Consider the following 112,668-nt stretch of genomic DNA (forward strand, 5'->3'; position numbering starts at 1 on the left):
TGTCTGATGTTTTTGTTTACATATGTAACAATGTTGTGGCCAATGGAAACTTGTTTATAAAATGTAGAACCTGAGACTGAATCCTCCTGGATTGCCAGAAAAATTTTACATTTATTTGTAGAGTTCTGTTTTGGTGTGAACTTACTTTTGTTATTTAACCTCTAGAAGGCACGTAATTTAAACTGAAACTTTTGAACTGCTTTTTTGTTTAGTTGTTTTGCACAAAAAAAGAAAATATGATTAAGGCACCACCATCGTTGGTGCAGTAAGTGATTATTTGATTTGAATGCTTTGTTCATATTTGTACTCAACAGCAAAAGAAACACATCCCTACCTTCAGTGCTCCTTTAGAAGCTCTGTCCCCAAATTCATGGACATATGAATTCATGGGCAAACGACACTAACTTATTTTGCTGCTTCACAGAAACAACAAGTCCAGTATTGTTTTGTTTTAATGTTTCCTACCTGTCCAGCAGAAAAAGAGCAGCCTCCACATTCCTTTTTCATGCCTTTTACCTCTATATGAAGTTAAAGTCAGATTCTCATTTTCCAACATCTTATTCAGATTTTTCCATTCCAACTTAAATGGTGCAGCACTTACATTCCGGCACCTCAAGTTCTTGTCCGAATTTTTTTTCGTTTCACCTTAAGTATTGCAGCAGATACATCCCATTGCCTCAGCTTCTTGATTGAATTTTCGAGTTCTACCTTCAATTAAACTGCTGCACCATTTAAGGTGGAACCGAAAAATGTGAATAGGAAGCCAAGTTGACCTACACTGAGAGGTCTCTCCACCGTTGAAAGGTGGTGTTAGGAGTCTTGCCCAAGGACTCTTATTGGTATAGTGTAGGGTACTTGCCCTGCTGGGGGATTGAACCCCAGTCTACAGCGTAGAAGGCAAAGGTGTTAACCACTACACTAACCAACCACACCACTACACTAACCAACCAATTAATTGTTATAATTTTCCCTTTCCACCTTAAATAGAGCTGGAGTTGCCTGGTACCTCAGCCCTTTGTTTGAATTTTTCCATTCCAGTTTAAATGTTGCAGCAGCAACATTCTGGCGCCTCAGGTTATTGTTCAAATTTTCCTGTTCAGTTTAAAACAAAAATAGTTTTTTCCTTTGTAAGAAATAAAAGTTCAGCTTAAATGTCTCTATCTGGTAGAAGACCAATAAACTGATGTGTTAATTTGTAATTTTGTGTTCACTATTATTATTATTATTATTATTATTATTATTAATAATAATAATAATATTATTTTTATTATTATTATCCTATCCCATTTTCTGACTTCTTGAAATAGTATAATACTGGACAGTATCTACCATAAACTCCTGCTCTGTGGTGGTACTGAATGCAGCCCAGCAGTGCTGCTGACTGCCCCAAATTGGCGGCGCCTTTGACGTGCTGGACGTAATGCAACATCTAGGTAAGTATATCTATGGGTAAATCTGCCATGGGCTCAGAGAAATATGTCAGTAAGCTAACTAACTCAGGTAAATCTGCCAGTAACTGGGATAAAGACGTCATTACGCTAACTAACTGAGGTAAATCTGCCAGTAGCTGAGATAAAGACGTCATTACGCTAACTAACTGAGGTAAATCTGCCAGTAGCTGAGATAAAGACGTCATTACGCTAACTAACTGAGGTAAATCTGCCAGTAGCTGGGATAAAGACGTCTTTACGCTAACTAACTGAGGTAAATCTGCCAGTAGCTGAGATAAAGACGTCTTTACGCTAACTAACTGAGGTAAATCTGCCAGTAGCTGGGATAAAGACGTCATTACGCTAACTAACTGAGGTAAATCTGCCAGTAGCTGGGATAAAGACGTCATTACGCTAACTAACTGAGGTAAATCTGCCAGTAGCTGGGATAAAGACGTCATTACGCTAACTAACTGAGGTAAATCTGCCAGTAGCTGGGATAAAGACGTCATTACGCTAACTGAGGTAAATCTGCCAGTAGCTGGGATAAAGACGTCATTACGCTAACTAACTGAGGTAAATCTGCCAGTAGCTGAGATAAAGACGTCATTACGCTAACTAACTGAGGTAAATCTGCCAGTAGCTGGGATAAAGACGTCATTACGCTAACTAACTGAGGTAAATCTGCCAGTAGCTGAGATAAAGACGTCTTTACGCTAACTAACTGAGGTAAATCTGCCAGTAGCTGAGATAAAGACGTCTTTACGCTAACTAACTGAGGTAAATCTGCCAGTAGCTGAGATAAAGACATCATTACGCTAACTAACTGAGGTAAATCTGCCAGTAGCTGGGAAAAAAGACGTCATTACGCTAACTAACTGAGGTAAATCTGCCAGAAGGTGAGAGAAAGACGTCTTTACGCTAACTAACTGAGGTAAATCTGCCAGTAGCTGAGAGAAAGATGTCATTACGCTAACTAACTGAGGTAAATCCGCCAGTAACTGGGATAAAGACGTCATTACGCTAACTAACTGAGGTAAATCTGCCAGAAGGTGATAGAAAGACGTCTTTACGCTAACTAACTGAGGTAAATCTGCCAGTAGCTGAGAGAAAGATGTCATTACGCTAACTAACTGAGGTAAATCTGCCAGTAGCTGGGATAAAGACGTCATTACGCTAACTAACTGAGGTAAATCTGCCAGAAGGTGAGAGAAAGACGTCTTTACGCTAACTGAGGTAAATCTGCCAGTAGCTGGGATAAAGACGTCATTACGCTAACTAACTGAGGTAAATCTGCCAGAAGGTGAGAGAAAGACGTCTTTACGCTAACTAACTGAGGTAAATCTGCCAGTAGCTGAGAGAAAGATGTCATTACGCTAACTAACTGAGGTAAATCTGCCAGTAGCTGGGATAAAGACGTCATTACGCTAACTAACTGAGGTAAATCTGCCAGTAGCTGGAATAAAGACGTCATTATGCTAGCTAACTGATGTAAATCTGCCAGTAACTGGGATAAAGACGTGATTATGCTAACTGAGGTAAATCTGCTAGGAGCTGGGATAAAGACGTCATTACGCTAACTGAGGTCATTTAAATACACTGATAACTGAGAGAAATCTGCCAGTAGCTAAACGAAAGATGTAAAACCAGCTGAGTGCAAACTACTGGTTGCTGAGTGAAAAACTAAATTTAATCTGCTGGTTGCTGAGAAAAAAATGTCAGTTACATAGTTAAATCTTTCAGTGACTGAGTGAAAGATGTAAATATAAGCTAACTAATTGAGTTAAAATCAAATGAGGAAACTTTGCATGTGGCTGAGTGAAAGAGACGTTTGTAAACTGTATGTGGGTGACTTCAGTGACTTTACTTGCTTAAAAGAACTGGCATTTAAGCCCCATGCTAGCTAGGTAAAAGTCTATATATGAAAGAAAAGGTAATGACAGAATGTCCAGATGGTTTATTACATGGGGGTTTTTATGGATTACACCATAAACAAGGCTAGAGAGAGACCACAGCAATTCCATATAAGGCGCAGTCACCCTCTGCCAGTGTGTAGTTATAAATCTGAACTATGTTTGTGTGTCATATCTTTCAGTCAGATTCAGATTCAACAGATTATTTTAAAGCATAGATGAATGCTACAGCAAATACACTAAAAGAAGAATCAGATCAAATCAGATTGGTTGTTTAGATACTTTTGGCAATTAGGATGTAAATCTATAGCAATTGTGAAATTGCATAAGACTGAATTCTGTGACTTGATAAATATTGCCTTCTACTGGCAGCAGTAGTGTTTACAGCTTCGTCACATCCTAAATGCTGGTGTTTTCTACATCAACAAATTCATTATAACTGTATGCATGAATACAAAGCAGCTGTACATGCAAAGGCAAATAAAATGCTGCTTTCTTTGCTGTGCTGATGGTCACTGTTTGTTTTCAGCTCCTGTTAATATTTTCAGAGGGATGTCGAACACTTTAATATCATTGAGTGCAGGAGAGTCTGGAGTGGGCACATGCAGGAGGATGTCAGTAGGTCTGGGCACTGATCTGTCCATGGCAGAGATTGAACATATGCAGACAGAAATCACTCAGCTGAGAAAGGAGGTGGCCAAACTGCAGATGAAATTAAGATGGTGGAGGGAAGGAGAGTGTAAAAGAGAGGTATGGTATTCTGCTGTTGATTAAAAATGAAGCTGTTGATACAGAAGATTGTGTCTGACCAATGAAGATAATGGTTAATATCAATATCACCTCACCTACTCCATACAGCACCTTTTATGTGAGCAGTTTTAATTCAGAGTCCTTTACAAACTGATACAGAATTACAAGAAAGACTGAGAAAAAAGAATAATAGAACATAAAACAGAGGGGGGGAATGGATCTGTTTGGTCTATAAAGCTGAAACATATCAGCCACATTATTGGGGGGCTACTCCATCAATGTCCATTAATGGTGAACACATCGGCCATATATTTGGGGGGCTACTCCATCAATGTCCATTAATGGTGAACACATCGGCCATATATTTGGGAGCTACTCCATCAAAGTTCATTAATGGTGAACATATCAGACATATATTTGGGGGGCTACTCCATCAAGGTCCGTTCATGGTCATCTTCCATCTACATCACTTCTGCTTCTGTTGTTTGAGAACCAATTTTAATGGGCACAGTACAGCAGATGAGCCACTGATTGGTCTGAAAGTGGACAGTCCCTGACAGTACTTGTTTGATAAAGACATTGTTTATTATTCTGTCACAAAAGTAAAACCATATTCAGTGTTCGTGGTTAAGAAGAGGACGAATTTGAATGAGCTTTTTCTACTTCTATCTTCCTGACAGTGACATTCCTACAGACTGTAGTCTCTTCTCATTCTGGCTCCAAGAAGAATAATTGTATTTCCTTCATGAACACTTGTGTGAATTTGCTGAAACTTAGTATTTCTCCTAGCTTTTGCTGTCAGCATTAAGAGTCTGGGTGTACATCTAGTAATGTATGTCTTTTGTCTTGAACTGTCCTTGCTTTCCCCACACTTTAGATCTAGCCTTTGTCACAAAGGTCAGTATCATAGGTGTGAGTTTTGTATTGATCTAATTGTTTGGTCCTGATGTTCCAAATGTCAAATGCCAATTGACTTACTACTAATTATGAGTCTGTAGAGTTTCCTGAATCTTTGCATGAAGTATATTTTTCTGTCTTGGTTGTTGCAGGAAATGGAGAACACCATTTCACCATCTCTTGGCTATAAAAGCAAATCAAACCCAATACTATTAGAGATCTATAAAAACATGAGTAGAGACCAGCACATGCTGCCCAAGCTGGAAGATGAACTCTCCCTGGCTGTGGACAGCAAAACTGAACTAAACAATGCACAAGCTCACCATGAAGACCAACTCAATCTGCTAATGTTGGAGGATCTACCCACACTTCATCTGCCCAACCTCAAAGATGAACCCATTGCAGCTGTGAAGTGCAAACCTGAAATAAACCATGCACAACCATACCATGAAGACCATAACAATCCGCTGATGCTGGAGGATCTACCCACATTTCATGAAGAAGAACCGAGCCCAACTGAAGAAAGTCACTCTGTGCAAGATGGTGGACTCCAGCACATGGTTCATACTGCATTAAAGATGTGTTCGGTGAAGTTGGTGGACTGCAGGAACATGATGGGATTGAAAGGAAACATTACAGCAGAGGAAGATGGAAATGGTAGTGAAGGAGATGATGATGATGATGGTGATGATGATGAAAACGTTGTTCCTTCAGGTAACTTCATTATTAGTTGTCTGCTAGAAAGAGAAGATGTGATTGATGAAAGGGGATTTGCAAAATGTACCCAGTACTACAGCAAATAAGTATATAAGCATATATCTCTCCTGGTAGAATAATACTAAAAATACTTTTAAATTGTCAGTGTGAATAATTTCTAGGCTTTAGAGAGAAGTCCTACCTTTACAAACTTTGAATAGTAAACAACAGAAGTTGGTGTAACTGTATGTACAACTTTTATTTCATTTTCATCTCAAGAATTTCCAGATGAGCTCTGATGGATGTCCTCAGATATCAGGAGCTTGTCTTCGGAGTCTAGAGAAGAACAGAACAGCAAAAGACGCAGAACCACATTGAGGAGTAGGTCTCGTGAGAGTCTTGGTGATGGAGAGAAGAAGCTGCATTGCTGCTCGACTTGCAAGAAGAGCTTCACTATAAAATCTGATTTTCTCAGACATGTGAAGCTACATGCCAAAGAGAAGTCCTATCACTGCACGCATTGTGGGAAGTGCTTGACAGCAAGAGTCAAACTAAAATCTCACTTAAGAGAACATAGTGGAAAAAAGTCCTGCTATTGCACTGCGTGTGGAAAGCAGTTCTCAAATGCATCAAGCCTGAAGATATACCAGAGAATACATACTGGAGAAAAGCCTTACACTTGCACTGCGTGTGGAAAGCAGTTTTCACGAGCACAACATCTGAAGATCCACCAGAGAATACATACTGGAGAAAAGCCTTATGTTTGTCTTGTCTGTGGGAAAAGTTTCTCTGATCCATCTAACTATCATATGCACCAGAAAATACATAATGGAGACAGGCCTTACACTTGCACTGAGTGTGGAAAACAGTTCTTCAATGCATGTGATCTGAAGATCCACCAGAGAATACATACTGGAGAGAAGCCTTAAAGTCAGCCAGTCAGCTCACATGTATGTAGAAAAAAATTGCATTTTGAATGAGAGCATTTTTCAAATCGCTACAGCTGCGATTTTAATGTTAGCTAAGTTATTTTTTTTTTTTTAACCAAATAATTTAGAGCTGGCGAACCTTCGTAGATGAGTTACAACAACTAAACCTAACACCTTCATTATACTTATATCAGGACACAACCACCATAATATGGCCGTCTGGCACCATGGATTCATTGTTCCAAGACTGGAGGAATGCTGACCTTAAAAACAACCTGGGCCTTCTTTTAATTACAGTTCTACATTTTCCCCGAATCACTCAACAAGTAACATTAACCATATTTATTTGTTGGCTACATTAACCTTGTATTTCCAGTGCAAAACTAAAGAAGCAAAACTCCAAACACCAAACATCTCAGCCGATTGACTATGTTTAGGGTCAGCGGAAGAGTCAGTAAATTTGATTTTTTCACTAAAAACTAATGTTTTAAGCCTTTAAATCTGGCAAAACATTCACGCTTCTAATCATTGATGTTTCATTTGTTTCTAATCAATGATGTTTCAAAGATTTCACTTTTACTTCTGAAACATCAATAAATATTGCAGAATTTCTTCTGTTCTGAAACTGTACTAGAAGTTATGTCTTTTCCTGTGAATTTTTCTACTTTATACCCATTCCTGTGACTGTTATTATATAATAATAACCCTTTAAAGGGCGGCGCTGAGCGGCGTTTGTTTATTTGATGGTTGTTAATGACGTCTTTAGAGGGCGGAGCTGAGTGGCGTTTGTTTATTTGATGGTCGTTAATGACGTCTTTAGAGGGCGGAGCTGAGCGGCGTTTGTTTACTTGATGGTTGTTAATGACGTCTTTAGAGGGCGGAGCTGAGTGGCGTTTGTTTATTTGATGGTTGTTAATGTCGTCTTTAGAGGGCGGAGCTGAGTGGCGTTTGTTTATTTGATGGTTGTTAATGACGTCTTTAGAGGGCGGAGCTGAGTGGTGTGTGTTTATTTGATGGTCGTTAATGACGTCTTTAGAGGGCGGAGCTGAGCGGCGTTTGTTTATTTGATGGTTGTTAATAACGTCTTTAGAGGGCGGAGCTGAGTGCCGTTTGTTTATTTGATGGTCGTTAATGACGTCTTTAGAGGGCGGAGCAGAGCACCGTTTGTTTATTTGATGGTTGTTAATGGTGTCTTTAGAGGGCGGAGCTGAGCGACATTTGTTTATTTGATGGTTGTTAATGACGCCTTTAGAGAGCGGAGCTGAGCGGCGTTTGTTTATTTGATGTTCATTAATGACGTCTTTAGAGGGCGGAGCTGAGGGGCGTTTGTTTATTTGATGGTTGTTAATGACGTCTTTAGAGGGCGGAGCTGAGTGGCGTTTGTTTATTTGATGTTCATTAATGACGTCTTTAGAGGGCGGAGCTGAGGGGCGTTTGTTTATTTGATGGTTGTTAATGACGTCTTTAGAGGGCGGAGCTGAGTGGCGTTTGTTTATTTGATGGTTGTTAATGACGTCTTTAGAGGGCGGAGCTGAGTGGCATGTGTTTATTTGATGGTCGTTAATGACGTCTTTAGAGGGCGGAGCTGAGCGGCGTTTGTTTATTTGATGGTTGTTAATAACGTCTTTAGAGGGCGGAGCTGAGCGCCGTTTGTTTATTTGATGGTCGTTAATGACGTCTTTAGAGGGCGGAGCTGAGCACCGTTTGTTTATTTGATGGTTGTTAATGGTGTCTTTAGAGGGCGGAGCTGAGCGACATTTGTTTATTTGATGGTTGTTAATGACGCCTTTAGAGAGCGGAGCTGAGCGGCGTTTGTTTATTTGATGGTCGTTAATGACGTCTTTAGAGGGCGGAGCTGAGGGGCGTTTGTTTATTTGATGTTCATTAATGACGTCTTTAGAGGGCGGAGCTGAGGGGCGTTTGTTTATTTGATGGTCGTTAATGACATCTTTAGAGGGCGGAGCTGAGCGGCGTTTGTTTATTTGATGTTCATTAATGACGTCTTTAGAGGGCGGAGCTGAGGGGCGTTTGTTTATTTGATGGTTGTTAATGATGTCTTTAGAGGGCGGAGCTGAGTGGCGTTTGTTTATTTGATGGTTGTTAATGACGTCTTTAGAGGGCGGAGCTGAGTGGCATGTGTTTATTTGATGGTCGTTAATGACGTCTTTAGAGGGCGGAGCTGAACGGAGTTTGTTTATTTGATGGTTGTTAATGAAGTCTTTAGAGGGTGGAGCTGAGTGGCGTTTGTTTATTTGATGGTTGTTAATGACGTCTTTAGAGGGCGGAGCTGAGTGGCGTTTGTTTATTTGATGGTTGTTAATAACGTCTTTAGAGGGCGGAGCTGAGCGGCGTTTGTTTATTTGATGGTTGTTAATGACGTCTTTAGAGGGCGGAGCTGAGTGGCGTTTGTTTATTTGATGGTTGTTAATGACGTCTTTAGAGGGCGGAGCTGAGTGGCATGTGTTTATTTGATGGTCGTTAATGACGTCTTTAGAGGGCGGAGCTGAACGGAGTTTGTTTATTTGATGGTTGTTAATGAAGTCTTTAGAGGGTGGAGCTCAGCGGCGTTTGTTTATTTGATGGTTGTTAATGACGTCTTTAGAGGGCGTAGCTGAGTGGCGTTTGTTTATTTGATGGTTGTTAATAACGTCTTTAGAGGGCGGAGCTGAGCGCCGTTTGTTTATTTGATGGTCGTTAATGACGTCTTTAGAGGGCGGAGCTGAGCGGCGTTTGTTTATTTGATGGTTGTTAATGACGCCTTTAGAGAGCGGAGCTGAGCGGTGTTTGTTTATTTCATGGTCGTTAATGACGTCTTTAGAGGGCGGAGCTGAGCGGCGTTTGTTTATTTGATGGTCGTTAATGACGCCTTTAGAGAGCGGAGCTGAGCGGCGTTTGCTTATTTGATGGTCGTTAATGACGTCTTTAGAGGGCGGAGCTGAGTGGCGTTTGTTTATTTGATGGTCGTTAATGACGTCTTTAGAGGGCGGAGCTGAGGGGCGTTTGTTTATTTGATGGTCGTTAATGACATCTTTAGAGGGCGGAGCTGAGCGGCGTTTGTTTATTTGATGGTCGTTAATGACGTCTTTAGAGGGCGGAGCTGAGGGGCGTTTGTTTATTTGATGGTCGTTAATGACATCTTTAGAGGGCGGAGCTGAGCGGCGTTTGTTTATTTGATGTTCATTAATGACGTCTTTAGAGGGCGGAGCTGAGTGGCGTTTGTTTATTTGATGGTTGTTAATAACATCTTTAGAGGGCGGAGCTGAGCGCCGTTTGTTTATTTGATGGTCGTTAATGACGTCTTTAGAGGGCGGAGCTGAGCGGCGTTTGTTTATTTGATGGTTGTTAATAACATCTTTAGAGGGCGGAGCTGAGCGCCGTTTGTTTATTTGATGGTCGTTAATGACGTCTTTAGAGGGCGGAGCTGAGCGGCGTTTGTTTATTTGATGGTTGTTAATGACGTCTTTAGAGGGCGGAGCTGAGCGGCGTTTGTTTATTTGATGGTCGTTAATGACGTCTTTAGAGGGCGGAGCTGAGCGGCGTTTGTTTATTTAATGCTGATGATGGAAAACAGTGGAAAATCTGGAATAGTGAGTTTTCTTTGGGGACTATTTTGCCGCACAGCGCCCTGTCTCCCTCCACCATGAATGGAGTTGAAGTTCTCTAAACTCTCATAAAACAGCGTCTCAGTCATCAGGCAGTGAATTCAGAACCAGTTCATGTAGGAACTTTCTGTGAGGAGCTTTTAGAGGGGGACGTCTGGTTCCCATCACCACCACTGGGAACGGTTCTGACTCGGTAAGTTTATCTAGAACCACACCAAACTGCTCTGAATGACTTTGTTTACATCTCAACCATTGGAATTCCCCTTTTAATGGGGATCAGCATTCCTTTCCAGTAGCTGCTAGGTGAAGGAATGAATGAGAGTATGTAGAAAAGGAGCTGAATAGGGGGAAAATAAGTTTTCAGATAGTGATTATTCTCTAACCTGATATATCTACTGATATAAACATTACAAATAACAAGTTACACTTACAGTGGTGCTTAAAAGTTTGTGAACCCTTTAGAATTTTCTATATTTCTGCATAAATATGACCTAAAACATCATCAGATTTTCACACAAGTTCTAAAAGTAGATAAAGAGAACCCAGTTAAACAAATGATGGTCATTTGTTTATTGAGGAAAATGTTCCAATATTACATATGTGAAGTCTGTGAACCTGTAGGATTAGCAGTTAATTTGAAGGTGAAATTAGAGTCAAGTGTTTTCAATCAATGGAATGACGATCATGTGTGAGGCTGGAAAAGGCTAGAAAACCATTACAAAACTATCTGTAAACAGTTTGGACTCCACCAATCCACAGTCAGACAGATTGTGTACAAATGGAGGAAATTCAACACCATCGTTTCCCTCCCCAGGAGTGGTGGACCAACAAAGTTCACTCCAAGAGCCAGGCGTGTGACAGTCAGCGAGATCACGAAGGACCTCAGGGTAACTGCAAAGCCACTGAAGGCCTCTCTCACATTAGCTAATGTTAATATTCATCCACCATCAGGAGAACACTGAACAACAATGGAGTGCATGGCAGGGTTACAGGGAGAAGCCACCGCTCTCCAAAAAGAGCATTGCTGCTTGTCTGCAGTTTGCTGAAGATCACATGGACAAGCCAGGATGCTATTGGAGGAATGTTTTGTGGACAGATGAGTGTTATGTTTGGAGAAAGGAAAACACTGTATTCCTGCATGAGAACCTTATCCCATCTGTGAAACATGTTGGTGGTAGTAGTATCACGGTTTGGGCCTGTTTTGCTGCGTCTGGGCCAGGACGGCTTGCCATCATGGATGGAACAGTGAATTCTGAATTATATCAGAGAGTTCTAAAGGAAAATGTCAGGACATCTGTCCATGAACTGAAGCTCAAGAGAAGGTGGGTCATACAGCAAGTCATTCTACCAAAGAAAGTTAAAGAACAATAAAGTTAATGTTCTGGAATGGCCAAGTCAAAGTCCTGACCTTAATCCCATCGGAATGTTGTGGAAGGACCTGAAGCGAGTAGGTAATATGAGGAAACCCACCAACATCCCAGAGTTGAAGCTGTATGTCCTCCAAGCCGCTGTGCAGGACTGATCAGCAGTTACCGGAACGTTTAGCTGCAGTTATTGCTGCATAGGGGGGTCACACCAGATACTGAAAGGAAAGGTTCACAGATTTTTGACACTCACAAATGTTTAATATTGGATAAATAAACAAAGGACCAAGTATAATATTTTAGTGTTTACTTTCTAATAAAGTGGCCAGTAAGTCATTTGTTTAACTGGGTTCTCTTTATCTACTTTTAGGACTTGTGAAAATCTGATGTTTTAGGTCAAATTGATGCAGAAATATAGAAAATTCTAAAGGATTCACAAACTTTGAAGGACCACTGTATGTTTATTAGGTAAACGCTGCAGTGCAGGTACAGGTCTCACATCTGCTCTACGCAGGGTCGTTCAGCACTGTGAACAGTTATGACTCTGAGTTTCTCTAGGATGCATTAAACATCTTTGAATTACATATTGATCATTTTGAATTACACATTGGTCAATACTCATCATTGATCATCACCACTGTGCTGTAACAATATTAACTTGTCTTATAAAGCCTCTTTAGTGAGGTGCTTTGACTGAATCAACAATGTAGAATCTCATAACAGTCCATGAGTTTAAACATATTCCAGAGATGTTTAGTTGAATGCAGAAGTGAAACCATTTAGAAACTGTAGTTTATCTTTGGATGTACAGTTTGTGTTTCTCATCCTTTAACCCTTTAACCCAAGATCTGCTCTCGGCTGGAAATGTTTGGGTCGGTCTGCTCCCAACCTAGCAGTTGCACTGACCTATGTAATTGCACACCCATAGAGTGGAAGCACAAGGTGGGTGTTTCTAATAAAGTGGCCAGTTAGTGGAAGCACAAGGTAGGTGTTTCTAATAAAGTGGCCAGTTAGTGGAAGCACAAGGTGGGTATTGTCTTAAATTATTAGTAAAGTGTTTATTTTTACATAAATGGCTGCAACTGTAGCAACTGCAGTTTCCCCCTTGGATCAATAAAGGAATCTGAATCTGAATCTGAATAAAGTGGCCAGTTAGTGGAAGCACAGGGTAGGTGTTCTAATACATTTAAACAGATGCAATGGGCGCTGGGGACTTTTATTTTGACATCCTGTGAATTCCCCTCAAAGGGGGGGGGGTTGTGTTGTTGGGGGCTTTTATTTTGATACAGTGTGAATTCCCCTCCGTGTAGCCGGATGAAGCTTCGGGAGGTTTGGCTCGACTTTCCTCGGTTTAAGGTGAAATTTGGCCCAGAAGCGAATCGAAGTCGCAGTCAAAGCGGGTCGGGAGCGCAGCGGGTGAGTTCAGCTCCTCGGTTTGGGTCGGAACCGACTTATTCGCGGAGGGAAATTCGAGTAATTGTGCCCTAACGGGCATCAGGAGGGGCGAGCAGCGGAGCTGAAGTTGGCTTCTCTTTCGAATTCCCCGTTCCACCTTAAACGGTGCTGCAGTTACAGCAGTAGCCTCCGGCGCCGGAGTGTGACCGCCGCACTGTTTAAGGTGGAACGGGGAATTCGAAAGAGAAGCTGGAGGAGCTCTTCTCTCTGCTGTGTAATGAAGCTTGTTAGGGTCCATATCACGCCAGCCGGGATCTGTGCAGCCTGTTTAATCGATCCGCATTAATTCGGGCGTTTATTGATTATGGGTGCTGATTAATGGTCTAGCGCGTCTAGGATTTCTTCCGCTTCCTGCCTTCACCGCAGGCCGCGCCGTAGAGGCTGCGCGGGTTTATCGGTGTAGTATCGGTATCGGCGATAAAGCCCATTGATCGTGACGCCTCCTCACAGTGCCCAGGGCAGCTGGGGTTATGTAAACAAATCATGTTGCGATGGAAACACACACACCTTTGACCCTGGCGAAGGTTTGGTGACTTTTATTTTGTCACATGTCAGATCTGCACTGCAGAGAGGAGGAAAACAAAGTCCTCTTATTGTAATAATTAATTAATAATCTGCGCTTTTGTTAATAATGAGCTCGGAGTTCATGTATTTAGCCTGGGAAACACTTTAGTGCTCTTCTGTTCCTCAGACTTTACAGGACATCTGGGTATTTTGGTGTTTTTTGAGCAAATCGCGTATAAAACGAACAAAATACAAAGTTTTCTTCAAACATCGGTGATCAACTTTAAATTCACTGCAATGTCCTTGAAGTCAAGGGTCAAAACCCCAAAGCTCTGGCTCAGGAATCAGCTTCTCGTTCGTATGCTGTGCTGAGATCTTAGTTTTCAGCTTGCATTTGTTGGTGTTGATGCCGATTAGCCAGGCCTCCACAGATCCCACTGCACGATTATATCGGCACGGTGTCGGAATCAACGATGTTTCACTGGAGTCTTACTTGAGCTCACAACATCTAATGCCAAGTGCAGGAAACATAAATCGTAAACCGAATATTAAAAATTGACGTTATTGTAGTGTATGAAAAAACTACGAGCGTGCATTTCTGGAAGGCAGCGTGGTGATTGGCGGGTGCTATGATGTAAGATTTGGTTGCTAAAATGTTCCTAGACAGTTTCCGTGGTGTACGGCGTGTGTACTGAATGGTTGTTAGGGGGTGGCCAAGTAGTGTTAAAAATGAATGAGACTCTATGGGAGAAACGAGGGATGAAAAATGATACATAGAGGAGTGCAGGTCAGTATGAATTTAGATTAGATTAGATTAGAACCTGAATGAGTGTGTGAAGTTTGATCGCTGTCGGGCAAAAAATTGTAAGGTTTTGTACAAGCGAAAATGAATGGGACCCTACGGGAAGAACGAGGGATGAAAATGACAAACACATGAGTGCGAGTTAGATCAACTTTGAGCTCTTTCTTGGGGACCTGCTCTGAAGTAACGTGTGCGAAGTGGTGTCTGTCGGGCAGAAACCACTTTGGCACCCCCATTCATTTCTATGGGGAAAAAATCCATAATTTAACGATGATTGTACATAAGAAAACTGTACATTGGATCAAAAAGCCATATACAAGCACACCATTCCCTATTGATCCAAACATTCCAGAGTTGGAACAGTGTCAATATCTCAAATTGTGAGTTAGCAGACAAAAATTTGACAAAGAATATAAATTGAATAACAACAGTGCTGCTCTTACTAAAAAAAATTGTTTTAAGTATTAAGTTTTTTTTTATATAAAGGTTCTATTAAGAATGCAGACATTTCTACTTGTCTGGATCTTACAGAAGTTCAAGTATGGGAAAATAACTAAGGAAGCCCCCTAGCAACCACCTGGGATACCATAGCAACAGAGTAATAGCACGTTAGTAGCCACCTGGGATACCATAACAACTACTTAGCAACCTTAGCGACCACCTGGGATACCATAGCAACCACTTGGGATGTTATGGCAACTACCTAGCAACATCTTGCGGACCAAGAGAAACACTCCATACTTGGGAGAAAAGCTGGTTTCACAGACCCCGATTCAAAGTTAGGGTGTTTCTTTCTTCTGTAAAAACATACTTTTTAAGGAAAATCTAATAAAGTACTGTCACGTTATTCGAGCATTCAGTGAGACCAATAAATGTAACTTTTCTTCAACATTGACAATTTCTTGTATTCTGAATCTTTAATATGTTGCATGAAAAATGTTGAATAAAATAAACTGTTAAACCTTTATTATGATGGGGTTTGGGCTTCTCAGTGTTATTTGGCTCAATGCAATTAAAATTAAAAGTATATTATTCAAATGAATGCAAAATTCTCAGCATTATTAACTCAGTAACACTGAGATTAATAACTGATCACATTGATTTATCAGTCTACTCAGGCTTTAGCAGAGCTCAGTAACGCTGAGATTAATAACTGATCACATTGATTTATCAGTCTACTCAGGCTTTAGCAGAGCTCAGTAACGCTGAGATTAATAACCGATCACATTGATTTATCAGTCTACTCAGGCTTTAGCAGAGCTCAGTAACGCTGAGATTAATAACCGATCACATTGATTTATCAGTCTACTCAGGCTTTAGCAGAGCTCAGTAACGCTGAGATTAATAACCGATCACATTGATTTATCAGTCTACTCAGGCTTTAGCAGAGCTCAGTAACGCTGAGATTAATAACCGATCACATTGATTTATCAGTCTACTCAGGCTTTAGCAGAGCTCAGTAACGCTGAGATTAATAACCGATCACATTGATTTATCAGTCTACTCAGGCTTTAGCAGAGCTCAGTAACGCTGAGATTAATAACCGATCACATTGATTTATCAGTCTACTCAGGCTTTAGCAGAGCTCAGTAACGCTGAGATTAATAACCGATCACATTGATTTATCAGTCTACTCAGGCTTTAGCAGAGCTCAGTAACGCTGAGATTAATAACCGATCACATTGATTTATCAGTCTACTCAGGCTTTAGCAGAGCTCAGTAACGCTGAGATTAATAACCGATCACATTGATTTATCAGTCTACTCAGGCTTTAGCAGAGCTCAGTAACGCTGAGATTAATAACCGATCACATTGATTTATCAGTCTACTCAGGCTTTAGCAGAGCTCAGTAACGCTGAGATTAATAACCGATCACATTGATTTATCAGTCTACTCAGGCTTTAGCAGAGCTCAGTAACGCTGAGATTAATAACCGATCACATTGATTTATCAGTCTACTCAGGCTTTAGCAGAGCTCAGTAACGCTGAGATTAATAACCGATCACATTGATTTATCAGTCTACTCAGGCTTTAGCAGAGCTCAGTAACGCTGAGATTAATAACCGATCACATTGATTTATCAATCTACTCAGGCTTTAGCAGAGCTCAGTAACGCTGAGATTAATAACCGATCACATTGATTTATCAGTCTACTCAGGCTTTAGCAGAGCTCAGTAACACTGAGATTAATAACTGATCACATTGATTTATCAGTCTACTCAGGCTTTAGCAGAGCTCAGTAACGCTGAGATTAATAACCGATCACGTTGATTTATCAGTCTACTCAGGCTTTAGCAGAGCTCAGTAACGCTGAGATTAATAACCGATCACATTGATTTAGACCTTCAGTGTTTGTAAAGACATCATTTATTCATTTTTTTTCTTATATAAGCACTGATGGTTTTTTTTGAAAAGTGCACATCATATAAAATAAATATTATATATACATGTTATGAGTTCAAAGATAAGTGTTCTAAAAGTATTTTCCTAAAATATAAAAGTAACTATTCTGAATACTGTCTTTATAAAATGTAACTTTGAATACAGATATTTTAAATTATTTTTGTATTCTGAGTATATGTTACCAATATTTGAATTCCATTACATCCTAACCCTGTGTAGAGCAGACGTGACACCTGTACCTGCACTGCAGCTTTTACCTAATAAACAAAAGTGTAATTTGTTATTTTTAATGTTTATATCAGTAGATACATCAGGTTAGAGAATAATCACTATCTGAAAACTTATTTTTCCCTTTTTAGCTCCTTTTTACATACTCTCATTCATTCCTTCACCTAGCAGCTACTGGAAAGGAATGCTGATCCCCGTTAAAAGGGGAATTCCGCTGGTTGAGATGTAAACAAAGTAATTCAGAGTGGTGTGGTGTGGTTCTAGAGCAACTTACAGAGTCAGAACTGTTCACAGTGGTGGTGATGGGAACCAGACGTCCCCCTCTAAAAGCTCCTCACAGAAAGTTCCTACATGAACTGGTTCTGAATTCACTGCCTGATGACTGAGACGCTGTTTTATGAGAGTTTAGAGAACTTCAACTCCATTCATGGTGGAGGGAGACATGCAGGGCGCTGTGCGGCAAAATAGTCCCCAAAGAAAAATCATTATTCCAGATTTTCCACTGTTTTCCATCATCAGCATTCCATATAAGCTCAGAAGACTCGTGTAGGTTCTCTGGTGGTTCTGGATGGTCAATAAAGTGTCTATATCTGTGTTGTAGTCATGGCGACGCCTGGTTCCCATCACCACCACTGTAAAGACGTCTGAACTCTTTCACGCCGAACCCTCTGAATCTCTCTGATTACACCTCACACACGGGATTATGCAGACATTTAGAATGCAGACGTGTCCTACATGTGTTAATTCATTTCATGTAATTTCTTGCTGGCTTTTTGTCTTACAAATAGAAAACGCACAATGTTTCAGTTGTTAAATGTCTTACTGCTTTTCGTCCATCCTGAATGAACAGAGCTAGACGAGACTGGTGTAATTACTGGGACAAAATGGCAGAGGGTGCATCAATGCCTGAGAAGCCTGAGGATGAAGAACGAGAGATGTACTCTACAACATCGCTAATGTCCCGCGGCCACGAGACGTTCTCTGCAACGTTGCCAACTTCCCGTGACTCTGAGACGTTCTCTGCAACGTTGCCAACTTCCTGTGACTCTGAGACGTTCTCTGCAACGTTGCCAACTTCCCGCGACTCTGAGATGTTCTCTGCAACGTTGCCAGCTTCCCGCGACTCTGAGACGTTCTCTGCAACGTTGCCAGCTTCCCGCGACTCTGAGACGTTCTCTGCAACGTTGCCAGCTTCCCGCGACTCTGAGACGTTCTCTGCAACGTTGCCAGCTTCCCGCGACTCTGAGACGTTCTCTGCAACGTTGCCAGCTTCCCGCGACTCTGAGACGTTCTCTGCAACGTTGCCAGCTTCCCGCGACTCTGAGACGTTCTCTGCAACGTTGCCAGCTTCCCGCGACTCTGAGACGTTCTCTGCAACGTTGCCAGCTTCCCGCGACTCTGAGACGTTCTCTGCAACGTTGCCAGCTTCCCGCGACTCTGAGACGTTCTCTGCAACGTTGCCAGCTTCCCGCGACTCTGAGACGTTCTCTGCAACGTTGCCAGCTTCCCGCGACTCTGAGACGTTCTCTGCAACGTTGCCAGCTTCCCGTGACTCTGAGACGTTCTCTGCAACATCACCAATGTCTTGCAACCCGGAGACATTCTCTACGCCATTGCCAATGTCCCGTGATCCTGAGACGTTCTCTGCAACACTGTCAACATCCTGTGACCCTGAGATCTTCTCTACAACGTCATCAATGTCTCGCAACCCTGAGATATTCTCTGCGCCGTTGCCAATGTCTCACGAACCTCAAACATTCTCTGTGACATTGCCAACATCCTGCAGCCCTGAGACATTCCCTACAACATCACCAACATTCTGCAAGCCTGAGACATTCCCTACAACGTCACCAACATTCTGCAAGCCTGAGACGTTCTCTACACCGTTGCCAACGTCTCGCGACCCTGAGACGCTCTCTGCAACGTTGCTAACGTCTCGCAACTCTGAGAATTTCTCTGCGATGTCGCCAACGTCTCGTGACCCTCAGACGTTCTCTGCAACATTGCCAACATCTCGTGACCCTGAGACGTTCTCTGCAACATTGCCAACGTCTCATGACCCTGAGACATTATCTGCAACATCTGGTGATCCTGACAATTTCTCTACAACATCAGCAACGTCCCATGACCCTAAGGTGTTTTCTAAAATATTGCCAACATCTTGCAACTCTGAGACATCCTCTACGACACCACCAACGTCCTGTGAACCTGAGACGTCCTCTACAAAATCGCCAGCGTCTTGCAATCCTGAGGTGTTCTCTAGAACGTCACCAACGTCCCACAAGTCCAAAACATTGTCTACAACTGTGCTGACGTCGCGCTCCAAAAAACCCTTTGTGAAGTCAGTGGAGACGGATCTATCCATGGCTGACATTGAGGCAATCCAAGAAGAAAATCACCACTTAAGGAAGAGGGTGGCGTCGGTGGTGAAGAAAATAAAGCAGCGTGAGTTCTACAACCTAAGAAAGGTATGAAACCAAGGGATGGGCCTTTAATTAATGATTGTCAACTTTCAGTAGGACTGATCTTACAGTAATACAGTACAATTTGTTGCAGTGCAGTGGACAGGAACACATTTTTGGATAGACCTGTGAAAAAGTGGGTAGGGCTACAACGTGGTCATAATTATATTTATTCCAAAGCTTCCACCCTGTACTGATACGAAACAATAGCAACCATCCGGAATACTGGATAAAGTACTATAAAGCGTGTCCTCTCACCACTATGAAATAGCACAATCTAAGTAAGTGTTTTAAGTGGAAGAGTGCTGTAAGTCCTAAATTTGTCAAAAAAGCATTTTATTAAATTTGATTTCATTTTTGGAAATGACTAGAAAAAGTCTCAACTCTTTTGAACAGCGCTGTATTTGTAACGGTTGCCATGGTTTCCTGTAGCGTGTGGAGGTTTCCGACCCGTCTAGGCTGCGCTCAGACTGTAACGGTAGGAGCAGACGTAAACAGCGGACCCCATTAAAGCTGTGTTCACTGCGGATGGTGGACTACACCGGGTCCGAAGATGCTGAGGGAGCGGATGGTGAGCTTCTGTCAGACGAAGAAGAGGAGGAAGAGGAGGAAGAAGAAGAAGAAGAAGAAGACGATGTTTACAAAATCGTTCCTCCACGTAAGAGACTTCTCTGTTTTACAGTGAATAGGTGCAGCAGTAGTAATAATAATCATAATATACTGTCATTTGCAAAAGTTTGAATAATCAAATTCTATGTTGTGAATGTGAATATAATTAACACATCCTCTACAGAGAACGCACTTCACTCTGGACATTTTTCTGCTGAAATTAGGGCACAGTTTCTATTTATCTGTGAAATTTAACATCAGAAAAAAATAAAACATGGAATATAACTTTTGCACAGGCTTCATTTTATATAAAATTTTTTCTCGTCAATGTGCTCTCAGGGTCTAAAAGAAAGAAAAGGGAAGACTTGCCGTCCCGGCCGGCTCCCAAGAAGGAGAAGCGCTATCACTGCCTGTACTGTGAGAAGAGCTTCTACAACTCTGGCAACCTTAATGCGCACCACCGGATTCATACCGGAGAGAAGCCGTACAAGTGCTCGTACTGCGAGAAAAGCTTCACGCAGTCCGGACAGCTGAAATACCATGAGAGGAAGCACACCGGAGAGAAGCAGCCGGAGCCACGGAAGAAGAAGAAAGAGGGCAAGAAGAATCTGGTCCCGTGCCCTTACTGCGGGAAGTGCTTTCCCAGCCAGTCGCACGTCATCATGCACCAGAGAATTCACACCGGAGAAAGACCGTACGTCTGCTCGCACTGTGGGAAGAGTTTCCGACAGAAGGGCCGCTTGAGGGCGCACGAAAGGCTTCACACCGGAGAGCGTCCCTTCTCCTGCGCCGAATGCGGGAAAACCTTCAACGAGAAAAAAGACTTCAAGATACACCAGACTGTTCATACCAAAGAAAAGCCTTACCTGTGCTCCGTGTGTGGGAAAAGCTTCTCCAGGCCTGACGGCCTTTACTTCCATCAGAAGATCCATAGCGACGTCAGGGCCCACTTGTGCTCCCTGTGTGGCAAAAGCTTCATCCGCCTGGGGGCGTTGAAGAACCATCAGCGAACACACAGTGATGAGAAGCCCTTCCTCTGTCCTCTGTGCGGAAAGTCCTTCAAGACGCCACCGTACCTGCAGAAGCACATCCGGACACACTCCGGAGAGCGTCCCTACAGCTGCTCACTCTGTGGCGAGAGCTTCTCGCGCTCCGACAACCTTGTGAGCCACGAGAAGAGGCATACTGGAGAAAGGCTGCACGAGTGTCCACGCTGCGACAAGGCCTTCATCCTGCCTGAGCTTCTTGTGGCCCACCAGGAAGTCCACACCGGAGAAAGACCTTACCGCTGCTCTGTATGCGGAGAAACCTTTAGCTACTCCGGGTCTCTGCTGACACACCAGAAGAAGCACACCGCGGAGGAACTCAGCGACAGCCCACAGCCAGACTCCCAAGATGCCCAAGACCCCCAAGAACTTTAAAAACAAATACCAAGTTCTCCTTTACCTCAAACGTAGTCGATAACACAGCACACGTTTGGTGTCTCAACTTCTGCTTCGTTAGGTTTTTGCAGTGGAGCTTTGAGGCTAACGTAGCTAACGAGTCACAGAATTTACTTCACCAGTTAGCATGGTGCCTTAATCGTCACACTTGCCTCAGACCTTTTGGAGATGTTCAGTAATCTCTAATAGACCTTATTGTGTGGTTTCTATTGTCAATAAACAAGGACAAAAACGAGTCCCTAGTGGTTCCCAGTAGTAAGGCTCCTCTCCAGTATGTATTAAAAACCCAAAAGCATGGTTTCCCTCCAGTAAGAGTTTCCTTATATGTATTAAAGCCAAGAGGCAAGGCTTTTCGCCAGTATGTATTCTTGTCCATATAGAAGCCAATGAGTAAGGATTCTCTCCGGTGTGTATTGAATCCCTGAGTTGCGTCGTCTTTACGGTATGCATTCCTCATGGGTATTAAAAACAAGAAGAGGCTTTTCTCCCGTTTGTATTCTTGTCCATGTTGGAGCACCCAAGTCTTCTCTCCACAGTGTGTGTTGAAGCCCAGACGCACAGCTTTTCATCGGTATGTATTCTTGTTATGTACTAAAGCCAGTGGATACATTTTCTCTTTGATATGTATTCCAAAAGGTAAGGCTTCTCTCCAGTATGAATTGCCGGTATGTATTGAAGCCGAGAGGCAAGTCGTCTCTGCGGTATGCATGCAGTTATGTTTATGTATGCAAGCTCAGCAGCGAGGCTGTCTCCAGTATGAGTTCTCTGTATGTGTCAAACCTAATGGGTCGGGCTTCTCTCCAGTATGGATTCTTTGCACATTCTGAAGCCCGGACGCAAGGCCTCTCTCCGCTGTGTATTTCTTACACGTATTGAAGCTCAGCAGTGAGGCTTGTATTTTTGGTATGTGCTGAAGCTCAGAGGTACAGCTTTGGTTTGTGTTTTCCAGTATGTATACTTTGCACATATTCAAAGGCCGAGGTAAGCCTTGTTTTCTCCTGTATTTGTTTATGCATTTATATATATCCTAAAATCAAAAGGTACTGCTTTTTCTCAGTATGCTTTGAAGCCTAGTCACATCCTTTCTCCAATATGTGTTCTTTATATGTCTTAAAACCAGCAGGCAGTTGTTCTCCAGTATGTATTCTTTGCAAATCTTCAAACCCATAGGCATGGCTTTTCTCCAGTATGTATATTTGTATTCATGTAAGCCCAGATATAAGTTTTTTTTTTTCTTCAGTATATATTTGTCTGTCTTAAAGCCACTAGGCCAGAGATGAGGCTTTTTCTCCAGTATGTACTTTGTCATATTACCAATCATCATAGTAGGTACGGTTTTCTTTCCAGTATGAATTTTTTTTCCAGTACATATTCTTTGTCTGTCTTATATCTAATAGGCCTAGCTTTTCTCCTGTATGTATTCTTTGTGTAAAAGGCAGTAGGCATGGATTTTCTCCAGTATGTATTTCTTTTTGTGTGTATTTCAGCCCAGAGAAGTCTTTTTATCCAGTGGTTATTCTCTGTAAGTCTTAAAGCCAATAGGTGAGGCTCCAGTATGTATTCTTTCAAAGTCTTAAAGTCCATATTGTTTTCAAGTTCTTCACATGGTAAGACTTCTGTTGTATGTGGCTGGTGTCACTGGCGGATCCTTCAGTTACAGACCTACACACCGCGGCCACTTTATTAGAAACCCCCTCCATTTTAGTTACGCTGGTGTACATATTTAGCAACTCGATGATACGGTTTGAGGCAAGTGTGATTTAATCGTGTGTGCAGTTAGCATGATGCTAACTGGTGGGGCATACGCTCCCATTACTCGTTAGCCATATTAGCCTTGTAGCTGAAGTGCTAAAACTAAAGAAGCTAACTTCGGACACCAAATGTGCTCCGGCTGATCGACTACATTGGAGGTGAAGTGTGTACATTTGATTTGTTTGCCAAACTTTCGCTTTATTTGACTTTGGTGTTGAAACGCTGAGGTGAACGAGCATAAAAAGGACCAGGTGATGAGACGGACTCTGTTCAGACTGGTGGATCATTCAGGAGTTGTTTTTATATTATTATTGTTTTGTATTGCAAATTCAGGAAACGTTAACTGCCTAAATAACATTCATGCCGAAATCACATCTGCTTGCTTTCTAACATTCTGCTCACTCCTCTAGTGGAACTGTCCATGTTGATTTTTCTCTGTTCAGCAGACTCAATACTGTATATTCACCATTCGGCTCCATCCGCTTTTACCTTGTATCTTAATGCAGTTTGACAGGAAGTATTTCAAGGCTTTTAATTTCATTCAGGACTTTTATATTAAAAGATGATGACTGATTATAACTCATGAATTGGTTGTAAGTGTTACGCATTGGTTAGTTCCTGCTGAAAGGTTGCAGTCGGAGTACACAGCAATCCAGATTTTATGTGCAAACAGGTTGGACTGTGTCATCAATATGAGTGAGAGTTTCCATATAATGTCCATTACAGAGCATTTCTACCAGAATACAGGAATATGTCATACATGTTGGACTGTACGTTTTATTTTATTAAAAAAATTAACTCATTTTTCTTTGCGGCTGTTTGAAATCCATTATTCTTACACAATAAATGTCTGTTTTTCTAAGAAAGTTGTGCCATTTACTTTAATAATGCATCACATATGAAAAATTGCAAGAGTCAGAAAAACTAAAAGAACTTTGTGTCGGCTGTGGGAAACTTAGATTTAGCATCTTAAAGCATAAAAAAAATAAACACTGTCTCAGACTGAACAACACAGCACTATTCCAGCCAATCAGCAACAGGGGGCACTCGTGCAGAGTACAGGGAGACTGGGAGAACTCTACACATCGTCAAGAAGAAGGAAAACAGCCAAAGAGGAGGACATCTGAAGAACAAGAAGATCTTGGCTCAGGCAAGAACTGTTGCGCCATTTAAGGCGGAACTGAAAAATTCAACCAAGTAGCTGAGGTGCCAGAACGTCACTGCTGCTCCATTTAAGGTGGGAAAGGAAAATTCTAACATGGAATAGCACCGGAATGCTACACGATTGAAGGTGGAATGTGAATTCAAAGGGGAAGCTGAGGCACTGGGATGTAACTGCTGCTCTGCTTAAGGTGGAATGAGAAATTCAACCAAGAAGCTGGCGAATGAGAATCTGACTTCATCTTCATGGAGAGTTGAAAGGTGTGAAAATTGATGAGGAGGCTGCTCTGGTTCTGCCTGACAGGACAACTATTTTTTGCTGATTCACAGAAACAACAGGTCAATATTGTTTTGTTCCAGTGTCGTTTGTCTTGGCAATGTGTGTCCATGAATCTGGTGGGCGGGGCTTCTGAAGAAGCACTGAAGGGAGGGGTATGTTTAATCTACCAGCCATTCCCTGAATTTATAATAACAATAAAGCTAAAATTTAGAAATTTCCTATTTTAAGAACTTACAGGGCTTTCGACAACTTTAGATGTAACATCTGTGGATTTTTTTAAAAAGGACATTGTTAATGGAAAAAATATTATGTAGAAGTTTGTCTGTTTATTATGTGAAGTAAAATTTGATGGGCTACTCTGTGTTATAGTTGCCTTTGAAATGATCGGGCTGATTACATTCCATACAGAAAAAAATATTCCAAATGTGTATCAAAGTTTTTGCATTGTATATGAACAACCAAAAACAAAATAATATATAATTATATATTAATTTATATATTTAACATTTATTTTTGTCCATTTTTATGTGTCAAGAATATATTTGATAAATACATGTGGAATATTTTTTTTTCTTACGGGCGTCTTAAGATTTGGGTTTTTCCAGAGCAACAAGAGTAAATGAGGTTGTAAGAATGTGAAATTACTGTTTCGGTAAGTTTGATGGAAAAGTCCTTTTCCAGTTCTTCTCCAAAGCTTCGGGGTTCTAACTTCAACATGACTGAAGAGAAACTTTACCCATCTTCACTGCTGCTCATACACAACAATGAGGACCAATCAGGATTGACAAGATGTCCTATTTGTTGGCTGTATTGTGGCCTGACTGTGGAAGAAGGTTTGTAGCAGGAATGGGAATACCGATATGGGATTTATCAAATTATCATTCAGATGCTGATAAATTATTTTGATAAATATATTTTATCTGATCGTCATCCACCACAATTTTGTAGAAGTGAATCATGAGTTAAAAATAAACATATTTTGAAAATGGTGAAACGGTTCTTCAGATAGATGGAGAATGTGTTGTTCTATATAGCACCAGAAAAGGTTCTGGTATTGTTTACAAGGTCAAGCCTCTATATAATATTAGAACCCTTTTTGGTGCTATAAAGAAGCATTTTCAAAAAGGTTGTACATAGAACCATCAACAGCACATTGCTCATCAAGCTCTAGATCCGTTTCAGCATGCAAAGAACCATTTAAGCAAGAAATGGTTATATATATAATGTATATATACACAATGTATGTATGTATATATATATACACACACACAGTTCTTCAAAGGTTCTTTAATAAAGACGGGTTCTATATAGAATCATGAACACTAAGCAGAATCTTTTAATGTAGAATCTTAAGACTCTTTAGACGTTTTTATGAATTTTATTTCACTGTAAAGCATCTTGAGTAGACATTAATAAAAAATGTGCAACATAAAGACAATTTATATATATATATATATATATATATATATATATATATATATATATATATATATATATATATATATATATATTATCATTCTTATTAATAAATGAGTTTCCCCATCAGAGACACCATTAAGGAAGACTCTGTCTACATTGTCACTCAGAAACGCTGCCACCGCTCTATTGGTTTCCCTGCAGTGACGACTTCCACCGTGTCAAATACGTAAGTATGAAAAGGGTCTTCCAGTCCAGCCTCGGTTTCTGTCGCCGGTCTTCCAGTCCAGCCTCGGTTTCTGTCGCCGGTCTTCCAGTCCATCCTCGGTTTCTGTCGCCGGTATTCCAGTCCATCCTCGGTTTCTGTCGCCGGTCTTCCAGTCCATCCTCGGCTTCTGTCGCCGGTCTTCCAGTCCATCCTCGGTTTCTGTCGCCGGTCTTCCTGTTCATCCTCTGTCATTTCACAGCAGCTGAACTCACGTTTGGTAGAACGGATCCCATATGAAGAAATGTTTCCATCAGGGATTAGTCCTTGGTGTGCGTTCTCTGATGAGCTCTCAGATTGTCAGATCTGGCGAAACTCTTCCCGCACTGAGGGCAGTCATAGGGCCGTGTGTGTGTCCCTCTGTGGGCAGTGAGGCTGGACTTCAAAGTGAAGCTCTTTCCGCAGGTAAGGCAACGGTGTGGACGCTCCCCGCTGTGCGTTTTCTGGTGCGCTGACAGGGTTTTCCTGCTGGACAGCTGTTTTCCACAGGTAGCACACAGGTAGGGCTTCTCTCCGCTGTGTCTCCTCTGGTGGATCAAACACTCAGACTTGCGTTTGAAGCGCTTCCCACAGGCGGAGCAGTGGTGAGGCCGTTCTCCGCTGTGAGTGACCTGGTGGACTGAGAAGGAGCAAAGGCTGGAGAACTGCTTGCCGCAGGAGGCGCACAGGTAGGGCTTCTCTCCGGTATGAATCCTCTGGTGGTGGACGAGATTTCGCTTGCTTTTCAGAATCTTCCCACAGTGAGGACAGAGGTGAGGCGTCTCTCCCGCTCGCCTTTCAGCCGGAGGTTTGACGCCGTTGCCTGAAAGAACAACAAAATGTTAAAATGATGGTTTTAATCTGACGGTAACATTTCAGTCGGGGGTACTTTATAAACCGCTGGGTTGTTTTTTCTACCCAGCCGCTGAGTTGAGCTTGTTCGGTGCCCGGCAGCTTTTAGGTACTGCGCTGTGAAAAAGTATTTGCCCCTCACCTGATTTCTTTCATTTTTGTTAATTTGTCACATTTAAATGTTTCAGATCATCCAACAAATTTTAATAAGACAAAAACAACATGAGTAAACATGAAATGCAGCCGTTAATTGATCATTCAATTTACTGAAGGTAAAGATTTACTCAAAACCCATATATCACGCATGTGAAAAAGTAATAACCCCCCTAATTCATGGTTCCATCGAGTCGTCCAGGTCCTGCAGAATCAAAGCAGCCCCAGGCCATCACACTACCACCACCATGTTTCACTGTTGGTATGACGTTCTTATGGTGGAATGCGGTGTTATTGTGAGGCTTTACCGGCAGTGAAAACAGATTTTTTAGTAAAAAAATAATCACTAATGAAGAATAAATGATAAATTATAAATAAATGATAAATGTGCTAATAGTGATTAAACTTTTATCACTGTAACACGTTTTGGAAATCTGGGCAGAGACAAGACAAGAACAGAATAAACGCAAACGAGTTGGACGAACCAGAGAATCAGCGACATCACATCTTTGACGAAGCCACTTCGGTGACTGGTCCGATTTTAGAGCTGGTGCAGGTCAGTCACCTTATGGTTTTTTTATTTTGATGGACAAAAAAAACTTAGTTTTATTTCTTTTAAACAAATCACATTTAAATGTATTACCACAATACTAATATATATATATATATATATATATATATATATATATATATATATATATATATATATATATATGTTGCTTCCTGTGTTTCGCCCTCCTTTAATGTCAATAACAACAATAAAATAGACCAAAAACCAACAAATAAACAAAACGGTTTGTGCTTTAAATATAGCTTTGCTTTTGGGCTGTTCTCCAGATGAAGAGCATCATTACCATAACAACTGTGTCCCAGCTACAGTACCCATGCTTCTCACTGCACCGGTGTTCACATTCAGTGTTTTTATCTGCTGATGAACACTACTGACAGACGATATAAGCTCATCTACAGATAGAAGGGTCTCTTCAGGGTTTTGTGGTGTTACCTCGACAGGAGCCGATGTGGCTCTGCGCGTCGTTCTTCCTGATGACCGTGCTGCCGCAGATGGGGCAGTGGAAGTGACCTCTAGGCCTGCAGCCCAAATGACACATGCAGATAATGTAGCCTAAAGAAAGAGAAAGAAGAACATGGAAACAGGAGCAGAACCTTCTGATAGAAGATCATGAAAGGATAATCAGATTATTCAGGGTTATTACACTGGGAATAAGCGTACACTGGGAATAAGGGTGAGCGACGTGACGAACCTCTCTGGCGCACCGCGTGCTTCAGGTGGCACTGCAGGTGTTTGTTGACGCTGTAGGCGTCGTGACGGGGTTTGTAAACAGCGGGGGGGCAGAAAGGACAGTGGAACTTCACGCAGCACCTGGAACATCGCTGGGGAACTGGAGGATCCTCGCTCTTCAGAATCGTGCAGTGCTGAGAGATTCAGGAGGAGAGTCAGTATCGGTGTGTATTTTACACTGTGAGCAGGACATCATTAACAACACATACAGTGCATGGCCAAAAGTTTGTGGACAAACAAACCCGTCAATGTTTCCTCCAAAATCAATTAAAACGAGTTTGTCCTTTCAAATCAACCTCTAATCTTCTGGGAAGGCTTTACGGTACAAAAACACTTAAAAACAATGGTCCTATATAGAACCATTGCATGTTTAAATGGTTCTCTGCATCATGAAATGGTTCTTCAGATTGATGGAGAATGTGCTGTAGCTGGTTCTGTATGGAACCTTTCTTGGAAATAGGTTCTGCTACTATTTTGATGTCAAGCCTGTCACAATAGAAGAACCCTTTTTTGGTTTTTTTTCACGACGGTTCTATATAGAACCATCTACAACACTGCATGGTGAAATTGTTCTTCAGATTGATGGACAATGTGCTGTAGCTGGTTCTATATAGCTTCTCAAAGGGCTCTTCTATCGATACAAGCTTGACATCGTAACAGTAGGAGAACCCCTTTGGTATAGAACCCTTCAAAAAGGGAGATTCATATGTAGTATTCATATTCTACTAGACTCTTAAAAATGCTCTTCAAGGGTTCCATAGTAAAAAAAAATAGTTCTATATAGAACCATGAACACTCAAAAAAAACCTTTGCATAATTAAATGGTTCTCTGCAGGGTGAAATTGTTTTTCTGATTGATGGAGATGATGCACCAAAAAGGGTTCTTAAACTGTCACAACGTCAAGCCTGTAAGAATTAAAGAACCTTTTGGAAGCTAAATAGAACCATTTTCTGCACTAAAGAACCCTTGAAGAGCCATCTCTTTAAGTGTGTATATGTAACGTATCATTTAGTATTTAATTAATGAATCTAATGAAAAGTAAAATACAGCAATAACCACAAGTGACAAACTCGGTTATTAAAACGATGAATGAACTGGAGATACGCTCAGTGCTGGTAATGCTGGACCTACTGACCTCCACGTAACCCCGCAGTAAGAACCGTACGCCTGTAAAACAGTTAAACAGTTCTGTTCTCTACTCACTCTGTTCTCTCCGGGGTGGGTCTCCTGACCCGAGGCCTGCGGCTTCTCTCGGGTATGTGTCCTCAGATGGTAACTGAGGTGATGTTTGGTTTTGAACGTCTCTCCACAGTCAGCGCAGGGATGGAGCCTCTCTTCACTGGGAGCGTCAGACACTTTGGACACATAGAGAGGTGTTGACAAATGTCAATGCCAGTATTAGAGCCGGGCGTCGCCCCGACGTCAGTATTAGAGCCGGGCGCAGCGCCGACGTCAGTATTAGAGCCGGGCGACGCGTCGACGTCAGTATTAGAGCCGGGTGCCGCGCTAACATCAGTATTAGAGCCGGGCGACGCGTCGACGTCAGTATTAGAGCCGGGCGACGCGTCAACGTCAGTATTAGAGCCGGGTGCCGCGCTAACGTCAGTATTAGAGCCGGGCGACGCGTCGACGTCAGTATTAGAGCCGGGCGCAGCGCCGACGTCAGTATTAGAGCCGGGCGACGCGTCAACGTCAGTATTAGAGCCGGGTGCCGCGCTAACGTCAGTATTAGAGCCGGGCGACGCGTCGACGTCAGTATTAGAGCCGGGCGCAGCGCCGACGTCAGTATTAGAGCCGGGTGCCACGCTAACGTCAGTATTAGAGCCAGGCGACGCGTCGACGTCAGTATTAGAGCCGGGTGCCGCGCTAACGTCAGTATTAGAGCCAGGCGACGCGTCGACGTCAGTATTAGAGCCGGGCGACGCGTCAACGTCAGTATTAGAGCCGGGCGACGCGTCGACGTCAGTATTACAGCCGGGCGACACGTCGACGTCAGTATTACAGCCGGGCGACGCGTGGATGTCAGTATTAGAGGCGGGCGCCGCGTCGACGTCAGTAATAGAGCCGGGCGACGCCTCGACGTCAGTATTAGAGCCGGGCGCCGCGTCGACGTCAGTAATAGAGTCGGGCACCGCGTGGACGTCAGTATTACAGCCGGGTGACACGTCAACGTCAGTATTACAGCCGGGCGACGCGTGGATATCAGTATTAGAGCCGGGCGCCGCGTCGACGTCAGTAATAGAGTCGGGCGCCGCCTCGACGTCAGTATTAGAGCCAGGCGACGCGTCGACGTCAGTAATAGAGCCGGGCGCCGCGCCGACGTCAGTATTAGAGCCGGGCGTCGCGCCGACGTCAGTATTAGAGCCGGGCGTCGCGCCGACGTCAGTATTAGAGCCGGGCGTCGCGCCGACGTCAGTATTAGAGCCGGGCGACGCGCCGACGTCAGTATTAGAGCCGGGCGACGCGTGGATGTCAGTATTAGAGCCGGGCGTCGCGTCGACGTCAGTAATAGAGTCGGGCGCCGCCTCGACGTCAGTAATAGAGCCGGGCGCCGTGCCGACGTCAGTATTAGAGCCGGGCGTCGCGCCGACGTCAGTATTAGAGCCGGGCGTCGCGCCGACGTCAGTATTAGAGCCGGGCGACGCGCCGACGTCAGTATTACAGCCGGGCGACACGTCGACGTCAGTATTACAGCCGGGCGACGCGTGGACGTCAGTATTAGAGGCGGGCGCCGCGTCGACGTCAGTAATAGAGCCGGGCGCCGCGCCGACGTCAGTATTAGAGCCGGGCGTCGCGCCGACGTCAGTATTAGAGCCGGGCGTCGCGCCGACGTCAGTATTACAGCCGGGCGACGCGTCGATGTCAGTATTACAGCCGGGCGACGCGTGGACGTCAGTATTAGAGGCGGGTGCCGCGCCGACGTCAGTAATAGAGCCGGGCGACGCCTCGACGTCAGTATTAGAGCTGGGCGACGCGTCAACGTCAGTAATAGAGCCGTGCGCCGCGCCGACGTCAATATTAGAGCCAGGCGACGCGTCGACGTCAGTAATAGAGTCGGGCGCCGCCTCGACGTCAGTATTAGAGCCAGGCGACGCGTCGACGTCAGTAATAGAGCCGGGCGACGCCTCGACGTCAGTATTAGAGCCAGGCGACGCGTCGACGTCAGTAATAGAGTCGGGCGCCGCCTCGACGTCAGTATTAGAGCCGGGCGTCGCGTCGACGTCAGTAATAGAGCCGGGCGCCGCGCCGACGTCAGTATTAGAGCCGGGCGTCGCGCCGACGTCAGTATTAGAGCCGGGCGTCGCGCCGACGTCAGTATTACAGCTGGGCGACGCGTCGATGTCAGTATTACAGCCGGGCGACGCGTGGACGTCAGTATTAGAGGCGGGTGCCGCGCCGACGTCAGTAATAGAGCCGGGCGACGCCTCGACGTCAGTATTAGAGCCAGGCGACGCGTCGACGTCAGTAATAGAGTCGGGCGCCGCCTCGACGTCAGTATTAGAGCCGGGCGTCGCGTCGACGTCAGTAATAGAGCCGGGCGCCGCGCCGACGTCAGTATTAGAGCCGGGCGTCGCGCCGACGTCAGTATTAGAGCCGGGCGTTGCGCCGACGTCAGTATTACAGCTGGGCGACGCGTCGATGTCAGTATTACAGCCGGGCGACGCGTGGACGTCAGTATTAGAGGCGGGTGCCGCGCCGACGTCAGTAATAGAGCCGTGCGCCGCGCCGACGTCAGTATTAGAGCCGGGCGACGCGTCGACGTCAGTAATAGAGTCGGGCGCCGCGCCAACGTCAGTATTAGAGCCGGGCGACGTGTCGACATCAGTATTACAGCCGGGCGACGCGTCAACGTCAGTATTACAGCCGGGCGACGCGTGGACGTCAGTATTAGAGCCGGGTGACACGTCGACGTCAGTATTCATTAATTAGTAATTAAGTAGTAATTAAGCGTCTGGGCTTAATCAGGAGGTGTGAGTGACTGCTTTGTCTGGCTGTAGTGAAGCCGAACTGCAGCGCCCTCCTTTCTGTTCTTGTTAGCTGTGTAGCCTTTAGCGTGCTAACGAGCAGGATAGCAGAGGAACATGATGAAGTTGTATCAGCACAGGGGAAGACAGGAGAAGACAGGAGAAGACAGGGGAAGACAGGGGAAGACAGGAGAAGACAGGAGAAGACAGGAGAAGACAGGGGAAGACAGGAGAAGACAGGGGAAGACAGGGGAAGACAGGGGAAGTCCACTGATTTCTCAATTTCTGCACAGTCAAGCGGTTAAGATGTAAACAAAGTTGTGGTTTTAAACTTACAGACTGCAGAAAGTTCCCCTTTAAAGTCGAGCAAATCGAATGCGATGGTTTTGAAATATTAAGTGTTTTAAAGTAGCTTATGAACATCTTTATCACCTAACACCCTTCCCCTGTGATAACACGGTACTGGAACAGCCCTTAAGGTGGTGCTGTGGATTCCTCCGAGGGAAATGACGAGTCCAAGTGGACGAGGGCTTTAAACCCAGGGGGTCAGAGTTACCTCGACAGGAGCTGATGTGGCTCTGCGCGTCGTCCTTCCTGATGACCGTGCTGCCGCAGATGGGGCAGTGGAAGTGACCTCTAGGCCTGCAGCCCAAATGACACATGCAGATAATGTAGCCTAAAGAAAGAGAAAGAAGAACATGGAAACAGGAGCAGAACCTTCTGATAGAAGATCATGAAAGGATAATCAGATTATTCAGGGTTATTACACTGGGAATAAGCTGTGAGCGACGTGACGAACCTCTCTGGCGCACCGCGTGCTTCAGGTGGCACTGCAGGTGTTTGTTGACGCTGTAGGCGTCGTGACGGGGTTTGTAAACAGCGGGGGGGCAGAAAGGACAGTGGAACTTCACGCAGCACCTGGAACATCGCTGGGGAACCGGAGGATCCTCGCTCTTCAGAACCGTGCAGTGCTGAGAGATTCAGGAGGAGAGTCAGTATAAAATATTATTAATGTATATATTACTGTAAAGTTCAACTCCTGTCAGTGTTCTAGCTATGAAAGTTTAGAAATTCTAGCCCCTATAGTCAAACAGAGCATCGTGTATGGAGTGTGGACATGGCCGAGTCCCAAACGACTGTTTCTCATCTGTGTTTTGCTCTGTTGGGCTGCAGGATCCAGTATTTAAACTCCTACACCGTGCACTATGTAGGGAGCAGGGAGCCATTTGAGATTCAGCCCCAGTGTGAGAAGAAGTGAGTTTATTTATTGTACTGCACTGTCTATTGTAGTTTATTGTATCGTATCTTATTGTCAGAGTCCTGACCTCAACCCGATAGAACACCTTTGGGATGGATTAGAGTGGAGACTGAGAGCCAGGCCTTCTCGTCCAATATCAGTGTCTGACCTCACAAATGTGCTTCTGGAAGAACCGTCAGAAATTCCCATAAACATTCCTAACCCTTGTGGAAAGCCTTCCCAGAAGAGCTGGAGCTGTTATAGCTGCAAAGGGTGGGCCGACATCATATTAAAACGAGCGAATACTTTTGCCAATATAGTGTATATACACATGCTCCAAAAATTCGGTTCTCCAAGGGTTCTTGGAGGAAAACAGTTCTATACTCTATACCCTTTGCATGAGTAAACGAATGGTTCTTTAGACTGATGGAGAATGTGCTGTAGATGGTTCTATATACAACTTTTTTGAAAAGCACCAAAAAAGGGTTCTTCCACTGTGCCGAGCAGGCCAGGTGAAAAGCTCGTACCAGTAGCAGAACACTTCTTGATGTTATATAGAACCCTTTTTGAGAAAGCATATTCTCCATCAGTCTGAAGAACCATTCGTTTACTCATGCAAAGGGTACTTTGAGTGTTCGTGGCTTGATACAGAACCACTGTCTTTACTAAAGAACCCTTGAAGAACCAGCTTTTCAAGACTGTACTGGTGTTCCCACACCAGAATGGTTAACTTACTGAGAAAGAACACACAGGTTTAGGTTCTCAGGCGATTTAAGAAGGCCGAACATCGTCCTGATATACAGAGGCGGAACCGAGGAACCCAGAAACTAGTCCTGGTTAACGACTCTGCTGCTCCTACTCACCGTGCTCTCCCTGCGGAACGTTCCCTGGTCTGAAGCTGCAGTGTGTGTTCTCCGGTGGTGACTGAGGAAATCTCTGCTTGTAAAGGTCTCTCCACAGTCAGAACAGGAATGGAGCGGTTCTTCGGTGTGTTCTTCAGACGGAACCCTGTCACCGCTGCCTGGACATATAAATCAAATCAAATCAAATTTATTTGTATAGCGCTTTTTACAACGGATGTTGTCACAAAGCAGCTTTACAGGATTTCAGAAAAGACAAAGTTTCCACAGGACTGAAAGAATGTACAGAATGTACAGAAACCCCCCAGTGGGCAAGCCAGGGGCAACAGTGGCAAGGAAAAACTCCCTCAGAACTGAGGAAGAAACCTTGGGAGGAACCAGGCTCACCAGGGGGGACCCGTCCTCCTCTGGTCAAACTACCTACAAGTGATTATACTACTAATATTAACAGCAGTAATATTGATATACAGTCTTAATGCATCTGTGCCTGTGAACGGCACCTCGTCTGAACCGATAACAAACATTACTCTGCTGTGGATATGAATTTGAAGGGAAACTCCACCGATTTTTCAGAATTTCCCCATAACTCAGGGTGTGAGGTGAAATCAGAGGTTCAGAGGGTTTGGTGTGAAACGGTTCAGACGTCTTTACAGTGGTGGTGATGGGAACCAGGCGTCGCCATGACTACAACACAGATATAGACACTTTACTTACCATCCAGAACCACCAGAGAACCTACACGAGTCTTCTGAGCTTATATGGAATGTTGATGATGGAAAACAGTGGAAAATCTGGAATAATGAGTTTTCTTTGGGGACTATTTTGCCGCACAGCGCCCTGCATGTCTCCCTCCACCATGAATGGAGTTGAAGTTCTCTAAACTCTCATGAAACAGCGTCTCAGTCATCAGGCAGTGAATTCAGAACCAGTGAGGAGCTTTTAGAGGGACGTCTGGTTCCCATCACCACCACTGTGAGGAGCTTTTAGAGGGGGACGTCTGGTTCCCATCACCACCACTGTGAGGAGCTTTTAGAGGGGGACGTCTGGTTCCCATCACCACCACTGTGAGGAGCTTTTAGAGGCGTCCAGTCTTTATAAGCTGTTCAGACTTTAAAAGCTGTGTAATGAACGCAAGGCTTTACCAGGAGGAGTTAAATCACCATCTTCAGCCGTCAGCGTCCCCCTGCAGTCCTCCAGCCTCACCGAGCACGTCTTTAAAGGGGTCTGAGCTGCAGCGGTACAGCTGGACTCCACACTCTCTGTAGGGTCTGGGTCAGTGTTGCACTGCAGAGAGAGGCTGCCCCCGTCCTGCTCCACGTCCTGCACCGAGTCCTGCTGCTCACTCTGGCCCACAGAGTCAAGTATGAATACGGACGACTCTTCAGCTTCACACTCAGGATTCACACTGGACACGCCCTCCTCCTCCTCGTCCTGCACATGACCACACGCAAATAAAGCTAAAATGTCCAAAAGTGGGTTCTAAAGGACATTTACTTAAGTTGAAAACCAACAACCATGTGGACTTTGTTTCTTATCGGTGACATCACACTCCAACCATAAGCAACAATGAATGCTTATTATTCCTCAGGTGCCAAAACTTTTGCACAGAACTGTAACTACATTGTACGCCGTGTGTTTCTATGAGGATGGAGAACATGGAGAACAAGCGTCTTCAGCACAATGAGCTTGTTACACTGTTGTGACTGACGTCCAGCAGGTTTACAGTGTGCAGCCCTGATCGATATCACGCCGCCCCCGGTTCCCTCCCGTATGTGCTGCTCCTCACTGTCACACAGAGAACTCACCGTGTTCTCCGGTTCAGGTTCACCCTCAGGCTGAGCTCCAGCTCCGTCCTGCTCCACGTCACGGATGCTCTGCTGGTCCGGTGTGTCCTCAGGATCTGGGTCGCTGTAGCAGTGCAGTGTCAGACTGGACTCCTCCTCCATCTCTGACGGCGTGTTATGGTCAGAAACCAAGAGCTCGGAGAGCTTCAATCGAACTTTACAAGCCTGCGCGAATAATAAAGTGGCCAGTGAGTGGAAGCACATGGTGGGTGGGAGAGAGAGAGAGAGAGAGAGAGAGAGAGAGAGAGAGAGGAGAGAGAGAGAGAGAGAGAGAGGAGAGAGAGGGAGACAGAGAGAGACAGAGAGAGAGAGAGAGAGAGAGAGAGAGAGAGGGAGAGAGAGAGAGAGAGAGAGGAGAGAGAGGGAGACAGACAGAGAGAGAGAGGGAGAGAGACAGAGAGAGAGAGAGAGAGAGAGAGAGAGAGAGACTCACCTCGCGGCTTTATTTGGGTTTATTTCTCTGTTCTCCGTGTATAAACACTACATCCACTTCCTCGTCCTCAAGCGTGGAAGAGGCAGAGCCCCTCTGCTGCCCCCTGCCGGTTCGGAAAAGTGAAGAAAAGTGGAGCCAAGCCTCCAGAAACGGCCCCCGCTGAGCTGCGCGGTTCCCCGGAGCCTTTTCTGGAATAACAGCTTCCCAGTCAAGCTGGAAGAAGGTAGACCGGCTTGCAAGAGTGGAATTTCCCGTTCCACCTTAAATGGTGCAGCGGTCGCATTCTGGCGCCACAGGTATGTGTAAGTGCTGCACCATTTAAGGTGGAACGGGAAATTCCAGCGGTGAACTGGCGAATAACAAGCTCGTAACAGCTAAATCGCCGCTTTAAATGGGAGATATGGTGTAATTCGTTTGAATGTGATGGTTTAGTTGGATTAACAGCACTTTCGACTGGTTTATCAGCCAAACTCCGCCTCAGACGAGCTAACATGAGCCAAGTTAGCTGACAGCAATAGCAGGCAAGTCCGTGGATGTGAGTGTCGTTCTAGCTAGAGCTCTGGGAAAGAACCAAAGAACTTATTATTATTATAATAATACAATTACTGAGGTCGGGTACTGATGTTGGATGGTCAGTTCCGGATCACTAACTCACCCAGAGGTATTGGATGGAGCTCCATCACTCCAGAGCTCTCGTTTCCAATGCTGGGGAGGCTTTATACCCTTCTAGCCCACACTTGGCACAGGCCATGGTGACCTCAGGGTCATGTGCCGCTGCTCCAGAGCGTCCCCTTCTACTGGTCAGTGCTTTTCTTCGGAGATTATACGAGCTGTGACCGTATTAAAGGGGGCATCCGGATACCTTTGGACACACAGTGCACATTTCTACCACAAAAAACTTGAAAAAAAAAATCTCTTATAGACCAAAGCCTTCTCAAAACTCTCATAAAACAGCGTCTCCGTCGTCAGGCAGTGAATTCAGAACCAGTTCGTGTATGAACTTTCTGTAGGAGCTTTTAGAGGGACGTCTGGTTCCCATCACCACCACTGTGAGGAGCTTTTAGAGGGACGTCTGGTTCCCATCACCACCACTGTGAGCAGCTCTGACTCGATAAGATTATCTAGAACCACACCAAACCATTCGGTATGACTTAACCATTTAGTTATGTAGAGATTTTGATATTATGGTGGACTTCCCCTTTGGTAGACCAGCCTAGCTGACTGACCACTACAGGATATGTTTATTGAGGGGGGATCATGGTGTGGGGGTGTTTTTCAGGAGTTGGGCTCGGCCCCTTAGTTCCAGTGAAAGGAACTCTTAAAGCTTCAGCACCAAGAGATTTTGGACAATTTCATGCTCCCAACTTTGTGGGAACAGTTTGGGGACGTCCCCTTCCTGTTCCAGTATGACTGCGCACCAGTGCACAAAGCAGGTCCATAAAGACGTGGATGAGCCAGTTTGGTGTGGAAGAACTTGACTGGCCTGCACAGAGTCCTGACCTCAACCCCATAGAACACCTTTGGGATGAATTAGAGTGGAGACTGTGAGCCAGACCTTCTCATCATATGGGACGTCACTCAAGTTCATATGTGTGTGAAGCCAGGTGACTGAATACTTTTGGAAATATAGTGTATATCATATCATATTCTTAACAAATGATTTTAATAATAATAATTTCAGTATAAATTCAACTTGTCTAGTGCCTTTCTCAGACACAAGGTCGCTTTACAGAGGCAGGGGAAAGTAAATAAAACATTAGTGAGGAGAAGGGTGAAAGTGCTGAGAAAAAAGGATTTAAGCTGGACTCTAAAGGAGGAAAGTGAGGGACAGGGCGAGATATTGGGGCATGGGGAGGCAGGTTAATTATGGGTTTGGTGCAGACGTAGATCTGTATATCATCAGCATAACAATATAAATGAAGAGCATGACGGCAGGCGATCTGACCGAGGGATAAAATGTAGATGATGAAGAGTAGAGGGCCAAGGACTGAACCCTGGGGCACACCTTGTGCAACAGAACTGGTAGCAGAGTTATGCTTACCATGGGATTATGAAAGCTAACAACTAATAAAAACAAGTGATCAGCTGAAATAAGTTTTTATATATTCATTTCTTTTTTACACAATGACAAATAGCACTTAAGACAAAGGAACAGAGTTGTTTCTGATGCGATTCCTAAAAGCGAACGTAATAACATCGTTATTAGCAGTTGTAGGAGCCGTATTAGGTTTATGTGTTGGTTAACGGTTCCTTTTGAGCACCATCCCAGACCACTCGAGGGCGAGCTGCACCAGGCGATGGCTCAGGATGGCTCAAATCAGCTGTCAATAGGCTCCGAGGGAGCGTATGGTTTTTACTGTAAAGTGACACTAGTTTTGAAATATACATACATTGACATGTACACTCACCGAGCACTTTATTAGGAACACCACCCTGTATCTCCACTCACTGTCCACTGACCGTATAGTTCCACTCTGTAGTTCTACAGTTACAGACTGTAGTCCATCTGTTTCTCTGATACTCTGTTACCCTGTTAACCCTGTTACGTCCTGTGGGCAGCGTCCTTTGGGGCAGCGTCCTGTGGGCGGCGTCCTGTGGGCAGCGTCCTGTGGGCAGCGTCCTTTGGGGCAGCGTCCTGTGGGCAGCGTCCTGTGGGCAGCGGCCTGTGGGCAGCGTCCTGCGGGCAGCGTCCTGCGGGCAGCGTCCTGTGGGCAGCGTCCTGTGACCACTGATGAAGGACTAGAGGATGACCAACACAAACTGTGCAGCAGTAGATGAGCTGTCGTCTCTGACTTTACATCTACAAGGTGGACCGACGAGGTAGGAGTGTCTAATAGAGTGGACAGTGAGTGGACAGTGTTTAAAACTGTGGAGCTCAGAGCTCACTTCTAATAAACACCTGAAAACTCGGCATTAAATTAAAACTTCATCTCTTTGGTCTTTATTTCTGTAAACTAATGTCTTATTGTGTTAAATGATTTTAAATGAATCCTCATAATTTCTTCTGTTACCGTCACTTACTTACTGCCACTGGAATAAAAAGTGATCTATTAATAAAGATACTATTAATGTCCATCCATCCATCCATCCATCATCTTCCGCTTCTCCGGGGTTCGGGTCGCGGGGGCAGCATCCTGAGCAATGAAGCCCAGACCTCCCTTTCCCCAGCCACTTCCACTAGCTCCCTGGGAGGGATTCCGAGGCGCTCCCAGGCCAGCTGGGCGATATAGTCCATAGATCCTAACAAGATGCCCGAACCACCTCAACTGGCTCCTCTCGACGTGAAGAAGCAGCGGCTCTACTCCGAGTCCCTCCCGGATGACCGAACTTCTCACCCTATCTCTAAGGGAGAGTCCAGCCACCCTGCGGAGGAAACTCATTTTGGCCGCTTGTATTCGCGATCTCGTTCTTTCGCTCATTACCCAAAGCTCATGACCATAGGTGAGGGTGGGAACGTAGATCGACCAGTAAATCAAGAGCCTTGCCTTATGGCTCAGCTCTTTCTTTACCACAACAGACCGGTAAAGAGCCCGCATCACTGCTGACCCAGCACCAATCAGCCTGTCAATCTCCCGCTCCCTTGTACCATCACTCGTGAACAAGACCCCGAGATACTTAAACTCCTCCCGAAGCACCTCCCACAGAATACCCCGGGGAACACAGTCGAATGCCTTCTCCAAATCCACAAAGCACATGTGGACTGGTTGGGCAAACTCCCATGAACCCTCCAGAATCCTGGAGAGGGTAAAGAGTTGGTCCAGTGTTCCACGACCAGGGCGGAACCCGCACTGCTCCTCCTGAATCCGAGGTTCGACTATAAGCCGGACTCTCTTCTCCAGTACCCTTGCATAGACCTTACCTGGGAGGCTGAGGAGTGTGATTCCCCTGTAGTTGGAACACACCCTCCGGTCCCCCTTTTTATAAAGAGGCACCACCACCCCAGTCTGCCAATCCAGTGGCACCGCCCCCGATGTCCACGCAATGTTGAAAAGGCGTGTCAGCCAAGACAGCCCCACAACATCCAGAGCCTTGAGGAACTCGGGACGGATCTCATCCACCCCTGCAGCCTTGCCGCCAAGGAGCTTTTTAACTACCTTAGCGACTTCGGCCTCAGTATTAGACAAGCCTATTCCCGTGTCCCCAGACGCTGCCTCCTCACTGGAGAACGTGTTGGTGGGATTGAGAAGGTCCTCAAAGTATTCCTTCCACTGCCCAATGACGTCTTCAGTCGAAGTCAGCAGCACACCATCTCCACTATATACAGTGCTAGTGGCACACTGCTTTCCCCTTCTGAGTCGCCTGACGGTTTGCCAGAATCTTTTCGGAGCCGACTTAAAGTCACTTTCCAAGGCCTCACCGAACTCTTCCTACACCCGGGTTTTTGCCTTGGCAACGACTGAAGCCACAGATCGCTTGGCCTGTCGATACCTGCCAGCTGCCTCTGGTGTCCTACAGGCCAACCATGTCCGGTAGGACTCCTTCTTCAGCTCGACGGCATCTCTCACCTGGGGTGTCCACCACCGGGTTCGAGGATTACCGCCCCGACAGGCACCAACTACCTTGCGACCACAGCTACAGTCAGCCGCTTCAACAATGGAGGAGCGGAACATGGCCCATTCTGAGTCAATGTCCCCCACCTCCCCCGATATCTGGTCGAAGTTCTGACGGAGGTGTGAGTTGAAGATCAATCTGACAGGTTCTTCTGCCAGACGTTCCCAGCAAACCCTCACTATACGTTTGGGTTTGCCTGGTCTGACTGGCATCTTCCCCCACCACCTGATCCAACTCACCACCAGGTGGTGATCAGTTGACAGCTCAGCTCCTCTCTTTACCCGAGGGTCCAGTACACATGGCCGCAAGTCCGCTGACACGACAACAAAGTCAATCATTGAACTGCGGCCTAGGGTGTCCTGGTGCCATGTGCACTTATGGACATCCTTGTGTACAAACATGGTGTTCGTTATGGACAAACTGTGGTTTGCACAGAAGTCCAAAAACTGAACACCACTCGGGTTCAGATCAGAGAGGCCATTCCTCCCAATCACACCCCTCCAGGTCTTACTGTCATTGCCCACGTGAGCGTTGAAGTCCCCCAGTAGGACAATCGAGTCTCCAGGAGGAGCACTTTCAAGCACCCCTTCCAAGGACTCTAAGAAGGCTGGGTACTCTGAACTGCTGTTCGGTGCATAAGCACAGACAACAGTCAGGACCCGTTCCCCAACCCGAAGGCGTAGGGAAGCTACCCTCTCGTCCACCGGGGAAAACCCCAACATACAGGCGCCGAGTCGAGGGGCTATGAGAAAGCCCACACCTGCCCGCCGCCTCTCACCATGGGCAACTCCAGAAAAGAAAAAAGTCCAGCCCCTCTCAAGGAGATTGGACCCAGAGACCAAGCTGTGTGTTGAGGTGAGCCCAACTATATCTAGCCGGTATCTCTCAACCTCGCGCACCAACTCAGGCTCCTTCCCTGCCAGTGAGGTAACGTTCCAAGTTCCAAAAGCCAGTTTCAGCAACCAAGGATCAGAACGCCAAGGCCCACGCCTTCGGACACTGCCCGATCCACAATGCACCGCACCCCTACTACTGCCCCTCCCATTGGTGGTGGGTCGATGGGAGGGGGGACTCATGTAGCTCCTTCGGGCTGGGCCCGGCCGGGCACCATGAGTGAATGCCCGGCCACCAGACGCTCGCTGGCGAGCCCCTCCCCCAGGCCTGGCTCCAGGGTGGGGCCCCGGTAACCCTGATCCGGGCAGGGTACATAAGTCCTGCTTTGTTGTCCTCATAGGGGTGGTTATGGATCACACTTTGTCTGGCCTGTCACCTAGGACCAGTTTGCCATGGGAGACCCTACCAGGAGCTTTTGCTCCAGACAACATAGCTCCTAGGGTCCTTCAAGCACACAAACCTCTCCACCACGATAAGGTGGTGATCCATGGAGAGTGATCTCCATGGATCACTATTAATATTATTATTATTATTATTATTGTTATTATATACTATTCTGCAGCACAGCATTGCATCCCACAGCCGTACTGGTTTGAGAGAATTTATGTTGGATGCTACGTGTTTTTTTTTTTATTGTCCATCAATGTTCAGTTACTACAATTCCCAGCATGCATTAGGCAAATACATCATACAGTCATTGAGAATACCCCCACAGCAGTTAAGAGGTTCAAACGGAGAACTTCCACTCTGTAATGTCTTCTGGGTTTCTCAAACACTTGAGAAGCAGTAATGTTAACCAATCAGCGCTCAGCAGCAGTAAAACCCGCCTCCTGCTGCTCGAAATAAAAGAAATAAAAGAAGAATAAAAGAAATATACAGGTGAGTTTTCTCTGCTGTTTTAGAGAAACTCATCCGTCTACTGTCTAAAATTAAAGTTCTGGTTCAGTGATTAGAAACTATTTTAACTTCTCGTTTTTAGCCGTTGAGCTTCATCCACTCCCATTCATTGAGGACTTGCTCGCGGGCGCCCTCTGCTGTTCAGCAGGCCTGTTTTTGATATAACGGGGGAAATAGGAAGTGGCCAGACTCCTCATTAACCTGATCTTGTTCAAACTGCTGATAAATCTGTCATTGTTTTGGTTTCTTATCAGGAAATCAACCCAGAAGGGGGTCCAACTAGTTATGAGAACCCAAGGAGACCACTGTAGAAGCTGAGTGGTCATGTTTACAGCAGATGTGATAACGGCTGCATGTTTAATTTTCCCCGCCTTAAATGGGGCAGAGTGCTAAACTCTGTGGTCTTCCAGTGACCCCTGCGGTGCAGGTTGGGTAAAACTCTCCCAAGTGGCCCAAGAATGGAGCAGGTAAGACCTGCCTTGTGTATCAGCATAATGAAAGCATTCGACGTCGCTTTATTTACACATTCATTCACTCGCGGCCACAGGCTTGGGACTGTAGAGGTGGACGATGTGGCACAACTATAATATCGCGATAGATAAATTCATGATATGTTGTGATGCTGTTTTTTAATTCAGTATTCGTGGCTAAATCCAGTTAAACTGGACTAATTGTACTGTCTTTATACTGAATCATGCAGTTGGTCAGTGTCTAGACGCACTGACGATAAACACTATGATCTGAAAGACGTGTTGTGCTAAATTCTTGCGTAATTATATTTACTGCCACGCTGCCCAGCCCTGTGTGAATGTGTTCATGGAACCAGAAGGACAGAAAGCAATGACCAAGAAATCTGACCAAAAATGCATTATTAAAACAGAACCCAAGAACCTAGGTACGGTACCTTACACTCTAAAAGAAGATGGTCCTTTAAGGGTTCTTTATTGAATCATGAACACTCAGAACCCTTTGCATGATGAAATGGTTCTTCAGATTGATGGAGAATGTGTTGTAGATGGGTCTATAAAGCAAGCTTGACATTATAACACTAACAGAACACCTTTTGGTGCTATATGGAACCCTTTTCAAAAATGTTCCATATAGAACCATATGCACTCTGTATTTAATAAAGAAAATGGTTCTGTATAAAACCATGAACACCCAAAGAACCCTTTGCATGATTAAAGGGTTCTTTACATTGTGAAAGGGTTCTTCAGTATATACTGTAGATGGTTCTATGTAGATTTTTTTTTAAAAACGTTCTTGTATTGTAAGAGCTTGTAATCATAACAACAGAACAACCCTTTTTGGTGCAATATAGAACCCTTTTCAAAAATATTCCATATAGAACCATGTGCACCCTCTCTTTAGTAAAGAAAATGGTTCTATATACAACCATGAGCGCCCAAAGAACCCTTTTGCATGAAAAATTCTTCAGACTGATGGAATGGAATGTGCTGTAGATGGTTCTATATAGAACCTTTTCGAAAAGGGCTCTGTATAGGGAAAAAATTTGTATTGTTACAAGCTTGACATCATAACAACAGAAGAACCCTTTTTGGTGCTATATAGAACCCTTTTCAGAAATGTTCTATTTCAAACCATATGCACTCAATTTTTTTTTTTATTAAAAAAACAAAAAAATGGTTCTATATAGAACCATGATCACCAAAAGAACACTTGAACATGAATAAAGGGTTCTTTGCATCGTGAAGAGGTTCTGCAGCTTGATGGAGAATGTGATGTAGATGGTTCTTATGATTTGAAGATGGATCTAACCATCTACAGCATATTCTGAAATACCCTTTCAGGATGCAAAGAACCTTAAGTTATGCAAATGTTTTTGGCGCTATATACAGCCATTTTTATAACTAAAGAACCCTTGAAGAACCCTTTGTGAATAAAAGATCTGAACACTCGGTGGAAACAGAAGCTGCTACGAGTCCAGTGGGGAGTCCACAGTGTGCTTTAGCTTGTGTTTGTTTAGAGAACTCAAAAAGGCAAACGTGTGGCCACAGATGGAGCACCGGTAAGGCTTTTCACCGGAGTGAATCCTCTGGTGGGTTCTCAGAACGCAAGGCCTGGCGAAGGCCTTCCCGCACTGAGGGCACGTGTACGGCTTTTCTCCGGTGTGCGTTTTCTCGTGCTGGCGGAGCGTGTTCTTTTTGCTGAAGCCTTTCCCGCATGCGGCGCACCGGAAAGGACGTTCTCCGGTATGAATTCTTCTGTGCTCCCTGAAGTGCGTTGAATCGGAGAACCTCTTCCCGCAGTCGGCGCAGAGGTAAGGTTTCTCCCCGGTGTGAGATCTCTTGTGACACAGCAGGTGAGTCCTCTGCCTAAAAGTCTTCCCGCAGTGCGGGCACCGGAAAGGCCTCTGGTCGGTGTGCACTCTCTCATGCGCCTTCAGACTTTCCGACCGTGCAAACGTCTTCTCGCAGTGAGAGCACTTGAACGGCTTCTCGTTGGTGTGGATGCGCTCGTGAAGTTTCAGGTGCGTCCCATGACTGAAGGCGCTACTGCAGTAGGAGCATCTGAACGGCCATTCCCCGGTATGTGTCCTCAGGTGGAGCGTAAGAGTTCCTTTAGTCCTGAAGCTCTTGGTGCATTCGTTACAGCCAAAAGGCTTTTCTTCAGTGTGGGTCTTCAAGTGGACGCTGAGTCGCGACGAATCAGCAAAATGCTTGCCACAGATGTGGCACGTGAACTCCCTCGTCCCTGTATGCCTTGTCACGTGCAGCTTCAGCTCCTTTCGCGTGACGAAACCCTTGCCGCACTCCTCACAATGGAGGTTCTTCTTGTGCCTTTTCACATGCATCGCAAGACTTCTTGAAGTGGCAAATCTCTTCTCACACTGCGAACAGGTGAACAGCTTCTCTCTACGTCGAACCTCCTCTGGAGCCTGCAGGCCACCTGATGGATGACTCCGGTGTTCAGATGGATTACGGTTTCTCCTTCTGTTGTCTTCAGACAAAGGTGACCAGTTCTCATCATCACCTAAAAGAGGAGAAAGGAGAAAGGGTTGTTAGAGCTAGACATGGAGGGATCGATCAGCTGTGTATCGGTATCGGACGATTTTCAGCCCAAATACGCGATCGGCAGATATTTCTCAGCTGATCAGGGACTTAAAAAATGAGCTATATTTCATCTGAGGCACAAGAATGTAACTGTTGCACCATTTAAAGAGTAACTCCACCCCTGGCTCAACTTTGAAAAATGTTCAAAAATAGGCGGGGCATGCTGGGAGGGGCACCACAGTGATCTACGGGTTTGGAGGTGGGGCTGCGAGGGAAACCAGTCGGGCTGGGCTGCTGTGTTTTTAGAGCTAGCTACCAGAAAATATGGAGAGAGACAGAATCAAATAGCACTTCTGTAACAGAGTCGTAAGAGGCTGGAGATTTTTCTGTACTAGCATCTCCATCTTCAGTGAGGAAAGTTGTTTTTGATCAGAAGTTACGTTAAGTTGCATTTGGCTGACGCTCTGATCCAGAGCGACCTTCAATTTGATCATTTTACACAGGAAGGCGAAGGTGGTGTTGGGAGTCTTGCCCAAGGACTCTTATTTGTATAGTGTAGGGTGTTTACCCAAGCTTGGCACTGAACCCCAGTCTACAGTGTAGAAGGCAGAGGTGTTACCCACTATACTATCCAACTACTTTACCATTACACCAATGGATCTTGATCCTTAACAGTATGAGCCGCTGACTCCAGCCGCCGAAGAGATAACACAGTGCCAGACAATGATAAGCAGTGAGCGGCAAAGGCACCAAACGGTAGAACATTCCCTAAAACTGCCACAGCTCCGCATTCGCCCCGAAACCTTACAATTTGTGAGTTGTTCATGGCACCTACTGGTGTTACATCCGATTCAGTTCCCACTCATATTCCCCTCCCCTCAATAAATCTAACCCTCGGGCACGACTCATTGGACAGAAACCAATGGCAAGCAAGACTGGAGAAAGGCTGAAAAAGACTGTATGGACGAAAGGTTGACACAGTCGGTAACAGCGGCCAATTAACGTAAACATTTCCTGAACCGTTTCACTTTCCGTAGTTCCAGTGTTGCTTGGCGTTGATTTCTGTTCAGTGAGTCGCGCCCGAGAGTTTGAGTTATGAAGGGAAACTTGAATCGGATGCAACACCGGCAGCTTTATGGAGTCTCGCAAGAGTCCTCACTTAATCGGTCCAACATCTTCAATACAGACTCAGCTCAGATAAACTGGGTTATGTACAGTTGGTACAGACAGCTGGCGTATCTCCTTGTGAGGAGGTGCTGGGGGTGTTTAGCGTGAGAGTGGGTCTCTCCTTGCTCTCAGCTCCCGCACGAATCGGGCATCATCAGAGGACAGAAACATTGTTTGACTGATTTGCATACTGTGACGTGTCATGGTACACGTCATCTGCGCCTATAGCAGAGCTGAACCAGAGGGGGCGCTGCAGAGGCAGAACCGACCACAATAAAAATGATATTGTTACAGTTTGGAAAGATGTGTTTACATTTCAATCAAGGCTGTTATATTTTATTATTACAGCGCAGAGCATTTCAGCTGTTCATGAAAAAATGTCTTAAGGTGGAGTTGCTCTTTAAGGTGGCACGGAAAGATTCTAACAAGAAGCTGGCGAATAAGAAGCCGACTTTAGACTCATCATATCTGTTTCACTAAAGAAAAACATTTCCCTGAAGTACATTTTACATATTAGGTTTCTATTTCACTGTAAACTCGCTGTGTGAATGAGTAGAGCTGTAATTAACTGAGAAACAATTATGTTTGAGGGTCTCACCCCAGAGACAGCTCAGCACCTTTTTTTTGAGATGGTATTGCGTTCTCTAAGCAGGAGCATCATTTTGGATCTGATTACTTGTAGTGTGCACGCAAATGGAGATTTTCATCAGACTGTTGAATCAGTCTTAATTTATAATCGGCATAAATGAAGCCACTGTCTGACGTATGCAAAAAAAACCCATCCCGATCAGCCAGAGGCATTTTGGAAACAAGTGCTGTGGACAGGTCAAGTAAAAACACTGTGTCAACTGTTAGACCTGGGGACCGATCGGATGCCTTGAGGTTTTTCAGCCAGGGGGTCAGAAAACACTGCGTGACTAGATGGAAGAATGGAGGGCCCAGATTTTTGCATATTCATTACAGATTTTGAGTGATGAGGTGAAGAATCACATTGCTACTGAAGAAACGTTCATTAACCCAAAAATGTACATGCATATCTGCTGAGAGCCTGGTTCAAACACACGGGTCACATTTCAGACACTATTTTAACCCATTAAAGTGATTAATTTACTTACCGGAGGGAACAAAGTCGTTGTCTTCGCGATCGCTGCCGTCCCCGTCGCTCCGTCCACTCAGCTCCATCATGGTCCTGCAGTCCTCCAGCCTCACCGAGCACGTCTTTAAGGGGGTCTGAGCTGCAGCGGTACAGCTGGACTCCACACCCTCTGTAGGGTTTGGGTCAGTGTAGCACTGCAGAGAGAGGCTGGCCCCGTCCTGCTGCTCACTCTGGCCCACAGAATCCGGTATGAATACGGACGACACTTCAGCTTCACACTCAGGATTCACACTGGACACACCCTCCTCCTCCTCGACCTGCAACGAGCTCTGGTCTCCAGCTGTGAGTTCAGAGTTCTGGGCTTGAGTATGATTTAGTTTCGCTTTACAGACGGAACACAGGATGGGTCCGTCCTCCACCTCCTGACAGGAATATCAATGAGATTATATAAAAGATACTGAATGAGTAATTATGGAATAATTCCCAGCAATTACTGAACAGTTCATAAATAGGGAACAATTCATAGTAGATACAGAGTAATTTATAGTGGATACCAAATAATTCACAGTAGATACTGAGTAATTTATAGTGGATACCAAATAATTCACAGTAGATACGGAGTAATTTATAGTGGATAGCAAATAATTCACAGTAGATACGGAGAAATTTATAGTGGATACCAAATAATTCATAGTAGATACTGAGTAATTTATAGTGGATACCAAATAATTCACAGTAGATACGGAGTAATTTATAGTGGATACCAAATAATTCACAGTAGATACGGAGTAATTTATAGTGGATACCAAATAATTCACAGTAGATACGGAGTAATTTATAGTGGATACCAAATAATTCACAGTAGATACGGAGTAACTTATAGTGGATACCAAATAATTCATAGTAGATACGGAGTATTTTATAGTGGATACCAAATAAATCACAGTAGATACGGAGTAATTTATAGTGGATACCAAATAATTCACAGTAGATACAGAGTAATTTATAGTGGATACCAAATAATTCACAGTAGATACGGAGTAACTTATAGTGGATACTAAATAATTCACAGTAGATACGGAGTAAATTTATAGTGGATACCAAATAATTCATAGTAGATATTGAGTAATTTATAGTGGATACCAAATAATTCATAGTAGATACAGAGTAATAAGCCATAAGACTTTAGATTATATACTGAAAAACAGCCAACGTTCCCAACAGGTTGACGGAGACGCTGCTCATTATTCTTTATTCTGTTTATTGTATTTGTCTCTTAGTAAAAATGCTTGTGATCAGTCTGTTCTGCTCAGTGTGTTTCATGTGTGACTCACTAAGACTGACTCCTCGTATTTATTACACACTTAAATGAAGTGACTCTGATTCTGATGATCATTGTGAGCTCACAGGAAACGGGAGTCTTTTCTTCAAAAACACCAAGAAAGACCCTCGGACCTCCTTAGAGAGCGTCTCTGCCCTCTGACTCAGCTTTCCTTCCAGCACAGCGATGGCGTTTCTCAGCCTCCACACCTCAGCCTGCAGGGTTCTGATGTCGTCCATGGAGAGATCAGTTCCTACTGACTTGGTGCAGGACGTTTCAGAGTCGTCCAGCAGGTGGAGCTGCAGGAAAACGCCAGCCGTCTGGGCTCTGTCCTCCATCCTGCACTGGTGAGTATCTTCAGGAATGGAGAGACTGCTGGAACAGAACAAAACCAGACATTATCCATGCACAAGGTGCAAAATACAGGGGGTCTAACCCTGAATGCCTCAATATCAAAATTCTGGGAGGGTCTATAAAACATAAACATATAATGACGTTATGTTTTCATCGCTTATCTGCCTCACCCACAATCAGCTTCTGTCTCTGGTGGTCTTAACTAACTAGAGCTGCAGCTCTGCTCTGCCTCAGGGTGGCGCTGTAGAAGACCGGCTCACCCAGTTGGTCCTTCATAGCCTAGAAACTGCAACTCTGCCAGGATTCCTCTGAAAAACTTCAGCATATCTGTAAAAGTGTCTGAAATATATACATTAAAATGAAAAAAAAAACATAAATAAATAATATATATATATAAACAGGGTTTTACTTTGGGGGTTTATACAATATGTAATTTACAGTAAATTAAAATAAACACCTTAACATGGTTAAAAGTTGGTCTGACCAAATTTATTGATCGTTATTGGAACATACGAGCGATTTATCGATATATAATTGATCAGAAGCCGTTATTTTGCATATTTCACTAGTGATACTATCCATGCATCCATCCATCCATCCACTTTCTAAGCCGCTTCTCCATCAGGGTTGCGGTGGGGTGCTGGAGCCTATCCCAGCAGTCTTCGGGCGGAAGGCAGGATACACTAGTGATACTAGTGAGATAAAAAAACAAGTGGCTGAAATTCGCTTCTCAGTACAACTGTCCGTTCCACCTTAAATGTTGCAGCAGTTTCATTCAGACGCCTCAGGCACCTCAATGCAACTTCTGCACCATTTAAGGTGGAACGGAACAATTCGAATAACAACCACGTACGAGCTTTTTAAGTCTGTACAGCTCTAGTTTCTTCTTTTTGGATCCTCTGGTCTAAAATAAGGTCCTAAACCCCCGAAGTGAGAGATTTGGGTTTATTTTACTCACTAAAACACTCGAGTGACGTTATAAGCGTTATGATTTGAGGTAAACGCCGTTTCTGCGTTTCACGTTAAAAGCTCGTGTTCCTCTTCGCTCTGCCTGGGAAAATACCGATAACTCATTTTTAATTTCATTGTAATTTTATTATATTTTTATTCTTACTTTCCCTTCGTGCTGGAGCCCAAACATAACAGGGCGAATCCAGCCGCAACTTCCAGGCGCTACATTTCAAAATAAAAGTTCGACTACTTCTCTTTAAAATGCGCTTAAAATGAATAAATTAGTAAAAACACACGAGACAATAACAGCCAGTAAAAACACTTCTTCTTAAAATAAAATATACGGATAAGTTTTTTTTTTACACCAAGTGACCGTATTTATTTTCACTGACTTTAAGTTTGACAATATGGACCCAATATCTTTTACTTATTTTATGCCTCAACAGACTTTTATTTTATATGATCTCAGGAAAAGAAAGAAGCAAATACTGTTTAACACATTGTGGAAAAAATATTTTGTTCTGTCAGAAACAGCGTATGAAAAAATGTATACTGCTGTGTCTGATCCACTCAGACCAGCGCAACACACACTAACATACCACCACCACATCAGTGTTACTGCAGTGCTGAGAATGATCCACCACCCAAATAGTACCTGCTCTGTGAGGGTCCACGGGGGTCCTGACCACTGAAGATCAGGCAGAGATGGACTACAGTCTGTAACTGTAGAACTACAGAGTGAGACTCGGTCAGTGGAGCTGATAGAGTGGACAGTGAGTGGAGATACGAGGAGGTGGACTAATGTTATGGCCAATCAGTGTGTATGTATAAAATAACAAAGCGTCCAGCAACACATGACCAGGTTACAGTCATGGTCAACGTGGTCAGTATCAGTGGAGAAGAACCTTTTAACCCACCAGCGGACTGGTTTGGTTTACAACATGAGGGTGAGGCCTGGACAGCATCGTTAGTGCTGAGTAATTAGCGGCTTGTTTAGTCTGCTGCATCTCTGCACTGGAGCTTTGCTTCAGTTCACAGAAAAATGTAAAATTATATTTGTTTGATGCTTGTAACAAACAACAACCACAACAGAAATGATGCGTCTGAGCACTGACTTTATTTCAGAAAGTACAGCGATAATCGCAATAAACTGGGGCGATTAACTGCCACATCAAGCATTTCAGAGCAGAAGCAGCGTAACGCTCAGTTGGCCTGCAGCCAGGAGATGGACGGAGCCTTGGAGATGGCGATGGAGGGTTCGTCCGCATACTGGTCGGTGCACGTCTCTATGTACGGATACAGTGATTCCGTGAAGACGTTGTTCTGGAAGGTGTAGAGAGGCATCGGGGACTTGGGGCTATAAAAGGCGATCTCTTTCTTACTGAAGTCCACTAGAACCCCAATCGCAGTCGGTCTTTCGGTCATCATGAGGAACGTGTAAGGCTCAGTGAGGGCCAGGTACCTCCCGTCCTTCCTCTTCAGAATGCCCCAGTAACCATTTTGGGGCCCATAGGTCAGTTCGCCTTTCCTCTGAGCCGATTTTCTGGCCACGCCCACCACGAAACAGGCCCGGGTCCCCACTTGGACCTCCCAGTAGATCCTCCCGGTGTCATAGCCTGTTTTCGCCACAGCCGCCAGGGCGGAATCGTAGCGCTTAGGACCATTCAGAACAAGCCGGGGGAAGTCGCCGCCCCTCGCTGACTGTCCGTCGTCGGACAGGTAGAGCCTGCGGTGCGCTGTGTCTGGATCTAACACTGGAGAGACTGGACAAAAGACAGGGTTAGAAAAAAGTTAAAGGAATGTTTTCAAAGCTTCCCACATGCACACCCAAGCCCAGCCGACCAGGCAAGACGGGTGTGAAGTTTGTTTCTTTGGTTTTACAGGTAAGGAGGAGTTTAAGTGTCGAGTCTTGGTGACGAGTGATGGTTAAAGGGAGGGAGAGATCGGCCACAGGCTGGGACAGATGGCAGCAGTAAAGCGGTCCCTGTACCGGACTGTACACTGTTAGGGATAAAGGTCCTGTTCAGGTACATTTTTCGTTCATGAATGTACAAACATTGGCTTCATGCAACAATTTTCTCCAGTCCGATTGAAAACATTCTGATTGCAGGTTAAGATTGAGGTGTTTATTCTCACTCCACTCAACAATCTGATGGGAAATCTTTGTTTACATGCTCACTCCAAGTAATCAGATGCAAAATGATGCGCATGTGTGGAGAGCCACTTAGAGTAAACGTTACCATGACAGCCAGCATCATGTGAGGTCCAGTCAGAGTGAGATGAGCAGCAGTGAGCAGTGATTGTGTTTATAACTGCTTTAAAATGACGTCAGACTCAGGAAAACGTCCTTCACATGTCCTTATTAAAGAAGGCCGAGAGGAAGATGTCGTGCTCTGAGACACATAAGCTGGACGTCCGTCCCGCCGCCGTCTTTTAAAGATCAGAGCATGAACTTCGTCTCCTCTGCAGACCAGTTTCTGCTCCGCCATGTCAAACGGTATAAACTCTCACTGTGACTTTCCGATAGGGAATGTAATCGGATACAGGCGTTTACATGGATATTATTTTTGTATTTAACGGATTATTTACAGGATTACCCACCTCATTTAATCGTATAATAACTGTACTCCAAATGGCCTCAATCAGACTAGACTATTCCGATTGAAGTGTTTATATGGACGTGTTCTATTCTGATCGAGCTATTAGTCAGATTATTAACGGATTATTAGGTTGCATGTAAATGTGGCTACTGTTTTGGGTTTGAATTTTTCTATGTATTCAGATAAGAGGTGATTGATGGATGCTGATATAAGTGACACTGTTTCTAACGGAGCTCGAACTAAACTCGGGTTTTAACGTCAGGTGCAGACCGAATACTTTCCTGCTCGTCTGGACAGCTAAGTATCACAATTAGTTATTAAACAAATAAAAGCTACCAAGAGCAAAAGTGCAGCCAAGTTTAATCTGTGATTCAAGAAATGATTCAGTGAATCATAAAATCTCAAATTTAACCATGACTTGATTCAACTCAAATGTGATTGTTCAAGAAATTATTAAATTAACCATAAAATCTTAAATTTTAACGCAGTTTAATTCATTTCAGTTACTATTCTTCTAGAAACAATTCATTCAATCTCAAAAGGTCAAATTTCACTGCAATTTGATTTGATTCATTTATAGTTCTTTAGGAAATAATTCAGTGAATTACAAAATCTCACATCTGGATATGATTGATTTAGTTGTGAATATTTAGGAAACAATTTAATCAATCATGAGATGTCAAACTAATTTGTGATTATTTTAAATACATTTCAATTGATCATGAAATGTCAAATTTAACTACTACTTGATTCAGTTCAAATATGATCATCGTTTATGAAATGATTCAGTGAATCAGGATATCTTGCATTTTACCACAGCTACATTCAATTCACTTAATGTTGTTTTAGAAATTACTTGGCAAATCATAAAAAGGCAGATTTAACTACGATTGCTTTGATTCAATTTTGATTCAAAATCTCAAACTTACCTGGTTTGGTTTGGTTGAATTATGAATCTTTAGGAATCAGTTCATTTATATATATGGAATCCGAAGTTTAACCACAACTTGTTTACATTAAAATATGACTGTTTAATTGAAATTTGAAATTATAGCCAATTATAGTCTGAGGATCATAACAAAACAGATTCGTCGAGAATCGGTTGAGTAATAAGGAAGTTGTTGCCGATTTAATCCTGAGACTCATCGTCTCTCAATAAACCTTTATTTGTTTACAAGCAAATCTTGACCTCTCCAAGTTGGCCTGGGAGCAGCTTGGGGTCCCCGGGAATGAGCTGGAGGACGTTGCGGGGGAGCAGAGTCGTCTGGGATTCTCTGCTCTCCCAACTGCTACCGCGACTCTAACTGGACTACCTGATGATGATGACGATGATGAGACAAAAAAATTTCATAAAGCAACGGAAGTACCAGCTGCATTCTGAGCGTTCCAGCAGGGGGCGCAGTGTTGTACTGCCGGCACGTTCCTCAACTCAGTCTAACGCAAAGACGACTTACATAAACAAACATATGATAGGCTATCATCTTTCCGTTAAGGTAAAGCAGCTCACTCTCCTCTACTGTTCACGTTTAGCTGTTGAGGCTGTCGGAATAACAGTTGATCCTCTTGGGTTTGCCCTCTAGCGCCCCCTTCAGGACTGAGTGTTTTAACCGCCACAGTAGCATGAGAGCGCACACTGTGATGAAACTGTGATGTGAACTATAAACAGACTCACCCACAGTGATGGGAGGGACCTTGCCTTGATCTGTTCAGGTGAAAAACAGAAGAAGAAGCAGGATTAGTCGCTAAACCTCAGTGCTCAGTGCTAAAACGGCATTAAAGTCAAAGATTCAAACATGTTCTCACTTTCCAGCTCCTCCAGTTTGGCGTTCGTCTGCATAAGCTCCTCCTTCAGGCGATCGTTCTCCGATGACACGTCTGACGAGAACACGGAGAGACGAGAGTTAAACACAGGTCTGCAGGGCCGTAAATATCAGAATGATTCAGTTTGATTCAACTGTGATTCAAGGAATCGTTAAATCACAAATAAACAGTTAGATTCAGTTCAATTATGATTCTTTGTGAGGCAAATAAATTAATCAGTTATGATTCTTGGAGAAGCAATTACATTTTTGCCATGATTTGATTTGATTCCATTACAGTTCTGAAGGAAATGATTCAGTGAATCATAAAATCTCAAATTTAACCACAGTTTGATTGAATTCAAATGTGAATAAGAAATGATTCAATGAATCACGAAAACTTAAATTCTAACCTTGTTTAATTCAATTCAGTTATTATTCTTTTAGAAACAATGAATTAAATCACAAAAGGTAAAATTTAATTATAATTTGATTTGGTTCAATTATGAATCTTTTGGAAACTAATTGATTCAGTTCAAATGTGACATGCATTTATGAAAGGATTCACTGGATCATGAAATATTACATTTTACTTTAGACTGTTTCAATTTAGTTACTATTCCTTTAGAGAAGACTTGACATATAATGAACGGCCAAATTTGATTTGTTTGGATTCAATTTTGATTCAAAATCACAAATTTAACTGCTTTGATTTAATTTGATTTAGAATCATGAAATCTTTAAACCACAACTTCATGAATTCAAATATGACTGTTTATGAAATGATTTAATGAAATGTCAAGAGTCACTATAATTTGTTTTGATTTGATTACAATTCTTTAAGAAATGATTCAATGAATCACGAAATCTCAAATTTACCTGATTTGATTTGATTCAGTTATTAAATTTCAGGAAAGAACTGAATCATGAATTCTCAAATTTAGTCATGATTTAATTTGATTAAACTGCAATTCTTTTAGAAGTGATTCAAGGACTCATCAAATATCAAATGTATTGACCAGTTGATTTGATTCAGCCAAGGTCATTTCCTAAATGGTTTAGGTGCTGAAAGAGTTCTGCTGGAGAACCTTTATTTATCTGGGACTAACCGATCTGTGTAGATTCATAGAGCTCTTAAGAATCAGAATCAAAAATCAAACTGAATCTCCACCTCTGTAGGGGGCGACACTGAGATGACCAGTATCTTTCCAGAGCCACTGATTCCACGTTCAGTGGAACGTTACTGGAGACACATGAAGAACCGAAGCCTAACCTCAGTGCTCCGCTCAACACAATCAGGTGTGCTGGAATGTGACTGACCTCAGCGCCGCCCCCTACTGACCAGCTACAATGTTCAAACCGTTTTCTCACTTTGCAGTTCCTCCAGTCTGTGTTTGATCTCTGTCACCTGATTCCTCAGCAGCTCGTTCTCCTTCAGCGCAACTACAAAATCCACAACATCATTTGTTTTATTCCATGACTTAAATAATAATGTTCAGTGTTTCCGTCAGTAGAACCAGGTTTAAATACCGCCTTGTTCCTGGTCCTTCTTGTGGAGCTTGTTATTCAGGTCGGTGATAGTCGCTTCTTTATTCTTCACATCCTGCTCTGCTTGGGTCAGCTTGTCCTGTTTCCTGACCAGATCCTCATTTAGAGCTGGAGAACAGACCCAGTGATCAATACCGACTGGCCACTTTATTAGAAACACCTACCTTGTGCTTCCACTAACTGGCCACTTTATTAGAAACACCCACCCTGTGTTTCCAATAACTGGCCACTTTATTAGAAACACCCAACTTGTGCTTCCACTCACTGGCCACTTTATTAGAAACACCCACCCTGTGCTTCCACTCACTGGCTACTTTATTAGAAACACCCACCCTGTGCTTCCACTCACTGGCCACTTTATTAGAAACACCCACCTTGTGCTTCCACTAACTGGCCACTTTATTAGAAACACCCACCCTGTGCTTCCACTCACTGGCCACTTTATTAGAAACACCCACCCTGTGCTTCCACTCACTGGCCAAGTCAAGAGATATACATATTATACCTGCAGTTTGGTCTTGAAGTTCGGCCACTTTCTTGTCCCTGTTCTTCACCTGCTCTTGAAGGCCTGTATGGGGGATCACAAACAAACAGATTTAAAAGCTGCAGTGAGTTACAGTAGATGGCATGAGTAGATTACAGTAGATAAATGAGGCTGATGCCAAAGTCTGAAATGTTCCATGTACATATCTTCTGAGAAGATACATGAACATTTTACCACTTTCACTATTTATTTTTTTTCCATTTTATTTTTTATAATAGAAATAGGGACTAGAACAAAACGTCTGACTGAAATCGATCGTTTTTCAAAGCAAATATCTGAAGATGCTACATCTGTGAAATGTATTCAATTCGATTTTTTGCTCAACGATCATTAGAAACACACACCTTACACTTCCAGTGGCCACTTTATTAGAAACACCTACTTTGCACTTTCACTAAGTGGCCACTTTATTAGAAACACCCACCTTGTGCTTCCACTAAGTGGCCACTTTATTAGAAACACCCACCTTGCACTTCCACTAAGTGGCCACTTTATTAGAAACACCCACCTTGTGCTTCCACTAACTGGCCAAGAACCACAACTAAACATCTGACTGATATCGATCGTTTTTTAAAGCAAATATCTGCCAACTCTACATCTCTGAAATGTATTCAATTAGATTTTTTGCTAAACTATCACTTAAATTATAATATGATATAATATCATATAATGTATAATATGAAACACATATGTGAGAGGTGCCTGTGATGGTCAGTCACAGCCAAGTCAGGACACGTGTTCCACTACAATTTAGTTTATAGATAAGTTCAGTGACCTGAAGGCCAAACGTCTTACCTGCAATACTGTTCTTCAGATCTGAAACATCCTTCTCTTTGCCCCCCAGCTGCTCTTTAAGATCTGTATGAAAAATAAGAAACAGGTTTCTCTTTGTATCACTGATGAGTAAACTCTGTTTGACCTGTGTTAAATCGAAAATGTTACAAAAACAAAATACAATATTTGATGTTTTATCTTGTGAACCATGTTTATGTTTATATATATATATATATATATATATATATATATATATATATATATATATATATATATATATATATATATGTGTGTGTGTGTGTGTGTGTGTGTGTGTGTGTGTAAATTGCTGCTGTCAGAACAAAACCTCGTATCTCCAAAATGGTAACTTTAAAAAAAACCTACTTTACTTTTAATGCAAATCAAAGGAACCAGATTTTTTACATTTTGGGTCATTTCTGTTTGTCCATACATTGTGAAATGTAAAAAAGATGTATTTTGTCAAAAACTGAAAAATGACTGACAGCAGCGATGTGCTCATTCCTAGTTTAAAGACTGCAACACATTCCAAAGAAGTTGGGACAGGAGCATGTTTACCTCTGTGTTACATCACTTTCCTTTATACAGCACTTAATGATCATCTGAGGACTGAAGACACAAACTGGTCCAGTTTTAAAGTGAATTTTTTGTTATTTTTCTCTTATAATCATCTTCAGCTGTTTAATCATACAGAGCCTTCGTTGTCTTATTCCGAGCTTAATGATGTGCTCATGTTTTCAATAGGAGACAGACAGGTCAGTCTAGAACCTGCACTCTCTGATTCTGGTGCCATGCAGAATGTTTTTTGGACTTGTCATGCTGAAATGTTGAACCATGGACTTCCCTGAAAAAGTCGGAGTCTAAAGGGCACACAGGTTATGCGTTATGCACAGTATGCGTTCAGATGCCGGATTTTAAACTTTCAGGCTGGTAACAATCTGCATGGTCCTGGAGAACACAGCATCTATTTTTTCCATAAACAATCTAAAAGTTTGACTCCGCTGAGCAGCAATGGACTTCAGATGAGCTTGAGCCCAGAGAAGTTGGCAGTGTTTCTGGATGTTGTTGAAATGTGACTTTGTGACACTGTGAATGGGACAGTGTTAACCTGCCTGTGTGGATGCAGTGACGGACGGTGTTTATTGAAGTCCATGTGGTGATATCATCACAGAAGCATGCTGGCTTTTAATGCAGTGCTATCTGAGAAGTCAAAGGTCAGTTGTTTAGACTAGGATTAAGATTAAGAGACCCTTATTAGTCCCACAACGGGGAAATTTCACGTCTGCATTTAACCCGTCCGTGCAGTGAAACACCCACACTAGTAAACACACACATTAGTGGGCAGTGAGCACACTTGCCCAGAGCGGTGGGCAGCCCTATCCACGGCGCCCGGGGTCCAGTTGGGGGTTAGGTGCCTTGCTCAAGGTCACCTCAGTCATGGACTGTTGGTGTCGAACCAGCAACCTTCCGGTCACAAGGCTAGTTCCCTAACCTCCAGGCTGGTTCCCTAACCTTTAGGCCTTTTCCTTTATGAACAGAGATTTCTCCAGATTCCCTGAATCTTTTGATGATTTGCCTTGTAGAAGATGGAATTCCTTGCAATCCTTCATTGAGGAACGTTACTTTAAACAGGTGGATTGTTCACTGGCGCATTTTTAGGCAGAGAGCTGAGCCACTAGCCATCCTCGTTCAGAAAGGACTCCGCCTTTCCTGGATGCTCAGTTCACTCCCAAGTGTTTTTTTTAACACTTCACTATGTTCCAAGTCCTAAATAGCTTTTTTGGAACATGTTGCAGGCATCAATTTCAGAACTAATGTATATGTACAAAAAACAATGAAGCTGATAAGATAAAACATTAAATATCTTGTGTTTTATCTACTTTCCCAACTCTTTTGGAAGTGGGTTTGTACAATGTAAAAGCTGCAAGTCTAATTATAGTTAATGGAATTTTTGGCTCGTTAGGGTTAGGGTTTCAGTTTAAAAATGAATTTCTTCACTTTTATGTTTATTGTTTTAATCATGTTTTAATCATATTAATTTCCATTCTCCTTTATTTTACGTTACTTTTTCAATTTTAATTTGAATTATCTTTGTATTTTTTCATTTGTAAAGCACTTTGAATGTGTGCAGTATTTGAAAGGTGTTATATAAATAAACTTGCCTTGCATTACGGAGTTTCTGGGTCGTTACTGACCCTGACCCTTCTATCATGGCAGAGGAAAGAATGGCAGTGGACGATGCCTAATTCTTAGTTTTTTTAAGTGCAGCTAACGCTTAGATTGGGCCGTAGAAATATGTTTGGTCAATCAATCGAGTCTCACATTTTTACAGTTTCTTGGAAAGCTACAAGAATAGTGTCTGCTTGCTAGCTAGCTAATGTTAGCAGGTTGCACATCTTCAACATTTCTGAATTAAAATACTTCATTTTTACTTTTTTAACTAATGGACATGAACATTTCAATGAAAATGCAATGAAGATAGCAAAGTAGACCAGAGCAGCTGACTTATTTCACCAACTAGCAAATTGTCCAGGTTTTCAACGTATTTGAACACAAAGACTTAGTTACAACTTCTGGAACTGCTGGCTGCATTACGTCCATTTTCAATGGCATATAATGATAATTAAGCACTAAACCTCCACAGACATTGTAAACTAACCGAAAACAAAACAGGTTAGGCTAGCTAACTGTGACAACAAACACGGCTCTACAGGAGTGACCGTACCGTCGATCTGTTTCTGCATGGATTGTTTGACATTTTCTTGTCGTTTTGCTGCTTCTTTCAGCTGTTCCCCCAAATCAGCCGCTTGCTTAACTGCAACAGAGAAACAAACACATTAACATCAGCATCCTAACACCACACAGGGACTTTTATTTTGCCTGTTCGATTCTACCATATTTCTGATATCAATGTAAATGGTGAAAACAGTCCTACTACAACAGAATAACTCCTAATAATCATAAGAATTATATTACTACTACCACAACTGCCATTAATAATAATAATAATAATAATAATTAAGATGAAGAAAGGACAGAGAAGAGGACTGAAACGGGGTGAAAAAGGATGAACAGAGGAAAACATTCAACATAATACATAAAGAAACAGAGAAATTATGCAATTATCATGTAGTTTACTGGTCAAAAAAAGTAAAACATATTCTGTTCTCTTACTCAATTCTGCATTCTCTGCATCTTTCTCCTTCAGCTTGTCTGCGCTGAGCCCCAGATCCTTATTCAACTCTGTAATCTTCTTCTGCAGCTCTAACAGAAAACAAAAACAACAACATGAGCTCAACAGTTTACTAGATTTCTGATTAATACAGGTCCCACATCGCGCCCGTGCATTAAATCCTCTGTTTCTACGTCTGTTAATGCATCTGTTCCTCTGAGGTTTGCGTCTGAGTCGAGTCTCTGAGGTGAGAATCTGAGTCGAGTCTCTGAGGTGAGAATCTGAGTCGAGTCTCTGAGGTGAGAATCTGAGTCGAGTCTCTGAGGTGAGAATCTGAGTCGAGTCTCTGAGGTGAGAATCTGAGTCAAGTCTCTGAGGTGAGAATCTGAGTAACTCTGAAGTGAGAGTCTGAGTTGAGTCTCGAGTCTCAGAGATGAGAGTCCAAGTTGAGACTTAAGTTTCTGAGATGACTGTCTGAGCTGAGTCTCTGAGGTAAGAGTCTGAGTTGTGTCTGGAGTCAATGAGGTTCGAGAGTTGGAGTTGACTCTGGAGTCTCTGAGGTGAGAATCTGAGTCGAGACTCATCGAGAACTTGAACCACCACAATTCATTTTCTTACTATTATTCACAATAAAATTGTGAATTTCTGTTTTTTTGTTATTGTGTCAGTTTCATATCTTCACTTATAATACAATTTGTATTTTCTATTGGTTAGTTTTTTATATTAAATTAATTTTAAATGAATTTATAATACATTTGGATGCTCTGTTGATTTATTTTTATCTTTTCGATTTTATTTTTCTATTGGTTTGTTTTTATTATTGTGTTAGTTTTAATACTTTTATGTATATGAAACTTGCATTTTCTTTGGTTTTTATTTTGATTAGGTTTTTATTATAAAATTAGTACATTTCATACCTTCAATTCTAATAAAATTAGGATTTATCTACTGATTTATTTTTAAGCTTTATGTCAATTTTATTTGTTTTTTCATAATACATTTTTGAATTTTCTACTGGTGTTTTTTTATTATTGTATAAATTTTAATAACTTTTTTTTAAATAGAATTTTTTGTTGGTTCATTTTATATTATTATGTCCATTTTAAAATTTGTTTTAGTTAATTTTTTTCATAATAGATTTTTGATTTTCTATTGGTTTGTGTTTTATTAGTGTGTCAATTTTAAATTTTATTTATGTTATAATTAGTACATTTAATTTCTTTAGTTATAATAAAATTTGGATTTTCTTTCATTTTTTATTATGTCAATTAAATAAATCATAAAAAATTTTAGATTTTCTATTGGTTTGCTTTTCATTATTTATTCATAATAAAATCAGATTTTTTTTTATTGTTTGCTTTTTTATTCTTATTATTATTATATGCCACTGTCATACTTACGTTGGTAATAAAATTCTATAGTTCTGGTAAAAATCAACAGTGACCAAAAGACAAATTAAGTGATCAGATTTGTCAGTCATGATTTTATCGTTTTAAAAGATTTCAGATTTGTGCTCAGAAACGTACGGATTAAAGGACGTGTGGTCTTCTCTTTCAGCCCGGTCACTCACCTCTAACGTCAGCATCTCTGGATTTCTTCAGGTTGTCCACTTCCTGCTCTTTAGCTCCCAAATCCCTCCGAAGCTGCTCCACCTGTTTCTCTGTGCGGTTAGAAAAACACTGAGGTCACTTTCTGTCCATTCTTAGAAAATATTTCAGTGTAAGTATGAAATTTCTGATCTTATTAGGATTTTGTGAGTCACTGATTTGATGACCTGAGACTTGACAAAATTGAGAAAGACTTGCAACTAAACTTTGACCCGAACACTAATGACTCGACTTTGACTGAAACACCAGTCACACAGACTTTGACCTGACCACCAGTTACTCAGACTTTGACTCAAGCACCAATAACCTGACTTTGACTTAAACACCAATGACTGTGACTTTTACTCAGAGAACAATGACTCGACTTTGACTTGAACACCAATGAAACAGACTTTGACTCAAAGACCAATGACTGACTTTGACTTAAAATCCAATGACTCGACTTTGACTTGAACACCAATTAAACAGACTTTGACTCAAAGAGCAATGACTCGACTTTGACATGAACACCAATTAAACAGACTTTGACTCAAAGACCAATGACTTGAACATCAATTAAACAGACTTTGACTTCAATACAAATGACAGACTTTGACTCAAACACCAATCACTTTAACTTTTACTCAAACAACAATGACTCGACTTTGACTTGAACACCAATGAAACAGACTTTGACTTCAATACAAATGACAGACTTTGACTCAAACACCAATGACTAACTTTTACTCAAACAACAATGACTCGACTTTGACTTGAACACCAATTAAACAGACTTTGACTCAAACACCAATGACTTGACTTGACTTTGACTTGAACACCAATTAAACAAACTTTGACTCAAATACCAATAACTCGACTTTGACTTGAACACCAATGAAACAGACTTTGACTTCAATACAAATGACAGACTTTGACTCAAACACCAATGACTAACTTTTACTCAAACAACAATGACTCGACTTTGACTTGAACACCAATGAAACAGACTTTGACTTCAATACAAATGACAGACTTTGACTCAAACACCAATGACTCGACTTTGACTTGAACACCAATTAAACAGACTTTGACTCAAACACCAATGACTTTTTTTTTATTTTTTATTTTTTTATTTATTTATTTAACAGGGACAGTGCACATTAATCAACATCAATGTAAATGTGCCAGAGTTAGCTAAAAAGCTAATTTTCATCCGTAGTCCCTAGGCAGGTTGTTCTGGGCGGCCAGTGTCAACAGCTCAATGACGTTTACAAAACACCACCCCATATACATATATACATACATACACATACATACACATATACAAACACATAAAATATACATAGTTATCGGTGATTACAGATTTGGTTAGCTTTCAACCATGTCTTCAATTTATATTTAAAAATCAGATAATTTGTGCATGTTCGTAGCTCAGTTGGTAGACTATTCCAGTACTGGCTGGCTCTAATGGAAAAGACTGTTTGTCCAAACTTACTCCGTCTATATTGTACAATACAGTCCCCTCTAGTAAATGCTCTTGTTACCATACTACCCCTACTATCTTTTTGTTTTATAAACTGTCTCAATGGTGGAGGAGCAAGCCCATATAAAATCTTAAACATGAGACAGGCATCCAAGAGATGTTTAAAACTATCAAAACTGAGCAAGTTATACTTTTGTACTATATGACAATGATGATAACTATTAGGCTTCCTGTCTAGTATCTTTAGTGCTTGTTTATAAAGAGATTCAATAGGTTTCAAAATTGACAAACTTGTTTGTGACCAGCTTGTGAAACAATACGTTATATGGGAGACAATCATAGCATGCATAAAAAGTTTGGCTGCCTCTGTTGTTAGATACGGTCTTATGTGCCTGAAATTTGCCAAATTCAATTTAACAGTATTTATCACTTTTTTAACTTGATTTTTAAATGACAAGTTTGAATCTAGAATGATTCCAAGATATTTGGTATCAGATACTAGCTTTAGCTTTTCTCCCCTAACCAGCACATCAGCTTGAATCATTTCTGTCAATTTCTGTGAAAAAAACATGCAAACAGTTTTGTTTATGTTTAAATATAAACATGAACTAGATAGCCAATCAGATATTAAGACCATAGCTGCAGTTAACTCACTTGCAGCTTGCTGTTTGTTTTTAGCATGCACATAAAGAACAGTGTCATCAGCATACATCTGTATATTTACAGATGAGCAAACCGACGGCAGGTCATTAATGTATAAGCTAAATAAAATAGGGCCCAACACTGATCCTTGTGGAACACCAGTATTACAGCTTAAATATGTAGACTGAGTTTTACCAATGCGTACCCTTTGCTTCCTGTTTGATATATATGAGTTCATCCATTTAACAGAGTCAATAGAGAAATTAAAACAAGATAATTTAGACAAGAGTACCTTGTGATTTACAGTGTCAAATGCTCGTTTTAAATCCAAAAATACTGCTCCTATTACTCCACCTTTGTCTAGTTTTGATTTTACGCCTTCGAGAAAATAGCAAATAGCTGTTTCGGTTGAATGGTTAGAACGAAATCCAAACTGCATTGAATGTAGAGGAGTATAACTCTTATTCAGGTGAGCTGTCAACTGCTGTACCACCCACTTCTCAGCCACCTTGGAAACCGCAGGTAGAATACTAATAGGTCTATAATTTTCTACAACTGTTCGATCACCTGCCTTAAAAATGGGTGTTATGACAGCCGACTTCCATGCACTTGGAAAAATTCCTTGCCTAATTGAGTGATTAATCAATTTAGCAATTGGACTAGCCAGGATACCCTTGTGTAGTTTTAAAAATGTCGTGTCCAAACCATAAACATCCTTTGCTTTAGAGTCTCTTAACGAATTTATAATGTTTAATACTGCAGATTCTGTTGTTTCCATTATTCTAAAAATTGGTATATCATCATCAATGATTGTAGATATTATAGTCTTAGAGGAAAAACTCTGGGTTAACTGCTCAATTGAATTTATAAAAAAGTTATTAAAGGTATTTGCTATCATATCATGATCCTGAATTAAGGTTCCATTTACTTTGAGTTCATATTCCTTTGTTCTCTGATCATTATTCCTTCCAGTTAATTTATTAAGATTCTGCCAAATCATCTTCCCATTTCCCCTTGCATTATCGATTATTTTAATAAAAAACTCAGCTTTAGCCTTCCTTATATTCCTTACTACCTTATTTCTCAAAGATGTAAAGATAAGTCTGTCATTATTTAGACCCGTTTTCAATGTTCTTTTTAGTGCAAAATCTCGCTCTTTCATTTGTTGCAAGAGGGCATCATTAAGCCATGGTAAAGTCTCCCTTTGCCTAGGTTTGGACTGTACCTTCCTAGTAAAAGAAGACATCACTTTATTGATGGTTGACAAGAAGATGTCACAATTGTCATCAATGTCTTTACAGGACAAAATATTAAGCCAGTCAATTTGTTTTAAGGCATTTTCAAGATTATGCATTTCACTTTTTGGGATTTTCTGATAATAATGTTTTGGTTTAATAATGTTTTTGAAACGTTTTTTGGTTAATTTCCTTACCACTAATATAAAATTATGGTCAGATAAACCTGTTAACAAATTGGAAGATTTAGTTATTCTCTCTTGTCTATTTGTAAACATTAAGTCAATTTGCGTCTGAGAACATTTAGTTACCCTTGTTGGTCCTTGTACAAGCTGCGTAAGACTGAATTTATCTGTTATCTCCTTAAGTCTTTTCCTATCCTGTTTATTCTCCCAGTTGATGTTAAAATCACCCATAAGTATTAGCTCTTTCTTTTCATCGCATTCTTTAAGAATGCTATAAAGATGTTCGTAAAATAAGCTATTAGATGATGGTGGTCGATATAAGCAGATAACAATGAAGGACATTTCTGGAGACAATGAAACATTCAGCCCAATACATTCTATATCCATTTCATGCGACCATTCAATAAGGCTGCATTTAATTGTCTCTTTAACGTAGATTAACAATCCTCCACCCCTACCCTCATTTCGATCCTTCCTAAACACATTATATCCAGCAATATTAAGACACGCTGTAGGAGAGAATTTGTTTAACCATGTTTCTGAAATACCTACAAGATCTAGATTAGAATCAGTCAACAAATGTTCCACCTGATTACTCTTTGATATAATACTGCAAATATTTAAATGTCCACACATCAGTCCCTTTGGCTTGGACCGTGGATCCCAGAGAAGTTTTGCATGATTAAGAGTCCGCAAAAAGTTCATTTTATGAAGTTTTCTAATCGCTGGATTCAGTCCATTCAGTTTTTGTTTATGTAAAGACGCTGTGCTGGGTCTCACGGCTAGATTAGACAGTACGTTCAGTGTTTGGGACTCACCGACTCCGGGTGAACCCCGCCGTTCCCCGCACGTGTTCTCCCCCGCGGCCACAGGCACGACCCGGACGGAGACGGAGTCGGGCACGTCCACAACGGAGGGCAACATCCGCCCACGACACGCACAGTCCGCCGCACCGCCATCAATCCCGCACGCGCACGCCGACAAAGCCGAAATGGAGCCGAACCCAGTCACCCCCGAAGAGGACACCGTTTCACCACCGGCAACCGACCGCGGCCCCGGATTCAACTGGACATCTCCAGCCAACAGAAGGACCGCCGTCAGGTAGAACATCTCCCGGTACGGTGATCTTGATTTCACGGTCCCTCGGTGGCGGGTTGGTAGAATAGCTCGACCATTATTTAAAATTGCGGCATAGGTTGCATGTTGACTCCATGTATTAAGAGTAACATCGCTCGGCAGATCTCGAGGATCAGTTTGATTTGTGGGTGCATAACAGCAGCGCACAGAGAGTAGAAGTAACACAAACACATAACTTAACACAACTGCTCTCAGAGCAAACTTTGAGGCAATCTGTTGCTGGAGTGTAATAATTTCATGTATAGATTTACAACACAAACCAATTTCACTGAGACTGTTTGTAAGTGCTCCGGCAGCACCTGCCTGGCTGCCGGCTTGCACCGCCATCTTGGAAGATGAAAGAAGCATTTAGAGCTCAGTTCACCTCCATAAGCTGGAAACAGGAAAAGCAACAGCATCAATTCAATGCTCCCTCAGTCAGCACCTAAACTCACCAGGTGAACTGACCATTTTCCTCACACAGCTCTCCTTATCTGACCAAATTTAAGAGCTTCTACAGGTAAAACAAGAGCAACATTCACCATGAGGCTGAAGTTCCCCAGCTCCATATTCGAATTTGCAGTGGTGGACAGTGACTAAGTAAATGTAATTAGTTACTGTACTTTTTTTCATGTATCTGTACTTTACTCAAGTATTTCCATTTTGGGTGACTTTTTACTTTTACTCCACTACATTTTGAGAAATCTGTCGTTCCTTTTGGTTTCTGTGTGTATAAAAACGTAACATGTCAAAACGAAAGAAGCGCAAAGCCAGAGCACCAATCAGGGCCCAGCGGTCACTTTGTTTAGAGCTGGTTTTGACCTGTTGGTCATACCGACCCAGTGCAGCACACGGTTCAACATCAGTGCAGCAGCGTAAAAATTTGGGAGCACATACATCTACCTAAATGATGGAACTAACCTAACTTTGTGTAAATAGAGCTCAATATAGAAATATGTCCACATATGCAGTCGAGACTGACGCGGCTTTTTTCTGAATTTCTACAAACACCATTTCATTTTATAGTAAATGAGTTTGGGCTGGTTTATGTTTATGAACAGACGCCTACAGATCAACATAGTAAAGGAGCTCATCTGTGATCCTGAGTTTAAAGCCAGTTTTTATTCAACTTAAACTTGGAACTAAGTTGTAAATAAATCTGAAACTGAAACTTTGCTTGTGTGTAAAAAGTGATTTCAGAGCCACTCGGTTCTCCCTGATGGAAACTGTTTACCTTCAGTGTTTTGTGCTTCTGATCATTTTAATAGACGTCAGCGTCACTAATTAATGACGTTCTATTAAAAGACTGGTTTACCAAGAGAGACGCTGGAGGACTTTCACCTGAAATGAGTTCATGAAGCCAGTCTGGTTATAAAAATGATAACAGGACATCAGAGCCAGAATTACTCTTTTAGTACTTTTACTTTATACTTAAGTACATTTGAAGGGAAATACTTTAGTACTTTTACTCAAGTGGAGGTCTAAAGGGAGGAACTTCTATTTTTACTGGAGGAATATTTTTCCCTGGGTGTCTCCACTTTAACTCAGGTACATGATTTGTGTTCTTTGTCCACATTTGCGAATTTGCCATTCCACTTTAAAGGGTGCAGCGGTGCGGCACTGAAATGTTTTTATATTTAAGGTGGAATGGAAAATTTGAATAAGCAAAAAAAGTCAACTTCAACTTCGTACTGTTGGAAACTTTTGTTTTGATGTATTTTTCTAGTTTTCTGTTTATTTTCCTTTGTTTTAATTGTTACTCATTGTTAAAGAGTATTAATGCTGAAGGGTTTGAGAAACCACCTCTATTTCTGTTCTCAGGGTTTGAACAACTACAACAAATGAACTTACAACACCTCCAAGGAGGATGTCCTGGGCAGAACACAGTAAGGTATATACAGCAGGATTCAAAAGTCCCACTCTGTTCTGTGTGACTCATATTTGGGGTGGGGGTCAGTAGCAAAACATAAAAGCTGTGAGTTACTGTGAGACTAAAGCAGGTATGCTGAGTGCTCTCTTTTTAATAAAACCATTACTATTTATGCAAACCTAGCTCTCCTGAATGTGACTTTAAGTCGGCTCCAAAAAGATTCTGGCAAACCGTCAGGTGACTCAGAAGGGGAAAGCAGTGTGCCACTAGCACTGTATATAGTGGAGATGGTATGCTGCTGACTTCGACTGAAGACGTCATTGGGTGGTGGAAGGAATACTTTGAGGACCTTCTCAATCCCACTGACACGTTCTCCAGTGAGGAGGCAGAGTCTGGGGACATGGGAATAGGCTTGTCCATTACGGAGGCCGAAGTTGCTAAGGTAGTTAAGAAGCTCCTTGGTGGCAAGGCTCCAGGGGTGGATGAGATCCGCCCTGAGTTCCTCAAGGCTCTGGAAGTTGTGGGGCTGTCTTGGCTGACACGCCTTTTCAACATTGCGTGGACATCGGGGGCGGTGCCACTGGATTGGCAGACTGGGGTGGTGGTGCCTCTTTTTAAAAAAGGGGACCGGAGGGTGTGTTCCAACTACAGGTGAATCACACTCCTCAGCCTCCCTGGTAAGGTCTATGCAGGGGTACTGGAGAAGAGAGTCCGGCTTATAGTCGAACCTCGGATTCAGGAGGAGCAGTGCGGGTTCCGCCCTGGTCGTGGAAGGTCCTGGAGGGTTCATGGGAGTTTGCCCAACAAGTCCACATGTGCTTTGTGGATCTGGAGAAGGCATTCGACTGTGTTCCCCGGGATATTCTGTGGGAGGTGCTTCGGGAGTACGGGGTACATGGCTCTTTGCTACGAGCCATTCAGGCCCTGTACAAACAAAGCTGGAGTTTGGTTCGCATAGCCGGCAGTAAGTCAGACTCGTTCCCAGTGAGAGTTGGACTCCGTCAGGGCTGCCCTTTGTCACCGATTCTATTCATAATTTTTATGGATCGAATTTCTAGGCACAGTCAGGGGACGGAGGGTGTCCGGTTTGGTGACCTCAAGGTCACATCGCTGCTGTTTGGAGATGATGTGGTCCTATTGGGGACATCAGGCCGCGAACTTCAGCTTTCGCTGGATCGGTTTGCAGCAGAGTGTGAAGCGGCTGGGATGAGAATCAGTACCTCCATATCCGAGACCATAGTTCTCAGGCGGAAAAGGGTGGAGAGCCCTCTCTGGGTCAGGGATGAGCTCTTGCCTCAAATGGAGGAGTTTAAGTATCTCGGGGTCTTGTTCACGAGTGATGGTACAAGGGAGCGGGAGATTGACAGGCTGATTGGTGCTGGGTCAGCAGTGATGCGGGCTCTTTACCGGTCTGTTGTTGTAAAGAAAGTGCTAAGCCATAAGCAGGGGTGCACATAACTTTTTTAGTGAGTTACTCATGTGAGTACCAGCAAATAGTGTTTGGTACTCACCTCATCCGTGATAAGTCTTAAAAGTCCTCCTCACTATCCACCGCACTGTCGCCCCCATTGTCCTCCTCAGATGATGCTGCTGCTATAGATGTACTTCCTTGCCCTTGGTTGAGCCTCCGGTTGGCTGTCTCCATCCACAGGTCAACAGCTGGCTTTGGGTTAAATGTCTCTGTGGTCTCCTTTGACAGGTGGATGTGCATATGGGCTGAGAGACGAGCATGTGACAGGCGGGATCTGTATTTGTTTTTGATTATGTTAAGATGTGAAAAACCTCTCTCACAAGCTGCACTGCTCAAAGGCAGTGCAAGAGACAGCTTAACCAGCTCTTTGATGTTGGAGTAAGCATCCGGGTTACTTGGATTATTTACTATTTGGACTAGGTCATACACAGAAGATGCTCCCAGCCGTTTTGCTGCCTGCTTTAAGCGCATCCATTCTGTCAGAGTGATGTCTTTATTGAGCTGCAAGATGGCCTCGTATTTTTGGAGAATGTTGCAAATTGTTGTGTTTCCAAAACTGTGGAGGCCTTGCATTTCCTGAGGCCAGGTTGAAGGGTCAAATACTAAGAAGTGATCACATGACTTAAGGGAGTCATATCTAGTTTCAAACTCTTCAATTAACACACTGAGTAAGTCTGTCTTGTCTATGTCAGCCTCAGCATTAGAAACAGTCTGTGCACTATGGTCTCCAGCATCAAGCATAAGTTTGAATTGCCCAATGGCCACCATGAGTTCGTCCTTACATTCCCCTATGGTCAGCTTTTCTTTCTGAAATCTGATTGATGTGGTCTTCAAAATGTTGCCAATGTCAACCATGTGTGTTAGAAAGCATTGAAAACGCTCTGTGCAGATATGCTGCAAGTCAGGGTTATCACTTGTAGCCAATTGCATTTTAATGGCTGGCAATAGTCTTGATATTTTTAACAGTACTTCGTGCCGCCATGCAGACCACCTAATATTATGAAACTTTCCCAATTTCACAAAGGAGATCCCATTTTCTTCACATAGCTTCTGCAATGCAGCCGTTTTTTTCGCACCACCTTTCTGTAAATAAAACTGCAGCAGCCTGACCACAGACTGATTGAAGGTGTTGCAGTACGGAACCTTGCGGTCAGCTGATTTTGCGCAATTCTCCAGCGTGTGTGCAGTGCACAGAATGTGCACAAGATTGTCTCCAATCGCAACTAGTCCCTTTAGTTTTGGCACAACGCCGTTGTACACCCCGACGTTAACAGCTGCGCCGTCTGTGCACACAGCGACCAACTTTGTTCTCCAGTCGTCCAAGCATGCGTCCTGAAAAAGTTTTACAAGCCCGTCTGTTATTGCCTGTGCGGTGCGGTCGGCACCCAATTCGACCAATCCGAGAAAGTCTGACGAAAACTCTCCATTGGTGGATACTAACACAATGTACACGATTTCCTGCTCAGTTTTTGTGATGTCTTCGGACCCGTCAAAAAGCAGTCCCCAAAACTGAGCAGCCTGCAACTTTGCTCGTAGCTCCCTGCTGATGGTATGCGCTATGCTCTGCATAATCCTTGTGCCCCCTTCACGTGAATGATAAGCAGTCCCAACATTAACTCCTAGCCGCTTCAGCAACGGAATATCCTCCGCAAATGACGACATGGGACGGGTGTGTTTCGCTTTATGGAAAGCAAGGAGAAAAACGTTAAAAAGGGCTTGCCTTTGTTGATCAGTAAGCTTGTCTCGCCATCTGCTAAGTGGACGACTTGCTATGTCTTCTCGGCTAGCTTGTTTATTAGCAATGGCTTGCGCCACAGTGGCATGTTCCTTGCTCTTTTCGTGTTTGTTAAATAACGGATGATTGAAATTCTTCGACCCTTTATAAAATGCACCTGTTTTGTCTGCTAGCTGTGGATGGGCACGGCAAATCTTGCACCACATTTCTGTTCGCTCATCATTAGCCTCAAGCCACGGCACTTCTTGCAGCCACTTCTCCGAAAAAAGTCTTTTCTTCGGCTCTGGCTCCAGTTGCTGTTTCTTAGTTGGGGGCGAAACTCCAAAGAAGCTGCTTACTGTTGTCTGTTTCTTCTTAGACATGTTTGACTATAATTACCAACATTTACCGATGTACACTGGCGACTTGAGCAGTCATGTGAAATATTTCAGGAGGGATCGTCAGTACGCAAGAGCGCGGTAGTGACCCAAGTGGCAGTACGCGTTGCTAATTTTTGTCACACATGCGTACCTGCGTACCAGTTATGTGCATCCCTGGCCATAAGGCAAGGCTCTCGATTTACCGGTCGATCTACATTCCTACCCTCACCTATGGTCATGAGCTTTGGGTAATGACCGAAAGAACGAGATCGCGAATACAAGCGGCCGAAATGAGTTTTCTCCGGTGGGTGTCTGGACTCTTCCTTAGAGATAGGGTGAGAGGTTCGGTCATCCGGGAGGGACTCGGAGTAGAGCCACTGCTTCTCCACGTCGAGAGGAGCCAGGTGAGGTGGTTCGGGCATCTGGTTAAGATGCCTCCTGGACGCCTACCTCGGGAGGTGTCACAGGCAAGTCCACCCGGGAGGAGACCCTGGGGAAGACCCAGGACATGCTGGCGTGATTATATCTGCTGCCCCCGCAACCCGAACCCCGGAAAGGCGGAAGATAATGGATGGATGGATGGATGGATGGATGGATGGATGGATGGATAGCTCTCCTGAATCTCTTCCATGGTAAGATCAAAGATTTTCTAGAGTACATTTGTCTTCATTTTGCTGTCTTTTCTGTAAACTTTATTCAGTTCAGGTATTTTTGGATTCTGTCGTCGTCTAAATGCAGTTAAAGCTAGCAATTGCTTTTATTTGGTGGAGGTAGTTTTAGTTTTCATGCTGATCTTTTTTTTTTTTTTTTTTTAAATCCGTGTGTGCCAATGTTCAAAAATTATCTTCAAATATGACTTTTTTATGAGGTTCAATCATACTTTTTTAAAAAAGAAATGTTTTGCATCAAAATTGAGTAAATGGCCTTAAACAAGGCCAAAACAGTAAAAAATAACACCAAAGATCTTGTGCTGCATGAATCAACCACACAGCAGGTTATCATTACTCTGTTCACAGTATTGGAGACTTACTTATGTCTTCGCAGTTGTAGTTCTTCAGATATTTGATCTCTTTGTTCTTTTCCTCGATGTCCTTCTCCAGGGCTTAAAAGACAATCAACACTTAAATTCTGCTTTTCTTTCAGAACAGTTTAGCATTAATACAACAAATATAAGATCATCTGCTTTCAATTAGTATCGTAAGAAAGAGATTTATACAACTGGAACTGACCTGCAATCTTCTCTGAGGCTTCTTTCTCTACTTGTGATTTCACTTTTTCCAAATTGGCCAGCTGTTCCTTCAAAGCAATCACCTCTATGGCTAGACAGAGGGAAGAAAGACAGATTAAGACAGGCTTAGACAGCAAACAACAAAGCAGCACAAGAGTAAATGCAGATGTAAAACAAAGTCAGAAGAAACAGATGCAGTGCCTGATGTCCGAGATTTTAAGAAAATTGAAGGGGTTGAGAAGGTTTGGGTCTAAAATGCGTTATTAAGTCCGTTCATGGTGGAGGGGGTCATGTAGGGCACTATACGTACCTTTCAACAAGCCAAAACTGGACGGTACTTGGGTCAGACCTCAGACATACCAGCAATGTCTCCTCCATGTGTGCTTTGTATTTGACCATGCAGTGGTTTGGTCTTCAAAGCAAGTTCATAGATGTTTTAAAGAGTTTGAAATCATTTCCTGCTGACATGGTACTTAATTCCGCAATACAATAACGCCAGGTCAGCAGCTGAAATGCAATTATTTTTACTTCAGTAAGAATTTCGACCTGCGCTGGTCTGTTGATCATTTAGGTCAGTCTGAAGTTTGGTGGACACCACCAAACCTTGGAAAAAACTGTTTCACGGTCAAGAAAAACTTCTTTGTGTAGTAGATGATAAAAGGTTTGGATATTTGGTAACATATATGGAAAATAAAACATCCCAAATATTTTTATAAAATATATTTTGCAATGTATGAAATCAGTCAATAAAAACGTATTTTTTTTACATTTATTATAGGGACAGTGTTTGTTCTGTAGTTGAATTTCCATTAAAGCTGAGTTATGGGGACAATTTCAGGTCTCAGTGTATCTTTTGTAGTTGAATTTCCATTGAAGCTAAATTACGGGGGCATTTTAATGTCTCGGTGTGTGTTTTGTAGTTGAATTTCCATTAAAGCTGAGTTACAAGGACATTTTAAGGTCTCAGTGTGTGTTTTGTCATTGAATTTCCGTCAAAGCTGAATTATGGGAACATCTTATGGTCTCGGTGTGTGTATTTTAGTTGAATTTCCATTATATTTGAGTTACGGGGACATTTTAAGGTCTCGGTGCGTGTTTTGTAGTTGAATTTCAATTAAAGTTGAGTTACGGGGACATTTTAAGGTCTTGTTGTGTGTTTTGCAGTTAAAATTCCATTACAGCTGAGTTATGAGGAGAATTTAAGGTCTGTGTGTGTTTTGTAGTTGAATTTCCATTAAAGCTGAATTATGGGGGACCTTTTAAGGTCTCCAAGTGTAAAGCTTGGTCTGAAACTTACTTAGCTTTGCGCTGTCATCTCCTGTGTTTGAAACCTTGATCATCAAACCTTCAATTTCCGCCTCCAGCCCTGCATTCAGATACAATCTTTAGCATAATCAGTGTAATTACTGCGCAAAGAGATCTTACCAATATCAGCCATTTAGAAGTGGCCCTTTCTGGAAGAACTGGAGGACTAACTCACTGTGAATCTCAGCCAGATACTCCGCGATGCTCTGCTCCTGCTGCCTGGACAGCTTCCGCAATGACTCCAGCAATTTCAGAACTGAAACAGAAGTATATTGACTTACTAATTTGGTTCATTTCAGTTTATCTGGATGCCTGTTAGATGTAACTCTACTGCCCAAACAGTCAGACAGATATGTTATTTCACTTTTTAATTTTATAGAACACTTTTAAAAAAGATGGGCTCTTTTGTAAAGAAAATGATCCTATATAGAATCATGAATACTCCAAGAACCTTTTTCATGGTGAAAATCAAGGTTTCATGAGGCAGAGAACGCTTTATTCATGCAAAGGTAAGTATTGAGATCTTAGATGTTTATAAGGATTGTGTTCTGATCTATTCAAGCCCAACACATTAATAATTAAACTAAATATATACAAAATCATCATTTATAGGTTTTTTTTTCTATTGGGAGGAGTCTGTCCCAAACCCTAATCCCTAAATTTACACTTCTGAAAATAATACATTTTATTTGGTATTTTTTGATGTTATTTTTTTTAATCTTATTTCTTTTAAAGTGAAGTTGAAAGCCTGAGATTATCATGAGTTTTATTTTTAAAATAAAAATATGCTGTCTTGCATTTTCATGTCACTAGACAGAGTGACACAGAGTTTGAGCCTTATTTTAGGCATGCCCCCTACATTTTAGAGCAGGGAGTGAGGCTGCATTCCTGTCCCTTATGGCCACATGGTGAGCAGTTAGATCCCATTGTTTTGAATTAAATGTGTTCCAAAGTCTGAAAGTCAGTGTTGAACATTAAGTATCATCAAGTTTTGACTTTATATCTGTTCAGTAGAGTCATCGATACATAACAGTAACAGAGTAATAAGGTGGCATTGTTTACTTTGTAGATCAAACAAATTACCCAAGATGGAAAAAAGGCCAATGAAGAGGAAAATATCAAAGATATAATAATTAACAGTTAAACAAACACAAAGCTATCTGGAATCTAAAATGATGGTTTTGAACCAAACAATACAAACAAAACAAAATTACAAGCAAACTAAATTGCACTTACGATCAGCAGAATACACTTTCTGTTCCTGCAGCTCGTTTTTCACCTTGCTCAGCTCACTGTTCTTCTCCTCCAGCTGCTTCCTCAGTGCTTCACAGTGAGTCAGTTATTATTATCATTATTATTAGTAGTAGTAGTAACAGTAGCAATAAAAACAACAGTACTAACATTTGTTGTGTCCACAATGATGAACAGAGCATCCAACATTAATTACTTACTTAATTAATTAATTTCAAAGGTACAAATCAATTTCATCAATATCAGTGTAAACCCATAATACTTATCATTTGTATTCAATCACTGTTCACAGATTTCTTGAAATATCAATTAGAATATTTACAATAAAAACAGCTTTTGGCAAACAGTCATAATTTTTAACATTCATATCCATACTGTACAAGTTATTATTGCATATGAAATTACTGTATATAAAAATTTCTAAATGAATACATCAGGTTAAATATGGACATTTTTCTGCTAATTATAGTGAAATAAATTTCTATTTATTTGCTGAATAACTTAATATAACATTTTATTTTTTTCCCAATGTGTTAAATTCAGTGATTAATCTGTAATTGAATAATTGAATGGATATATATATATATATATATATATATATATATATATATATATATATTGCTGTCAGAACAAAACCTCATATTTCCATTTTTGGAATTCTGGGCCTCATTGCTTAGGATGCTGCCCCCGCGACCCGATTCCATTTTTTCAGTTTTTGACATAATTTGAAAATGCCTAAATGCCTGTTGTTCTTCACATTGTTTCTATTCATGAAATACGTTGCAAGAGTCAAAACTGAAAGTGTTTGTTTTGCAAAAACAATGAAATTCATGAGATAAAACAAAATTTTTGAAAAATGTACATTTTTCAGTCTTAATATTAACTGAACATACTATCCCAACTTTTTCTGATTTGGTTTTGTAAATAAATGAAAGATCTTCAGTCTAAACACATGTTAAAAGTCAGCACAGAACCTGCCGCTTCTTCATTTTTCCCCTCCGACTGACTGAGCTTGTCCTTAAGAGCTTCCACTTCCACTGAGAGAGTCTGGATGGTCAAAACTAGAAAGCAAAACAAATCAAAACAAGGCAAAATTAATCAGGAAGAAGATGAGGCAGCGAAGAGTTAAACCAAAGACCTAAAACAACTCTGATTTCATCAGTGGTGGATGAAGAACACAAACCCTGTACCTGAGTTAAAGTCGAGACCTCCAAGGTAAAATATTCCTCCAGTAAAGTAGAAGTTCCTCCTTTTAGACCTCCACTGGAGTAAAAGTACTAAAGTATTTCCCTTCAAATGTACTTAAGTATAAAGTAAAAGTACTAAAAGAGTAATTCTGGCTCTGATGTCCTGTTATCATTTTTATAACCAGACTGGCTTCCTGAACTCATTTCAGGTGAAAGTCCTCCAGCGTCTCTCTTGGTAAACCAGTCTTTTAATAGAACGTCATTAATTAGTGACGCTGACGTCTATTAAAATGATCAGAAGCACAAAACACTGAAGGTAAACAGTTTCCATCAGGGAGAACCGAGTGGCTCTGAAATCACTTTTTACACACAAGCAAAGTTTCAGTTTCAGATTTATTTACAACTTAGTTCCAAGTTTAAGTTGAATAAAAACTGGCTTTAAACTCAGGATCACAAATGAGCTTCCTCCGGGGCAGTCGTGGGCGGGAGGTTAGGGAACCGTCCCTGTGACCGGAAGGTCGCTGGTTCGATCCCCAGAGCCTAAGCAAGACACCTAACCCCCAACTGCTCCCTGGGCGCCGTGGATAGGGCTGCCCACTGCCCCCTAGTGTGTGTGTCTATTCACTAGTGCGTATGTGGTGTTTCACTTCATGGATGGGTTAAATGCGGAGGTGGAATTTCCCAGTTTGTGGGATTAATAAAGTATCACTTAACCTTTACTATATTGATCTGTAGGTCTCTGTTCATTAACATAATCCAGCCTACAGTTTAGCAAAAAATCTCATTTACAGTTTGCAGTTGATCATCCACGACATGTTTGGTGTCTGGAGTGTATTTCTTTAGTTTTAGCCCTGGAGCTGTGAGGCTAATGTAGTTAGCAAACAAGTAATGAAAGATTAGCCACTACCAGTTAGCATGATGCTAACTGCATACCTTAATTATCACACACTTGCCTTTGTGTGGAGCTGTTCAGTATCTATAGTCTTAATAATGTGATTTCTGGCACTGCATGATACACTATTGCATATAAACTTGAGCTAAAGTTAGCAAAGAGCTAACTGTTAGCATAGCTAAAAAGATTAGCAGCCATCCTGAAGCCTGAACGTTGTCCACGTTTCTAGATAACAGGGTATCATACAGAGTCAGAAACCACATAATCCTGATTTCTAGAGATACTGAACATCTACAAGTGCGCGGATAGCACCAAGCTAATTCATGCTAGCATAAGCTTCCCTTACTTGTTAGCTACATTAGCCTCGTAGTTCCACTGTAAAGCTAAAGAAGCTTGCTTCACGCTGAAAGGCCCTATTTAAGGAAAAGTGTGATGTTTTTACAGTGTAAACAAAAGTTGATTATAAAAACATGAAAAAGCTTTACAGAAGCTTCACTCACCTTGACGGGCTAAGGTGTTACTCATGTTTGAGATTTTTTCTTTGTACTTGGCCTGCAGCACTAGAACACACAGACAGATTAAGAGGACATGAGACTGAATTCTACACACGCAATCCAAACCACCTTTGTGTGGTTTGACGTACCAAAATGTATCTCTTCATGGCGATGTTTCGGTCTCACTTTACGCCTCATAATTAAATAGGCCTTTTCTGTTACTGTGCCTTTAAGACTGATATATGTAAATGAGCTGTGGTTTGATAGGCACTGTGCTGTGCCTTGCTTAAACATACTTATAACTTCAGCATGAGTAGGAGGGGCCAAACCGCCGTAGGCTGAATGTGAGGGTTAACTGCTATAAACTGGAATGGGTGTGGCTAAACTGCTGTAGGCTGAATGGGTGGGGCTAAACTGCTGTAGGCTGAATGGGTGGGGCTAAACTGCTGTAGGCTGAATGGGTGGGGCTAAACTGCTGTAAGGTGAATGGGTTGGGCTAAACCGCTGTAGGCTGAATGGGTGTGGCTAAACTGCTGTAGGCTGAATGGGTGGGGCTAAACTACTGTAGGCTGAATGGGCGGGGCTAAACTGCTGTAGCTGAATGGGTGGGGCTAAACTGCTGTAAGGTGAATAGGTGGAGCTAAACTGCTGTAGGCTGAATGGGTGGGGCTAAACTGCTGTAGGCTGAATGGGCGGGGCTAAACTGCTGTAGCTGAATGGGTGGGACTAAACTGCTGTAAGGTGAATAGGTGGAGCTAAACCGCTGTAGGCTGAATGGGTGGGGCTAAACTGCTGTAGGCTGAATGGGCAGGGCTAAACTGCTGTATGGTGAATAGGTGGAGCTAAACTGCCGTAGGCTGAATGGGTGGGGCTAAACTGCTGTAGCTGAATGGGCGGGGCTAAACTGCTGTAAGGTGAATAGGTGGAGCTAAACTGTTGTGGGATGAATGGGTGGAGATTAATCTCACCATCATAACGGATCTGGAACTCAGTGCAATTTTTTGCTTCCTCCAGTTGCTGCTGCAGCTCTAATAAAGAAAATAAAACAGATAATTAAATAACTTCTTATTAAAACATGTCTAAAGTAAATATGCGCTTACAAAACAATACTAATCACTCACTTGTGTTTTCTGCTGCAATTTCAGACTTTTCTTCTTCGCTCTTTTGCAGACGTTTGTTCAAATCTGTAAAAAGGAACATTTTCTTTTAAAAAACATTTTTGTTATCTCCACAAATCATCCAACACTTACAAACCAAGCGTTTCTACCTACTGACCATTTGAATGGACTAACTGGACTAGAAAAAAAGAGTCTGATGAACCGAATCTGTTCTACAGTTTCTCATTAGGCTGAATGAATAACCGACTCTAAATGTAGGTATTGTGATATAAACCGAGTCCGTTCTACAGTTACTCATTAGGCTGAATGAATAACCGACTCTAAATGTAGGTATTGTGATATAAACCGAGTCCGTTCTACAGTTTCTCATTAGGCTGAATGAATAACCGGCTCTAAATGTAGGTATTGTGATATAAACCAAGTCTGTTCTACAGTTTCTCATTAGACTGAATGAATAACCGACTCTAAATGTAGGTATTGTGATATAAACCGAGTCCGTTCTACAGTTTCTCATTAGACTGAATGAATAACTGACTCTAAATGTAGGTATTGTGATATAAACCGAGTCCGTTCTACAGTTTCTCATTAGGCTGAATGAATAACCGACTCTAAATGTAGGTATTGTGATATAAACCGAGTCTGTTCTACAGTTTCTCATTAGGCTGAATGAATAACCGACTCTAAATGTAGGTATTGTGATATAAACCGAGTCCGTTCTACAGTTTCTCATTAGACTGAATGAATAACCGACTCTAAATGTAGGTATTGTGATATAAACCGAGTCTGTTCTACAGTTTCTCATTAGACTGAATGAATAACCGACTCTAAATGTAGGTATTGTGATATAAACCGAGTCTGTTCTACAGTTTCTCATTAGGCTGAATGAATAACCGACTCTAAATGTAGGTATTGTGATATAAACCGAGTCTGTTCTACAGTTTCTCATTAGGCTGAATGAATAACCGACTCTAAATGTAGGTATTGTGATATAAACCGAGTCCGTTCTACAGTTTCTCATTAGGCTGAATGAATAACCGACTCTAAATGTAGGTATTGTGATATAAACCGAGTCTGTTCTACAGTTTCTCATTAGGCTGAATGAATAACCGACTCTAAATGTAGGTATTGTGATATAAACCGAGTCCGTTCTACAGTTTCTCATTAGGCTGAATGAATAACCGACTCTAAATGTAGGTATTGTGATATAAACCGAGTCCGTTCTACAGTTTCTCATTAGACTGAATGAATAACCGACTCTAAATGTAGGTATTGTGATATAAACCAAGTCCGTTCTACATTTTCTCATTAGACTGAATGAATAACCGACTCTAAATGTAGGTATTGTGATATAAACCGAGTCCGTTCTACAGTTTCTCATTAGACTGAATGAATAACCGACTCTAAATGTAGGTATTGTGATATAAACCGAGTCCGTTCTACAGTTTCTCATTAGACTGAATGAATAACCGACTCTAAATGTAGGTATTGTGATATAAACCGAGTCTGTTCTACAGTTTCTCATTAGGCTGAATGAATAACCGACTCTAAATGTAGGTATTGTGATATAAACCGAGTCCGTTCTACAGTTTCTCATTAGGCTGAATGAATAACCGACTCTAAATGTAGGTATTGTGATATAAACCGAGTCTGTTCTACAGTTTCTCATTAGGCTGAATGAATAACCGACTCTAAATGTAGGTATTGTGATATAAACCGAGTCCGTTCTACAGTTTCTCATTAGGCTGAATGAATAACCGACTCTAAATGTAGGTATTGTGATATAAACCGAGTCCGTTCTACATTTTCTCATTAGACTGAATGAATAACCGACTCTAAATGTAGGTATTGTGATATAAACTGAGTCCGTTCTACAGTTTCTCATTAGGCTGAATGAATAACCGGCTCTAAATGTAGGTATTGTGATATAAACCGAGTCTGTTCTACAGTTTCTCATTAGACTGAATGAATAACCGACTCTAAATGTAGGTATTGTGATATAAACCAAGTCTGTTCTACAGTTTCTCATTAGGCTGAATGAATAACCGGCTCTAAATGTAGGTATTGTGATATAAACCGAGTCTGTTCTACAGTTTCTCATTAGGCTGAATGAATAACCCACTCTAAATGTAGGTATTGTGATATAAACCGAGTCCGTTCTACAGTTTCTCATTAGACTGAATGAATAACCGACTCTAAATGTAGGTATTGTGATATAAACCAAGTCTGTTCTACAGTTTCTCATTAGACTGAATGAATAACTGAAAACTTAGTTTTTCAGTGAACAAGTAATTGAACAGATGGATTGATGAATAAATGAGGCACACCATTTATTTTCTCAGCGGCCTGCTGACGTGCTGCTTCGACTTCCAGCTTTGCTTGTCTCACATCCTCAAGCAGCTTGGTGATTTCTTTCACTGTAAGGGATAAAAAATGTTAAAGGTTTATTCTTACTGTTTCTATTAAAAAAGTGTAATTCCCTCAGGAAACTTCATCAGTGCTGTGAAAAGATAATTTCTGCAAAATTTTCATTTCTGCAGGCATATCACCCAGTATCTACTACAAATTATTCAGTATCTACTATGAATTATTCAGTATCTACTACGAATTATTCAGTATCTACTATGAATTATTCAGTATCTACTACGAATTATTCAGTATCTACTATGAATTATTCAGTATTCACTATAAATTATTCAATGCCTACTATACATTTTTCAGTATCTACTATGACCTATTCAATATTCACTATAAATGATGATGATGAAAGCCTTTATTGTCACAGTCACCGAAGTAACCAGCGAAATTAGCCATCAACCCATCCAAACAAATACAATATGACAAGGGGGAGACAGGACAGGAAGACAGGGATGAGGAAAAATACAGAATACAGAATACATGGGGAAAGGGAGATAACACCCCCACCCCCCACCCCCGACTATGTTCCTAAGGGAACACAGTCTGGGAACAGAAAAAACACGTCAGCAACATAGGCACACAACATAACAAATTGCTTACAAATTGATAACACAGCAAATTGCCATGGAGACAGCCTTGATCAGGTCCCAGGCAGAGTCAACAATCAGCAGGAGCCTGGGGAAATGGGGGAAGGGATAAAAGAGCGTCTCGCTGCAGTGATCTTCTGGAGGAATTTGTTGTTCCAGCAGTGGCCTTGCCCAAGGCCAGTGCCGGTACGGGCAGCCGAAAGCAGATAAACAGGGTTATTAAGGCCTTCTGGCGAGTAGTCCCATTTTCACAAAAACTCACCAAGTCTATTTTGGTCACCCAAACGATCCATTTTCCTTTGCAAAGCCGCCAGCTTCTCCCTCATGTTTTCCATTGTGCGATTTAAAGTCACAGTCTGAGTGCAGACAGCTCTGCCCACCACGTCAATCATGTCAGGCAGCTTTAAGGGGCCGTGGACAACTGTCCTAATTTCTTGAATCTCGCGATAAACCAGGGCAATGCCTAATCCAATCAGGAAAACACCAAACATCATGGTTCCGAATAGGTAGACGTCCTCAATATCCTCCACGGAGAGAGTCGCCAGGCGCGCGACTCGCCACCTCTCCCATGCGTCCATCGTGTATCCAGCTGCAAACGTTCCGGCAGGACAGCATGGTTCCCCCAAACCAGGACTTCTCATCAAGAAGATGGTGTCAATTGCATTGAGAGACTATTTGATCAAATCCATTTTTTTAGTTTGAAGAGCAACGCGGAGAGAGTCTCTCAGTAAAGAGCATAGACTAGACAAGACTGGAGAAGCGAAGCTTCTGAATAAATTATTCAGTATCTACTATAAATTATTCAGTATCTACTATGACCTAAGAGTGAATTACTACATACAGATCACATCTAAAACACACTAAGCTTCACTGTTCTCACCCTTCTTTGCTAATTCAGCATCCTTGCTGCTCAGGGCCTTGTTGACCTTGTCCAGCTCTTGTTTGGTCTTGTCCAGCTGACTCTCCAGGTCTGCCATAGAAGGTGAAAGAAATCAGAAATGTCAGAATCTTCTCAGAGACCTTCTTCTGTCATTGTAGAACTAGTATGAACCTTTCTGTGAAAGTAAGTGAGGCATGGTGTGAGGCACCTCGCACTTGGGCGGCTGATGAAATCTCCAGCTTCGTCAGCGTTTCCTTCAGCTTCTTCAGTTCCTCTGTCAGATCGGCGACCCTTTTGGCTGGAAACCAAGCAGTTTAAGAAGAGTAAGAACTCATCCCCGTCCTCCATTTTAACACCTCGTCTATCTGCGCTCGTTATTTCCCATACGGGAATCTGCAGTGCAGCTCTGTTTCCACTCTGTCAGCTGAAGTGTTTTAGAGGAGCTGCTGGACAGCTGAGGGAGAGTGAACGTTAGTGTAGACTTCAGCAGCAGAACTTACCCAGAAATCATTGTGTTTCTGCAAATTACTTAGTATCCACTATGAATTATTAACTTTTCTAAGAAACACTATGAATTATTCAGCATCTGCAATTATTTATTTATTATCTACTATAAATTATTCAGTAACCACTATGAATTATTCAACATCTGCTATAAGTTATTCAGGAACTGATATAAATCATTCAGTATCTACTATGAATGATTCAGTATCTATTATGAATGATTCAGTGTCTACTATGAATTATTCAGTGTCTACTATGAATTATTCAGTATCTATTATGAATTATTCAGTGTCTACTATGAATTATTTAGTATCTATTATGAATTATTCAGTAACTACTATGAATTTTTCAGTAACCACTATGAATTATTCAGTATTTCAGATTAATTAATATGAATGATTCAGTATCTATTATGAATGATTCAGTATCTGCAATTAATTATTTAATATCTGCTATGAATTATTTAGTAAGCACTATGAATTATTTAGTAAGCACTATGAATTATACCATGAATGAATATTTTCCTAGGCTTGTGTGCTCACAGTATAATCAGAGCAGCACTGCCCGTTTGGGTGGACAGGGTGAGGAGCAATATTGACCAGAGAACCTTTCTGCTGGTGATTTCTGACAAACGTTTTAAGCACCTGAGAAAATCAGATTTAAAAAGCTGATTATGTGGTCAATGAGTGTTTATACGGTCAGAAAAACACCAACATTAAAATAAACACCAATAATGTTAGTGCAGTGTGTGTCAGCGTGTTTATTTATCCGTTCCCTGCCCTCTCCTCGAGGAAGGTCAGTGTTATCTGTAGTTATCGTCCAGTCCCCGCTTTATCTAATCAGCACGTCGTTATGTTAAATCAGGAGCTGCTGATGTGAGAAAAAAGCCATTCACAGACGTCCAGGTGCAGAATGGAAGTGGTGTGAGTGGTTGTGAGAGTATTTGGTGAATCGGTATTACTCACACAGTCGACCCACTTCCCCCTCCTTACTGGCCAGTTCTGCCATCGTTTTGTTCAGCAGCTCCTCCTTCTTCTTCAGCTGCTCCTGCAGAGCTAGAACACATCAGAACTGTTAGCACAAACAAAGCCTACAATCACAAAAGCTCACACATCAAACTACAGCATTGCCAGGCTGACGGTCCAAACCACTGCCTCCATTTACGGTTTGTTTCCTGACTTGGTGACTCTAATCCCGCTTGCAGTGTGGCTCAGACACCCACACGCTTTCTGGGTTTGAGGAGACGAGCACACCTGAGATCTGGTTCCTCGACTGCAGCGAGACGGAGCCGATCAGCCTCTGTATCCAGTTCACATCCGACAGCAGGGCCATGTTCTTCAGCACTGAGGGCAGAGAGGAACGGGACAGAGTGAACGAGAGAACCGGCTCTGAGGAACGCAGCTAGAACACATTCCAGGGTAACACTGCAAAAACAGCCTGCTGTTCACTGGGGATCTTTCATGTGTTACTGGTTTTTCTCTTCCATCCATCCATCCATCCATTTATTCAACTATCTATCTATCCATCCATCTATCTGTTCATTCATCTATCTATCTATCTATCTATCTATCTATCTATCTATCTATCTATCTATCTATGTGTCTGTCTGTCTGTCTGTCTATCTATCTGTCTCTATCTATCTATCTATCTATCTATCTATCTATCTATCTATCTGTCTGTCTGTCTGTCTGTCTGTCTGTCTGTCTGTCTGTCTCTATCTATCTATCTATCTATCTATCTATCTATCTATCTATCTATCTGTCTGTCTGTCTGTCTGTCTGTCTGTCTGTCTGTCTGTCTGTCTCTATCTATCTGTCTCTATCTATCTGTCTGTCTGTCTGTCTGTCTGTCTCTATCTATCTATCTATCTATCTATCTATCTATCTGTCTGTCTGTCTGTCTGTCTGTCTGTCTGTCTGTCTGTATGTCTCTATCTATCTATCTATCTAGATATCTGTCTGTCCGGATGCTGAAAAGGCTTCTGGATGGTAAACTCACCCAGTTTGACAGGACTGGAGTCGCTCAGTCTGTTGATCTCTTTGAGCAGGTCCTGCTGCAGAGCTAAAAACAAACATACGCAATGATTAAAAACCCACATAATGCCGATTCAGATTCGAACCAAATAAATAAGTGTGACTCATCAAAACCAGTTCATATTAATGTCAGAGTCAGTACATATTAATACGGTACCAGTCTTGTCAGCAAGTATATTATATATAGTATAGTATATGTCAGCTGTATATTAAAATGGGAAAGTTAGCCCAGAATTCTCCTTTAAGACATGTTAGGGAGACTCACTGCGGATTTGGTCCAAATTTTCCAGCTTCGCGAGACCCTGCAGCCTCTGGATCTCTTCCATCTTACCTAGTATGGACAGAACTGACCAGAACATATGGACAAACGTACCGTTAAGCAAACCAGCATATTCAGCCCAAATACTTGAAAAGGGACTTTAGTACTGGATTCAGAACTAACACTAAAAATAGTTCTGAGGTACTGGATGAATACTTAAAACTGTACTTAATTTAGTACAAATGCTTAAGTATAGAAGTGAATTCAGTAAAATGACTTTAAAATTGCTTAAGCATCATACAAATACAAACTTCAGAACAAATACTTGAAATGGGACTTTAGTAGTGGACTTTAAAAATACAATATTAAAAATTAATTATAAATTCATTACAAATAAAATATAGTTCTGAAGTACTGAATACTTAAATAAGGCAGTGAATTTAGTATAAATACTTGAATTTAATAAAATGACTTTAAAACTGCTTAAGCAAACTTCAGAAAAAGGCTTAAAATCTAATATTACATTCAGTAAAAATACGTAAAAATCATGCTTAAGTAGAGTAGTGAATTCAGAACAAATACTTCAAGCAATGCTTAAATGTAATAATGAAATTAGAACAAAGATTTTTTAAAAATTACTTAAATATAATGGGGAACAGAGTATAAATATTTAAAATGGAACTTAAGTAGAGTAGAAAATTCAGTACAAATACTTAAAACAATACTTAAGTATAACACTACATTTAGTCTAAAGACTTAAAATGGTGCTTAAGTATAGTAATGAATTCAGAGGAAAGACTTAAAATGGTGCTTAAGTGCAGAGTGGAGTGTTCTGTACGACGTACTCTTGTCAGCGTCTGGATCTTTCTTCTGCAGTTCTTGCTTCTTTGAGTTGAATTGATTGATCTTGTCTTGCAGCAGTTTATTTAGCTCTGCACGAGAACCACGTTCACCAACACACAAACAGAGACTTAGTGTGAATGTCCAGCTAACAGCCATGCTAATGACGCACTGCATCCAGACAGGAAGGTAAAGGTCAGAGTAAATGAAATAACAGCTAAATGAAATGTTTTAACATGTTTTCTGCTCTTTTCTGGATTGAAGGTGGTGTGTAAGTTGAAAAGTTGTCCCATGGAGAGTTAGTACCCGCTGAATAGAGCTTAAGTTACACATCCCCTACAGAGAATATACGTCTATACGTTTTCATGTAGATGTTTCATATTTTATGTGTGATTTTCCCCCCTAATATATTAACCCTGTAATGCACGGTGTTGCCATAAGGCAAATTTTACTAAAAAAGCAGCAAAAAAAATCTGTGTTTTCCTATTTAATTTTACTTTAAAAGGATACACTTTATGACATCAAAAGACCAGGAATTCTTTTATTGTTATTACCATACAATCCAAATACCAACTAAAATTATATTCAGGTCTGATATTTGTAAATATTGGGGCATACATTTTACAAAATATAAGTTGGATTTGTTGGGTGTTGTTTTCAATAAAATAGATTTTTTTTATGGCGCTGTGCTATAATTGCGTATTCTTGCCATATGGCAACAATTTACCAAATACCCCACTTACTATACACACACCTACACATACACACACACACACACACACACACACACACATATATATATATATATATATATATATATATATATATATATATATATATATATTAGCAATTTAAAATAAAAACCAATAAAACAATTATCATATCAAGTAATAATACAGAGGTTAAATAAACCAGAACTGTGAAAACTTTTGCTTATGGATGTAGTTGAACCCCCTGGTTCCCATCACCATCACAGTAAACCACTGCATTATTCCCCTTTCAGAAAGCATTTCTTATGAGTTATTGTGAGTGTGGAATTGCACACCTTTAATCTTGGACTCGGACGTCTCGCTGGCAATCTGGCTCCGTATGCTGTCTATCTCGTTGCTCAGTGATATGATCTCGAATGCTGCAGTGAGGATTCGAGCAAAATTTCAGATTCAGCAAATCACAGGATTCTCTCACAAACAATAAACGTTCAACAAGTCGAGCAACGCTTCACCTACTTTGTTTAAGGTTCCCATCTGACAGGTCATTAATTTGAGTCAACAGTTCTGGAAAACAGAAGACATTCGGTCATATCGGTGATGGAGTAAACTGAAAATATTCCCAAAATATGATTAAAAAGTACATCATTCTCTTATCAGTTACAGTAAGATATGTAGGAAAATACAAAACATTCTGTCTAGAAAACACCAGAAAACTCCAAGCAGAGGCCTGTAAGTGAACTTCAGGCAGAAGTAGGCCAGATGTTTATCACTGCTATTGGAATAAAACCCATTTTTGTTGTTGCTCAGTTTTGAGATCATTTGAAAATGCCTGTTTTCCTCTACATTGTGTGTAAATTTCATGAATTTTCAATGAACAGGTCAAAAGAAATGGCCCAAAATTACTTGAAAAGATGTCTGGTTCCATTGACTTACATTAAAAGTAAAGTAGGTTTTTTTCCTTCTCCTGTAAAGTTACGATTTTGGAGGTACGAGCTTTTGTTCTGACAGCAGTGGTAAGGGTTATATGTGTGTAAGGACCTTGTGGCGTTAGTTGGCGCTACGTTCAACAGGTGATATGTTCATTTGGACCTCATTGTCCCCAAAAAGGGGAACATTTTTTATACAATGGTGGGCAACCATGTAACAGAATGTCTAAAGAGGGAGGGGTGATTTCTTCATCACCCCTAAAAACTGTGTAAAAATGGGAAGTCTGTACATTGTTTGGCACTGGATTTCCAGAGATTGAAGCCTTTTCTCTTTTCAACTAAAGCCAGCTTCTAAAGTGTCTTGGTGAATTAAAGGTGCAGGTAAATTAAAAGAGCTTTAGACAATATTCAGTGTCCACCCTGAGTGGAAGGGTTCAACTGGGGCGTGACATCAGAGTCTTGTGGCCAGATTTTCCTTATAATGTTTCCCACACTGACATTCTATCAGTGACCTGTGTCTTCCACCATCACCTTTAGCTTGTTTGATGGAATTTTTTAAACAGTTGGTTTGATATTTTTCCACTGTTTTGCTCCTCTGAGTGGACTAAATGATGGAAATAACAGCTAATACAAATTTTGTATTAATTAATTTATTATTTTGTATGCAGCATTTTCTGATATTTGCGAGCTTTTGGTGGAGTTTTACACAGCGGTGTTCTTTAAAACTAGCAGAGAAAGTGGTAGAAGTGCTCAGTAGAGAGCAGCACCACCCTCTGCTGGCCAAAAGAAGCACAGCGTCTGCTGCCAGCTTTCTTAGAACCTTCCTCTGTGTTCTTATTTCACTGTTAAAAGTGGGGACGTTTCTGGGGACAGCCCACCAAAAATTGGGATTTGTCCCGTGAAAACTGGTCACTGTAGTGAGGAAAGCTTTGGCTAAACTTTGAATGGCAAGGCGCTTGGTCAGACTTTCAAAGCACATCTAATTGCTATCACTACCCCACAGCTTTGCTTCAACAAAACAGCACTTTCACCTTCAGTTTCACACACTATAGAATTTAACTGAACATTACTGAGCGTTCTGAAGCCGGCCAGATCCACTAGTGCTGTCATATAACGTAAACTAAAAGCATATAGAGCTCATCAACACGGCTGCTAATCATTTTGAGAGAAAAGAGCCAAGGGAAGGTGCGTAAGCGGTTAGACTTGCCCTCATTCTGCTTTTGGCTAAATTGTTCGTAAATGGAAGGAACTGGAAACAGCTTTCATTTGCAGCCAGGATGTGTTACGTATATGAAATAATCCCTAATCCTGTTCAAATACTTAGAAATGAATGAGAATAAAACTAAAATGTGTAATCTTGTGAGTCACTTTCCCCACATGGTAAACACAAATGCTGGATGAAGAATTAAAGACGGTGGTAAAGTGGAAGGCAATGAACTGACACCATAAACAAAAGAGTATAATAGTCGGGTCCAAATCATCACTGAAAGGAGAGCCTGAGTTAACACTGAATATAGGCAAAGAAGAAAGAGCACAAGTTCAAGACATCCACCTCTAACAGATTATCACGGTCAAAACAGTCAGAGTCACTGGTACTATGAACTTTAGACTGTAGTGCTGCAATCTGGTCAAATGCAGCAAAGCAACATCGGACAGACCCGCAAATAATGCAGCAAGGATTACATTACAATGTCCATATAGAACCAACACTCATACAAGAGTCTTACTCGACTTATTAAAAATACTTATGAGCAAAATTATCCAGCAGATTTCTTTGCTCAGCTGGAGCAAGTAAAAGGTAGAGGAACTAATATTACAAGATATACGGCAAAAATGTATTTCAAATTACCCAGAAAACTAACTACATGTGTGGAACAGTCATTTATAGAGCCATGAAGGAGTGGAATTCCCTACCGGTCTCACTGCTTAAAACTGAGGGTAAAATAATGTTTAAAAACTGATAAAAACACTATTTAACAAATTTAGATATCAGATAAGAAGACCTTGACAGATGGAACAACACTATGCTGGAGTGGGCAGGAATGTAGATATTTACCAGAATATAGTTGCTAAAGTTTTTGTAAATATATGCATGATATTTTCTCCAGTGTGATTTTTCAGTTTTAATCGTCTTTCTTACATTATGTTACGGTTACATTGTTTACTTTGTATTTTTTTGTTTCTCTCTGTCTTTTTTTTGTTTTTCTTGATTTTTTGCTCTTGTGTTTTGTTTGACTTGTTTTGTTTGTAATGTTGATTGTTACCACGCTACTTTTGCCATGTATGATAAGACTATTGGACCCCAGGAAGAATAGCGGCTATCACAATAGCAGCTAAGGAGGATCCTAAAATAAACAAATAAACAAAAAATAATCATGGATGTTTAAATCTGGCATGATTAAGAGCATCGAAGGAGGAAAAGCATCTCACGGTCATAGGAAGCCTGGAGGTCATCACACACCGCGTTAAGGTCCTCCAGCTTCGTCTCCAAATCTAGAAGAAAGAAGCGTCTCAGTATCATCAGCACAGACTCGGATAGAAGGGTGGCTGTCGTGTTAGTTAGGCTACAGGACACTGTCCCACACCATATCTCTGATCTTTTGCTAGATTATATAATAATTTAGATTTTCATGGAGCACAAATCCAGCTCAACTCAACAGATTTCACATGAAGATCCTGATCATCTCAGCTTAGTACATTAAAAAAAATCATGCGATCGTTTGTGGTAGATGGTGTACAAAATTTCTCTATTAGTTTCTTAGATATGGAGGCTTAAAAGGTGGACATTTGAACTATTAATGCCTTCACAAATTTCCCATTGGCTGGACTAGTGCTGATTCTCTTAATTACACTGTAGATGGATACTCATTGCGATTATTAAAGCAGGGGTCTTCACTTAAACGGAAGTCCTAAAGTCAAGCAGTTGTGAGATTGGTTTTTGCTGATGCCACAGCCATACGTAATCGGCCGTTTGAGAGATCATAACAGTCCTGTCACTCTGCATGAATGTGGTTCTCCAGGACCCCAGTTGGTGAGCACCGCTTTTAATGAACTGTCTGACGAGATTCCAAACCAACACAAAGATGACTGTCTTACATCGGTTCCTGCCCAGCAGCTTGGAAATCCTCTCTTCTTTCATTCTCACCAGCTTCTGAAGATCTAGGAAGACAGAGTTGAAGGTGGAATGAATAATGTATTGATTAGTTAATAAAACCTTTGGTAAAAGAGTCTGTGTCAGATGGCTGAACTATGAGCATCGACAGAAGGTCGTACCCAAGAAAGGGTCAGCAACATGCAGCTCTTCTACTGCCCTGTCGTGGCTCCACAGCTGAATCAGATCAGTAGGTAATAATAAAATAATCCTCCTCTACAGTAAAATAAAGCTCTGCTGATCCTTCAACACAGTTTAACAGTAAATGGTCTTAAACGCTGGAGTTAATGTGGAACTGCTGATTCACCCTTTAACCCTGAAGATCAGCGCAGACGGCTGGTCACCATAGCAACACAGACAACAGTCTCGCCCAGCTAGTAGCTACGAAACGGCAAAGAGAGAGATTTAAGACGGACATCGATAATTTGGAGACGAAGGGACTTATTAGTGTTTATAATTAGTCCAGCTGGTTTCCTGATACGTTTAATCTGTCGAGAGAAACTGACAAACACTAAAACGTCACAAAGCTGAAGTCAGTGTCTCTTTTGCCAACTTCTTGTTCTAATTTTTCCATTCCACCTTAAATGGTGCAGCAGCTACATTCTGGTGCCTCTGGCACCATTTAAGGTGGAATGGAAAAATTAGAACAAGAAGTTGGTGAATGAGAAGCGACTTCAGCCTTGTAAAAAAAATCGAACGTTGAGAGACATTTTACAAGAAACTGATCTACTTTTCAGGAAACATTTCCTGCTGGAGATGCGAGAAAAGCATCTGTAGCTGAGCTGAAGATTAAAGAAGCAGAGCTAATAAGTCTGTGTTTATAATTTTATCCTAGGACATCAGCAGATACTGGGACACATTTACAGCCAAGATGTTAAAGTGGACATAATATGTTGTGGCTCCCAAGGTGGTTTGATTTTTGTTCAAAGGACAACATGGCTCTTCTTAACATTTGGCTTGTGACTCCTGCACTAGTGGCATGAGTCCTGAACTCTGTCTCCGAGGCCAATATGCTCTGCCTCGCGGTGGCCAAGCTGCGAGGTGAGGGCGGTGATCTGGGAGGAGGGAGGAGAGCAGCAGCAATAGCATGATCTGAGGAGCTGAAAAGACCTGATTAGTAGTGCAGGAAGCAACAGTGGTCTCTCCTGCCTGAAAGCCCCTCCTCCTCCCAGGGAAGCACAGGCACAGCTACAGAGCCTATAATGAAATGTCTCAAGGCCTCTATAATGAAGATTCATACAAATGGAGCCTCAGAATTGTTCAAATTAAGTAGTCCTGTAAGTATAATAAGGAGCAGCCCACCTTGTATTTGAAATTCTGCTGCCATCTTTTCTGCTTGTGCACGAACCTGAGTCTCCTGCAGCTCCAGCTGAAGACTCAGGATTCTGGCAACTGAGGGAAAACAAAACAAGTCGAAGTCAAAGTCAAGTCACAAGTAACAAACATAGGAAAACAAATAACATTAAAAGTAAAAAAACACTTTTGGTTCCCAAAAAACCTTCAGTGGATGCTTCCTTAGTAAAATGAGATGTGTGAGTGTGAAGAGCCAGTCATTTAAAACCTTTGCATTATGTAAAGGTTCTAGGAGGAACCCTAAAAAGGATATAGAACCTATCCATTATATAAGTGTTCTTTAAAACTCTTTTTCAGACACAGTAAGCTGGTTTTTGGGGATTGGCTATGTTATGATATTGATCGATTTACTGCTAGGACTTCAGAAAAGTCCACAAAAAAGTTCCTACCAGAAAATAAAAGTCACAAATCACCTGTCAGTGTCAAACATGAATATTTAGAAATGTAGAATCAATATTTAACAGCAATAATAAATGATCAGCTTCGTAAATTGAGCTGATCTACTGAATGATAGAATTTCAAGAGATAGATAGAATTTACTCAATATTTTGAGATTATGTATTTTTCCCATAACTTCTGAACTAATTTCAGTGCTTTTAAAGAAAAAGTGCCACCAGGGTTTGATTTTGCAAAGTAAGAACATTAAAAAGTTTCATCTGAGAAACTCACGGAGCTCCTGTTTGCTATTCTGCAGTCCGTTGATTTTGTCCTCTATCTGCTTTTTCTTCTCCAGGAACTGTTTCTCCAGATCTGAGAGGCGTAAGCATATACAGATGTCAGCTCTGCATGTTAAACCTGAAATCCTGGTAAACTACAATCATAAAAAAGATGGTTCTTGAAGGGTTCTTTAGTACAGAAAATGGTACTATATAGGGCCATGGACACTCAAGGAACCCTTTACATGATTAAAGCATTCTCTACATCATAAGAGGTTGCAGAGAACCCTTTAACCAAGCAAGGGGTTCTCAGAGTGTTCATAGTTCTATATAGAGCCATTTTAATGACTAAAGACCCCTTGATAAATACTCTTTAAGTGTGTACTCTTCAGTGAAGCACCTGCATGTACCATAAACTTTACACTACAGTACATTATCCAGCACTTAGTGATTAGTAATGAATTAATCTAATCAGGTGCAGTTCTCCACTATTAGAACCGGCTTTTCTGAGCTCTAGCTCATTGCATCAACATCAGCTCAAACAGATTAATTCAAGTGTCGCACCTTCCTTCTGAGACAGGCTGTGGTTTACAGCCTGCAACTGGCCCTTTACCTCCGAAATCTCTTTCTCTGTAGCCGCGATCTCTTTATCTGTGGAAAAGGAAGCGGTTATAACAGCATTCTTGACTGATATCATCTTAAATTCAAGTCAGTATGTGGAATATTTCTCATTACTATAGGAATATTAAGTGATTTACACACTTGTTTTTACAGGTTTTTCCCTTGTTTAGGTATTTTACAGAAGTAAAACTCATTTTGGTTTTGGTTGTGTCAAAGATTACTTCTTGAAAACACTATGACTTGAAATGTAGAACAACGTCTGGAAACAGGTTGAACAATCTCATGATAACACTTAAAACAATATTTAAAGTCTTTTTATTGGTAAAATACGATGAAAAATGTGTCAAAATGTTAGTGCTGTTGAAGGTACTCATAGAAAGAAAGAGAGGCAGTGGTCAACCAGCAGTGGCAAAAATCCCAGTCCACAGGAAATTCTCATCAGAATTGTGGCTGAAAGATGAAACTGAGGGACAATAAGTGCCAGGTTGTTTTTAACAGCTTGTAGATAAAAACCACTACAAAAATCACTTCGTCTCCAGGCAAGAATTACTTCTAGAAGTCCCACAGAGTTGCTGGTTACGAAGAGACACAAAAACTGGACTGTTCTTGAATAGAAATGTGTTATCTGGTCAGATGAATCTGGTTTCTGCCTGTGTGTGAATGATGCTCAGCACTGTATACCTCAGGATGCCTTCGATGAGGACTATGTGCAGCTGTGGTTCAAGCTGGAGGAGCTCTGTGATGATCTGGGGGTGATTTAATGATGCAGAAATGGGTCCTTTTGGTTGAGGTGACAGTAAATTTAAACCACAGTGCTGACATTGAACTGTTGGACAACCAGGTTTTGCCTTTTGCTCATCATCTTATTGAAGTAAACGTGACTGATTGGCATGGTAAACATTCAGGAGTGTTCACACATCTGGACCAGCCCGCAAAATCACAAGATTTGAATCCTCTTGAAAATCTGTCGGACAACCTGGAGCAACAAATAAGATGCCTGGAAGGCTCCATGAAATCTGGCTGAACTGCGTGATTCTTTAATGCAAGAGTAGCTGAACATTGATGTCGCATATATCCTGAAACTTGTCCAGTCCAGCCAAATCAAATCGCAGCTTTTGTTTGTGCTCATGGGGATTTGACACGCTATTAGGAACGTTTCAGTCACAGGTGATTAATTTTTGTCTGGTGAGCTTATAAGTCACCTAGGAATGTACAGGTGATGTATTTAAAGGTTACATGAAACTACTCTAAGGTGCATCTCATGAACCTTCATTTGGCAAGCACATATAGACTAAGCAAAACACAGTTCTACAATTTCTAACAATGGAAGATCCACAAAGAAACGATTATGCTCAACAGCCAGAAGTAAGAAGAGCAGTAAGAGTGCGTGGAAGGGGAGTAAGGAGGCATAACAGAGGGAGAGGTAGAAGAGGCCTTGGACACAGGTGTGGTGCAGATGAAATAAGGGCCACACTTATAGACCATGCTGTCAATCATGGCCTAACGATGGCTGAAGCTGGACGAAGGGTGCAGCCAAATGTTGGGAGATCAACTGTGTCCTCAATAATCCAAACTTTTCGTAGAGAGAAAAGGTGGGTAATCCAAATAGCTCTATACTCTAATACTATATGTTTACAGTACACACTAACACTTCATATTACAATTTTACATGTTTTCTAAAAGTATACTTTTAGTATAGTATACTATACTAAAGTATTTATAAAGTATAAAAGTATAAGTATAGGTCCCCTTTTTACACCCCAGCAGGAGGATGCCATCTGTGAAATGGGCATAGCTAATAATGCTATTAGACTTGGGGAGATCCAGAGTGCCATTATAGACAACCATGACATAAAACATGCAGTCAGTAAGCATCTCAACTACTGACAGAGTGCTTAGAAAAAACCAGATGAGAATGAAACCGTTGTACCGTGTACCATCTGAAAGGAATGGTGACCGAATGAAGGAGCTTTGCTATCAGTATGTGCAGGTGAATCATCTACATGCACACATTACCTGCCCATTTCAGTTAATAGTTCACTGAGTAATGATACAGTACAGTAAATTAGACTAACGTACATTTGATGTGATCTTCAGTGAATTCGGTTAAGATTAAAACTTTGTCATTTGTTTTTGTATCTTCTGAGATGTAGAGTAAAATGGAGCTGGAATCAAGTGAGCAACCTCATTGATTCATATACGTGGATGAGGCTGGCTTCAACCTGACAAAAGGCAGAAGGTGTGGTCGAAATATTACTGGACACAGAGCCACTGTTGATGTACCTGGCCAATGAGGGGGGAACATCACTATGTGCGCAGCCGCTTCAGAACTGGGTGTGGAAACTCATATTCCCACTTTAGGGCCATACAACACACAGCATCTCGTCACATTCATAGATACACTCTACAGGGATCTCCTCCCAGATGGTGAGATGGCTCTAAAGGATTGTGAAAACGCTCCAAATTTAACAAATTATGTGGTAATTTGGGACAATGTGAGATTCCATCATTCAAACACCATCAGGCAACAGGATGCTGATGCCATTTCTCCCACCCTGTTCCCCATTCCTGAACCCAATTGAGGAGTTCTCTGCATGGAGGTGGAAGGTTTATGATCAGCAGCCTCATACTCAGATGACTCTGCTGGATGGATGCAGCATGTGAGGACATCACGGCAGAAGCTTGCAGAGGCTGGATTAGACATTCCAGAAGATTCTTTCCATGCTGCATTGCAAGGGAAGATGTCCGTAGTGATGTGGATGAGAATATGTGGCCCAACAGACAAGAACGTCAGGAGGTGTAGAAAACAGCACTGTGATTTGCTCTGTACGATGCTGCTTGTTTCCTAGGTTTACATTTCTGAACATTTTATTCTTTGTGCAAAGTCATGTTTTTCCTTGTCTTTTGTTTGGTTTTTTTTTTGTTACAATGACATGATCCATCAATAAATTTCTTTACAAACAGAGAATGCATCAATGGATTTCTGTCCATTTTCTTACAATCATGCTCCCATAAACAGTAATGTGTAATTTTATACAGCTAAAACTGACACATGCTTTATAAAGCATGTTCAATCTGTCATCAATAGACCAACGCTGAGAAAATCCTTACAGAGTAAACATGATTACAGGACTAATCATTTTGACTGTAATCAATGATCGAAGATCTTTTAATTCTGATGACTCTGACATGTTTACTGATATAAACACTTACCTTTGGGGAATGAACAAAGGACTGGGAGTGAGGTACAGGCTTTAGGTGGCCAACCATTGTGTGGTACTGTTTGAACAAATTTGAGAAATGCTCCAAAGCGACTGAGAAAAACTGTAATAGCTTTGCTCTCATATTTGATCCATTTAAAGTAACTCTAACATACAGCCGACCAAACTGACGCCATGTCCACTCACCGACTGCGTTGCCTTTCTTCTTCTCTTCTTTCAGATCGGACAGCAGGAACGTCAAATCTCTCAGACGTGCCTGAAGGGCTATAAATCATACCAAACACATCAGGCTATAAACACAATAACAATGCAAAACTGAACAATAACATGTTTAAAAGCTACAAAAGTGGTAAAAACACTGGTATGTTACCCTTAAACTCTTCTTGTGTCTTCAGCAGGTCAGCCAGTTTGCTCTGAATAACTTTGAAGTCCTCTTGTTGTTTGATGATCTCCACAACTGAAATTAAACATTCATAACACATATAAGATGAGGAGCCGAACATGTACTGATTATATAAATGTTATCATCACAGAATAATATAGTCGCTTTCAGGACCACACCTTTTATCTCAATTATAACTGCTTGGTACTTGTATTTTTTGGCCATCAACTTCCTTATGTATTGAACTCATTTACATGTACTTAATAATCTGATAACTGCAGTAAATCAGACTGTGTCAGTAACTGGTTCAGTGTGTTTACACTTAATAATCTGATAACTGCAGAAAATCAGATTGTGTCAATAACTGGTTCAGTGTGTTTACACTTAATAATCTGATAACTGCAGAAAATCAGACGGTGTCAGTTACTGGTTCAGTGTGTTTACACTTAATAATCTGATAACTGCAGAAAATCAGACTGTGCCAGTAACTGGTTCAGTGTGTTTATACTTAATAATCTGATAACTGCAGAAAATCAGACTGTGTCAGTAACTGGTTCAGTGTGTTTACACTTAATAATCTGATAACTGCAGAAAATCAGACTGTGTCAGTAACTGGTTCAGTGTGTTTACACTTAATAATCTGATAACTGCAGAAAATCAGACTGTGTCAGTAACTGGTTCAGTGTGTTTACACTTAATAATCTGATAACTGCAGAAAATCAGATTGTGTCAGTAACTGGTTCAGTGTGTTTACACTTAATAATCTGATAACTGCAGAAAATCAGACTGTGTCAGTAACTGGTTCAGTGTGTTTACACTTAATAATCTGATAATTGCAGAAAATCAGACCATGTCAGTAACTGGTTCAGTGTGTTTACACTTAATAATCTGATAACTCTAGAAAATCAGATTGTGTCAGTAACTGGTTCAGTGTGTTTACACTTAATAATCTGATAACTGCAGAAAATCAGATTGTGTCAGTAAATGGTTCAGTGTGTTTACACTTAATAATCTGATAACTGCAGAAAATCAGATTGTGTCAGTAACTGGTTCAGCGTGTTTACACTTAATAATCTGATAACTGCAGAAAATCAGACCGTGTCAGTAACTGGTTTAGTGTGTTTACACTTAATAATCTGATAACTCTAGAAAATCAGATTGTGTCAGTAACTGGTTTAGTGTGTTTACACTTAATAATCTGATAACTCTAGAAAATCAGATTGTGTCAGTAACTGGTTCAGTGTGTTTACACTTAATAATCCTGATAACTACAGTAAATCAGATTGTGTCAGTAACTGGTTCAGCGTGTTTACACTTAATAATCTGATAACTGCAGTAAATCAGACTGTGTCAGTAACCGGTTTAGTGTGTTTACACTTAATAATCTGATAACTCCAGAAAATCAGACTGTGTCAGTAACTGGTTTAGTGTGTTTACACTTAGCTGCTATGTAACAGACATGACAATTGATTGTAGACTTTGATAAGGTAGGCTAAGATTTCCTAATTGGAGATAAGATGCTAGAAGTCTATTTCTAAATTAAGATCAGATTTGTTTCTGTAATACAAATTCATGAAAAATTGTATCTTGGCCTGTCAGATTTAACATAAGTCTATAACATACAAAGTTTCTGTAATTTTATTACTGTGTACCTCAATGTACTCAGTTCAAAATACCTCAGTCATCTTTTGATATATTTGTACTTTTTGAACTTAATTTAATTATGCCAGACATCTCGATCCAATCCAATAAAATCAGTACACACATACTTTGTTATGTCAACATGAAGTTCAACTGCCTATGCAACAAATCTGCATCATTTTGGTGCAGTTTATTTGGGTTTTATTGGTGTGAAATTGTCTTTAGATCAACCTAAACAGTTTTCATTCACCAAAATGTATGTTTTTGATCCATTTTACATAAACCAGTTACTTAAAAATAACACCCTTCATTTATTTAATCTCCACAGGTCAAACAACCCTGTTGATTTGTATTGAGTGTGTTCTGATGCTCAGTGTTCACATTGTTCTAAACCAGATCAAGACTTACAGGAAAGATGTTTACACTGGGACCTAAAGCTCTGGTCTGCATTTCTCTAAACCAAACCCACCTTGTTTGGAGGAATCATCACCAGCTGAGATCAGTTGTTGGAGCTTCTCCCTCAGCTGTCTCTTTAATTCTAATTCAGTATGATAGAAAACAGTTAGACCATGGAAAAATCTTGTTATATCTTGTGTATGTAATACTTCAGGATCATCATCAATACATGTTATTGCTGTGAAATATATAGTTCAATCTACCAAAAATAACCCGATTTGAAAACATTTCCAAAATCTCCGTCTCAGATTTGCTCAATACTTTCAGGAATCTGCTTTCAGGTCACTGACAGACAATGTGTCAAAATTTAGGCTTATATCTTCATTAGTTTCTGAGATACAGAGGCTTTGAATAATTAGTCTTATTTTTTGCTTTAAAATCTGTGCTATTAAAAAAAAGCCATAACATTAGAAATTTTGATGCTAGTACCAGGAATTTTTTTCAGGACGCATGCCATTTATGCCATTTTTAGCTTGTTAAGAAAATATTTATTGTAAAATTAGGTGTATTTGACACCATTTTCCATTTTAACAGCTCATAAAGGGAATGCCTGAAACCATTACCTAACTGGAAAAAAAGTACTGTGCAATGAGTATTAAGTACCAAAAATTGAAAGATCAGATACAATTCAGTGCAGAGATATCAAGATCTAAATTTGTGGAAATACACCCAAAAAAGCCATGACATGGCAAAGATTCATTGCTGTATCTTTAGTAGTTAAACACAGACCAGTTTGATTATGGCAAAAATTTATTTCAGAATTTTCATTGCATAGGCATATTTTGGTATTGGTATATTTTATATATTTAGAGATCATGACTATTTATTACGATTACTCACTAACTTTGGAAACATTATGCATTTCTTTAACTTAAAAAATCTATTTTCAACAGTGGTTATTCTTGAATTTGAAATATAATTCCACTGAAAAACAAATGAAAAATAAATGTACAAAATATAAACAACTAAATATGTATATATATGTGTGTGTATGTGTATATATACATACATTTACACTATAAATAATATAAAATGCAATGAAATATGAATAATAAATAGATCAATATGAATAATAACATAAAATAATAAGACAAAACTATGTTGTAGTGCATTTTACAAACTACTAAACATGAATAAAAGTAATCAATGGAAAAATGAGACCAAAATAATCTAAAACATAAGGATAATCTCTTGAAATGTCAACAGACGAAATTTTTGACTTCAAGTTTGTATCTTTTTGTGTAATATTCAGTTTAAGGCAATAATTAAAACAAAACCTGCTTCTATCTTTTACAGAAAATGCAGGTTGAAAACATGAAGCAATTCTGAGCTGGTCGTCGACGCATTTGTATAAACTAATGAAACAGGCTGGAGAAACAGGCTTCAACTATACGGAACTTTTGCAGTATTAATATGCACCAATCTGTTCATTACACTATGTCTACCAGAAATGTCCTTATGGAGAAACTATTATTTATTTAAACTTCAAGTTAATAGCAGTAAAATTAATAAAATGCTATTTTATTATATCGATAGCGATAGAATTCTGATATAATTGTATACCCCAACAATTTACTACACACTTTTTGGAAAATAAATCATGTAATCATATATACACAGTACATACATAAAATATCAAACAGGAAAAAACTGTTAATTATTGAAAACAGTATCTTTTGAACATAAAACAAATTGTCTCATTTTACAGACCGTTGATTTTTGATGACTGTGCAGGGCCTCCACTTCCACTCTGCAGCTTATCAATTTCCACTTGCAGCTTGCTTATCTCTGCAGCTGCTCAAAAAAAGAGAGAAGAGGAGTAGAAGTAGCTCTAATGTAACACAGAGAGAGAGAGAGAGAGAGAGAGAGAGAGAGACAGAGATCCGTACTCAGGCTGTTGTTGTCACCGCCACCTTTGCAATCTGATGGACTCAGATTTCCAGTCAATGTTTTCAGCTCTTCTATTGATTTCTTCAGCTTTTCTTGAAGGGCTAAAAGAGGAAATGGGAACACACCTTAATTCTCCAACAAACAACTTCAATTCTCCAACACCTTCACTCTCCAACAAACACCCACACTCTCCAACAAACACCTTCTCACTCCAACAAACACCCTCACTCTCCAACAAACACCCTCACTTTCCAACACCCACACTCTCCAACAAACACCTTCACTTTCCAACACCCACACTCTCCAACAAACACCCTCACTTTCCAACACCCACACTCTCCAACAAACACCCTCACTTTGCAACAAATACCTTCACTTTCCAACACCCACACTCTCCAACAAACACCCTCACTTTCCAACAAATACCTTCACTTTCCAACACCCACACTCTCCAACAAACACCCTCACTTTCCAACAAATACCTTCACTTTCCAACACCCACACTCTCCAACAAACACCCTCACTTTCCAACAAATACCTTCACTTTCCAACACCCACACTCTCCAACAAACACCCTCACTTTCCAACACCCACACTCTCCAACAAACACCCTCACTTTCCAACAAATACCTTCACTTTCCAACACCCACACTCTCCAACAAACACCCTCACTTTCCAACAAATACCTTCACTTTCCAACACCCACACTCTCCAACAAACACCCTCACTTTCCAACACCCACACTCTCCAACAAACACCCTCACTTTCCAACAAATACCTTCACTTTCCAACACCCACACTCTCCAACAAACACCCTCACTTTCCAACAAATACCTTCACTTTCCAACACCCACACTCTCCAACAAACACCCTCACTTTCCAACACCCACACTCTCCAACAAACACCCACACTCTCCAACAAACACCCTCATTTTCCAACACCCACACTCTCCAACAAACACCCACACTTTCCAACAAACACCTTCACTCTCCAACAAACACCCTCACTCTCCAACAAACACCCACACTCTCCAACAAACACCCTCACTTTCCAACAAACACCCACACTCTCCAACAAACACCCTCACTTTCCAACAAACACCTTCACTCTCCAACAAACACCTTCACTCTCCAACAAACACCTTCACTTTCCAACAAAAACCCTCACTTTCCAACAAACACCCACACTCTCCAACAAACACTCACACTCTCCAACAAACACCCTCACTTTCCAACAAACACCCTCACTCTCCAACAAACACCCACACTCTCCAACAAACACCCACACTCTCCAACAAACACCCTCAATCTCCAACAAACACCTTCACTCTCCAACAAACACCCTCACTTTCCAACAAACACCTTCACTCTCCAACAAACATCCTCACTTTCCAACAAACACCTTCACTCTCCAACAAACATCCTCACTTTCCAACAAACACCTTCACTCTCCAACAAACACCCACACTCTCCAACAAACACCCTCACTTTCCAACACCTTCACTCTCCAACAAATACCTTCACTCTCCAACAAACACCTTCACTCTCCAACAAACAACCTCACTCTGCAACAAACACCTTAATTCTCCAACAAACACCCTCACTCTCCAACAAACACCCACACTCTCCAACAAACACCTTCACTCTTCAACAAACACCTTCACTTTAGTATTTAGTATTGCCAACACCCACATACAGGTACAACACAACAAACTGGTGTTTTGGTTTGTTGAAGCTGTTTTTTGTGCTTGTCAGGGGTTTGTTGGGGTTCATCTGTGTTAGTTATGTGTTTGTTGGGGTCTGTTGGTGTTTGTCAGATGCTGCTTCGTTGGTTTGTTATGGGTTAATTCAGAGTCGAGGTGTCCCAGTACAGGACCAGCCCAAAAACCTAAATATCCAGGGTGTCCTGTAAAAGGAGCTCCGCCTAACACTGACTCTTTACTGATGTACTTCACAGTGCATACCTGCAAGCTTGGCTGGTTCTGTCTCCACGGCGATGTTCAACTCCAGCTTCTTTATGGCGACGTACTGCTGTAGAATGTCCACGACTAAGAGAACAAACTCAGGGTTAAAACACTCTGACATGCAGTGTAGAACTGTGCATTCTGTTGAGGAAATATAGAGTCATGAAAATCTGTGAAATTAGTCTAGTCTAATCTTTAGCGGAGCCATTCGGTCACGATTGGCCCCTTCCAGTCTTCCATGTGCTTCTGTTTACACGTCCATGTGCTTCTTTGTTTTGTTTCCTCCCGGTTCTGCATTCTTGTTTCTTGACTCCACCCTTGATTGTTCCCACCTGTTTTCCACCTGTGTCTTGTGAACCCTTGTTATCCCTGTTTGTATTTGAGCCCTGTGTTTCCCTGGTCCAGTGCTGGCCCAGTGCTGGTCTTTGTTTGAGGTGTGTATTGTTGAATTCTGTGTTTATTTCTTATTTTATGTCCATCCCTCCTGCTCTCCGTATTGGCTATATGACCCTGGACTGTTATGACCATGACCCTGGATTTGCCCATAATAAATCTGGCTTTTCTCCGCATATGTGTCCGCCTCCTCATCGCTCCTCGTTACGCATTCTGAGTTCCCTCCATAAACACTTAGTTAAGGGCTGCCCTGACAGAGTGGATCAGACAACCTCACAGCACAGCACCAAAGCTGGTTCTATATAGAACCCTTATGCTAAAAGAGTAGCAAAGACAGTAGTTCTATTTAGACACAAAGAACCCTTTGCATGCTTATATTGTTCTATGTATGGTGAAATGGTTCTTTAGATTGATAGAATGTCTCGTCCTTTATAACTCCAAAAAGGGTCAAAGTCAACCTTTTGGTGCGATACAGAACCATTGTCTAAAAGGTTCTATATAGAACCATATACAACACATTCTCCATCAATCTGAAGAACGATCTGATGATGTAAAGGGCTCTTTGTGTGTTCATGGTTCTAAACACAACCACTGTCTTTAATAAGAATTCTATATTGTACCAAAAAGGGTTTTTTGGCTTGTAACAATAGTGGAACCCTTTTTGGTTCTATATGGAACCCATTTTTAAAAAGGTGCAATATAGAACCATCTAAAACAACACTGAAGAATGCTTTCGCAAAGCAAAGAACCCTTTAACCATGCAAATGGTTCTTTGAGTGTTCATGGTTCTATGCAGAACCTTGAAGAACCATCTTTTTTTTAAGTGTGTACTGTGTTCTTTATCACTTCCTACTCTCTTAGCATAAGGGTTCTATATATTACCAAACAAAAGGTTCTTTGTCTTGTAACAATAGTGGAATCATTCTTGGTGCTATATAGAACCGATTTCAAAAAGGGTGCTATACAGAACCATCTGCAACACCTTCTCCATCAATCTGAAGAACCCTTTAGTGAAGCAAGGAACCCTTTAATCATGAAAATGGTTCTTTGAGTGTTCGTGGTTCTATAGAGAACCATTATCTTTACTAAAGTTAGTGTTTCTATATAGAAAAAGAATCACACATTCTCCAACAATCTGAAGAACCATTTCCCCAAGAATAGAACCATTTAAACATGCAAAGGGCTCTTTAAGCGTTCATCATTCTATACAGAACCATTGTCTTTACTAAAGAATGCTTGAAGAACCATCTTTTTTAAGTGTGTACTGGTTCTGGCTCTGGTTTGAAGATTGACTGCACATCATCTGATCTGTGGGGCCGTTCCTCATCGGTTCTTCTGTTGTTCTGCTTACTACAGCCTGTGGAATGTGCCCACATCTGTCGGGAGGGGCCCCCACTGTGCCGTGAGCGCCTGCAGCTCCAGAGTCCATCAGAAGGGTAACCGACTCAGTTAGTAGAGCTCAGAAACACAGACACATGACGACGTTCTACGTACCGTTTTTAGCAGGACCAGTCGCTTTCTCTCCGAGCTGTTTCAGCAGACTGTCCAGCTGAGCCTGAAGAGCTGGACACACAAACAGAACCACTCAGGAGAACATACACAGAACACAGTGTGTATCATCAGCCACAAGACAAACCCACAGCTGTTCATTCCACATGGTCTGACAGCTGCTCTCCTCACGTAGCGTTATTATTATTATTATTATTATTATCATCATCAAGACATGCTAATTACTGACACATTTTCTACCACATATCATTGTTGAGGCTTCTGTATAGTTTTATGGGAGTTTATACATGAGACCAGTTGACTGATGACAGATTAGTGTTGGTGTTGTGTTTATATGTGGTTAATGTTTCAGCTCAGCTGCTCTGTAAACAGTTAAACTCAGTATTTAAGACTCTGACCTGGCAAACTTTAAATATTTATAACTAAAAAAAACATTTTTGAATTGACCAATGAAACCTTTTTACATGAAGTGAAATTTAAAATATTTTATATATATAAAACCTCATATCTCCATTTTTCAGTTTGGACCTGTTGCCCTTTACATTGTGTGTAAATCACATGATGAATGGAGCAAAAGAAATGGCCCAGAATGACTTGGAAAGATGTCTGGTTCCATTGACTTGCATGAAAACTACAGTATGTTTTTTCTTTTTCCTGTAAAGTTATCATTTTGGCCATACGAGGTTTCAGATATATATATATATATATATATATATATATATATATATATATATATATATATATCACTGCTTTCGGAACAAAACCTCATCACTGGAAGTTTTTCAGTTTAATTTGAAAATGCCTGTTGCTCTTTATGAAGTGTATCAATTTCATGGTGAATGGACCAACAGAAACGACCCAAAATGACTTGGAAAAAAGTCCATTGACCTGCTTTATAAGTAAAGTATGTTTTTTTTTCCTCTCATGAAAAGTTCACGTTTTTATGTACATACACTCAGAGTGAAGTTTTACCTGCAATCTGCATGTCAGCCGCCTGAGCTGCAGTCTTGCATGACAGTTTGCACTGTCTCAGCTGCCTCTTCAGGTCAAAGATTTCTTCGTCTGGAGACGAGATGGAGCAGATCAGACTCAGGTTCAGTCCAACTTCAGTATCGTTACAAATGCTTTAAGAATAAAGTGTTTGGACGTCATGAAGCGGCTCACCGGCGTTAGTAGCGTACAGAGTCTTCTCCGTCAGTCTTCCGTTGCAGTCTCTCAGCTCCAGTTCTATACCTGCACCAGAGAGCAGCACCGTTAGGACACTCAAACACAACCTCTGAGCGACTGCACGTCAAACAGGGCCTGGCAGGTTCACACGGAAAAAATCAACCAACATGCCAAAATTTAAGGTTGATGACCTTAATTGTTTGTTTGATTATTGTTATGATTGTTATGATTATCAGCAGACTCTAAATCACATCTTACATCCTAGGAAAGAGGAGAAAATATAGAACTTTTAGAAAATGTACTGTCAAAAAGGCCTCTGATGAACTCAGTTGTGGAGCAGTCAGAAATGAATAATTCATAGTTTTGATAGAAATGTAGTAATTCGGCATAAAAACCAAGTGTGGTGGTGTAATTTTGAAAGTTGGCAGGACAATTGGGTTTGAAGGTGATCCAATACATTAGATGTTTTTTTTGGAAATTCATATGTAAAACCAGCTGATTTCCAATGAAATGTTATTGTTCAGGCACTTCCAAACTCGATATCTGTGTGATTTGGAATCTACATTTTCATAAAAATTCATAACTAAGAAAAATTTGGTGCACTGACAATAATTCAATTTATCCATCGATTTTTCCTCACCTGCCAGGTTCTAGATGAGTGCGCATGGATTCATTTATACAACAGGTTCCAGGATAAGTTTACCAATTAGTGGAGCTGCAGGTAAGAGTTTTAGGCTTCAATATCTCTTTGAAATTCCTAATTAACCTGCACTGTAAACGTCGACTGGAGCACTGCCAGCAGAAGTACCAGCTTGTTTTGAATTGCTCTCAGGTCCCTTAGGGTTTAAGGTTTCATCGACTGCTCTGAATTGGCAGCATTTCGTGGACCATACAACTTTATTTGTGCTAACTTTTGCACTCAAAGCTACAGACAAACCATGTTGCTAAATTCTGGTTCATACTGAATTTAAAAATGATCTACTCACCTTTACAGGTTCGTATGTGTGACTGTGTTGTGATTAAGAAAAAACAAACAAATAAGAAGTTGCGTTAATGTTGACCGTTCACTGAGTACAACATGTCACTGCAGTAATCTGGAGCAGTTTTACCTCTAGGATATTTTCGTCACCCAGTGCTCCTTGAGAGACTGAAACAAAACAAAAAGGAAAGGTCAAAAGAAATACATAAAAAATGAAAAACTAAATAAACTGAATTGATTTCTGAAAGCCAGTATGATACTACACAAAAAACGACTAATCTCTATGAGAAACTGGCATTTGTTAATACGAGCTAATGTTCTGCCAACATTTCACCTGCACCTTCTTCTCAAATCAACATGCACTGCCTGCCAGAAGTTCGGAGATGTGTAGTTTTATTAATGCTTTTAATAAAGGAGCTCATTTTAAAATATACATTAAAAGGATTTTACCAATTCTCTTACCAAAAACTGTAAGGATAACAAAAAAAAAGTCCTTCCTGATGAACAATAACAAAGCCCAAACCATCACTTGCCAAAAGTTGTTCCAAGATACGGTTTCGTGCAAAAGTATGAGCTCAAAATTAAAAAAAAAAAAAGTTATTGTAGATTTTCTAAATGTAAATAAGTACACGTGTTCTACAGAGAACACACTTCTTCTGATTTTATTACAGAATTACTGTTTATTTGTGGAATCTAATAGAAATTTAACTGTGATCTGTACACACGGCTTTTAGTTTGAAAAATAAAACTGTCATGTTTATAAAATAAACATGAACATTACACAGTTATAATAATAATAATATAATAATAATAATAATATAATAATAATAATAATAATAATTTTGTTTGTAACACACTTTACATTTGAAGCGAATCTCAAAGTGCTAAACAAATTATCAGTAACTGTTATCAGTGGTTCTGATCTCTGTGCATAAAATATTACACCAGTCTTACCAGTGAGGCTCATGGAGGAAAGGATGGAGGAGGACCACAGAGAGCAGAGCAGAAGCAGCTGAACGCAGCCCATCATTGCAGCCTTGAATAACTCTCAATTGTCGGCACCACCGAGATCAGCTCCTCGGCTTTTGTACCGTACCGAGTGCTCAACTCTGCACTGCCCTCTTGCTCTGCCGTCTTACACAATCATGTTGCTCCATTTCTGAGCAATGCTTTAGCCTCATCTCTTTCACAATTCTCACCTTATTGTTGGATGACTTTGCTCTGCAAGGTCATCTTCTGTCAGCAACACAGTTAACGCTCCAAAAAAAGCTAAAACGGATCTCAATCCCTCAAGTTCCTCAGTTTTGGGTCCCACAGTCTTGGGTTTTCTCCAGTTTGGTGACCTCAGTCTTGAGTTTCCTCAAATTTGAGGACCTCAGTTTTGATGACCTCAGTCTTGAGTTTCCTCGATTTTGGGGACCTCAGTCTTGAGTTTCCTAGGTTTTGGGGACCTCAGTCTTGAATTTCCTAGGTTTTGGGGACCTCAGTCTTGAGTTTCCTAGGTTTTGCGGACCTCAGTCTTGAGTTTCCTAGGTTTTGGGGACCTCAGTCTTGAGTTTCTACAATTCTGTCAATTTATTTATACTTTTGAATTCACCGTAATAATTCTGATGAGGCTTCTGATGAAAAGCATTTAAAGAGTATATACAAAACAGCTGCAGAAGGGCGTCTTTGTGTTTCACTGCTGATTGAAGCGTTTGAATGCTTCTGTGCTGCCTGGCACATGAAAGCAAAGAAACAAATACATATTTTTCACTTTCGTTATTCAGAACAGTGCCACTTTTGACCATTTTTATCTGAAAACTTTTAATGGCTGAAATTTTAATGCACCCATACTTTGAACTTTTAATCAGGCACAGCCATGCAGAAGAATGGTTTATACGGAAGAGCTCGGTGAATTACGTGCATAGCAAAAATCGCTCACTAGATTTCTAAACTGCCTCTGGAAACAACATCTGCACCAGAGCTATATGTCAGAGGTTTCATGAATGGGCTTTTATGGCTGAACATCTGTACACAAGCCTAAGATCACTATCTACAATGCTAAGGAGTGGTGTAAAGCGCTGCCACTGGACTCTGGAGTAGTGGAACCACGTTCTGTGACAGTCTGTTGATGAATCTGGGTTTGACGAATGCCAGGAGAACGCTACATACCAGAACGCATAGTGCCAACAGTAAAGTTTGGTAGAGGAGGGATAATGACCTGGGGCTGTTTTTTCAGGGCAACTTTGTTTTTTTGGTTATTTATGATAATTTTTCAAGATTTGTTTCAGCAAGTGGAGGCAATGCATTTGTCCCATAATATAGAGCTCATGGTTTAGCTCAGGTTCCACAAATTGAAGTGTTCTCATGTGATCCTTGGGGGCTGTACCACTGACAGTGGAGATTTCACCTCCAAAATGCATCCATCGCTATCCCCTGATAAAGCACCTGTAAATTATCTCTAAGAAAACCACATTCAGGAAAGGAATGTTATACTGAATAATCAATGTTGGCAGTCAGGACTTTATCACACTACTGCCCCTTAAGTGGAGTGCAGTGTTGAAATGCCTTGAAATGCAGTTACCATACTACTTGAGACTAAAATTAAAAATGTTAGTTAACCCTTAAAATCTCAGTCTTATTACATACTAAGGCTTATTTTTCAGTAACTACATGGACTGCAATGCAAATCATCTTAGCTACTGTGTTACACACACATCTAAGCTGCTTCTCCTTCTGGGTCGCGGGGGTTGCTGTAGCCTATCCCTGCTGTCATTCGTCGAAAGGCAGGATACACCCTTGACAGGTCGCCAGTTCATTGCAGGGCAGACAGACACATTCATTCACCTGTCAATTTTGCATGTCCAATTGCCCTGACTGCATTTGGACTGTGGGGGAAACCGGAGAACCCGGAGGAAACCCACCCAGACATGGGGAGAACATGCAAACCCCACACAGAGAAGACCCGGTCGCCTGGCCGGGGAATCGAACCCAGGCCCTCCTCGCTGAAGTGTGTAATAAAACTTTGGGCCTGCTGATGGTTGCTCTTTCCCCTCAAACATGCCCTTAATTCATGTGAAGGATTGATCTGATAGTCTCTTGATGCTTCAGATGTATTAGAAAAGGGGACAAAATACTGCGGTACAGTGCTACCCACCATGCCACCATGCTGCCCATCTGTTAGGTAACAGAAGAGTGTAATAAAATTTTGATGTGAAAAAAAAATTCATAAGCGAATGTCAATTGTGAGTTATTTCACATCCCGATTTGAATTACACTCCTAAAAATAAAGGTTCCTTTATGGTGTC

The 112,668-nt window shown here is 41.5% G+C and overlaps 5 protein-coding genes across 9 annotated transcripts in view; 2 read left to right on the forward strand and 3 right to left on the reverse strand.

Annotated features, from left to right (window-relative positions):
- The window catches only part of LOC108414832 (gastrula zinc finger protein XlCGF57.1-like), a 7,242-nt gene extending 6,043 nt beyond the window's left edge, over positions 1-1,199 (forward strand). The window contains exon 3 of the mRNA XM_017687733.2: positions 1-1,199. This exon is cut by the window's left edge and continues 3,304 nt beyond it. The gene's annotated coding sequence lies outside the window, so the exon portion shown is untranslated.
- An 11,676-nt stretch (positions 1,200-12,875) lies between these two features.
- LOC108414835 (putative zinc finger protein 286B) lies at positions 12,876-24,104 on the forward strand. Its single transcript, XM_017687736.2, has 4 exons — positions 12,876-12,997; positions 17,824-19,441; positions 19,868-20,093; positions 20,384-24,104. Exons 2-4 carry the CDS (start codon positions 17,858-17,860, stop codon positions 21,463-21,465), a joined length of 2,892 nt encoding a protein of 963 aa, XP_017543225.2. The 5' UTR covers positions 12,876-12,997; positions 17,824-17,857; the 3' UTR covers positions 21,466-24,104.
- A 2,096-nt stretch (positions 24,105-26,200) lies between these two features.
- LOC108414834 (zinc finger and SCAN domain-containing protein 2-like) lies at positions 26,201-37,091 on the reverse strand. The gene is made up of 10 exons (XM_017687735.2): positions 36,985-37,091; positions 36,513-36,716; positions 35,850-36,138; positions 34,711-34,868; positions 33,410-33,581; positions 33,167-33,286; positions 29,849-30,000; positions 28,607-28,778; positions 28,348-28,467; positions 26,201-27,162 (listed from the first exon to the last, which is right to left on the reverse strand). The coding sequence occupies exons 2-10, from the start codon at positions 36,651-36,653 to the stop codon at positions 26,621-26,623; spliced, it is 1,866 nt and encodes a 621-aa protein (XP_017543224.1). The 5' UTR covers positions 36,654-36,716; positions 36,985-37,091; the 3' UTR covers positions 26,201-26,620.
- A 7,402-nt stretch (positions 37,092-44,493) lies between these two features.
- LOC108414259 (gastrula zinc finger protein XlCGF57.1-like) lies at positions 44,494-51,442 on the reverse strand. 5 transcript variants are annotated; one of them, XM_037543409.1, is made up of 5 exons: positions 51,393-51,442; positions 50,449-50,617; positions 50,011-50,299; positions 48,623-49,025; positions 44,494-46,320 (listed from the first exon to the last, which is right to left on the reverse strand). In XM_037543409.1, the coding sequence occupies exons 3-5, from the start codon at positions 50,260-50,262 to the stop codon at positions 45,263-45,265; spliced, it is 1,713 nt and encodes a 570-aa protein (XP_037399306.1). In that variant the 5' UTR covers positions 50,263-50,299; positions 50,449-50,617; positions 51,393-51,442; the 3' UTR covers positions 44,494-45,262. The 5 variants fall into 5 exon arrangements, with proteins under 5 accessions (XP_037399306.1, XP_017542576.2, XP_037399305.1 ...); XM_017687087.2 differs by having other exon boundaries at positions 50,059-50,299; positions 50,539-50,617; positions 51,237-51,421; XM_037543408.1 differs by having other exon boundaries at positions 50,539-50,617; positions 51,237-51,421.
- An 882-nt stretch (positions 51,443-52,324) lies between these two features.
- On the reverse strand, positions 52,325-110,494 carry LOC108414257 (COP1-interactive protein 1-like). Its single transcript, XM_017687084.2, has 46 exons — positions 110,333-110,494; positions 109,509-109,546; positions 109,386-109,407; positions 108,397-108,465; positions 108,205-108,294; positions 107,218-107,286; positions 105,331-105,414; positions 103,366-103,467; positions 103,187-103,270; positions 101,490-101,558; positions 99,368-99,454; positions 99,184-99,261; positions 95,720-95,806; positions 95,169-95,249; positions 94,449-94,538; positions 93,092-93,154; positions 92,426-92,488; positions 89,586-89,633; positions 89,405-89,488; positions 88,365-88,451; positions 87,526-87,606; positions 87,226-87,288; positions 86,481-86,570; positions 86,193-86,282; positions 84,932-85,021; positions 84,724-84,813; positions 83,166-83,255; positions 80,845-80,907; positions 80,692-80,751; positions 79,730-79,789; positions 78,125-78,211; positions 77,136-77,222; positions 76,075-76,155; positions 75,892-75,960; positions 74,596-74,685; positions 74,397-74,468; positions 63,255-63,344; positions 61,687-61,776; positions 61,238-61,327; positions 58,516-58,578; positions 57,682-57,744; positions 57,159-57,284; positions 57,000-57,071; positions 55,633-55,704; positions 55,502-55,531; positions 52,325-52,992 (listed from the first exon to the last, which is right to left on the reverse strand). The coding sequence occupies exons 1-46, from the start codon at positions 110,406-110,408 to the stop codon at positions 52,433-52,435; spliced, it is 3,990 nt and encodes a 1,329-aa protein (XP_017542573.1). The 5' UTR covers positions 110,409-110,494; the 3' UTR covers positions 52,325-52,432.
- Between the last annotated feature and the right edge of the window lie 2,174 nt (positions 110,495-112,668).

This window comes from Pygocentrus nattereri, chromosome 12, assembly GCF_015220715.1.
Source record: "Pygocentrus nattereri isolate fPygNat1 chromosome 12, fPygNat1.pri, whole genome shotgun sequence".
NCBI classification, from domain to species: domain Eukaryota; kingdom Metazoa; phylum Chordata; class Actinopteri; order Characiformes; family Serrasalmidae; genus Pygocentrus; species Pygocentrus nattereri.

Bases quoted from the DNA above. Each gene is read 5' to 3' on its own strand.
- LOC108414834 (XM_017687735.2), bottom strand. From the start codon at position 36,653: ATGGAGGAGGAGTCCAGTCTGACACTGCACTGCTACAGCGACCCAGAT. The intron at 36,139-36,512 runs GTGAGTTCTCTG...GGTCATGTGCAG, and splicing joins AACCTGAACCGGAGAACACG to GACGAGGAGGAGGAGGGCGT. The intron at 33,582-34,710 runs GTGAGTAGGAGC...TGAATCTCTCAG, and splicing joins CGTTCCGCAGGGAGAGCACG to CACTGCACGGTTCTGAAGAG.
- LOC108414257 (XM_017687084.2), bottom strand. From the start codon at position 110,408: ATGATGGGCTGCGTTCAGCTGCTTCTGCTCTGCTCTCTGTGGTCCTCC. The intron at 83,256-84,723 runs GTGAGAACAGTG...TATCCCTTACAG, and splicing joins TGCTGAATTAGCAAAGAAGG to TGAAAGAAATCACCAAGCTG. The intron at 79,790-80,691 runs GTGAGATTAATC...TGTGTGTTCTAG, and splicing joins GTTCCAGATCCGTTATGATG to TGCTGCAGGCCAAGTACAAA.
- LOC108414835 (XM_017687736.2), top strand. From the start codon at position 17,858: ATGGCAGAGGGTGCATCAATGCCTGAGAAGCCTGAGGATGAAGAACGA. The intron at 19,442-19,867 runs GTATGAAACCAA...GGTTTCCTGTAG, and splicing joins AGTTCTACAACCTAAGAAAG to CGTGTGGAGGTTTCCGACCC. The intron at 20,094-20,383 runs GTAAGAGACTTC...ATGTGCTCTCAG, and splicing joins TTACAAAATCGTTCCTCCAC to GGTCTAAAAGAAAGAAAAGG.
- LOC108414259 (XM_037543408.1), bottom strand. From the start codon at position 50,603: ATGCTGAAGTTTTTCAGAGGAATCCTGGCAGAGTTGCAGTTTCTAGGC. The intron at 50,300-50,538 runs GTGAGCCGGTCT...GTTCTGTTCCAG, and splicing joins GGCTATGAAGGACCAACTGG to CAGTCTCTCCATTCCTGAAG. The intron at 46,321-48,622 runs GTAAGTAAATTA...CTCCTCTTTTAG, and splicing joins CAACGACTTTGTTCCCTCCG to GTGATGATGAGAACTGGTCA.